Source organism: Condylostylus longicornis, unplaced genomic scaffold (assembly GCF_029603195.1).
Source record: "Condylostylus longicornis isolate FDR11 unplaced genomic scaffold, ASM2960319v2 ptg000044l, whole genome shotgun sequence".
Lineage (NCBI taxonomy): Eukaryota > Metazoa > Arthropoda > Insecta > Diptera > Dolichopodidae > Condylostylus > Condylostylus longicornis.
Window position 1 is genome coordinate 12,158,827 of NW_026578013.1, and position 144,179 is coordinate 12,303,005.

The window sequence follows — 144,179 nt, forward strand, 5'->3', positions numbered from 1 at the left end:
TAAAATCCGTGTAGGTAACTTTATTTATAAAATTTTTCTAAATATTAATTTTTTGCAATTATGACAATCTAAAATTATAACAATATAAAAAGATGAAAACTCAAATATGTACGAGCAGCCTTTTCAAAAAATTCCAAACAAAAATTTTATAGTCAATTTTAAAAAATTGTTAAATTTGCGAAGCTATGACTTCTATAAATATTTGTAACCTAATTAATTTATTTAGAAAAAAGTGTATTTCTTATGAGACTAGGAAAAATAGTTTTCATTTATGAATATTTCATTTAAATTACGATTGATCTTGATTAGCTTACATAGTCGGGCGTATGTGCTTATATTTTTGTAAGTAATAATTAAGTATTTATTTTTTCCAGTACATTAATATTCCACATTTACAGATAGACTTCCACATTTCTTTAGAATTAACAAGAGTTTCTCTACTATAATTAACATTAGAATAGACTTTAATATTTTTATTTTGAATTGTATGGTGAAATAACTTTGTTGGAGCTGAAAATAGACCAAATAAAAATATATTGAGGAAAAATTAATTAAAATAAATTTGTAAAATTTAAATTGTACCATGAAAGCACAGGAGAATAAAAAAAAATTTGTTCTCTAGGCTTTAGATTGGAGGAAATTATTGTCATTTAATTAAATTCATTTTAATATCGATTTTTTAGATTTTAACAGAAAAACTTACATATAAAATTTCATCAAAATCAGTTCAACCTAACCAAAAAGTATTTCAATTTCGGTTTGAATTATACACCCGACCTACTGTAATTTTCTTCATATATGTATTCAATTAAGAGCTTTATTGGCAATTCAAATTACGATTATTAAATTTTCAAAATTTTTCACATGAACCTATTATGATGTGCTTATTTACATATGGCTGTCGATATCCGAATATTATATACTTTATTAATAAATTACATTATTATACCGTTGATTATAATATCGTTTATTAAATTAGACTGTCATGAAAGTATTTTTTCAGCTTGTCATATTGTTAAAGAAAAAGCATTTATATTCGAATAAATAAATTATTATTAAAAAAAAAAATAATAAAATAAATTTTTTATATACGAGTATTTTAGGTGTCTTAGCCAGAACGTGTCGTACATAATGAATTTTAAGCGGCGATAATAATCATTAATTTAATCTTTTGTCAAAAGATTTTTATCTTTTGTTCTTATTTAAAAAATAAAATTGAAATAAAAATCTAAGTATACGAAAATCTTCAAAGAATTTTATAATTTCGGAAATTTTTAATTCAATTTATCTTTGAATAAAGAAAATGTTATTAAAACAATTTATTATTATCACATTTAATTCAATAATAAAAAAAATACAATAAAGATTGAAATCATTGAATTTCGAAAATCTATGATTAGCAAAGTTACACTTATGATGCTACACATTATATGGCGTAACGGAATTTTTAATATGGCAGCGTCATTCAAATTTAATAAGTGAGGATTATAACAAAATATTTGTGGCCAATAAAATTTTTTGAAAAACTTTTATTAAATTTTTTTTTTGTCTTCTTATAAATTAAAACTGAAATAAAATAGAAAATAAAAGTTTAGTATTTTTCTTTTTATATTTTTTAAATTGGTTTTCTTTTAAAATTATCGTCTTTAAGCTACTGATTTTATTGTTTTTTAAGATGTCATTATAATGCGATATTTAAATTTATATGAAAATTTTAATTTTGTATAGGCACAATTTAAAAATTAATATTAGTAAGCATTTCTATGCTTTAGTTTGAAATTTTTTTCTTGTATGAGCTTACATTGTGTTCTTTTGTTCAAATATGGCAATATGGTATTTTTGTGGAAAGAGAAGTATAGTTTAAAAATTTATTATAGCTGTTATACTCGTATGCGAGTGAGCAGTTACTTCCAATAAATACTTCGTGCCATACACGCCATAATTTAAAATTTGATAAATGAATAAATTTTTTCAACTGTCAACTAGTGCTCAAATCCATTTCGAAATTTTGAATTTTCACAAAAATTTCGTGGAATTTTTACTATCTCAAAGAAAATTAAGAGCTTCAAATATAAAGATTTTGATTATGCCTTGGCAATGTCTTGAAAATCAAGCTCTGTATTTTGTGTACGTTCAAAATTATTTTTATTAAACAGTAAATGTACTTTACAAATTTCAAATTTTTTTATGATTTTGTTATATAAGTAACCGGCAGACAAAGGTTGGCATTGGTCCTAGTCTGTCTCACATTTTCCTAACATGTAAAGCTGAAAATGCTATGAAATACCCTTTGAAAACATCAGCTCTGCCAACAAATCCGACTCTCACCTCCCTGAAGGTAGGTAACATAGTTATTTGCCAGGTGTCTCCTGGGCAACTTACTTAGTAAGACTGTAAGAATATAAGTAACTATAGAGTTCTTTTTTATTCTGATCATTTAATATGAATTTTTCAAAATCAACTGGCAAAATATATTCTGAGGTTTATGTCTTAGTCATGATATTTTATGCTTCAAAATTTTTCAATTTGAAATAAGTTTTTGTTCTAAAATTTGTTTTGAACACAATTTTTCTTATCCTTGGAAAATTTTTGTTCCCAAATTAGATTAGACTATATACATTAGATTAGACTATAAAAGTTTTAGTGAACTTAAATTTTTCTTAAATCGTCTTTCATACTTGCGTCATGTTCCTTCAGCAAATCATAGAATTTCAATTCATTTGGATTTTTAATTAAATTCTATACAATTGATATCAGAATACGGTTAATCGCTTTATGTTTTAGCTCATGAAAGCTTCTATAAATACAAATTAATAATTCCGTTTTTTATGACATACAAGTGAACTGATTTTTAGAGTTCCTTTGTTAAAAAAATAATGTCATAAGTGAGAAGACAGCAATTTTTGTTCTTACATTTTCCAAATATCAAATAATTGTTAATAAAAATTTGATTGCTTTCATATAAGGTTGCTCAAATGATATTTATGTAAGTATACGCTTTTTAAAACAATTGCTTCAGTAGCAAAACTTGTAAAATTTCTTTTTTAAATAATTTATTTATCACCTGCTTAATGTTGTATTTAAAAGAATAATGAGATTTTTTTATTTATTATTACTTTTTAATTGCTTAGATATTAAAATTTTTTTTTAATTTTATTTGAAATAATTAAAAATTAAATTTGTGTATGTGAAATTAAAATTAAAACAGTTTTCTTATATGCTACAAAAATTATAAATTAAAATTTAAGAATTAATTTAGCAATTCAAGACGGTTATTAACTTTAATAAATTTTTTATATTAAATTAAATTTGAATTTAATTTATGGCAATTACAATAATCGTTTCCAAAATTACTTGGTTATTCAGAATGACAATATAAAATTATTGAATTAGTTTTTTATATATGCAAATTAGAAGCAAATCTTTTATCTAGAAAATGTTGTTACTAAGTAAAATTATTATGTTGCAGGAATGTTCATAGAATGTGAAGTTGTAATTATAAATTGTAAATTTAATTTTATTAATTTTCAACAGTTTTGAGGATTGTATAGATTATAAGAATATGTTTCAATTGCATGAATCCACAAACTGTTAACGTTCGTTTAAAATATTAACAAATATCTGCCCCAAGTTATATTTGATAAGAAGTCAATATTCTTTCATTCATTTTCAACATTTCAATAACTTATGTACATACCTATATTTAATATAGATCTAAGTAAAATTTTTCAAATTCGGAGAAATACTACTGCCTGTAAACATTTTATTGAAATTTTAGAGAAAGATACGTTATATGTATAATTTGCATTTTACAAGTATTTACATTTAATGCCTATTTTATTCAACTTAAAACCACTAATACTTATAACGTATGGAATAATTTTAATAATTTTATAAGGTATTACAATATTTTATTACTTTTGGTATTCACCATACATCCATGAAAACGTTAAGTACACCACTTTTGTACATACTATACAGAGGAACAACATTAAAAATTCATATGATTTTAAAAATAAATCATGATAAAAATCAATATAAATTATAAAATCTACTTAAAATGTTCCACAGAATTGCAAAAATCTTATTATAATATAAAATCCAAACAAATTTACATACTGCTTTAAAACATTTAAAAAACTCACAAACACACATACATTTATGGATTTTTTTTTGTAAATATAAAATAAAATAAAAATTGAAAATATCACATTAAAATAACCAAAAAGTATTTTACAAGTTGGTAGAATTTAACAATAACATTGCCATCAACCATTCAGCTATACAATATTGAGATTAACCACCAAAGGAAATGAACAAGCATAATGTTACGCCTTTATCTCACCAACAAGAATAAATACTCCACTAAATCTAAACAAAACACTTTTTTCTATATAGATAACAAACAATACAATAAGTACTTACTATGTACTCATTCGTATAGTTCAAATATAGGGTAAAATAGCGAAACTTTTATTACTTTACATAGTTATATATAGTCAAATTAAGGTAGCACTATTAATTGAACGTTTACTGATTTGTTATTTCGGACTATGCGCTACAAAGTTATGATTGTGGCTATTGTTAAAAAAAAATTCTAAGCCAGCTTGTTTCAGTATTTGGCATTGCCAATAGTTTTAAAGACATAAAATGGGACATTTTAACGTATTAGGGAATAACTGCCTTAAAAACATATTGATCAATTATGTAGTGATATCTAAAGATGGTGTTTTACTACACAATCGCCGAATATTATTCTATTTGAAGAAAATCTTTTCTAACTGATCCACATTGGTGTTCCTAATGGGTTTGATCCACATTGGTGTTCCTAATGGGTTAGTAATAAAATGTCTAAATAATCGCGATTAAATCAAATTAAAAATTTTGTGTAGCGTATTTCCAACTATGTAAACATGATTTTTGGTAGTATTTGTATTGTCAATCTCTTAATATATAAAATATTGCATATTTTTTAGGATGAGATGTCAGGATACTTACGATATACGTAAAAAAATTTCTGAATTATGCAGGTAATTGCGTAATTTAAAATATCCCATTATATTTTTTAATAAGACTTATTTCACCATTACACTTATGATTTTAATTTTATAGACAACTCCTAAAGCCCATATAATGTTGAAGAAATAGTCAGCTGAAATTGAAATTTTCCTTGTGTTTGTTAAATGGTAATTTGGTAGAAAAAAGAGAGAGTAAAAAACAACTGTTATTCAAATAAAGTTAATGAGAAAATTTTATTTCACAACTTTTTACGTTACAAATTGCAACTTTCTGTGTAAATTACCATGCATAAGTTTTGTAAACCGGAGATAAGAAGTGCTAAAGAACTGAGCAAAATTAATAAGTACTTGCCCTTCCAAAATTCACGAGGAAATAAAGTGCATATCAGGGAGCATAATAGAGCGCTGTTCTTTACCCTATTGCTCCCTACATTATTAATGATAACATTTATGTACAATATGGTATAAGCAATACATGGAATTTATATTATGTATAGTATAACATAAAAAAATCCTTTTTAGTACTACCAAGTATATTATTATTGCATTTTGATTTTGGGAGATTTTCAATTTTTTCTTTTTCTATCTTTTTTACTCATTTTCTGCTATTTATTCAAATTTTTAAATCCAAAGTTGATTGTTATTTTGCTATGAGCGATTTGCAATTTCTAGCTGCCGTTATTACTAGTACTTTACAAAAATAGAAAAAAAAAGAAAAGAAAAATTAATGTTTTTTTTTATGTTTCTGTTGCTACTTCTGTTATTGCCGTTTCTGTTGCTGCTGCTGCTGCTGAGAGCATTACTTGTATTGTTATTCTAGTATTGTTAAATTTTATTTTTTCTTTTTTAATATTGTTCTGTGGTGTATTCGTAGTACATCGAACATTTAAATTATCGCGAGCTTTAAAACATGAAGTCGAAACATAGAGTTGTTTTGACAAGATTATCTCAAGATTTTCTTTGATTTTATTGTTATTTTTTGTATATATTTTTTTTTATTATTTTTAACATTTTTAAATGTTAATTTTTTTTCTCAGTTTTGGATTTCTATTTTGATTCCTTGTAAATTTTCTAAATGCAAGGTTATATATTTTGGTTGATCTTATGCCATTTTAGGAGCTTTATATTGTGTATGTATTAACAGTCATATTAAGTATTTTATTTAGAAACGTTTTGCATAATGACATGTCTACAGTACACAGTATGCTGTAAGTACCATTTCGTTTATTGTTTCTTTTTTTTTCCAAACAATTTAAGGTATTTAATTAATCTTAATAGGATTTCATATAAAAAAAATTAACACGAGATTATTTACTTACATGGTTTTGATGTTGTTTCAATTTTTCAATGAAAATTGTTTATTGAAATAATAAATAAAAATTAAAATAAATTACACGGTTGACCTCATACAAAATACTTGAAATACTGCACATGCAACTGTACATATAAGATATTGCAAGGTTTAGATTCAAATGGGTAAATGTAAATATTCCGAGAGATCATTGACACTGCATTTTAATTGAATTTATTTGTTAGTAAAAAAATCAATTTATTTCATAATTCACACTTCCCAAAAAATCCATTCCATTTCTTGTTGGAAGAAATACTACTCCTGTTATAAGAAAGAACTATGATCTAACTGAATGACAAAACTAACATGAAAAATCCAAATTTTTCCTGAACGACTTATACAAGTTTCGACTTTGTTTCAATCAAGAGCTATTACACTATTTAAGATTAGTTTAACTAAAAGTTTAATTAACTTTCTATTTTCAAGATTCTTATATTTCTATATCTTTATCTTATTGCCATCTGCAAAATTTTCCATCAAAATGCCGTTGATATAACATAACATTATTTAACATTTACTAAATTTAAAAAGCAATATTTTAGGTTTCGTTTCTCAATTCTTATATAAATTAAAAACTGTGAAAATTTGTTGTTAAGTTTAATGTCAACTAAAATCAAGTTCAATAATAATTTTGCAGATGACAGAATTAATGAAATTAAATTACTTTAGATCTGTGGTGAAAAGTAGTTTTCCGATTATTTCCTAAGGAACACGAATCATGTGAGCCATATTTTGAGGCTTAATCAATAGACTTTTATAAAGAACAAGGATTATATTAAACTCAATTTTAAAATGAAAAGCTGTTGCAGTCGTTAACATTTGCATTTAAAACGCTTTTAATAATTCTTCCAAAACTTTATGTTGCATCTTACCTAAAAAGCTATATTTATTTAGTCTAGGTAATGCATTCGAATCAACTTTTAAAATCAGGTTAGGTATATGTGTTACATGGAGTCAATATCCCTGTAGTAAAAACAATTTTTCTTTAAAAGTAGATGCTTAAAATTTTTTTTATGTCTGATTACACCTTGCATTAAAATTGCAAAATTATTTTAATCTGAAAATTATATTACTAATTTAAGAATTAAAATTTTATTATGGTTTTTGATAAATTAATTGTAATTTATTTTCAGGAAAAACACAGGATTGCAGATGATAATTTAGATGTCCAAGAAATGAACATACAATTTGCATGTTTGAGAATTGAACGATAAAGATGAATTTTAAATTAGACTACGGTTAATATTTTCATTAAATTGGAAATCTAATAAGTACATTTACATCATATAAATACATTTATCTCTTATGAATATTATATTTTATAGATTAAAAAAGTGACACAAAAGGGAACAATCGGATTTAAACCTACACATGTATTGATATTTTATCTACATGCATTGGCCCTCTCTCTTGTCATATAAAAGAATAGAATAAACGGAACTAAAACTTCTTAACTTTCAATTCGAAATATTTATACATCTACATACAAATTATTGCGAAAAATTATTTTTAGGAGAAATTAAGGTAAGAGCAAATTCATATTCGAAGAGGAAGTATATTAGAAGCTAAAGAGTGCATCAAAGTTTCTCTTATATTGAAAGTAACTCTGCCTTTTTTTTCTATCTTTTAAGATCCTTTCAATAATAACTATATGTCTGTATAATATAGATCGTCACTATTGCTTATCATTATACTCTAATTTCATAAAAGTAAAGTTTATTAGAATTTACTGTATAAAAAGATGCAAGACTCTACAACATTTCCACACTTCAGTATTTTGAAGATTAAGTATACCTTTGCAATGTATGTATTTGGAATTTAATTTAAGCTTATTTACCGCTAGGTGTAAGCTTATTTTATTTCGTAATTTACCTAAGAAAGAAAATTTAAAAAAAATACGAATCGAATTGAATTAACTGTTAATATATATTTTTTAACAAATAGTAATTTATGATGCCTCAAATCTGAAAAACGCATTACATAGTGTTTGAGTTTACTTCCACGAACCGTAAGTATTACTTACATAAGTCTGTTTAAAGAATTTCTACACCAACCCACTCTAAATTTAAATTTTTTTCGTTATTTTGTTTTTTTTTTAAATTAATTTTTGGCCATTTTTCAGTTTTCTTTTAACCATAAATTTGCTAAATAAGTTTATGAGTCAAAAAATAAAAATAAAAAAAAAAAACAAAAATAACGTTACTCAAATGCAATTTTATGAAGATCTTGATATAAGATAAATAAATCTTTAAAAGAGCCCGACGATCATATACACTTCCTTGTTTCCATGATCAAATCCCAAGAGAATCGAAAAATCATAATTTAAATCAGAAAAGTCTCGATAGTGGTCAATATTAAAGTAATTACAAAAACAAAAATGATTACAATTTAATGAAACAAAAAACAAAAGATCACAAAAAGAACCAAGGAACAGAAATTTTTGTGTATAAATTACACAGTAACAAGGAAAAAAAAACTCTGATGTGATCAGCAGTTGACCGACCGAAAGCTGAATAGCTCTTTTTAGCAAAAATGTTGCAAAAGATTAGAAAAATGTGAAATTTGGCACTTATTAGAGTTTCGCTTTGTGCTATCTAAATTCCTTGATAGGTTCGTCAATTACTGCAGGTACTAAACAAAATCCAAATATCAAATTTAAAGAAATCGGTTGAAATTAACATTTTGTTTCATAAATATGGTTGGTAGAAAATGTTAAATCGGCCCATAGTAAACGTTCAGTTTTCGGGCCCTGATGTTCCCAAAAAAATTTGAACTTCATTGTTTTCATAACCTGAATTCAAATATTAAATTTCAAGTAAATTGGCTGATTATATCTCTTTACATGCGCAAAAATGTAAAGTTGGCTCGTAGTAAAAAACCAGTTCCAAGGACCTAACATATTCCACAATTTGATCAAACTGTTTTAAAATCAACTCATTTATACATTTATTTATTTATAAAGAAACGCATTTCGCAAATTCCACACATTTGGTGCCATCACATAACCACCCTTATTGTATGCAATGCGATCGATTAAAATATTGTTCATTTTTGTTATGACTTTGGGATGAAAAACATTTTACGATCCAAAATTTTTATTAAAAAGTAATTATTTTTTTTAATAATAACTTTATTACACTTTTTAATAAATCAACTAAAAAATAATTAAAGGTCTTTTGTTATATAAAACATAAAAAGAATTTGCCTTTAGAAATACTCAAGGTGGTCCCAAATCAGGATGCAAAACAGTTCAATATTCGCATTGTTTTTGACAAAAGTTTCTTATTTTAAAGTTTTCAAAATTACAATGTGGCATCGGAAGTGGTTAAATACAATAGAACCCTTATGTACGTGGTGGTTCGAAATTTGTATTAAAATTCTCGGTTTTTGATTCTTTTGAATTTTTTAAGGAAGAAAATTGTTCATTAGGAGGGGACCTTAAACTTCTTAAAGGTAGTTTTAGGCGGAGCAAACAAAATCATATTTTGTAACATTTGCTTTTATTCCATTACCTGAAAAAAATTGCCAACAACACATTGCTCTAGTTTCAACAGTTTCGAAAATACTGGAGATATTTGGCAGACTAAAGTTTTTAAATTTAAATTTCTTCAACACTCTAGAACTAACAGAAGAGGTTTCCTGGACAGTAAATACATAAATAAAGTTCGCTAAGTGGAGAACCTACTACAATGAAAACTAAATTTACAAAAATACTTAAAGTTAAATGAGAATGGCAACAAATAAACATTGTGACTCTTTAAAGATTAGACTCTTAATATTATAATAGAAATCAAAAATCCAAACATAATATGCACGTGTAATCTCTCACGGGAATTCAAAAGTAATTTCAATTTTCTCAAATTGTAAATTAAGAAGGAAAAAATTAAAATCGCATCTTCTTCATTTTCAAATTTATTACAACCTAAAGCCGATTTCATAAGTAGATACCTGGCTATTTTTATGAATTTTCTATAATTTCCCTATATCCCTTTTCTTTCCAAAGAATAGATCAATTGTCATAAATTTCGAAATCAAAATGTGAAGGAAAAAATTAAATATTTTCGATTATTTTCATTTTTTCTTCACCTTTTTAATTTGTTTTCCACTTGTCCCTTCTTCATTAATGGGTTTTGGTATAGGCATAGGGAATTTCATTGCGATTTTGACTTCGCTATTTATACTTGTGTTATAATTTTATTGGTTTTTCAGTTATTTTCGATTTGCGCGATTTTTTTAATGTTAAAAAAATTCATTTTTTTACCTCTTTTTGGTTTTCTTTCTGTTTTTTGCATTTTGATCAAATAATTTGCTTGAAGAAAGCTCTTAAGGTACACAAGCAAAAAGAATTTTATTACACTAACGGCTTCAGAGAATATGAATTTCATTATTTAATGGAAATTTCGTGTTAAATGGTTGGAGTAAAACTTAACTGCCCCGCGGATTAATAATTCTCATTTTATGTATACTTACATTTTTTTGTTTGCGGCTTTTTCTCCCCATTTCTTTTATTTCTTGTTTGTTTTTCTTACTTAAAACTAAAAATTATTTCAATTCCTGATAATAGTTGTTTGAAAATTAAAAATAAAAAAAAATTAAAGAAATAAAATCCAGCATTGAGATGAAAATTTTATTGAATTTTTTGTGAAGGCAACCTTCTTCAATAACGAATATTTAAATTAAAAGAACTCAAATAATGGCCCAAAAGTCAATAAGAATAAATTTTATTATTATAATGACGCAGTCAATTGAGTGAAAATGAAATTTTAATAAAATTTTATTTAAAGCAAAATCGGAAAGAGAGAGCCCATCTGCATACATGAATTTTAAATTTAGATTGAACTTTTGAAAGTTGTGTTAGATTGGTTAATTAACTTATGTAAATTTTAAAGAACTTTATAAGAGTAACCAAACAATTTTTTTAAGCAGATAGTTATTAAAGTCACCCAAAATCATTTAGCAAAAAAGACAAAACGGTGTAAAATTTTCGACAACAAGCTCATTTACATTTACTTCCTAAGATATGTACATATGGTGTGCTTTATATTGAAGCATGCTATACATGATTTGTACGATGCTTCTGACAATTTGACAAGCTCTTATATACTAATAAATAATGCATATTATAATTACTAAGAAGGAAGGCCAAGAAGGATGGTTACAGATTTACCAAGATTACGACACATTAAATAGCAAGACTTCAATGAAAATTCAAGGATTTTAAATAAGTTTTAACAAAAGAGTCCAATATAGTGAATAAACATATTTTTAGAAAAAGGGCTATTTTTAGAAAAACACTGATTATTTATGAAGGTTTATTGGCAAAATATGAGCCTATTGGCTCTTGTTTTCACATGTTTCTCTTTAAATTAGAATGCTCTGTAAGCATATGAAGAGATAGATAGTTGAAGATGAGTCAAAGAAAAATGCGACGCAATTCAGGTAGCTGCAATTCAACTATAAAAATAATTTTGTCGGAAATTATGAAATCAACATTAAAACTTGCAAAAACTAATTGGCTGATCTTATTAAAATTTTGGTTGTAATTGTATAAGTTTTTATAATAACTTCTATACAACTTCAAAAATAATATTAAATTTTGACAAAATTGTGAGATTTCCAATTCAATAAAAATCAAATTAATTCTCGAATAATTATTAGAATTTGCTTATTTTAAACTGCATACTTAATCGAAATACATTGACATGAGCAGACTCTTAATTTAAAAAAGTATTGCTATAAAATATAAAAATCGAGTAATAGAATCAAATTCAAAACTAGAAAGTGGATCCAGTTTGACGGGCTTAAGTAGAAGCTGTAGCACTAACAACTGTGATTGCAATCAACGAATACGTGCAATCGAAAATCATTATGAACTAGAACTCAACAGTATAGTTTGAAGACAACAATAGGAAGAATTTGATAATTTACCGTAAAATTCATTTGGAGTTATAATAATTATGATACGTTAATTATTAACATATAAAGCACCTATGTCTTCGACATAATTTAAAAAAAAATATCTTTAAAATCAAAGTCAAAACAAAATGTGACAAAAAATACTTATTGAGACTCACATAATATAACTAAAACGGGGAATAAACTTCTTATAAATAAATTAAATTTAAGGACAAAAATTGACAAGTTTATGGCATGGCAATTAATTAACGAACTCGATATAAATTCCGATTTTATTTGCCTTTGCGTTTTTTAGTAAGTGCGGCTATTTTTTGTTTTCTGTTTACTTTCTATTCAGCATTTCTTAATGCTTTTGCCTCCTTAAATGTTATTTCTTCGTGTTGTCATTCACGAAATTAAAAAATTACGGACTGTAACAACAAATATTAAGAATGAATGTAAAGGTGTGGCTTGTTGATGTCATTCTTTTTTTAAGTATTTCTGGAGTGATTATTAATCTTGTAATTTTTTGGATAATGTTTTAGATACATTGGCATTGGCAATAAGCTTTATTTAATAATAAAAAATAATAATAAGTTGTTGTTTTTGTGATATATTTGCATATAGGTTAAAATGTTGTCGATCATTAATTATTTTTAACATTTTCATGAATTTATTTTGGACACTTATATCATAAGGAGAGAATATTGTGTTACATATACGAGCATTTTGAAAAATATGCATAAGAAAAAATTCGAATATAATCACAAAATCAAATTTCCAATAAAATTGAATTGATTTTGAATTTTAAATGGTTATGATAATCGAATGAATTAAATATTGAATTATTTATAAATTCGTATGTAAAGGTATAAAGCATTAAAATTGTCGGAATTTTGACCTATAACTGCAATTTTTCTTAATTCGCCCTCCAAATATTGAATAAATTCCAATTGATTCGATTTTTTTCTTAAATTTATTTAAATTCACTTAAATTTATGTAACTTTTTGGATTATAGAAAATTAACTGGGATCAGCCATTATGTTAAATTCTTCTTAATACTTAAGGAATAAAAATTCCACTGGATCATACGTTATACGGTTTCCAATGTAGAAAATTTAGAGATTTCTATTTGAAATATTCAGAAAAGTATGTGGAATAGCGTTGTCATGTCAATTACTATTCGAATTGAAAAATATTTGTAGAGTTGTCTGAACACTACACTTTGTTTAGTTGAGAAAAATTTCAACGAAATCAGCAATTTCTTATAAGAACTTTTAATTAGAATTGTTAAAATAGTGAAAACTATATTGTTTAATTTCGACGACGACCACTCTTTAAGTGATTTTGATTTAGAAAATAATTCGTTACTAAAACAATACAGAAACTATACAAACTAATTCAGTTATAGTGTAAGCATCGTTGTTTATGGCACAGCAACAAGTGCAATTAAAGTTAAATAAATTTTATTCAAAGCATTCGCCCTTACCTAATTTATTACTTTTTGATTGAACGGTTTCAGTACTCAAATAATTGAAAACTTGTATTCTTTTTATTGTATGCGGTTACTACTACTTCTCAGTTGCTCTTTGGAGAATAATAACTCAATTTATTGCATTTTATAGTAGATCAGCTTTTATAGAGAAACTGTTGATCTCTAAGTGTAAGATTCATACTTTCTGACGAATATGATATTTAATGTCAAAAGCAATTTCCATATTGTACCATTTTTAACATTTGACACTTTGGAAAGGCAAAAGAGTTTTCAAGAATGAGATTGGAGCTAATAAAATCAAAGAAATGTCAATATTGTAGCACAAAACGCTAACTCGTAGCTATACAAATTTTGATTATTCAACAGTAGATAAAATCTAATAGAACTCATATTGCAATATCAATCTTCTTATTTCACATTGATGAAAATTCCTTTTAAATGAGTAAATATTATTTTTATTACTTCATTTTTTATTTATCAACATTTTCCGTATAAAAAAACAAATTTTTTTACAATTTTCCTTATTATATTTCCCGACTGCATTGCATGCAACAAGGGTGGCCATGTGATGGCACCAAATTTCGCATGTCGAATTTTAACAAGATATCAATAATAAATCTCCTGCTCTTCTGAGAGTTTCATGAAAGTTTTCATTTGAAGGAGCAATAATGCATTTTCTTATGGTGGGAGAGTAATAGGATTTTCCAATTGATAGTTCCGAAGAGTATATCTTAAGAATTTTTTTTTAACTGGTTCCAAAATATTAATATAGCCGCAGTAAGAAGAAGGCCAAATCTGACTAGCCTACGCAATATTTGGCCGAACCAAAGCAACAAACAAGGTCTTTACGACATAGAGATTGTTAATCTCCTTTGTATATCACTTAAAAAAATCCAAAACAGAATTAGTCTTACTAATTACGGCGTTATAATATTCCGTAAAAGTCAATTTTTCGCGAAATAAAACACAACCAATTCTATTAAGTTTATCCTAATTCAAGAAATTGTCCAAGTTTATAGACAAGTGTAACTTACCACGGAGTATTTAAAGACATTAAAGCAAAGATTATTGAAATTGCAAACGAAATTTAAGTCATGCTGCAAGAGCAAAGCATCAGCAGAGAAATTGCTTTTTCTATAAATTTTCATATCTTTAGCATAGACATGTAATTCACTATTTTTTAATACGTAACTAACATTAAGCTTATACAACATTTTCGCTAAAGTAGACAATAGACTTTCGGTCGGTTATGTGCTGATCACACCAGATTTTTTTCTTTACATAAAAATTTAAAAATTCATTTCTTTAAATGCTTTTCAAGTGCCATCATTGTACATCCATAACTCTAATCTGTTGCATTTGAAATGATATTTTTTATATACATCCATACATACTTGTATGTATATATATATTTTAATCAACTAATGTAAATCTAACTTTTAATCTTTAGCTTGACGTCAACATGTCTACCAAATCTCTTGTAACTTTTAATCATTTAAAATCTTTTAACTTTTAATAATGATAAAACTTGTTAGAAATTGACCTTTTCGCTAATGGATTTGAAATTTTTTTTCCGAATCGCTAAATATAACATGAAAATTGAATGGAAAATTTTGTTTAAGGATTAAATTTTTATTTTTGCCATTGTTGTTTTGTTGTTTATTGCTTATCGAAAATAATAATTTCTTTAAAATTACAGCACAAGTGATAGCTTTTTCCTGTCAAAGTTTTTGTATACATAATTATAGATTGTATGTATAGAGCGAATGTATCAGGTACAGACGTTGTCATTGTATGCTTTTGAATTTCGCGATAGAAAATTCAACTGTTGTTGTTTTCTACACTGAATGTTATTTGTTTTTTTAAATTGTAATGTTAATTTGCAATGCTAATCACTTTTTATAAAGCTTTAACCCAATGGAAATTGAATACAACACAAAGTTTTAAATACAAAAATTTTTTAAGCGAGTAAAAGGTTTGCCTAACTTCGATTGAAAAATTCAAGTAATTTTGTTGATAGATTTTTAAAAAATTTTGGGTTTTATAAACATTGGATTAAATTTTAAGTTTTTTACCACTTTTACATTTCAAAGTTGAAATTTTCTTAGCTTTATCTTAAAATTTTCTTTAAGTGATGAAAAAATTTTCAAATATTTGAGTTGGAATCTAAACTTAGCCCATAAAGCAAAACTGCCCCTAATTAATTCAGTACAAAAACAGGTTCTTAAAATATTTGAATTTTCAGAACTGCAATACTTTTGTAGGTAAAATTCTTTACAGAAAATTCTAATATTGCCAAATTAAAATGAGGAATTTGCCAAAATTTAACCAAATCATTTTTCGGAAAAATAATAAGTAATTATAGTCTTAAAAATCAGATCAAATTTGAAAAAATCTTCATAATATCCTTATATGTTCTAGACAAAACAAAATAATAAAATTGCTAGAAATAGCCATTTACCAAAATTTTGCAAACTAGATTTTGAATAGTCTTTCAAATTCTTGCCAAAAATTGCCTATAAGTACTAATAAGGGTTTACTCGACATTAGCAGATTTCACTTAGGAAGTTTTGTCTTATTTTTACGGTATAACAATTTCAAATAATTTGCGTGATTGCTACTCCAGTTGCGATTTCGGAGCTATTTCTGTCTCAAAAGTTGATAGGTTTTCAATAGTTATTCGACTGGCTAAATTTTTTACCATAATTTCGAAAACTTTAAAGCAAGATTCACTGAAATATTTATATTTTGTTATGTAATGAATTATGCATATAATATTCATTACAAAATTATTTGCGACCTTACACCTAAGAAAAATTAAACAAGGATTTGCTTAATGAAAAACATGTAACGTTTTTTGTATTTCATCAACAAATCAATAATACAGTGGTTTGAAAACTGCGGTTCATAAATAGATCTGGGCTGATAATTCGCTCAATCTTTTCTGAGATAGTTGATGTCAAATTGTTGCTTTATTTTTTGAAATAAGTTACATTTGAGCATTGGGATTGTATTAATGCGGAACTTGTGTCAATTAACTTGTTTTCTTATTTTTAGATAAGAGTATGTACATATATGTTTTTGACCAGTATTGAATTTTAAGCCAATTGTGAGAACTCTTTTTGATTTGATTGCAATAAAACCAGTGGATCACGTAGCTAACATGCTAAAAATCATTTAGTCATATGAATTTCTCGGAAACTAAACAACTGACAGTAGTTATTCAAATTTCTTATAAATGAGTGAGATAAAAGGACTAATTTTTAAGCAAATAAGAATTTTTACACCATAGTTGCCGCACAGCGTAAAAAATAATGTAACAATATAAAAATCTGCAGTACTTAAATTTTGCATTTCCGAGGGAGGTAATAGTTTTTATAAGTTTTTATAACAAAAATAATTTATGTTGTTAAACTCATACAAACGACAATATTCATAGGCAAAATTCGCACGGGAAACTTATTGGGACAATTGAAATATTAGTAGTGCATTTTTCGTCAATTGCCACATTGATTTTGAAAAACATTCGTACAGGTATCAAAGAGCTGTTCTCGTTTCTTCTTTACTTCCTAAATTCATTTATTTTATAACAACCAAACGCTCATACACTGCGAGTACTCTGTAGAAAACGACAAAATGTTTTAGTCCCTTCAGCTTACGCAAAAGTACTTAGTCAATGTAAATTGAAAAGCTTGAAAATCCCTGCTCTAGTTAGTACATAATAACTTCCAGAGGAAAAGTTTAACCTCCTATATTTTTTTTCATGAAAATTAAATTTAAAAAAATAAAATTATAATTAACATATTATTACATTATATTATTTTTTAATTTTCGTATTTTAAATTACATATTTACCATAATTTGATGACATTTTTGTATAATTGTATTAAAAATGTATGGGGATATACTTGCACACTCACATATACAACAATATGAAATATTTTTCAGCCCTACATTTTTTATTGTATTTTTTAATGAAATTTTTAATTTTATATAAAAAATACATGAATAAAAAATTGTTTAAAAAAATCATAGCATAAAAAGTTTAATATTTACAATTCGTGTTTAATTTTAATAATATAATAATAAATTTTGAACGAGAAATGATTACTTTAATGAAAAATACTGTCAAGTCAAAAACTTTAATTTACATACACAAATGTATACATATACAAATTTGTAAGTATGTCATTATATGTTCAAGATGCATAATATTACAACATATTATGCATAATATAGAAAAACACATATTTATTTAACATGGATTGAATTTCAATTTTATGGAGGGACAATAAAGTGTAACCATGTAAAAAACAACATTAGGATATCCTCACAAATTATAAAGAATTGTGAAATTTTGCAAAATAAGAATGAGTGATTTGTTAATCATGTTGGTTTTGTAATCATGTCAATACTCTTCTTTATTGACTTTCCGATAGAAGTCCTCGGATCACTTATATACACAGTAATGTTATAATTGTCCTTATCTGTATAGAGATAAACAATTATAACATTACTGTGTGAGGCTAGTCGAATATGTATCGAAATATTTTTTTTTGCATACATTTAAAATCTGCTTAACTCAAAAAATTTCGGACATTGTTAATACCGATAGTTTTTTTTCTTTAAAAAAAGGACCTGCTTTAAATCACACTTTTTCTTGAAGCACAACGTACGACTATGCCTTTCACTGAAATTTTCTCAAATATAGTAAAGACAAATTAGTCCGATTAAAATAAAGAACATTTTGCATGAAAGTTTGTTTTGGATTTTCCAATCAAAAAATCTAAAACTCAAATTTATGAGTACCATTTAATTATTGCGAAAATTGGAACACCAATTGGAAAATGTTAACGATTAACCGTAACTGTTAATATTACAAAGGTAACTCAGATTATTTTTCATATTCTTAAACGTATACAGAAATACGTTAACTGGAAATTGAAGTTGAAAACATAAAAATTACGGCATTATAAGCTTTATGGAAAATTTATTATGCGCCTATGCACAACATACTTTTATAATTATGTATTACCATGTAGATAAAAACAAAAATGATAAAAACCAAAAAGAAAAATATTGTGCAATGTTTTCTGTCACACATTTATAACATGTGCAGACTTTGAGGTAAAAAACAGAAACAGTAAATTCGAATTTCAAAAAATTGAGTATAAAAATTTACCACTCACTCAAAACCGCACAATTTACACGCTTTTCTTTCTTGCTTTATTGTTGTTTTTCTTTTTTTTTTTCAAAAATGCTTGCATCAAGTGGAAATTCTTTTTTTAAGATGTTGACGTTGATGATCTGCTCTTTGCATTTTGTTATTATTTTTTTTTTGGTCCCGCTTTAATAATGTTCGAATAAAATCAAATCTCATTTAAATTTTAAAATATTGAACGTTTTTTTTTTTGTTGCTGCCTTGGTGCATAATTTTTCTTTTCCATTTTTTATTTTTTTTTGTAGCATAAATTTTAAGTTAACAGATTGTCACTATGGCACTATTCAAATTCACTGCTTTTTATTAAATAGATACACAATTTTTCATGTCAATTTAAATTATTGGTGATATGACAAGAAACACGAGTCACTTTTCGTATGTTTGAAAAACTGAAACTGATGTAAAATGGTCGAGCTAACAATATTTTTGTATTAAACATGAATTTTGGTGTTTTATACAGTACAAGTTATTAACTGCAAAGTTAACGTTGTCGATTTAGTAAGAAAAGAAAATATTCTTGCATCACAAATTTGTTAGTTTGTAGAATTTTTGAACACACCTTATAAACAACATAAAAAATGTTACTCTGTAAAGTATAATATTGTTTTTGAAATTATTACAGTTTAGGCGTTAAATTTCAATAAACGCTAGTCGGTATCATCCATCCGGTCGGTATCATCCTGTCAGATATCAGATCCCTTATGCGATGCAAATCTACTTTTAGTAACAATTTAATAGATTATAGTTACTTATTTATTCAAATTCTATATTGTTGCAAGGGATCTAGACATATGTATACTAGCCATTCGGCAATTGCGAACAAGTATTTCTGTCAAAATTAAACCAGTATGACTCAATTAGATCTGAAGTCATAAACATAAAATACAAAATATTAGTAAAATTAAATTTCTTAGTTAAAAACAAGTTGGAGGACAATGTTTTTTTGAATTTATATTTTTAAGTGTCTGTACACGTGTACTACTATAATAAAGTAGAATTTTACTAGATGTAAACGAATATTAAAGGCATATATTTTTAATAAGGAAAAACAATAAAAAAAATACTGAAACTGCTGTTCAGGGTAAATTCGCTACAGGGTAAACGGAAATTAGTAAAAGATTTTAGTTTAAAAATTCAAATATGAACATAAAAAGTAAGTAGGTGCCTATGACGTATTTAAAAATACCCGAAAATTTCAACCAAGATTTTTTATGATTTTTTTTCTCATTTCATTCTCGAAATTTTTTGCCTACCTGCTTTTCTTTTCTTAAAGTTTTCTTGAAAATTCAGTCAGTTTTCATTTTTTCTTTTGTTTTCTTCTAAAGGAAAATAAAAGAAAATTTTTTGTTTTTGTTGTTTTTATTTCGTTTTATTTTGAAAAATTTTATGGTAAACCAAAAATTCCATTATTGATGATCATGTAATGCGGAAATTTATTTTTCACAGGAATAAAGAAAAATTTTTAGCAGCTTTTTTTTTGAAGCTTTTGTAAAATGCTTTGGTTGGTGCATTGATGATGACTGAGAAAAATTTTTTGTTTGTTTTGCCTTTCTTCTGCCTTTGTTGTGAAAATATTCCTGCCGTGATGTTCGCAAAAAAAAAAATTTTTGTTTTTCTATTTTGCGTCTTTGTTTTTATTCATTTTATACTTCTTTTTTTTGTTCCTTATTACGAAAATTTAATAAAAATTCTATATGTAAGTTTATACATTTAAAATAAAAAAAAAGGATCAAAAAGAGGAAAAAATTTGGGAAATTAAATAAACTCGGCAAGAGATTTCCACTGTTTTATATATACTTATATACGAGAGTGTATACACACATATTACGTATAGATATATATATATACATTTATATATTGGTAGAATATGTATATTCCGTTATATCTGTTAGTTATGGTTTATTTAAAGAAAAAAAAAAAGAATTTTTTTAAATATTTCTGAAATTGAGAAAAAATTTGGTTTTCAATTTAAAATTTTAATAGTGTATCAACAGGGATAAAAATTTATTTTCGATAAAGCACTGTTGGATTTTTTATTTAAAAAAGGTTTCCACTTTTTTTGTGAATAAAATAGAAAACTATTAATATTTTTCATAGAATGCTTCTGAATTTTTGTATAAGTTTATAAATATTTCACACAAATGATTCTTGTTAGCATTTTGTGTAGATTTTCATTTAAATTTTCGCTTATTTAATTATTCTAAGTCAATTAATTTCAAAATAAAAAGGCGATTGATTTAACAAAGTTAATAAAAAAATTTTCGATATAATATGCTATTAAATTCATATAACATCCTTTTCAGTTTATGAATTTTTGCGATTTTTGATTTGCTTATAAAGATAAGGATTTAATAGATCGTTTTATTAATTTCGTGTAATATTATAGGACATTATGAGAATAGTTATAGAAAAAGAAATAATTTTTGAGGAAGACGATATTCCAAAAACAATATTGTTTAGGAAGAATGTTTTAAATTGTCGTAATCCTCCAAAAAACAACATATAAACGCTTATAACCAACAGATGTCTGATTAACTAGAACGTGATGTGGTCAGCACAAAACCGACAACAATGTGTATTTCTAAGAAAAGTGCTAATTTGGTTATTAGTAGGATTTCGCTTTATGCCACCCGAATTCACTGAAAAAAGTTGGTTTTGGTAATAACCAGAACTGAAATATCAAAATTCAAGAAGTTCCGTCTATTTGTTCCGTATATATGGTAGAAAACGTAAAATCGACCTGCAATTTGGTTTTTTGACCTTAAATTTAAATATTGAATTTCAAGAAAACTGATTGGTAATTTATCTTTATTAAACTTACACACACACACAGACCGGCAGAACTTCAGACTGACAGACCGAAAGTTTGCTAAAAATACTTTATTTATGCTTCCCTACTATGGAGACGCACGTGCCTACCAAAAATGCGACATTCGAAATTTTGTGCTATTCACATTCTCCCTTATTGTATGCAATGCAGTAAAATTCTTTCTTATTTGATTATTCTATTGATAATTCTATTCGAAAAATTTAAGCTTAAAAATATCGGAAGTTATTACAAATTAACAAATACAGAGCGTAGTTGTTTACTCTTATTAATAATTTCTTGTTAGAATAAATAATAGAAATTCCCTCATACAATTTCTTGGTTAATGCTTTACAAGCTGAACTACAGGGGTATTAAGAAATGACCCGCAAATTGATCTCCATGTTTCCTAATGCAACAATAATCATGATTCCCATAAGTATTGTTTAGATGTGGTCGCTATATAGACTCGTCTATTGGAAACACTCAATCACATGAACTTACAAATTAGATATTAAATACGTCATCAATCTGTTCTGTAGTTGTGTGAACGAATTTTCATTATTTATTCTAATATCGGACGAGGTTAAGCAAACCCTTCACGAGGGTCGCGTTGTAGTTTTTCATATAAAGTAATGAATTATATTAGCGCATATCTGGTGCACACGTGGTGGTAAAATTTTACATACGTTTGGATTAAGTATCAGAATTCGAGTTTCTTTCATTTTTGGGCGGATTATTTTTTTTTCTCTCTGTCTTGAAAAATTAATTCAACCTTAACAGAAATTCAAAATTAAGAGATATTTCTGACACAAACAAAACAAGTGACAAATTTAATCCTTATCAAAAAATTTACTTCAGCATATTTGAAATTCAACGTATACAGGAGCCCTGGCTTCAATAGTATGCGAATAGATATGCAATATGTTTGCAACTTTACTGCGCTTGACTACAATGAATAAAGTAATAAAACAGTAATATTGATTATATTTTTTGAAGTTGCATAATAAAGTTCGTAAACTGTGAACAGAACAGCAAAATAATATTTTTTCAAACCCTGAACTTATTTATTTTTTTACTTGCAATTAATTGCACCAATATTATCTATGCTAATTCTATGTAAAAATTCTATACCAACAAGCTCATAATAAAATAAATAATAATTATTAACAATAAAATATTAAATATACTGTTGATTTCATTAATAAAAACAATTTTTATAAAATTAACCGATTTTTATATTTTGATTCGACCCCAACCATGCGTTTTTTAGTTACCAAATTTTTATTTTAGACTGAATATTTATTAAAATTATACTTATCGTTTTTCGATAATTTCAAATAATTATTATAAAAGTAGATAGAAAAGGGTAATATATTTACATAGGGTAAATTAAAAATAAAGTTGGGTCAAACCAATTGTTTGTATTGGATGGATGCACTTTTCCCTTCAACATCTAGGGAAAATAATGCATTTAAATACAGTTTACGTATATCTACCACAATATTAAAAATATTTTCATTCATATACGAAACTATTTCTAGGATTGCATATATTTAGGATGAACGATTTATGCAGTCTTTTTGCTTTCATTTATGCAAGCAAAAATTAATTTAAATAGGGCTTAACATAATGCTCGATTTTAAGAGTTAATTGCGTAAGTTAAAAGAAATAATTATATTTTTAAATGTTTTGGAATTTACCGTTAGCTTTTTGTGTTTATAGAAATTTGAAAAAGCTTGCGGTTTCGGAAATATAAAGCGTCAAAAATTCAAATTTTACAAATTTCAAGAGGCGATAACTTGAGAGGGGTGGAGATAGAAAAAAATTTTCTTCTAATGAAATAAACTATTTATTAGTATCTAAAAGCTACTAAAATTTCAGGTTCCTACAACCTGGGGTCTAGAAGAAAAACGACATCAAAAATTTTGAAAAATGGATTTTAGATAACGGTAAATTTGGACGGCCATTTTGTTTTTTTTTTAAGTATAACTATAGTATGCCACTATAGAAGAAGCAAGCCACTGGCTTTCTGAGTTTGCAGAATTTGAAAAATGCTTCTGGTTTCATTGTTAATATAGTTAAAAAATAGTTAAAAATTGCTATTATTAGGGTTTGGGGCGGGACTAACTTTTAGAGGGGGAGAGATAGGTAAAAATTTTGTTCAACGGAAATAAGTTTCTGGTAAAGATCTATATACATGTAAAATTTCAGCTTTCTATCTTCAAGGGTGTAGAAGTTTTGTAAACAAAAAAAGTGTCAACGGACGAATGGACGGACGGAGGGATGGATGGACGGACGGACGGGCGGACAGACTGACGGACGGACGGACAGAGTGAAACTAATAAGCACTTTTTTTCAAAAAATTTTTGGAAAAGTGCTAAAAAGTGACAAAGTAGATCCCCTTTATCGAAGTATATGTGATACATTAAAAATAATAGCAATTGATTCCTCATATCACAATCGAAATTAAAATATGATAGACTAGCCTTCTCGCTTTGACTAAGTTGTTGTCGTAATTAGAGTTTAATTCTACCCATGACCGAATTAAAACTTTTCAACTTGTGAATGCTATGAATGCCCAAATTTAACCCAGTAAATCAAATTAAGTTTGTTTTAGACAAATAATTTTGAAATTTATATAAAAGTGATCGGGCCAAAAAATGATTTTTAAACTATATAGGGCCGTTAATAACAATAACAATCAAATACTTGAATTTATGAACACTTTTCTTTAAATATAACACATCGTACATTTTAAAATATATTTTTGGGTTTTTTTCTTTCTCTAGCCTTAAAAAGAACATATTTTTTAAGGAAATATTAAAAAAAAAATTCTGTTTTCAGAAATTTATTGTAATAATTCCGTAAGAGAGTAACGAAATATTCATTTTTATTTTAATTTTCTTTTTCAACTCATGTATAAAAATTCAAAAAGGTGGAAAATACATATATGTAAAATCACAGGTGAGACATAAATTTATTTAGACGTGAAACGACGCATTCTTTCAAGAATTCAAAATTTATTTAAAGAAAAAAAAAATAAAATAAATGTTTTTTTTTTTTTTAATTTTTTTTTATTTTTTAAATGGTAAGGAAATAAAATGAAATCATTTCGCATAAAGAGTGAAAATTATATTTAATAAAAAATAAAAGTTCGATGTTTATGACCAAAGATTCAGAACCAAAATAATTTTTTTATTTTAATTTTTTTTTTCCAATTTAGTACAAAATTTAATTTGAATCATAAATTTGAAATTTCATTTCTAACGCATGTACCTAACGTGAATGGGTGCCTAACGTAACGAATATTTAATTCCTTATTATTCTAAACTTGATTGTATGACTGGGATAATTTTACATATTTATATTAAATATCAGGTGTTAGTATAAGCATTTATTTATAGCCAACAAACGTGGCTATCAGTAAATATAACTGAAAACGTCATTATTTACGGATTGAAAGGTGAAATGTAAGGGAAAAAGGGAGAGAAAAATAATAATAGTCGTATTAATTTAATAATAACAGGTAAATTAAAAATAAACCTCCAAAATCAAATTTATACAATAACTACGGCGAGTTAGTAGTAAGCGTCACATAAATTAACAAATAATTTAACAAAATCAATGCTACCGTACTGCCCAACCTTAAGCACCCTCTTACTTATGTTGGCACAAAAAAGAGATGAATACAAGTTGGCTTCGCACAAAGTGTGTAACACCAGCCACCACGAAGAGCAAAACGAATGAAATACCTCTACACAGTCTCAATACGATTCATATCAAAATTACAAAGAGGAGAGCATAGCAGGCATGCATACTTTAAAACGGCCCTCCCGAAAGCAACATAAAGTTGTTTCGTCACAAAAGGATCTTTATATTCCCTACACCACATCATGACAAGACACAAAGTAGAATTTTTCCTATTAACAATCAAATTGAGATGGGCCTTAAAATCGAACTACAATCCAACGTAAAACCTAGATCAGAACGTAACACCTACAGAATACCGTCTCCTAGAGAAACTCAACACTCTATACTTGCTTATATTTTGTGTTATAATATCAGAAATATTATTTGGCAATAAAAAATAATTTTTCTTGCAATCCTAATAAATACCTCATAAATGTTTAAATATTTTCAACTTACAAATTTTTATATTAATACGATAGATTGGGAAATGATCTTAGTTAATTCATGCTCCTATATTGTTCTTTACGCTTTAATAAAGCTCTAAAACACTAATTTACGCACCGGATTATTTTCTGGAATATTTTTTATTTTTATGAAGCGTAAAATTAATTTATAAAGTTAAACAAAATAGAGTTATGCCAGAGTAGTTGGACATTGAAAATTTTTTATAATAGTTTTAGTGTATATGCATAAAAATATTGGTTGAAGTGGTGGATCTTAATATATAGGTAATGGTATTCACACAATATAATATTGAATTTCAAATTATTTGCGAATATCCTAAAGTTTTAATGAACAACTTCAACATTTTATTCTTTTCATCATTGTAGTAAACATGCAAGGTGCGGGTTAAAGCTTTATATTTTGAGAAGGAGCAACACAAAAAAAAATTATTTTACATTCCAATTTTGTTTATTCGTGGTTTTCTTTTTTTTGTTTTTTTATGATTTTGTGATTTTCTGCAATCTTAAATTGGATTCAATAAAAATGCTAATTTTCGTTTCTTTTGTTCTTTGTTTTTACTTGTTTTTTTCATATCTTTTTTTTCTGCCAAAAGGACGTGCTAGAATCGCAATATCATTAAAGTATTATAAGATAAGATAAAAATAATAAAAGATGAGGCAAATTATTTGCTCTTGATTGCATTCAAAATAACCGAATCAATTTTTGATAATGATTATTGAATATTGACCACGTTATTTAGTGAACAGAAATTTTATGATACGGGAACATTTTTTTATTTTTTCTCGTTTGTTGAATAGCTTCTTTTTATTTTCTTTTAAGAAAAAAAATTAACCATTAAATGTAGTTATTTCAGTTAAACAGTTATATATTTCAATTAAGTTTAAATGTTTATTGATATAAAAATGTGAAAAAAAAATATTTAATTGAAAAGAATGTGAAAATTTAATTTAAAAATTTTTAAAAAATAAAAATATTATGCACTTAATGTGAAATGGAAGTTAAAATTTAAGATTTGGAAACGCTTGTTATCTCGTTAGCATATATGTAGGAATAAGATAACTTGAATAAATATGACAATTTCGTATGTAAACGTGTAAGTTATTATAACATAAGAGGCCAGAGAGAAAAGAGATAATATATGTATACGTAGTAGGTATACACCCAAAAGTTTAAAAAAATTTAATCAACGCAGAAAATAACGTTGCTTACTAAATTAGATTAAAAATCATTTCTTATTAGCCTTCAAAAATTATTGAAGCAAAATTGCGAAGCGAATTCCAGCTCATAAGTATTCTTCAATCCAATTGCAAAAACGCAGTAGCCGGTTTCCTCTACCATATTGAGATACTGTATTTGAACTTTAAAAAAATTAAATGGTCGTTGAAATTTACCGTTATCTTAATCTCGTTTTTCTTCGCAGGTAGCAGGAGTCAGAAGTTTTGGCAGCTTTTAGACATTGATAAATTATTCACTTCGTTAGAAGAAAATTTTTTTTCACACCCAACCTTTCTCAAGTTATTGCCCCTTGAAACTGCAAGTTTTTCCAAACTTCTATGAATTCAGAAAACTAACGATAAATGCCATACGATCAAGAATAAAAATTATTTTAATTCTCGCAATTAACCCTTAAATTCGAGTATTATTTTAACGCCTCTTTTCTTCTCCACTGCTTTATTTCAAATACGCGACACATTGCTCACCCTAAATGTATGCAATCTTTGAAATATAATCATATATGAAAGGAAGCCATTTTATAGTAGTACATAGCTAAAATGTTTTTAAAAGCAATATTTTTACTTGTTGAAGGGAAAAGTGCTACATAACAAAGCATTGGTTCGATTCAACTTTATTTAAAAATAAAAATCTTGTATGTCACACCAAATTTAAAATTATTCGACAGTAATTTTATTTGAATAACTAGTTTTCTTACAGCGAATGCTGCAAAAATAGTTTGGAACTCAATATTAAACCTTTTCAAATTACTCATCTTGAATTCGTTAAAGGGTTTGTATTATCTATAATTTAGTTGATATTGCGAAAAAAAATCGTGAAATATAATTTGCACATGATATAGAAATACTTATATTTTCCAAATAAATGAAATTTTTAAAAATCTTCATATATACATTCTTTATGTAAAGCTCATTCAAGATTACTCAGGCAAAATATTTCTTGGAAGAGGAGCTACGTGATTCCTTCAATGCTCACTAATTAAAAGATATTCTTTCCTGTAAATTCAGACCATTAGAGGGAAAAAATCAAGTTAGAATATTTAAGTACAAACTTTATGTTCAATTTTATTCCTTTTTTTATTAAAAATTAACAAAAACTACTCAAACCTAACAAGTTTTACTGGAATTTTATTTAAGGTCACACATTGATCTTCTTTCGCTTAGTTAAAATAATTTTAATTTATTTTCTGAAAAATATCCTAAATTTAATTCATAGAATATAAAACCAGAAAAGCTACAATTTTAAGAAATGACACAAGGACATTGTTATTTTACCATAGACTTAATTTCTCTATTATACTTAGATCACATATATCGTATTTATTTCGCATTATTACCGACATTTTCTTGAAAATATTCTCTCACAATAAGTAAATTGTACATATTTAATTTAGTGTATAAAAGTATCCTTAAAAAGTCCTTTTCTTTTTTATTCGATCTTTTTTTTTTACTTTATTTAATGCCTACCTCTAACCAGATCAGGGAAAAATCTCTTTTTTTTCAGTTTATGTCAGTTATTTTATCGCTGTCGATTTCAGTTTATATTAAAAAAATGAATGTACATAAAAAGGTATAGGAAAGGACATCAAATGAATGGAATTTAGTTTTTATTTTTTTTTTGGGGCACAATATTTTTTTCCGCTTCTGATTGAGAAAAAAGAAAGAAAAATAAAAACAAATAGGCGAAATGAAAACGATCAAAAATGCACTCAAACATAAAATCCAATTTGAAATTATATTTCGCTTCCCGGAAAAAAAATTACGATGGGTTTTACTTTTAATAAATTTTGTTTTTAGAAGTCTTCAGCGTTTTTTTTTTTCGTTTTTTTGTTATTTTCATTAAAATTGTAACAAAATAGAAATCAACATTTTAGAGTGTAATTTCGGAGTTTCCCAAATTTTTGTATATGTATACTCGTGTTGATTTGGATATCCCAACTTCGATACGAATTGCGACTGTACTATTCCTATAATCTTTAAATTTTAAGCTTTGTATGAACTTGAACGAAAGTTCATTTTGTGGATTCTTAATTTAGATTTTGGGAATTCATTTTTGCTATCACACCATCGTGAAACCGACTGTTTTTTCTTTACGCACGCTTATTTAAATAAATTCTTTCTGAACAACCATGTTTAAAAATCATACATTCTAATTTGTTATTTATGGATTTTAGTACAGGTATATCACATTCAGTTTGTTGAACTACAAAAATACGTCGTCTTTCCGTTCAAAGAATACCATGGTACATTAGACGGCAAAAAACAATTAAAAATCTATGTAATATATAGGTAACTACAAAAGGAGTAAATATTGTATGAGAATAATACGATATTTTTATACAAAAACTCATATTGTTGCTACAAACATTTGTACATACATATATCCATTCAACGTATACAGCTATGCATATTTTAATATTCTACTATTTTATGTTTAGTGTCAGTCGTCATTCTCAATCCAATTTAGAGAATATATATATTCATTTCAGTCCAGCCAGACTCTATCATTTTAACCAATTACAGATTCATCTTATGACATTTTCAAGTTGATATATGGGTCTGCTGTCGTATGCTATAATAATGACGTAAACAGGTAATTCATTTGGACAATTTCACATCAACGTTTTTTCTGTTTTGTTTTTTTTTTATTTTAAATCATGGATGATATTATTGTAACCATACGATTAATTATTGACTGGTGTTATGAATTCGCTACTTCATTTTTTACTTGATTCCGAGAGCTTGAAATATTCTACACAAATATTTTTATTCAAGTAATTTTCGTTAAGAATCAAAACCATGTTTATATTCTTGTGTCATAGTAACAGATTGAAAAGGAATCGCAATAGGCATTTCTTGGTTTAAATTTTCAGATGATTTAGAATCAATACATATAAAATATTTTAATGGTCAATAAAAATTCAAATAAAAAATTCTATATTCCCAAGACAATTTTCCTTGGAGACTGCACATTAAGTGTTGTGTACGCATTTTGTTTAAATGTGTGTCATGCTTTTTTTGCCAGGAGTACCATCGGTTTAGCACATTAAATCAAACTTTAATCAAGGCAAACCATATCCATGAATAACATTCGATGTATAAAGTTTACTTTTTCGCACCTAATATGCCTTTAGATCTAAGTTTGATTTAGTTATTTAACATTTTGACAACGTTTTATCTCGATTGCATAAACTGGTTTCAAAATAATTTTTCAAAAATTTTTTTTACTTTCACAGTTTTCTTTCAACACTGCTATATAGCTTCCTAAAGTGGTTCTTTCAACTCTTTCTATCCTCGTTTTTGTTATAAATTTTGTGTGATTTTTTAAATAAAAAAATAAATTTATTATTATGCATCAAGTTTTGGTGCTGGGCACATATGGTATATATGCGATTATTTTGTATAATCTGATGACTTTAATAAAACTCATGTACCTATACGCACTAGATTTTGTAGAGTTATTTAATTGAAGCATTTATTAACAAGAAATTTAATATATAATTTAATTTTTAATGCAATGTAGATAGTAATTTTAAAAGTAGATATGACTTGTTATGTTAATCTCAAATTCTATAAAATTTTTAAGTTTGAGTTGTGTAAATTAACCACTCCTGCGATACTAAAATGTAATAGTTGGTTAATGAATGATCAAAATATTTATGAACTGGCATAACAAACACTTTCATGTATGTATTATGTACGTGAGAAGGTATTAATCAAAGGAAGGTAACAATTAAAATAAAATAAACATGTAATTCAAATTTTTATTTGGTAAGTATTAGCTAGAAAATTTTTAATTTATTAAAATTTGATGAATTCAACCCATGGGGATAAAATGCCAATTCTTATCCCGGTGGGAAATCTACTGCTGCCGGTTTTTTTTGACAATATCTGTTTCCATGTGTATATTATCTTCTTTGCAAAATGCTGAGCCCTTGATTTTGCTTTTAAACTATTGTTCTGTGTTAATAACGGAAATCGTAAGCCGTTGCCTTTATCCGCTTTGGTTCTCTTTTTACACTAAATGTGATCTATGAACCTATTATGGATTAGATCATTATCTACGATTTTAGAACTTTTTACAATTCTATACATTGGAGTAATATGCAGTTAAAATGTTTGTGATAAAGCCAGGTGGTATCCAATTATCGAAATAATAGTTTGTTTATGAAACTTGCTAGTTTATTTGTATTAGTTAGTTTTATATATGTGTAAAATTTCCAAAAAATAATTTTTAAAATTAAATCATTGAAGCATTCCACTTTATCTTAATAATTTTAATTACAATTTATATAATTTTCCATATTAAATTTGATGTATTTGTCATTTTAGTTTTCAGCAGCAGGATCCTTACTGAAAGCCATAGGATAAATTTTCTCGAAATTTTTCAATTTTAAATCTTGTTATGCATAAATTAGAAAAATTTTTCGAGGAAACTGAGTGTCAGAACCCGGACTTTTATTGTGGGCCAAATTGAAATTTTTACAATATGTGTTAGTGTAACTAGAACTATTTTTTTCGAAATTTCAAACATTTAACCAACACATTTGATTCTTTATTCACATTATTGTGATAATTGTTAGGCACAGTGAATTTTCTTAACTACATATGTATAGTTATTTCGTAAGCTATGTACATACATAATACACAAAATATACATGCATACCTCTACACAAAGAAGCTAATAATATCAAACAATTTGAATATGGTTTGTTAGGTTTTTAGTTTTCATTGAAAAAGTGATTTTAATATAAAACTGAATTGACTTGAGCAAATATGCGTAAATGATTTTTTTTTAAAGGTGAATTTATTGAGCGAAATTCCTGTTAAAAAGGAGACTACGACATTTAAAAGAAATCTTTGTATGCGCACATTTTAGCTATATAGATATAAAACGTGCATATAAAATTTTGTAAGGTCCCTAAACGTCTATAAAACTTGTCAATAGTGTTTTTTTTTGTTTGCTTATATTCTTTGATTCTTCAGATTTTAGAAGATCAAATATTATTGTCTATTTCTCGCGCTTGTTTAAAAAACAATTTAGATTTTTCTACTACGGTTTTGTTTGTTAGTGCTATAAATCTATGTATACATAGTGTTTGCCATGTTAAAAAATAAAAAAATTCCAAGAGTAAAATGGTGTCAATAGTTGAAAGCCTACAAAATAACAAGAGAATAAATATTATTATATATTATGTAAATAATGAATATATGTACATATAGCGTACACAATATAGTTTTTTTTTCAAGAAGTCAAACTGCTTTAATCCTATTTACCAAAAGCTTAATAAATGTTTGATTTAATTAAAAAGAAATGTTGAGCTTCTCTCATTATTAATAAAGTTTAAAGGGATAAATTCAGAAACTGTCAGAAATCCATGCAATTTATATTCAAATAAACGCGTTTGCATAGTAATTTGACAGATATAAAGGAAACTTAACTTTTGTGTCAGTAACCGTAGGTACAGCTACAGTGCAACAATTTTAAACACATTTTTCTAATAAAATATCTGTTCTTGTAAAAATTCCGTTATATACAGGTGAGAGGTGATAAAAACACACTTTTTACCAACCTAATGAACTCTTAGCACAAGTGCCTATTTCTAACGGGGCTAATTTTTTATATACATTGAAGGTAAGTAAAGTTACTAGAAACCGGTATTGTCCAGATTTTAGAGTTATACACACTTCGGTTTTTCGCATTTTTATCGCCATATAAAAACTCGAAATTTTTAAACCTTCCCTTATGCTTCTAAAAAAAAAGGGTTGTTCGACTTATGCTTCTAAAAAAAAAAGGTTAAACATCGTTTTTAAACCTATTAACATTTATTTTTCTGTAATAGTTTATATATTCTCATACGACAAAAAAAGGGGGTTTTCGAAAATGAAATAAAATTTTCTGGGTACGGCAATTTAAAACTGATGAGCCAAGGTCACATTCGTTCGGAGATAATTGTAGTCCTGGGACGGCTGATTTAAAACCTTTTTTCAAAAGTATCCCCAAATATAGCGCAACGGTACGACTAGTTGATATTACATAATGTATCAGTAATACTGAACATTATATTTAAATATTATTGACATTGGCATTATATTTAAATATTATAGAAGTGTGGATCATCAGACAATGAAATGGAAATCATTTTGAAATATTCAAAAACCTGTGATTAAAAACGTGCAAAACAAATCAAAAAATACACAGAAACTTCAGAAGATAGTATTTTCTACAGAAGATAGATATTTCTGAACCAGTGATGGGACACATAACTGCTAAACTTTGTGCAACTAGAAACTGCAGTGCCCAAACCAAATTCAGTTGAAAATTTTGGAATTTGAAAAATCAGAAAAGTACGAAATTACATGTTCTATCATAAAAAAAAAATTTAAAGAAATTCCAGATTGTCGATATTTTTGAATATAGCAGCAAAGTCGCAAATAAAGAAAAAAAAAAACTGCCACTTCAGCTGGATTTTTAATACACGTATCTTACTGAAGCAACCTGGTATAATTATGCTATGCTTTTGCAGAACTCCCTTTCCTGATAGTTTGAGAAATACTAATTGTTCTGTAGCCACATGCCAACGAATTAATAAAATAAATTAGAACTACATTTTCGAAAATATGGAAATGAACTTAGCAAGTCCATAATACAATATTCACATTTACACAGTTGTATACATTGATGTAGGTCTGGATGGAATTATGTAATATGTGCAAATAATTATTAGATACAAAGGAACTTTTAATGTTCATTATTTAAATAATTAAAATTCCTAAAACTTTCTTAAATTAATTGAACCTCTCAGAGAGTTCAACCCATATTCGTTGTTTATTAAAAACACTTGTATTACATTTAACTTTTTAATTATATACTACTTAAGATAAGTAATTTCTTAACAATTTAAAGTTACCCCTATAAATATAATATACAATACGTTTCGTTAACTAATATTAGTTTTAATTAATTAAAAAATTCAAAAAGCAAGTCAATATTGTAAAGTGTTGCTATAATCATGAAAAAATTTAATTAGTAAAATGGAAAATTAATTAATTTTATTTTATTTTTATTAATTTTGATAACCTTTATATGTTACGACCATATATTTATTGTAAGAATAACACCTGTATTAGAAAATAAAAGAAAATATAAACATTTCGTGTAATAAGTGCAATTAAATCATGTAAGTTAATGTAAGTACATATAAGCTTAAAATATGAAAGTAAAAATCTTCACATTTTTTTTTGCTTTCTTAAATTTTATTTGCTGAAGTACACTTAAATTTAAAAGAATCAAAACATTTTTAGAGTTATTCATACCAACTCTTTGTTAAAATTTTGGACAAGAAGATTAAAAACAAGCTTTTTTACGTAAAACAAGAGTACATTGAGAAATTTTTCGTCAAAAGTCCTTCAATTAAAATCACGTTAAACCCTATTAATTGTAGACGCTGTTGAAGTATTTGGCTCACTGCCGTAATCAAACCTTATGCTAAATTTTTGAAATAAGCACAAAGATAGGCTGCAACTTTCTTAAAAGAAAATTTTTTCTTTTTCCTGTTTTTGAAATATTCGAAAACTTTGATTGAAATTTTTCCTTTTGCAAACTCTACAAACGTTCCTTAAAATAATTTTTTTCTAAACTTAAATCTTATGCCAGAAACTTTCATCTTTTCTTAATATACAATTTTAAGATAATTAGACATAATTCAGATGATAGGGATTGAGACATTATGGTTGAATTAAACTACCTCATATTTTTACATACTGCCAAATGTAAAAATCTTAATAAAAAAGTTCATAGCAAGACGCGATTTTCGATATGTGTTTGAAACTTCATAAAAAACATTTTCTCCTGCCTTATAAATGAAGAAGCAATTTTAAAACGTTCTAAAAATTAAATGAATTTCCAAATAAAAACGAATGGGATTTATTTTTATATACGTGCACTAAATCAATCTAAGGGCAATGTTTTATATTACACAAGTTTGCTATAAATTTTAAAAATAGCAAGTGAACACGTTATAACCAACGCAACCACTCATATACATAAATACTTATTATAAAAATCTATGGTATGAGTGCCTATTTAAAAACAAGTAAATGAAAATCTTTTGAATTTTCACTCTTATTTTATGTGCAACAGAAAATAATCATATATACATATGTACATTTTTTTATTACTTCTATATAGCACCTGGCTGGTTATTTTGTGTATGCTTTCTAAGTAAGCTTGATGGTTTTACTTTAGAACTACGTACAGCTAGTTGAATGGTTAATAAAACTATTATTTTCTTTTTATTTTGTTATACACTCAAAAATATCGTGGTAAATTGTAATAAAAATTTAACCTGATGTTGCTAGATTGTAGAATGGTTGCGCGAACATTTACCGAACTAAATTATTGCGTCAATTCAAATCGAATGCATTAAATAAAAATTTCAATCAGTTTATAAAAAGTTACAAACTGTTTTATTGCTTAATTGCATGCGACCATACAGTTGCATTTGTGAGCACTTGAATATAGACATATGAAATTCAAATAAGCAAGCAAATAGTTGCAAAACTAAAAATTGCTTGTCAAAAAAAAATGTCTGAGTCCTAACATTGAACAAAATTTCCCTTATTGGGTACAGTGAGATGTAGTTTGTGTGTATTGAAAATTGTCCAAATCAAATCGAAACTTTTGTTCGGTTTATTATATCCTGTTTAGTACGATTTTCAAACAAATCAGTCAAATTTTAAGTTTATTGAATAACTTTTGATAGAAAACATGAATAATAAAGTTGGGTCAAACCAATGATTTGTATTGTAGCACTTTTCCCTTCAACAATTCGTGAAAATACTGCTTTTAAACGGAGTCTGGTATACCTATCACACTATTAAAATTATTTTCAATTATATACAAAACTATTTCTAGGATTGCATATAATTAGGATGAGCTCTGAACGATTTATGCAGTCTTTGAAATAGAGCAAAATTAATACAAAGAGGGGTTAATATAATGCTCGATTTTAAGGGTTAATTGTGTGAGTAAAGAAAAATAAATATATTTTTTAATGGCATGGAATTTACCATTAGCTTTTTGCGTTTATAGAAATTTGTAAAAGCTTGCGGTTTCGAAAATATAAGGTGTCAAAAATTCAAATTTTACAAATTTCAAGAGGCGATAACTTGAGAGGGGGTATAGATGGAATTTTCTTCTAACGAAATGAAGCATTTATTAGTGTATAAAAGCCCTTAAAATTTGAACGGCCATTTTGTTTTCCTAAAGTTTAACTATAGTATACCGCGCTAGGGGAAGCAAGCCACTATTTTGCTGCGTTTGCAAATTTTCAAAAACACTTATGGTTTAATTGGAACAAATAGTTAAAAAAGGTAATTTTTAGGATTTTGGGGGGTATAACTTCTAGAGGGGGGCTTTCTATCTTCAAGGGTGTAGAAGTTTTGTAAACAGACACACGGACGGACGGAATTTTTGAATAAAACAAAGTAGATAAGTAAAAACTTATATATATAATATAAGACTCCAATTGATGTTTAATATCTAAATATGATAGTTTCACCCAAACACAAATAAATTACTCTTTAGAAATGAGTTGAATGATTAAATAGTTTTAATGAATTTTTGAGGAAATACCATAAAGAATGAACATAATATAAGCGGTGACCAGCAAAGTTGCTCGGTGTGAAACTGCAAATGTATCTTGGGATTGAAAAAGAAACAATAAATCTCTTTGCAATTTACTTGCCATAATAAATTAATTTTTTTTATTAGATTTCAAGTAAAATTTTTTGCAGTGTGGTTTTATTTACAAACTTTTCTTGTTCACTTGGTTTTATTTTAGCGCTGCTTTATAATTTTAGTAATTCAATTTTCATTAATTTTTTGGTTATTTTTCTTCTTCTTCTTTCTATTGAAATATGATTTATTAAATTAGTTATACAAACAACCATTCACACAAATAGACATAATATACCATTTCATGACAAAAATATTATATTGCATTATAGATTGCATTTATCGTTTCTAAATTTTTTTTTTGCTGAATCTTGTATTATATGCACACCTAGATGCACTCTATTCAATTTTTCTTGGAATTATCATAATAAATAGAATTAACTGAGAAATGCTTGTAAACTAATATAGCTTTTGTGGAGCTAATGTTAGCAATCGTATATCTATAGACAAGAAAAATGTACGTGGTGCACTTACAAGAACTTATACAAGGTATATGATAGAGGTATGTATAATGTATAAGTCTATATAAATATATGCGTTAATAAAAAACTTATAAAAGATTTTCTTAGAATTATAGAAATCCTTATATTGTTGCATGGTTCCAACAGAAATAAGCACGCTACAACATATTCTAAAATCCATTCAAAATTAAAGTGATAATTATTTCAATAAGAATTTATTTTTTAATTAGATTTATTGGTTTCGATAATATATTAAATTTATAAAAATATAACACAGATATAATTATGAGCTATTATACATATATTAGCTACAGTATAAGCTGTTATATGAAAAGTTTATAAACATTATCAAAATGTTAAGTAAGGTCATAAGTAAGTGTGTTAAAATACGAGTTTCTTTTTGAAAAATAAATAATAATGGTGCTATGCTGAATCGAAAATAGCTACAAATAAGTAGTGCAAAATATAATTATGATTTTGGAAAATAATTGGTTAGTATTTTTAAAGATGAAACTCCGCAAATTGAAAATTAAATTTTAATTGAAAACATCAAACTCTTGAAGGAAACAATGAAAATTCGTTCCATTATATGAGCCCTTTTAAATCATCTATTTTAATCAATAATAATTCATTGATACTGGCTTAGACCATTCGGCTAAGGAAAAAAAAATGTGGTGACAAGTTCAAAATCGCGAAATTTTATTGGTTAACATATTTCTAAGCGATTTGATAACGTAATCTTGCAAAATACTAAATTTAAATGTGATCAAAAATTTTATAATTTAATTGAATGTGAAATTTTTTGTTTTTAAATTTGTGATCTCTGAGGTTGTTCTTTTAATTAATACGAAATTCAAAAAAGTATTAGACTATTAAGGGTGCTTCGTATGAGGTAGCAAATAATTTCATGGATGATTCTTGGATTAATTTCCAGAAAAATATTGTATTGGTGCAGAAATACTCGTCTTTTAAAAAAAATTTTCAAAAAAACAAAAATATTGACTTCGACAAGCTGTATTTATCCCAAAAATTATTACTCAAATCAAATTAATTAACAGAGCAAAAATAAAGAACAAACAATCGCCTATAAAACAAGCTCCCAATTACAAATCTATTTTGTATGGTTCCGAAGTTTTAAGCATTTATTTATATGCGGACAAAGTCCGGTACTTTTTTTCAACAGGCTGTAGTTCGAAAAAGAGTTTATTGCAAAACTCATATAGACTCATATAAACAAAAGTATACAATTGGTTAATGTTTATTTGAATCAATTTAAAACTGGAGTCTATATTAGACTTTCCAATTTTACTAGACTGTTTAATAGTTTTGGAGAATCTCGAATATAGATCATAGACTTATGTATAATATTGTAAAAACCATGGCAAGTATTACTCGCACCCTTCGTTATGTACATTAATTACTTATTGAATACAGTTACATATATTATATCACTATTCTTCTGGTTCAATAGATTTTTTAGTTTTTTATATTTTCCTCCAAAACTTTCAAATTTATTTTTTAAATTTTTAAGTTTGATAATAATTTTTTTTTAATAACTACTTATACAAATAGCTCTCACAGTCATATAACAAACTTGATTACTTTTAAAATCACTTTGTAAACAAGAACATAAATTAAGTGATATTTTTGTTGTATAATTACTAGCTTATTGCATCCATATTTCTCTTTATCAAACATTTAAATTATATTGCTATTCCCGAAAAACAGTACGTGTTAACATTAAATTCTTTCATATTTACAAATTCTTATATATACAACCATAATCACCTTAAATTTAGTTATTTTCAAATTATTTTACCACTTCACCAACAATAAACAAACACAAATATAAATTCTATTAAATATAGTGAATTAAAATAGCACTGTATATATAATCTCAACTCTCCGGTGGATTAGTATGGATTCTAATTTTGAACGTCATTTTATGTATAAACTGTAAAGTTGTGTCTGTTACGATTAGAAATTAAATGAATTTTATGAACCATTCAGTGTTACAAATTAATTTCCGTATGATTTCCTTATATAATAGAATCCTTCACTTGTTTATATTTAATTCTCATAAGAACAATAATCTTTAATTGAATTCTGTTGAAAGAGCCGTGAAATTTATATTTCATACTAAAATGAAACAATGATAAAAGTTCAAGAATTGTAGAAGAAAAGCACATCTTTTCATCACATAGGTAAATAGTTGTATGAATTAACGAGTGAAGAACATAAATGTTTAGCAGGTGAAACTTGAAAGAGAAAATGTTTGTATATTTATAGTGTAGGTGTATAGTGAATATAAAGTTTTATTTAATGAAAACCATCCAATGTAGGTTTTGATGTAAAACGTAACTTGCACGTTTAATATACTTTTTGTGATCTATGACTTATAAAATTAAAATAAGTTTGTTTAAAATATAATTAAATATCAACTTCTGACAGATTCCCTTTCTTTCGCAACAAAATCATTATCATTTCAGTAGGTCCAATCGTAAGAGTTCAGTGACTCAAAAATAAAAACTTTATCGATCGCTCGCTTAATTTGAGTCGGACTTTAAAAATTTAATTAAACATCAATTTAAAATGATAATTTGTCACGAATACATGAAATACAGACAACAGGAATGCGATGGGCTTTCTGTCGAGATGAAAAATGATGTATAATCGTTGAAATTTAATATTTTTCAAGGTTACGTTGCCAAACAGTCCAACACGTACGTTTTTGTGAGATTATCATCACCCTCAGAATATTAGTCTGTCTTAGATAGGAATTAATAACCTGCTTTTTTATCTAATCTTATGGAATTTTTCGGTCTATTTAATCAGAAACCACTTTATAATCGCTAATTTTTATAATTTGATTAACTAAAAGTGCCTAGTTTAGACTTCACATTTCTTATATAATATTTATAAAAGGACATAAATTATTTAATAGTATAGGGTAAAAAGCTGAACAGGTATAAGTATCTATAATTTGTATTCGCATTTATCACAATTTTTTGATGGAATGTCCAAAACATAATTATACTGGCGCTGTTGATAAAAAAAAAAAAAAACAAAACATTTGAAACAAAAAGCAAAACTTTAATATTTTAATTTTTCCTTCTTTGAGTTTCTTAGTTTTCAACAGTTATTATCTTTGATAAATGACTTACCAAATATCAAGTGAAAAAAAAATCCACTCTTAATTTCTGTTAAAAAAAATTATTTTCATTTTCTTTGTTTTTTTTTCCTGTAATTATTGTTGTATAGAAACAGCCATTACATTTTCATATTTTTATACAAGTCGAGTACACCATAGCCTCAAAAGTAAAGTCAAACATTGAAACGCAACAAAGGTAAATTAACAAAAAAAAACAAAAACACTGAGTTACACAACTCTCATAATATGAAAAGGTAATGCAGAGATTTTTTAAGAACTTCTTATTCTCGCGATTATTTTTCTTTACTAATACCTGTTTTTAATGATGACTATAGCTGGTACTGATGAAGGCTGCTGGCTGGCGCATATAATACCACGTTACCTCCTACCATAATTTTCAGGTCAAAATCCTTTGATGATGTTTTTTAATATTTTTTTCTGTTTTGGATTTTTCTTCATTTCTTTGTTTTCTTGGATTTCGGTATATCTTTGAGGTTTTTGGTATTATTACAATTTTTTTTCTTCCTCTTCTGCGTCTCTGTTTGTTAACAGAATTCTTTCTTCTTATCAATCGACTAGGTATGTTTATATAGGTAAGGAACAAAGTAAAATAGGTGATGATGTTGATAATGATGAGTGAATGAAGAGAATTATGTTGCATAGACCTAAAGTAAAAAATTTCAGGTAAAGTTCCTAGCTTCTGTGTTTGATTTTAAGTATAATTTTTTTATTTGTTATTTTTTGAACTTTTTGATTGTAGTTTTTTATAGTTAAGATTCGGTTTACAAGAGCATAATAAATTTGTCACTCAGTTTTCAATTCAACAAAAAGTAAAATAAATTCGCCAGCGCATAATACTTAACGTATTCCTCTTCTCTCATTCTATAGGAAATACGACAACGTTTATTGATCAAATTGTACCAAATTTTCTCATCAAATGTAATTTTATTACACTTTATTTAAGCATAACAATACAATAGTTGTCCTGGATGAGATATTTTTCTTACTTCATAATTTCGATCTAAAAAAAATCTAAAAATTGTGCAGTGTAGGTATACAGTCAGGCTTGGTTCTGACTTGTGTGCCCTACGCAGCTTCCCCGCTTTCAAAACAATGAAAAATAGGCAATAGACCTACTCAATGCATGTAACATATCATTCTCTTGTATTTTTTTTATGCTGAATGAAAGATTAGTATAGAATTAAAGCGTAGAATTAAACTTACAACTTTTTGTTTTGCAATATTTGTATATAGGTATTTGTATTTTATATAAAAAATTTTAGAAATATTTTCCGACGCTCATTACAAAACTTCACTTTGCATATCCGGCGCTGTATGTATTATTACAATTGATCGGCAAGACTCTTTGGTTGAACCTTTATCTGTAAAAATAAACTTTTAAGGTATGGTAACTCCTAATGGTAGCTTTAAACTGCTTGTACACTTTTTTAAATTGTGTGGTTATAAGCCTCTGTGATTATATAGAATCAAGGAGGCTTATGTGAACTGATTACATAGATGCGATAGAGCTGTCATTTTACAGAATTATCATAGAATATTAAGCAAATCAAATATTCATAACATCAGTGGCTTAATATAAGTTAGCAACTCTGATAGAAAAACGTCTACTACAATAATAATACTGAAATAATCGTACATGCTCAATTCATAACTTTTTGTATCCTATAGTTGGATAAACACATCCTATTTTTCCATTATTTCACATTGTATTCGGTTTTTGATGTTATTTGAGCATGTACATGTGATGGTATTATAAATGTGATATAATTATGTAAAATTTATTTTTAGAAATGTGTATGTTCTTCCAAATACATACAGAACCACAGATATGCACTTGAACAATCCTGCACTTGATACATTTCCAGAAATGTAGTTTAACTTTTTTTGAAGAAAATGTTTAATTTTTTCCTTTACTTTGAAAATCGTGATTATTTTTACCTTTTTGTTTTACTCTTCTTTCTCTTTTCCTACATTCGGTTTATTTTATTTATTTAATATTGTTCTCTTACCTTTAATTTTTTCTTTTTGCTCTTCTTAATATTGATAGGTAAACTTTCTTTTGTTTTTCTGGTTTTCGGTAATAAACAGGTGATTTATTTTATTTTTTTTCTCTTTTTAATAAATTGGGTAGATATTTTTTTCTTATGTTTTAAACTAGGTTCTTATAAAAAAAAAACAAATTCTCAATTGTAGGAGGTTAGAGGATTGCATTGTGGAATTTGATATACTAGGAAATTGTTATTGTAGGTTTTATTAATTGTGGTGGTTAATTTTTATTAATTTTTAGAACATGGAATTGTTTTTTAATTGGTATATCAATAAAATTTTATATATAAATTTACAAGCACAAAAGTTAGATTTACACACAATATGGTCATTAAGTATTTGGTGTGTGTCTTGTAGAAAGGAAATTGTGAACATTTATATAAATTTTACCAAAGGTAAAATATTGATATTAAGATGTAGTTAAGGAAATGTTGAACACATTTTTCTCTTAATCTAATGATGTAGGTACTTTTAAAATTATTAATCCGGTTTCTTTTTGTTTTTTTGCAGTTAATGTTTAGCGTTAATTTTGTTTAAAAAAATCTTGTACAATATATTTTGTTATTGAAAAAGGAAGCAATTATAATAAAATATAATTTTAGACTTCGAATTAAATTTTTTGAATTTTAGAGAAATTATTTTTTACAGAGTTAATACAATATTATTTTATTTTTGCTCAAATTTAAACTTTAGTTTAAATATTTACCAAATATGATTGCTTAATTTTGAAGAGGTATTGCAGATACCGTAAGGAGCATTCTCATATTATTATTCAAATCAACAGCGTAATGTTTGGCTCATGTATAGCTGACTAAAAACAAATCTAATTTAAACCATTAGTATAAAACATTAATCGTAATTTTTGGTGTATTGCGCGTAAAATTTTGTAAGAAATGGAAAAGCGACTATAGAACGGAAATGAAATCCTATAATGATTAGGGCTTTGATCCTATAATAATTGGGACAGGCAGTGAAAACTTTAATAATTCTCTATAAGAATATTGACATTGAACTATCAATATGACAAACTGTTTCTTTTTTTTACTTTTACCTATAAAAAAAAAAACTTTAATTGGGCTAACATATTTTGAGGCCAGTGTACGCACTACTACGTTGAGTTTCTTCTATTGCAAACATTATAGTTTTAAATTCAAACTTTAGTTTGCTTTCAAATCAAAGATATGTGACTTGAGGTCATAGTTTGATATCTAAAATTTTAAATTCTGTCCATTTTTTTTTAAGTTTTCAAAAGAAAAAAATTAATACATTCTTTAAAAAAAAATATTAAAAATTGCATCAATAAAAGTATAAATTTAAAAAAAATTCTAAATGTCTATAAAAATAATCCGACTAAATACACTTATTTATAAAACTAGTGTATATTTAGGTTATGGAATATTGAAATGTTTATTTATTTGAAGCGCCTAACTTATATGCTAATATTCAGCATTTAAGCAATTTTCTCTCCTCTAAATGACATAATAATCGATAAATAATGCTGTAAATAAGCTCTGAAATAATATTAAACGAACATAAATTTTTATAACCACATATTTGGTATACAGTTACTAAGTATATTTAAGTATATAATTTTGTATCTAAAAAATAAATTTTATATTTAGTCAGGCGTAATTCAATTGGATTTATTAAAAAAAAATATACTACTTATTTACACTGTGTGTGTGCATGTACATTGTCATTAAATAAGCGGCTTTTAAATTGATCAAACGTATTAGTTCAAACGTGTGTAAATAAATTTAAATTAATTTCTAGCAATAAAGATAAAATCTAAAAAATATTTTTATTATTAAAAAAAAAATTATTTTTAATTTTTTTTTTTCTTTTGTGATTTTATTCAAACTTTAGTTGGTTTTCAAAATGGTACTAAGTATGTTTAGAAAGGAATTATGTCAAGTGAATATTGAAAATATTAAACTGAGATATTACCCGATTGTGAAATTCAAATACGCTTGCATAATATTTACGTGTAATAATACTATAATCAAGCGCCCGAAATAATTTTAGGACAAAATGAAAAGTGATAAGACATTTCATATTACGACGTTGCGAACCTACAATCAATGTTGCCATTATATTTGGAATGATAACTATAATCAACCCCTCTAAAACTGAGACACAAAAATAAGTTCATAAGTACTTCAATTTTAAAATTTAAAATCGAAAAATTAGGTCCATTTATAATACGCCGTTTGGTGTATTTATGTGGTGGATAAAAAAAGAGGTTGTGTTTTACGAATAAATTAAAAATTATTAAACGTACCTCTGTTATAAATCAATCTTGCCAAATTAAATACGTATACTTATACACTTAATAATAGAATGTTTATTTACAATTTTAGAACACGTGTAAGCATTTATGTATCCTGATCATAATAATTAATTATTTGGAATAAAATATCCATTGAAAATATAATAATTGTGTACAATAAATGATTGTGTTTTTAAAATTCTAAATAATGATAAGTAAATAATTTTATTTAAAATATAATAAATATATTAGAGAATTAATTGTTTATGGCTACTTTCAGGAATTTGTCAACAAAATCACATCCAAATTCAAATCATACACACAATTATAATAACTTATTAACCATTTATATTTTTAATTATTCAATATCAAATATTTATTTTACCAAATGGTTTTTAAGTTCATTAATTGGTTTGAAAATTTTATTTCAATTTTATTCACTTTATTTAAATTCTACAAATATTTTTATAATACAAATATTTAGAAAAATTTACTAAATTGAATAGCTTTTTAATATGAAAAGCTTAATTTCGTACATTGTATTTAATTAATAATTGCTAACAATCCTCAAAAATGTTTAATTATTTTGTGAAACATAAAAAAAATAATTTGATTCTATATAGTTTCTATAATTATTATGTAGAGCTGCGAATAATAAAAGTCGAAAAAAGTGAGTCAGAGGAATTGTATAAAAGATATCAAAAATATTCCTGCAATGACGAATACAAAAAGTTTTAAGTTTTTAACTGTCTTGTTTTTAGCATTTTCAATTCATTTATGCTTTATCGCTGACAAGATATATTATTATGAACATGTTTATGCTGAAGACGTTTATTGTTTAGGATTATAGTTTTACAAACTGTTAAAACTTATACATACATATATATGTAGACTGGGTATGTAAAAACTCCGTTTCAAGCAAGTACCTTTATATTGTCCAGAAATTGTCGCGATCAAGTATTGTAGTTTTATCTAAAGTATTAAATTTCAATCCAACTATTTTTTCGAAATTTAGACACAATTTTGTGAAACATGTCCAGGATTAATTGTGAACATGAACATAATTTGTTTGCCTTATATTTAGAGCGTGATTATTTGTTGTATGCATATGTGGTTCTGTTGAAAATTACGACTTTTCCTCTTAAATTACAACTTCACTGTCACTGTAACGGCTGAGTTATAGACGTTGAGGACCAGCCCCATGTCCGCCTGTCCATACCCTATAGCAACGAAACCGCCACCGAAATGAACTCTTGCGATAATCTAGGCCTTATATTTCAAATTAATATAAATAATTTGAATATAATATGAACTACTCTCGATGGGAGAGTAGATAACCGAAATATCCTCCATCCCACTTTTAAGATAGAGAAGTTTTTAGGGTAGAAGGTATGAAAAAAACGAAAAACTCCCAAAACACTGGCTACTCTGTTAGCTAAGTTCTAAACATTTCAAAATTTTGACGACAAAAAAAACACAACATCAACAATTTTCAAGCGAAGATAATATAAGAGTATTTTGATAGTTTAGGAACCCAATTCGTATGAGCATAATGAAATATAACAAACAAATTGTAGCAGAAAGGTATTACAAGTTTATCGCAAAAATATATTAGATTATATTATTAATTTACCTAATGTGGTAAAGATGTGTGAAGGAATTATTAAGAACCTTTTTTAAGGTAACTAATTTCGATTTTAATTACGAGTTAATTTTTAATCAAAGACTTACAAGTTTGGGCACTCAAAAATAATATTTACCACATGAAAATAATTTTTTAGCCAAAAATAGTAAAACTTTACTTAATACACCAAGTAATATTGAGAGTATAAAAAATACTGCCAATGAACAATACTGGCATAACAATCTGAAAAAAAAGCTTAGTAAACATTTTGCAAGAAACCAGTAGTAATGTAAGCGAAATATCTTTAACTGTAAATATTGATGGTTTACCAATAGCCAATAATTCAAAAACAGAGTTGTGGCCAATTCTATGTTCTATTTTTGAGCTATCAAACTCGCGTACAACGGGAATAGCGGGAGTGATAACAGCGGGAATTTTTTGTGGCGAAGACAAACCACAATTGCAGCAATATCTACAAGATTTCGTTGCAGAAATATTCTTTTTGAATAAAAATGTATTGTTACTAAACAATCACAGAGTCTCTGCTATGTGCTTCGTTTGCGTTTTTATTCTGTTATGTCTTCAAATGCCTGCGTATTTGTTAAAGGTAAAAAAGATATAAAACTAACGTTTCTTTATTACTAATGTTAATATGTGTTCCTTTATATTTCATAGGAATTGTAAATTTTATTTCTTATCATGGTTGTACTATATGCACAACTATTGGAGATTATGAATTTAACAGAATAAGTTTCCCAGGAATTGATTGTAGCCTCCGAATATATAGCGTCAAAGATATTGATCATCATAAAGAGACAAGTCCGTTAAAATTTTTACCAATAAATAATAGCGGATTCCCTTCATTTGTTGGATTTAGGAATAATGACAAAGCACATAACAATTTGGACTACTGGGACTTGAATTTCGCGACATTTATGACTCAAAATGGTCAAGTACTGACCTAAGAAATGTTTCAAAATTGTTAGTAAAGTGCAGCGAAAATCTTCCAAAGGAAATTCATCGCTCTGTACAGTCACTAGACTGCTCCGAAAATTCTTAGTGAAGTAAGGTTTTTTTCAACAATTCTGCGGGGAACATAGGGCCTCGTCACCTCACTCTATTTTGAGCCATGTTCTTGATTTCTGATAAGGTCTTGTTTGCGCATTCTAATTCTTTCTGTTTCGGTCTTCTCCAAGTCATTCTTGGTCTGCCGACTTTTCTTTTGACCTGGGGATTCCATTTCAGGGCCTGTTTAGCTACATTTGTTTCTGGGGGTTTGAGGATATGGCCGATCGATTTCCATTTTCTTTTTTCTTATTTGAATATATATCTTATTGTGTTATACGCCATAGCTCTTGATTTCTAATTTTTCTCGGCCAGAAGAGTCCCATGTTTTGTATCCCTGGTAATGTGGGTCGATTTCCATACCGGCCACAACCGGACGAACGTGCTTATGGCTTTAGAGTTGTATTGCCGCAGCTTAGCTATCAGTCCCCATTATATGCCTTTGTGTATGTTCACTTTTCTCATACATCTAGGGTGGTGATGATAACGGTGATAACGAAAACACTGTCTTAAGCTTATTATTTCGCTTAAACTCCCATTGTATATTATAGTGCCCTTATCACGTTAACATTTTTTGCGGGAATCATGCTTCGTTTGAGCGCGGTCTATATTTTGTCTCTTCTAATTGTGTCGAATGCTCGTTCGAAATCCACAAATGTCACATATAGGAGCTGTTCCACTCGACTGTTTGCTCTTATATTATTCTTAATGTATTGCTCGGCTCAGTACAGCCGCGATGCCTTCTAAAGGCTGCTCATGTTTGTCTTAGCCTTTCTTCTAAGTGTTGTTCCATCCTGGAGTGGATTATTAGGACCAGTATCTTGCTTACTCCTCCAGTTCCGACACTCTGTTAGATCAACTTTCTTTAGAAGCTTGACTATCTCTCCACCTTTTCAGCAATCCGGCAATACTTCTGTTGCCTAGATATTTCTCAAGATGGGTTCCAATATTTCTGTGCTTAGTTCCACCTTGACCTTCAGTAATTCTGGCGGAATCCCATCTATGCCTTCAGTTTTGTTGTTTTTCAGCTTGTGTATGGCATCACTTATTTCTCTCATTGTAGGTGGATTCTGATTAATGGTTCCATCCTCTTTGTTTGCTTTGTTTAATAGGCTCATTAAATTGATTTGTGTTGTTGTTAGCAGCGCGTTGTGTTGTTGTTAGTAATTATTTCTCCTACTCGGGTTTCTTTCAAATAGGATTTGGCCGGGTTGCGTTATAGTATGCCCTTTTATCTCTTCTGGCCATTTTCTTGATCTTTCTGCATATTTCTTGGTGTCTATATTTTGAATCTGCACTTCCATCGTTTCTTTTAGTTTTGATGTTCCTGATAGCCATCACTTTTATCTGGGTATCTGCTGTGGCTAGCATATAATCGCTCTCTGCATCTGTGCCGCTCCTGGTTCTAGCACTTGTACGGATCGTTTCCAGGTACGCTTAATGCTAATGTGGTATATTTGGTTCTTAGTGCGGCAATCTGTATTTGTGTATGTTTTAGTGGAGAAACATTGTCCCTGCAATGGCCAGGTCCTGCCGTTTAAATAGGCTTTCAACTATATCACCTCTAGGGATGCTACACATAACAATGGTTAGTTCTTTATAGAATTCATCTTTCACATCTTCTTTCACATCACAGGGCGTAACATTGTATTACGGTTATGTTTCTGATTCTGTAAATAGTTTATGACTAAACAAAATAAAATTCTATGTATATGCCCCTCAACGATAATGAAATCAAAATTTTTGGATTCAGCTTGGTTAATTCCAAAACATTTGAAATTTATGTATTTAAGCATAAATAAAAGAAAGTTTTAATAAACCATAATTATATTCTTTCAACTCTGTTAAATGTAAGCTAATACGTGTGGAATATCATTGCGAATTTCTATTTTTACCGTTTATAGTAAGCATTTTTATTAAAAATAAAAACATATATTATTTTATTAATTTATTTGAAATTTTTTCAATCGACAAAAAATTCACTTCATTTCGATTTTGAAAATTGTGTTTATTTTTAAATATGAAAACCAAATAATATTTTCCGGAATTAAACTCTTTTCCTTGTCTGATATATAGAATGAAACTATCTATGTACTTTTCTCGTCTGTCAATATTTAAATAACATAATTATTTTCAATAACCCATTTTTAAATTAAAATAAACTTAAACTTTATAATATAATTAAGAACATGCCTATAACATTTATTGAAAATTAAAATTAATTATAATGTATATATGTATGTATACTGTACATTATAAATTGCACTTATAAATTGTAATTCAAAACTTATAATTGAAAAAACTTTCATAAAAGAATCAACACCGTTACCAAAATGCAAAACAATACCTAAATTATCAACGCATATAATCATGTGTCCATGATTATATATATCATATGTATAAATTATGCGAACAATTTATATATTAGTTATACAATAGAAATACAATACAGTTAAATACAATAGAACTCTCTCAAAAATTCTGTTTCGTTTAAGGAGTCTCCATAAAGTATTTCTTTCGCATCTTTTAATAAAAATGTCTATCAAATAGCCGATCTTTAAAGACTAGCTGCATGAAATAAAACTTGCTAATTACTTAATTCATCTAAAGTATGTTGTAGTATTTCATCATTTTAATTTTGATTGTTTTTTCTATTTTTTACAGAAAAATTGTTTCCTCATACACTAGTTATAATAACCTTAAATTTTAGATTAAAGTAATTTCAAAATTAAAATAATTTGCTTTGCCTAAAGTCTTCAATATAGATTTTAATATTTTGAAGCATTTCAATCTTAATCAATAACCTTTAGATAGTATGTTTCTGTAAGAAATTTTAAAGAATATTGTCGAAAGCCAGGATTCATTTGTAATATGCATCACATCGAGTTTTGAAAAAGATGACTATACATTTATTTAGACATATAAATGCAAAATCATAGTTCTTGCACAAATAAAGTTGATTGGATAAATACTGGATGACAAAATGTATGAAAGTTGCCAATCTATGCTTTTCTCAATCAACGATTTATATAAGTTCTTATATATTCTTATATTCCCAAAAAAAATACTAATTCATTCTTTTAAGACCCTAAGGTAGAATATTAAATTTAGAGGAAATTGGTTTATTGTTTCTCTGCATATATGCATATGCAAAACTGCAAATTTGGACCAAATTATTAGGGCTTTAATTTGACACTTGATTTTCTTCAAAAATTTCAACTTTGTTCCTGTTAAAAAAAAAATTTAAAGTTAAGTTGCCGAGACGTGACAAATACCGAAACTTGATTAATCTCTTTGACATAAGCATCTCTTTGACATATCAAAACAAACTCAGATATAAATTTTAATGAAAATCGGTTCAAGATGAATCAAGATGAGTATATAAGAGTACAAGTACACTCCGACTTGTAGCATAATATAGGTTATTTTTATTACGTTCCTAACAAGAAGCAGTGAATATTTACGATGAAAACTCGACATGCAAAATTTGATGCCATCTCTCTCTTATCTCTCGGTATAATTATTAAATTTTTTAAAATTGAACAAAATAATTGTTGAATTTTTTTAACAAATTCTCGTAATAAATTTTCTGAGTTTTGCTTACAACATAAAATAAATTAAAAGAAGAGTGAGGAAAATAGAATGATAAAAAGAGAGAGAAAAAAACAAATTAATATTTTTTTTATTTGTAAATTTCTTACCTGTATTTATAAATCAATTATTTTTTTTCCTTTAAATCCGTTTTTTATTTTTCCAATTTGTTTTTTACTTATCTTTGTTTCGTTTTCCTTATTTTGTTTTTATTTTTTTTTCTTCACCTGATATTATTACACCTTTCATATTTATTACATTGTGCATTTTATAATGCTCATTTATTTCCTTTTTCTTTTTATTCTAAATTTTTTTTATTTTTTTATTCTTTGTATTTATTTTTTATTTTTAAACTCCCACAAAGTAATAATAATAATAATTGTACATGATATTATCATTTATATGTATGTATATATGTTAATACAACTATATGTGCCTACATAGGCAAACATACACACATTTTTATATGTAAATGTAAGAAAATATTTTTTACATATTTTTTTTTTTTACTTTTTTATTAGAACATAAAAATTTTTTTTATAAAAAAGAACATTATGAGAACAAAAATTAACACACACATAAAAATATATTGTAAGTATGAGAGAAGTAAAGTAACAGAAAATAAAAATGAGAATAAATAAAACAAAATAAATGAAATTATAATAATAAAGGATAATACAATAACAATAATGGGTATATCCTTGATTTATTTTCGGTATTTAAAGCACTTTTTTTTCCTTTTTTTTTATTATTCTCTTTTTATTATGATTTTTATTATTATTCACTTGTTTTTTCTTCCTTACACTTTTTCTTATTTTTATTCACTTTTTTTTTTTTTGAATTTTTACTTATTCATTTGATACAAAAGAACATATTCACTCAAAATTTATTATTACTATGTATGTGAGTTTGTGTGTGCAATATGTATAAATTTGTATTATGTATGATGTATGTTTAAGTAAGTATTTAAAATATTGGATATTTTAGCGCGCAAAACATACTGCAAAATAAAGATCATGTTATTATTATTGTAATGTTATGTTAAAAAAGTAAAAAAATGAAATATTAACAAAAAAAAATTTAATTTATATTACACTCATTTAATTCAACACAATACTCATAATAGGATATATGCATATATACGTACGAAATAACAATAACATATGAGGCATTAGGGTGGAACTATATTTCGTTTTGTAATTTCATAAACGGATTAGATGCAAAATTAACATAATAAAAAAATTTAAAAAAACATTAAGGACACGAATTATGTAAGGAAATTTACTTTATCTCTCAAATGAAAAAACTTAGTATTAATAACTTTTCTATCTTAAAACCTCTTTCAGAAAATTAGCGATTCAGTGGAATGTTTTCTAAATTTCTCTATATACTGCCAGAACAAAGTTTCAAACAGATAACAGTGCCGATTGCTAAACATATTTCAATTTTATATTCAATTGAACTACAAGCTCCAATTTGATAACAAACTTAAGTATCTACTGAAGCTTACGGATGAATATTTGAAAAATTAAAAAAGTAAGTAGTTTAATATCAAAATTTGTAATAAAAAGTTGGATGTAACATATGGAGTTCAAATGTAATTTTAATTACTCGGCAGTGACAATAGAGAAAAAAAATATATTCTATGGAAAAGAATCCATCTTAATAAAACGTAGGTATAAAACTCAAAAATTAGTGTACAATAACCCTTTTCATACTAATACTAAAAGCAATACTAAATTTTGTTTTAACTATATAGTTAGTAAATGAGTTTTCCAATTTCTTGCGACATGTATCACCCTGAAGGAAACACTTGTATTTGTTTCATAAAGTATTTACATATATATAAGTATTTTTATTCGAAATTAAATTTTAAATTAGACTTGGAATTTGGCACACATGCATATTTTTATTGCAGGCAGACGGTGTTGAAAATGAGTAGATGGAGCGCGTGAAATATCACGGTATGCATTTTAAAAAACGTTATCGTTTCTTCTTGAAATCATTTGTAATGCTTTGATTAATATTTTCTAATTTGGTTGATTGAAATTTTCAATGAGCTTGGACTTAAGAGTAACACCATTTAAGTATTAAAATAAAAATATTAGATTAAATAACTGTGTATTGAAACGTAATATAAAAGGCAATTTATAAAACGAACTCATAAACAATTAGAAGATAACCAGACTCCTGTAGATTGCAATGAATGTAATCAACAAAATTAAATTCACGAATTAAAAGAAGTAATAAGGTAGAATGTAAAATAAAAGGTTTCACTGTACACATTGTAATTTCTATTGTTATACTAACTTATTAATATAATTATGAATTGTTATAGATATATACATAAATATGTAGGTGAATGTGTATGTATACATCAAATGATATCCTTAAAATTTGAATAAAAATAAAAACACTCACATATTTTTTTGTACATAAAACAACAGCGTTTTCACTTGCTTTTTTAACAAGAAGCTATCAATTACATTTATTCACATTAAATCTCTTGTATTAATACATTAGGTATATATATGTAAGTATACTATATGCATACACAAATACCCTTACTGTGTACATTAAATATAAAAAGTGGATTATATTTTAAAAAATTATAACACATGTGTATAACATATCCTGTTAATTGTATTACAACTGGTGTATTTTCTTATCATAAAGGTAACTAACCCAAATCAAGATGCAAAATAATTGCCGCGCAAAAACACAACTAAACACGGCTGCACAATATTGTAGGTAAAGGTAAGTAATGAAGTAAAAAAGCTATGCAAAAAAAATTGTAAATTCTTTTTCTTACTTATTTTTTATTATTATTTTGATAATTTTTATTGTTTTGCGGTAAAATTTTGGTAATGAGAATCTTATGATTTCAAAGTTTGTTTCTTTATACTTCACGGCTTTTTTCTTCTTAAAATTTTTTGATTGCAAGTGCTTTATGTTTTCTTACTTTTTAAATTAAATTTAATAATTTTTTTGTTGTTTTTTTCTTTTGTATTGAAATTTTAATTTATTTTTTCTTCATTTCTTTTCGCGTTACCATATTTTATATCACACACTTTTGATATATCTTCATTCCACTTGAAGGCATTGACGGTGCCTTCTGGTTTTCTGGTACTAACATCTACGAATTAGGTATCCTTTATGGAAATTATTTAAAAAAGAAAGGCCGCCTAATTTTTTGTTCCATATTTTTTAGTTACAGGTCTTCTATGTATATAAGCTTTTGTTATTATTTAAAGTAGATAAATACACACACAATTGAACTTTGAACATTTATAGCTTGAATGCGTTCTCAAACTAATTTTTTTGTATGTCAAACGCGTTAGTTTGTTAATTTTTGGACATTTTAAATTTATCTTGGAATATACGAATTTTGAATGACCAATTTTTTTTAATGTTATCACAATTAACTTGCATCACAATTATCCAAAATTACATTTTACAAAAACATTACAAAAACATTTTTTCTTTAAAATTAAAATTATTTTTTTTTAACTATTTTATTAGATGCACAAGAAATAACTATATTGAATTTAAAAATTGAAACACTTTTTTAGGAAATAATTTTGAGTTCTTATTTTATACTGGTAAGTACATACATAATATATCTCCATATGTATATTTATATATTATTTTTAGTTATTGCATTTTTGAAATTCAATTAAGTTTAAGGATGAAAATTAATACAATATTGATGATATGTCCGGCGATATTTCGAACGATGTGCCATATGATTCCTTACCATATATTTTTGTAATTCTTGCGCAATTTGTTAATTAATGCTAAATTTAGATTTTATATCATAAAACGCATATTAAGTGAATAGGTACCAAATTAGTTTGTTATTTCATTTGTCATTTTATTACGAATGATTCCTTCTACATCAAAATTACTTTTTCTATAATTCTTGGCAAATGATGAATATTAGCAATCGTTTCACTAAAATGGACTTGAATAAAATTATACACACTACATACATGTACATATATATACAATTTAAATACATGTGTGATTACTTGTTGAAAAATTATTTCACTTTTTATTAAACTGTTGTTTTTCAACCAAATATTTTTCCTTCCCTGGTCTAATTTGATAAGTTGATTTCTGAATATAGCAATGAGTTTAAACTTTTAAGTCTATATTTAAGAATTATTCAGATTTATGTCACAATTTAGCACTTTTATACTATTTCAATTAAAATTAAATTATTGGAAATTAATTAAAAATTTTTTGACAACTAAAAATAAAATTGATTGGCATTTGTTTAAAAAAATTTAAATTTTGCTTCGAAAACTAGATTGTAAAAATTTAAAAATGTTCTCTGTGGTTATAAACTTTATAGTAGACATGGAAAATTTTAGTAAAAGCTTAATTAAGGTATATGATTGATTCTAAAATGACACCTAGCATACTGTAGTTAAAGGTTCCACACTACCGTCGTTTTGCCTGTTTCCAAAATTTAAACGGCACGTTGAAAAAAATGAAAATAGTATTTTATTTCATTTACCGACGGGAAATGAAACAATCTCATAAAATTTTGGTTATTTATAATATACCACATACAGGATGATTCTGTAAAAAGTAAAATATTTTAAACCATCGTTTGGATAATCGAAAGTAGATTAAACTTCTGTGAGTAAACTGCAAATTTATATTTTGCATTCTAAAATTTTAAAAACATTTTAAAAATATTTTGTCAGTATTTTCGGCATGAAATTGGTTATTAAGTTGAATTGGAAAAAAATAACTATTTTGAAAAGCACATTCAGAAATATTACTGTGCTAAATCTTAACAGCATTGTGTTAAGATTAAATGAATCAGAAAATTTATTAATTTAGAATAAAAAATAAGTTAATAAACTCAAAACTTTCTTCATTCAAAATTCAAAAAACCTTATATGAAGTAAAATTCAAAAAACTTTATATGAAGTTTTAAAAAAATTCACAATGGTTTTTGTTGATATTGTTGTTGAATAAATTATTGGTCACGTTTTTAACTTTATATTTCGTTGTAATGTTGAAAAAAGTGGTATATTTTAAGCAGTTGAACTAAAGCTTGCAAAATGCGTACATTTACAATTAAGAGAGTTTACAAAAAAATTATTCATTAAAACGTTCAAAATGAATAGGTGCTGTACAATTTGTTTGTGTCAAAGCTTATAACTTGTTAACAATTCCACTGCGGGCACTTATAATACCATATTATGTAAGTCTTATACTTATAGAATTACATGGCATTTCTAATTTAAAAACATTTCAGCATGTATTTTAATTGGTCCATTACCGTTTTCTGTGAAATTGGTCTATTTCGATTGTTTTTTGACGCATAAGTACGATACTAAAAACTATGTGACTATGTTCTAATTTAGACAATATAAAGATAAGAAGAATACTCGAATGACGGTTTTTAATCATTTTTATTTATTTTAATTGAAAATTAGATACTTTTTTTTTAAATCTTCACTCTGTTTTAATGTTTATTGTCACTTCTTTTTATATTACCAACAAAAACAAAGAAAAATTAGAAAAAGTTCAATATTCATTACAGGTCTGTTCTATCTTAGAATTTGGTATTGACATTTAAAATTTTTCAAATATGAAATACTATGTACATAAGTACCAGAAACGCATATTTAATTAGCTATTAAAATGCAATAAAAAGAAATCCGAGATTACCATTTTTTCTCTTAAAAAATTAGTATAACAATTTATCATTTATTTTATATAAGCTTTAAAATACTTTATTAATTAGCCGTTCTATATCTTATTTAATTGGAAAATAGTGGAAGGTGTGAAAGTTTCCATTAGAAAGATAGAATTCATTTAAATGTAATAAAATTTGATAAGATAAAAGATAAGATCGTTTTCAATTTCTTTTGGTTCTTCTATTAAGTACATATAAAAATACCATATAATTAAATTAGAAAATTATAATCTGCGTTACTCTAATCTGCCGTATAGTAATTGACGAATGTGTCCAGCAAGCAATATTTCAATATTATTGATATTATAGAATATGAAAGTAATAGAAATTAAATAGAAATTAAAATGTTCGAAAACATTTCAATTAATCCGATTAATTTTTGTTGGCCATATATGCATAGCTCACATATCTATCACTTTTTTAATAGAAATATAGCACTGTTTGCATTTGTACATTAAAACTAATGAAATTTCATAATCTATTTTTGGTTATTTTCATTATATTTTATTATTATTAGGGATCTATATCACAATACTTTTTTATTATACGAGGTCAACCACAAAGCTTTAATAAAATGAACTCGATTTCGAAAAAAAACGTTATCGAGACCGTCAATTTTACTTATGTATATGTATGTAATGAAAATTTATATAAAAAATAATTATAATCTCATTCAATCAAAAATTCATTATTAAAACCATAACACAAAAGATTCATCTTTTGATATCGAGTAAATTTTTATATAATGTTGGTACCTACATATATGATTGTGTTTGGCTTTTATAATATTAGTTTAATATATAGGGTGCTTCATCTTGCCATAGGGCTATTCTTTTACTCCTTCAGTTTATTCTGTTTTAATTTTTAATACGCATACATTTTGTTATAGCTTCAAATCAGTATATATGGTTTAGTACGTTTTATCAAAGAGAGACTGACAATCGAACGAGAGGCTGACGAACTTTTTGTTTTTTTTCTATTCTGACTGACGAATAACTGATTTTTCTAGACTGACGAATTATTAAACTATTTTGGTTTATTTAACTATTGAACATTCAGTAAACTATTTTCATTGGCGGTACGTGAAATATCGTATTTACATCGAATCAACCGGCATATTCTGTTCAAAATACATATAGAAAAAGTAACAAGTAATTTTACGATACAGGCAGATTTTAGCTAATGCTTAGTCATTGATGGCATTTACAAAAGTGTGTGTAAAAAATCAATTGTACCGATTAATTAATCACTACGAAAATTACACGAAATTTTTAATTTTAATGTTAAGAGTCAAATGCTGAAAAATCACCCATTATTATGTGTTATTACTAAATTCATATTATATACAAATATTATGTATAATTCGGCATTATATGTATATAGGTAAATTTCATTTTGAATTCATCATTTGATCTAGATTAAAAATTACATATTATATTTAATTTCAATTTAAAAATTACTTTATGTTACACATACAAATACTATGAATAAATTTGAATTTTTTTTTTTATTTATGTTAAGCACAACAAATTTAATTGCAATTAATTAAATTTATTAATAATTTCAATTAAATATTTTATTATTTTGTTTGTTTTTTAACAATATTTTTCTTTCTTATTCAAATTTCGTTTGAATTATTTTTAATTATATTTTTTTTCCCATGTATAACTTTTTGTATATTCTGTATATTAAATTTTATATGTACACATACATACATTATGTATAATGTACATATTTTGCTAGAATATTATATTTACTTAAAATTTGTGTTAATATCATTATGACTTAATAATAATAATTATATTTAATTTAATAATTTGTTTTCAACAATAATTTATAAACACAATTTTATTAAAAAAAAAAATATTTTTTATTTTATAAATTTTAAATGAAAATGTTCTCGCGTTAAAATTACTGAAATGTCAGGCGTATACGTATTAGTTCAAATTAAATAAAAACCGATCACTGTTCTGCACATAATCAGAACAGGTATTCAACTAAAAGGTAAAAAACTTTGAGAAGGTAACAAGATATGAGCTCTACTTGTATTCAATGATTTTTCATGATCCCAAACTATTCCTATAAATGTTTTTGTTTCTTTTTTATGCTTGTTTTTTTCTTAATTCTTGTTTTTCCATTTATTTCTTTCATACAGTTTTTATAGTGTTGTTATTTTGTGCCTCTTTTACCGGCTGGTCAGTCATCTTAAAAATACAAGTTATTACTTACGTTTTTTTTTGTTTTTATTTTGTTTTTACTTCAATTTTCAACGTTCAACTTTCAGTCTGTAAGGTTGAAGAAGGTGGAATGTACAATGATAATTTTATTGGTTTCAATTTTGATCATTGAATTTTATGCACAATAACAGACTGTGTTTACAATATTATTTTGTTAGTATTCAAGGTAAAATAGTGTTTGTGTAAATTTCGTAATGCATGTGTGTTACGTATGTTGTTGGTGTTTATCGTTTATCATAACATAACAGATTGTACAATGATCAACAAGGTATTGCCATTTGGTTAAAATAATATTAGTTTCTTTCTTGAAATATTAAAAGTTTATAAAATATTAAATATGTACATGCGTATGTTGATTTTTTTAAAGCCATAGCCATAAGTCACATATAGATGAAGAAATTTATATTTTAATTTAAAATTTTTAATAATTAGTTATAGTGGAATGGCAACAATATTATTTATGTAATATTAAAAGTTATAATGACATCTCTAATTGCACCTACACATTTAAATCATTTCAGCGCCTTCAAATGGTCAATAATACTTACTGAAATTTACATTGAACAACAACACATGCACACATGATAGGTATATCGATCTGTTATTGTGTTATTTTTGTAGTTGACTGAATATTGTACGAAACGACTTTAAAATGTTATTTTTTTTCTTAGGCTGGCGTAAAAACTTATCAGAATCAAAAACAAGACTGAGCATTGTTGTGTTTACTAGGGATATTGACTCAATCTATATAAATATAATAATTATAATGCTGTTTGATGTAAAATTTGTTATTATTAACAGGTTTATAAAATTTCTGACCAAATTTAAATTTTTGTACAGAAGTACATACATATATACTTTTAGGTGCTACACGTTTACTGATATTCGAAGATTTTGTTTTTAAAACTACAAATTGAATAAGGGTTTTCTATTTTTGCGCATTGTGCATACAATGCGCAAAAATACATGTTATGTGATGGCATTAAATTTTGAACACCAAATGTCCAGTTTTCGGTGGCAACGAACTTATCCGTAGTAGGGAAGCGTAAATAAACTAACTTGAGAGGGGTGTCGGTCTGTCGGTCTATGTGTGCGCGCGTGTATCTCAAGTTCGGCTGGACCGATTTTGATGGAATTTTATATGTAAGTTTATTTCGACTACGTCACGGATTGATCAACTTTTGATATCAGGCCTCGGGAACTGCACTTTTTAGCAGGCCTATTTTGCATTTGTGATCATTTTTAAGAAAATATTCAACAGATTTACTTGAAATTCGATAAGCTTCATTTGAATTCGGACGGCACAAAATGAAACTCTAAGAACCAAATTCACATATTTCTAGGTATGTTAACTGCAAGCTTACTAGTGTCCTTAAAATTATAAAAAAGGGTTTAAAACGCAATTTCATAATCTTCTGGAATACTTTTACTAATCTAGACAATATACATCGCGGTTGGTTATGTGCTGAACATGTCAGATTTTTTTTTTAACTTTTTTTCATCTCCGAATATTCGTTAACATTTGGTATGGAGTAATTTTGATAGGTCAATGGTATTTTAGTTAATTTTAGCTATATTAATCTCAAAAATTTCACACTTGTTTTAAAATATGTTCTTCAGATTAATTAAAATGGTACGTGTGGGTTTAGGTGCTTACGAAAAATCAATACCAATTTTTTTTAACTTCTCACAATGTTTGTTTTTTATTCTCACAAATTCTCTCCTTTTCTTTTTATTATTTTCTTATTTTGGTTATATTCAATAATTTAATAAATATTTTATTAATTTTTATTTTCATTTATTTTCAGCTTCACACAACCAATGTTTTTATTATCTATTATTGTTACTTATGCAGCAAAGGAGGAAAAAATAAACTATCCTATATCATGGTACATTTAATCTCCTTTTAAAGATTTGTTTCCCGTACAGGATCCCTAGTATTATTTAAAGTAAAACGTGATTTTCCAAAGATTTCCACAACCTTCTGGAAAGTGAATCTGGCAAAATGAATTGGATCTCACTTCACTTAACTCTATCAATTGCCTTTTTCTGAATGTATCTATAGAATTATCTGAAAATACCGGGAGATAACAGGTTTACATTTCGATGCGTTCTATATAATCATTACCAAATTTTAGATAGAACAATAACCAACAAAACAAAAACCAACCTGCACACATACATAACTGTATGCATTTGCAAACGCACATCTAAAAAAACTGGTTCTAATTTGATGTTTACTTTCTACACAGAATTATATTTTATTTTAAGAATATTATTGTTAAAGCGCAATCAATCGCCTGCGAAACCAGCCCCCAAAGGTTACTCTTTGTCGCATGGTTTCGAAGTTATAAGCATTTATTTATATGCAGAAAAATCTGGTATCTTTTTTTTCGAGAGGCTGTAGGTCAAAAAAGAGTATATTTGCACCCACCCATACAATTTTTTGCTTGAAATTGATTGAAGAATCATTCCTGAAATTATTTGCCACTTCAATCGAAACACCCTGTATATCCTCTTAGACGTTATATTATGTAGGTGCATGATATGATATTAAAAGATCTTAATTTTACAATTTTTTCATTAATTTCAAATATTTTTTCGCGTTTATATAAAATATTTTAAAAATTTAAAAATTTTATTTACAAATCATTCGTATTCGCAGTTCTTTCATGCGAGCTTAATTTTAATATTATTTAAAAATTTTAAATATTAAAGAATATTTGTAAATCGAATTGAAAAATCATTAACACGTTCGTTAATTGAATTAAAAATTTTGAAAATTTAAATAATTATATTTTAATTTCACGACAATTATAATTTGAAAATTCAGAAATTCAATTGAATAATTAAATGAAAAACCTATGAATTTTAAATTGTAATGATTTTATATTAAAAAGTCTATTCAATATTTAAATTTCATTAAAATTGGGTCATTCAAGGAAAAAATACATAAAGTTTACTGTACTTGTTTTACATACATGTGTGTGTAATCTTTTAACATTAATTTAATAAATCATTATAATTATTAATTCAAAAATTGAGGATACTTCTTTGGAAGAAGAAGAAGTAGAGACTTTTGCTATAAAATAATTAATTATTTTGTTTTTTTGAGTTTTTGATTTCTGCGTTAATTTTTACAATAAGTAGATGATATTATTATTACAGAAAAATGTGTAAGTACCTTATTATTCTACTTTTGATTCGTTTCAATTAAAATATGTTAAGAATTTTAACGATTTTTAATGTTCTTGAATTTTCATTAAGAATTCAATAAGGGAGAAATAAATTTTTATAAAATTATAAATTTGCCTTGAGATAGCAAAAAAAATGAAAAGGAAGTAAAAAAGCTGAGCTGACTTTTTAGCTAATTATAATGCTTAATACTAATTTGTCAATTACGTACTAAATTAATGAAAAGTCCTGGATATATTGAGATACTAACATTATTTTTGAGGTTTTTAATTTTGAAACACCCAATATAATTTACGTAGGTTCTAAGAGGGTATAAGTAACATAATAAAAAAAATTGTAACGAATTTAGTATATGAATTTGCAATTACCCCGAATTTTATGGCATAAATACAATTTTTCTATTTGCAAACATTTTCATTTCCAAATTGTGTTTTTTAACCAACTGCACCTCCTGATATCCAGAGCAGGACTGTCATATGAAATGTGTCTCTTCACCGTCCTTAGAGAATATATACAAAAAGAGTCTGATTTACTCAGTTTCTGCAAGTGATAATTCACCGGACAGTGACCAGTGAAGAAACCAGTAATTGCATGATCCCAAGCAGCTCTGAGGAGAACTCTATTGGGCAACATTAAAGGATTTTTTAACTTTACTTATTCATATGTGAAATGGTGAATCAGTATAATAGTATATATATATATATGCTACTGGATCATAGTAATAGGATAGTATATATTTACTATCTATTAAGAACAAGAAACATTCTAGATTTTCAAGTTTCATGAATAATGTATAAAACTTTGAGAATCTTGCTTTTTATGTTCTATAATTTTTAGTTTCGCTGTTTTCTTTATGTGTATGTATACTTCGACTACCTGTATAATTGTTACTTCTTATCATTATTTTCTTTTGATTTGCATTATTATTTTGACATCTTTTATTTTTTCTTTAAAATTTTTTAATGATGTAGAAATATGTATACCTGTACAATTGTTAGAATTCTATACGAGTTTTAAAGCTCATTGAGCAGATATTGAATTAATAAAAAAAAAATAACAAATAAATTTGACAAAGTATTGCCGCAAATTTGTGATATTCAAAAATTAATTGCAAAACAAACATTTTTTATAATAATTTGATTTGAAATACTTATATAAAATAATTAAAAAAATTTCTCTTGCCTAAACCTTTCCTACCTCAAAATTGTAATTAAACAACATGTTTGGTTGGGGTTTCCGGGCAAACAAAATTTTTATTTAATTAAATAATTGAATTAGTATATGTACATATGTATGTATACGGTATATTATATAAAATTTAAATTTTGTTAATGTTTACAAAGTTATAACAATTTATTTGTGTTATAAATGACAATTAAAATTATACTTTTTATAGTATAACAACAACAAATTATACACAAAAATTAAATTTCAAATATAAATAAAATCGTTAATTTTAACAAAATTACATTGTAAATTCATTTTAAATGTTGATTTTGAAATTATGGTAAGATTATTAGAGACTATTTATCATTATAAAATATTTATAATAAACATTAAAATTAAAATGAAGAATTAAGGAAAAAAAAACTTACAAAACGTCTCATTTTAAATTAATTTTTTTATAACTTTATTATTTCCTCTCAATCATTTCGTTTACCATCATGGGAATGAGTAGAACACTTTTCAGAATGAATTCATTTAAATACAAAAAAACACATTCCATATAATAAAAAAAAAATGGTTTTTGTTTTAAAATATTATTTAAGATTTAATCAACAGGTTCTAAATAAAATGAAATCCAAAATTAAATTTTAGTATCATAAAAATTTTTACAATATTCAATTTAGAAAATAAAACAGAAACAACAACAAACCAAGAATTACAATTATGTTGTTAAATTTGAAATGAACAAAGATTTTTTTTCAAACAATTTTTGATAAAAAAACAAAACCTTGTTTTTTTTTTATTTTACTACTATTCCTTTGATGAAATTTTGAATTATTCAAATTGAAAATTGTCCCCCTGCTGCAATAAAATGTGTATACCATACACATACATGATACGTATATCTTCATTATATTGGTCTACAATTTTACATACACTTATTTATATTATCCTATACTTGTACCTCAATAATACTTTAAGTTTTCCTTATATCCGTATACAACATACATATAAATCGTATATTATTATGATTATAGAAATTTACAAAACTGATAAATTTACAACATAATTTTATGTCATAAACTAATTTTAATGAAGACTATAAAAATATGGGTAAGGTTGCCAAATTATAAGGATATATGTAAAAAAAAAAATTACAAATATTTTATAACAGATTTATATTGAATGTATTATTAATTACGCTAGTTCCATTCACTATATTGGTTTCTCATTTATGTTTTACGGGTGTTTAATTTATTTATCTTTGAACAGAGAATTAGAATTCATGTCGTAATAATTACAGATTAAAAAATTCTGAGCCATACAGCATTTGAACTTTTAAACATCTTTCGAACCCTAAATACTATATATGAAAGCAATGTGATTCAATTTGATTAATTTTTAATTTTTCGTGAATAAAAAAAAAGTAAACTTTCAATCACACATTTTCCTTACTCCTTTTAATTTTTCAAAATTTTCTATGACGATTTATAAGATATTATGCTTGATGTATGCCTTTATAGTTTAATAATTCCCAATAAAATTAGAGTCCTTAACTCGTATTACTTGCTTACAGAAACAAGGTTTCTGCAGAGTTTCTTAAAATATATATTTGAAAATTTGACAAGTACATAGTTATTTATTTTTTTTACTAAACTTTATTTTTACTTTCTTGTTTCTTTATATAATTCCTTTATATAATCGTTAAATGAAATCAATGATTAGTTAAACAAACATTTCCATTTAATTGGTGTAAAAGTCAATAAGAAATGTAATGAAACAAATAACTTTGCTAATTACCTTCCAGAGTGTTTTAATTTATCTTACTAAATAAAAATTTTCAGTTCAGCATACTTATAGATTTATCTAACAATTTGACTCTTATTATAAAATGGTTATCCTTGCTTGCACTTCGACTGTATGAATAAAACGAATTTTAATGCAATCATTTGTTTATTGTAGAGGCTCAACAATGTAATGTAAAAATGTACAATAATAATTCACTTTAAAACGTTGACAACCCTAAAATATTTACCAAAAGATGCAAAATAAAATTCTGACCCCTTTCTTTCCATAATATTATTTTTTTTTTTATGATATTTTCGGAATTTCCATAAAATCATAAAAATTGACAATAAAAGAAACTGGACTGTTATACTTATGTATATAGACATGTACACAGATCTATGTATGTTATTTACATCGTTTCACAAACAGATATTCATCTTTGATCCTTTCTATCCATCCATATTTTCCTTTTGTATAATATATTATACAATGTATGATTTTTTGTACGTAGCAAAAAAAAAAAAATATAATTTGACCCTTTATTCAGAGTCAAAGTTGGAAGTCTATTTGAGTTTTTTTACAAGTTAATATTTACAAGTCCTTTGCTGTGAACTGTTTGTGTACCAGCAAAAAAAAAAAAAAAACAATTTTTTTTGCTTTTGCTTTTATTTTAAACAAAATAAAAAAAATCCAAATCCTTTTTACTGTTTACTGTTTTATCCTTTCTGTTTACTTCCTGGTCGTACATAAAATTGTTACTTTTCTTAAATTTTCTCTGAGTCTTTGTTTTTATTATGTTATTTTTTTTGTACCACATGTTGACCATTTGAAAATTTATAATTACCTCCAAAATAGCTTTAATATTTATGAAAATGTTGTAATTCAATTTTTTTTTTATTGAGTAATAATTTTAATGTTATTCGCAAGGTGGTAATTTTATTTAACAGATTTTATAACAGATATCAAAACAAGTTTTAACTGCAAAACAATGCACAACTTGAATCTATTTCTTTTACTGCAGAGTTTACGCATTTGAAATAAAGTTATTGAAATCTGTTTGATATTACAGATATTTGCTGCAATAATTGAATTTTTATTGTATGTGTATTGAGATTCGAATTCAATATTTCATTATAGTTTTTGATTAACAAGTTTAAACAGAATAAATGAGAGTAAGCAAAGTACAAATTATATTATGCTGGGAATTGTTATTGTTAACAGTGTTATTTAATAAAATTTTACTGTCTAAACAGTAGAGAATAATAATGTAGTGTAATGAAAGAAATGCTTTTCTGTATGAAAGTAATTCTTTAAATTTTAATATCGTTTTATAATACGCTTTATATAACGCGGAAAATAATAAAAATTTGAAAAATTAAATATTATCATTTATACTGTCAGATTGTGTATAAAATTTTTGATTCATTAGGTCAAGTTTTTGGGAAAACGTCTAGATAAACAAAATTAGTGGGAGATAATTTCTACTATAAAGGAAATAAAAGTAAGTTCATAAGTTGAGTTATTTTAGCTCTAAAATAACTCAACTTATAAAAAGGGAATAGGTAGATGGTTCAGAAAAAATCCTTTTAACTTGTTTTGCCAAAATTTGAATCAACTTAATATTTAGATTTTCCGAATATCTCGCCGTAACAGAACTATATTAAATTTCTTTATCATGTTTTCTAATATTATTCTAATGAACTAGGGGAAATTCAATTGTTACTTTACTAAATCCATATATATACCTATATATATATAAATATATATAGGTATATATATGGATTTAGTATCATTTGTTGTAACTTAGTATTTAATTAATAAATTCGAAGCAAAGAATAACTTTGTATTTTAATTACATTTATATTGTTTTATAAATTTTATAAAAAATATTTTAAATTTAATAGAGTTTCTCATAGTGAATCCGCAATCAACAAAACTATATTATAGTTACGAGTCTTTTTGCAATTAGATGTTGCATTTTTGTAGACGTACGTCCTGACTCATATGTATCTGACGGAGTTATACATTATATTGTACTAGCTGCGAACGTAGTCAAAAGCAAATTGAGAAGTAAAAAATTTACAATAACATAAAAGTTTAGTTCTTCCATCCTCTTGAAGCACGACTTCCTTTATGTTTTTATTTATTTTAAAAAATTTATTTTATAAATTTGCGGAAAAATATTTTTTTTTTAAATTCTTATTTTTTTTTTTTTTGTCTTTTTTAACCATTAAAGTTCATAAAAGGAAGAAAGCAAGAGACTAGAACTTTATTTCCATGTGATTTATGTAGGTATGTGTATGTAAAATATAGAAAAAAATAGAGAAAAAAATGAAAAATTGGAGGAAAGAGGAAAAATGTTAGACAGAATAGAGAGCAAAAAAAAAACTTTTCAATTCAATTTTCATCATCTAATAATAAACATGTTCATAATATCTCTCTCCTATGTTATATCTTTAATATTGTACATATATACAATGCACATAGACATATGTAAGTACAACAAGTAAAAACGTTTCAGTCGGTATAAACCGATTGAATTATACCCTGCACCTTTCGTTATTGTGTAGCAGTTACTCGAACCCGTGAAGTCATTCTATAGAAACTTCACGGATATGTCTGACCTATAATTGGACATCCGACTGCCAAGTTTCATGAACCTGACTTTATTATTTTTCCAAATATTTAAAATAAGCTTTTGGAGTTGTATGGCAAGTACCCGAACCTGTCAAGCAATTCCACTAAAACTTCACAAATATATCTGATCTATAATTGGACACACAACTGCCAAGTTTCATGAATCTGTCTTTATTATTTTTCCAAATATTTAAAATTAGCTTTTGGAGTTGTATGGCAGGTACCCGAAATTGTCAAGCAATTCCACTAAAACTTCGCAGGTATATCTGATCTATAATCGGACACACAACTGCCAAGTTTCATGAATCTAACTTTTTTATTTTTCCAAATATTTAAAATAAGCTTTTAGACTTGTATGGGAGCTACTCGAACCTGTCAAGCAATTCCACTAAAACTTCACAAATATATCTGATCTACAATCGGACACACAACTGCCAAGTTTCATGAATCTGCCTTTATTATTTTTCCAAATATTTAATATTAGCTTCTGGAGTTGTATGGCAGGTACCCGAACCTGTCAAGCAATTCTTCTAAAACTTCAGAAATATATTTGACCTATAATTGGACACATGACTGCCAAGTTTCATGAATCTGACTTTATTATTTTGACGAATATAAAAAATTTGCTGTTGGAGTTGTATGGCAGCCACACGAACCGGTGCAGCTATCCCATTATAATTTTTGGAGCATATTTTGGAGAATTTTTGAAATCGACGCAGAATTTTACGCTGAGCAAGAATATATATATATGTCCATACCGCAGATGACTCCTTCGAGTAGTTACAAACTCCATACCAAAGTTAATATACCCTTCACAAAGTGCAGGGTATAAAAATATATTTATACATGTATATATATTTGAAGGAAAGCGTAAAAACCACATCTTTATAAGGATAAAGTTTTCACTTTTCCACAGGTTTGCACAAAGGATTCATGATATAAATTCTCAGAATAATATCCGTAACAGGCAACAATACAAAATTTTCAGTATTCAATTTAAAAAAAAGTAAGGAAGAAAACAGAAAACTTCCACATAAACGCAACAGAAACAATTTATACCTACATTTTGTACACAATATTTAAAATTAAAGTTGCCAAGGCAAGGAGATGCAAGACGAGATGGAAGAGAAAAATAGCATTGAAGAAATAATTTGAGTAAGCACATACATAAACGATGCGTATACATATAATATAGATTGATATATACAACCACATAAGTACAAATAATATTGTATGTAGGTAAGTATGTTTGTACGAAATTCAATTAACCATCCGGAAGCTATAAAAAATTGACTTTGATCTTAAAAAATTGAAAACTTTTATATTTTATGTTTTTAGCACTTTTCCAAAAATTTTTTGAAAAAAAGTGCTTATTAGTTTCACTCTGTCCGTCCGTCCGTCCGTCCGTCCGTCCGTCCGTCCGTCCGTCCGTCCGTCCGTCTGTCCGTCCGTCCGTCCGTCCGTCCGTCTGTCCGTGTGTCTGTTTACAAAACTTCTACATTCTTAAAGATAGAAAGCTGAAATTTAATACGTACATAGATCTTCACTAGAAACTTATTTTCGTAGAACAAAATTTTTACCTATCTCCTCCCCTCTAGAAGTTATACCCCCCAAAAGCACTAAAAATGGCCTATTTTAACTATTTGTTGCAATGAAACCATAAGCATTTTTGAAATTTTGCAAACGCAGAAGGGCAGTGACTTGCTTCCCCTACCGCGGTATACTATAGTTAAACTTTAGAAAAACAAAATGGCCGTTCAAATTTACCGTTATCTAAAGTCCTTTTTTTCCAAAATTTTTCATGTCGTTTTTCTTCTAGACCCCAGCCTGTAGAAGCTTGAAATTTTAGGAGCTTTTAGATATTAATAAGTAGTTCATTTCGTTAGAAGAAAATTTTTTTCCATCTCCACCCCCTCTCAAGTTATGGCCTCTTGAAATTTGTGAAATATGCATTTTTGACACCTTATATTTCTGAAACCGCAAGTTTTTTCAAATTTCTATAAACGCAAAAAGTTAACAGTAAATTCCATGAAATTAAAAAATATAATTATTTTTCTTAACTCACACAATTAACCCTTAAAATCGAGCATTATGTTTACCCCTGTTTATATTAAATTTTGCTTTATTTCAAAGACTGCATAAATGGTTCATCCTAAATATATGCAATCCTAGAAATAGTTTCGTTTATAAATGAAAATAATTTCAATAGTGTGGTGGATATACATAGACTGTTTTTAAAAGCAGTATTTTCACTTGTTTAAGGGAAAAGTGCTACAATACAAACCATTGGTTTGACCCAACTTTATTTCATTTTTGGTTATGTTTGTTTTTTAAATTCTCAAAAAAAATTGTTTTCAAGTTAAAGCTTTTAATATTTTTAGTCGCTATTTAAGTTTGTGCATAGGATGTTCTGTTTAAGGCGGTAACTTCCTATATTAGGGTCAAAATTGAATTCCACTGAATAAAGCATGATGTAAGAGGTGTTGAAAAGTAATAATAAAATATTGTAGAATTGCAGGGAAATTTTGCTCTTTGCAGCACAGAAAATGGTACGAGCTTTTAGGCACAAGCCCTTTATTATTAAAATTTAAAATTTTATTTTCTCTAATTTTGCATTCTAACATTACACTTTAATATCGTACAAAAAGTATCCTCATGGCTAATTACCTTAGTCTAAATATTTTGAGTATATAGAATCACCTAATTCAAAACTGCCGTAATACACAATTCAAAAAATACCTATAGCTGGAGTTTTAAAGTGCTTTTATGGAAAAGATAAATCGTGCTCTTGATTGATGATCAAAATTATTTGACCTTGATTGTCAAAAATATTTTTCGTATTTTGTGTTCTAAAAGCTGTTGTGTACTTTTTTTAATTTTAAAAACAATAATCTACTGAAGTAGCAATCCTTCATGAATCACTCTGTAGCTAGAACTTTTCATTGAAAGTAATATATAAATTTTATCTGTTACCGTCTATAATATCATTTAAAAATAAAGATTTAAATCATAATGTGTTTGGTTTCTTAATCAGATTTATGTAAATGTTAACGAGTTAAGCGTTAAAGAGTAATAATTCTACTAACTCAGGTTTCTCTAAAAAGAAATCGAACTGTTTTCTGAGGTTTTTCAGGATCAAATTTATTGAATTTCTACTATCCAGTCTTTTAATATGATAATTTGAAAAGCCAAATAACTTTTGATTACAAAATGGTTGAATAATAGTGAAAATGATTAATGAATGCTTTAACAACTTTTCAGATTGCTGTATACAACTTTTTTTGAAGACTATAAAGAAGTGTATTTTAAATAACAAGATCTGAGTTTTATTTTCATTAGCATTGGATTGGCCCTGATTGTGATTCATAAGATATTTTAAATTGAAAATTCTATTCTAGTACTGACTTCTAAGTTGACCTCAGTTCATTCTTTCGATTTCTTGTTACTCCGTTCTCTTGGGAACTTCTTAGATTCGAATAATCCCGTGATGATTATTTCTCTTCTTATTGCTTTTGATTTTTTCATCACCCCAGTTTTTTTTTGTTCGTTATTTAGAAATCATAAATTTTCTATACAAAAACTATTTTGATTCACATTCCTATATATCATTATAATCCCATAGTTGCATTGCAGAATATTGTTTTTTCTTGTTTTTTGAAATATTAATTTATTTTTAACAAAAATTAAATTGATTTGTCGAATATGTTAAAAGAATATGAGTTGAAGGACCTTTAATATTATTTGCTCCTTTTTACTAAAAAATATCAGTGTACCTGTTCGCATTTGTAACACCGTAACATTTTAATTTTTTTTTATGTAATTTTGCAAGGATACGTTACTTTCCCTTTGTTTAGTTAAAAAAAATTTTTTTGTTTTGTTTTTTCTTCAACTTAAATATAACTAGTTGAGCTACATATGTAGAACAAGATTCAAATAGCTACTATACAAATCAAAGAGCAATTTTTGCTTTTATTGAAAATCCTATAAATTCTATGAGTTTATATAGATACTATCCTTAGTAAAGGGAAAAAAATTTAATACAATAATATCGATAAGTACTCCGATATGAAATTATTAACAAGAGTGTTGAAAATCCTATTTATTTTCCAGGATTTTAATGGTATTTACGTGCTTGTGTTTATGATCTGAATTTTTTTTTTATGTGTACCTACAACAAATATTATGTATTACAGTAGATTGTGTATTATTTACTTGAATGTTTTGAGATATAAAGAGCGTAAAGATATGAGAATTATATACGTTTAACGTGATATTAACCCTTATTGAATATTACGAGTTTTTGTTATAAATCAAGAATATTTTAATTTTTTTATGTATGTTAAAAAATTTTAAAAAATAAAATTAAAAGTTGTATATGTATATACATATTTCTTGTATTGTTGTTGGGGTACACATAGTAAAAAACTATTTGAAATCCATTCTCTTTTGTATTGAAGAAATAAGTAAAATGAGATGACCGTGAAACCTTATACGTATAAAATAAAAAATATACCCAATTTATTACATTCTGCACAATAGTAAGATGTATATGTTCTTGTTGGTGTATTTACCTTCATATTTATTCTTCCTGAAAATCTTGTTCTAATTCGATTTAGTTTATCAATTCTTACTTTATATCTAGAATATATTCAACATTTAGTTTTCCTGCACCAAAAGGAACCGTACTAAAAAATTCAAGTATTGAACTAATATTGACTGGAATGTTTTAAAATCGATCTGTACATGATTTGTAAAAAAAGGTAGTTTAGAATATTGTGTTCAATAGATGATATATTCAACAAAGAATTGTTCTATAATTTCATAATACTTAGATTACTCCTCTTTTCACTCTATTTTGACATAAGTTCGTTTTAGTATTTTAAAAATTTTCTTAAAAATTAAATAAATATTTTAATATTTAAATCGTACTTTACTCGAAACGTTATTTTAGCAAACTGGCCACTAATTGTTCTGAGCGCCTTAATTGAAGAACATTTTAGAATTTAATTAATTTGTATGTTAATTTGTATGTAATTTAATTAATTTGAACGTAATATGCACACCAATCAGAAATTAATTTTGAATATTCAATTTTGATAACGTGTACAAATATATTTTTAAATATTTAAAGCTCTGAAAACAAATGGCTGTTTACCTATTCTAATAAAGAAGAAATTTACGATATCACGTTATATAGGGTTAAAATTAAAATCTACTGAATTGTTTAAAAAAAATGCAACAATTTTTAAAAAGTTGGTAGAAGCCAATATGATAGGCCGTGAAAGTTTTAGATACTTTTTTAATCTTGTTATACTCGAGCGCATATTAAGTGTATATTCCAATAGAACTATTTTAAACTTTATTATACAAGAGTATAGAAAGCTTTTATTTATATTAAAGTTTCAAGGTGTTTTCACATGCATATATGCATGTCGTGTGACTATGCAAATATAAAAGGATGAAAGTACAACTTTCTCCTTTTTTAAATGAAAAATCTGTTGAAAAATTAAAAATCTAGGATTTCATTAATTACGCTTGAATAAATTGATATGGTATAGGAATAATAATATTAAGGAAAATAATTGGTTTTAATTTAATAACTTAAGTAAAATTTTATTTAATTAATTGAATCCAAGTTGTTTCGGATTGAAATAAATTGCATTGACAAGCATTTAATAAAATTCTAGCTTTTTCAAAGTGCTATTGTAAAACTTTTCATTTTGATTTGAAATTTTAATTTAATCTTAATACAATGATGAAAAATTAAATATTATTGAATAATTAAAATTTTATTAGCCACCGAATGTATTTAAGGATGATTAACTAAAATCTTTTTACTTTAATAGAAAAACTTTTGAAAGCATTTTTTGTCTTTAACTTTGGCGCTAATAAAGCAAAGCAACTATACAATGAACACTATATATGGAACCACTAAATGCTTTAAAATATTTATTATGAAAATTCATTAACGGATTGGCGAAGTGATAAAAGTTTTTCATATATTCATGAGTAATTATTCATTAACATGGAAGCACAACACATGGTTGCTTTTAAGAGAAGTAGTATTAAAAGTTATTCTAATGGACATTTAAATTGAGAAAATTTTAAAGAAGGTCAACTCAAATCCAACTAATTTATTTCATATGCAAATGTAGGGAATCTCTTAAAGTGAAAAAAAAAAATAATTGAAATTTTCCACATAAGTAAGTCTTAACGATGCTTCTGGTTAGAAAGGGTTTATGAATTTTTAATTAATTTTAATTCATTTTCAGAAATTTTTTTTTATAACAAAAAGAATTAAAAATGTGAAAACTTTAATCCTTTTGAAATAAACAAAAAACAGTTTATTTTGTCCTGTCACTTAATATTCAATTTTATCATGTATGGGAGGAGGTTTAGGTTTTCATTTTAGTTTCAGGTACAATTCTTAAAAGCGTAATATTTAGTGTGGTTTATTTATGAAATTTGAAAAATTTTCAAATAAGCTGGTTAACGCTATTAAATTTAACACTCAAACATAAAATTTTTTTAATAATAGGAATTGTAATGTACTGAACGTATTATGAATTTTTGATTTACAGCAATCAAAAAATTAAATACAACCCTGATTTATTTCATACTAATAAAAATGTTTTGCATAAAATTCAGGCTCGGTTCTATCTTGTTCGACGCCCTACGCGGTTTAGAAAAGGTATGCCCCTCCACAAGGAGCAAGGAATGATGTGCAATGCATATTGTCTATTGCTCATAAAAATTTAGCCGTGTTCCGACACTCATTATGGTCGATCAGGTACTGATAAAATTACTGTAATATAGTTGAATACAGCAATAATATCGAAAGTCAAATAGGCTGTTAGGGAGTCTTAAAATTGTATTTTCAATAATAACTGTAAAGAAACTAAATGACATTAAAAAAATTTCATGGTTCAGTTATCATGAAGTAAGAATAATTTTCTTCAGTAAATTTTACAGTTAATATGAGAAGTATGCTAAAAACGGATAAAGTTACTTCTTTAGAGTAAATTTTATTGATTTCGAATTATTTCACCCTCAATTTTATTAAATTATTTTTGCTTACAAAATTATTGGTTATTTCACACAACTTTTTAATGGAGTAAATACAGAATTCCTCCCAAATGAAAAATTTTTGCTGTTAGCTAAAATTCTACAATAATATTAGCTAAAATTACAATTAATTAAAACTAAACTTTTTAATTTTATTCAAAATTTGAACCTGCTCAAGAATATTCTTATTCAGTATCACTAAACACTTCCATCTTTAAAAATTCTTTTATTTCGATTCAGAATATCAAGATTATAGGATGGAACATAATTTTTAGAACTCGAAGATTTGTTCAAAAAAATTGAGTAGTTGATAAACTCAACTTAGGTAGTTTTTCTTTGTAATTCCAAAATTATATTAAATTGAGGAAAAGAATTATTTACAAGATCCAGGTTTATTAGAAAAGACTTGTGAAAAATATTAATTATAAAGGAATTTCTAAGATCTATTTAAAACTGGTTCAATGACCCGCAATTGTGGTTTGATAAACTTTCAAATTGTGTGATTTATTTACATTTAATTTTTCAACATTATGAATCGACTTAAGTTGGCCATCTCACAATTATATGAAACCTTACAGAAAAATAAAGAAAATCTTGTAAGATGTTTTTTAGCCGCACTTGTTTCTCTTATAGTTTTTGTGTTTGAGATAAAAAAGGGTGATTTTACAATTAAACTGATTTGAAGAAGAATGTCAGTTCCAATCAGATCTGTTTTTTTTGTTTGAAATTATCAAAGACTTTGGAAAACAAAATTTACAATAAAGGTGAACAAAAGACATAAAAGGGCATTAAGGAGATTTATTGAATTAGCACTGAAGCGAAAATGTTTAACAAACATTAGTGTATGTACATTTGTGTATTGCATACTTGTATAATATGTTGTACACATTTCAGTAATATTATTAGTTAAATTATAAATATACTGCGGTATGAACATAAAGTATCATGTGCACATCCAAAAAAATTTCAACTTCAGATTTCTCGTACCCCAAAATTTAACAAAATAAAATAAACCAATTGGTTTTCCTTAATTTTTTTGGTAATAATATGTTTTTAGTTGATGAGATCTGACAGATAAAAAAAGAACAAAAACAAGATTTGCTAAATTTAAAAGCAATTGAAACAATAAAGGAATCATTTTGAGAATGTTGAAAAATTGTTGTAAGATTCAAAAAATAATATGGAACTAAATTTTTTTTATATATTGTAACTTGTGAAGAGTTGGTAGTAAAACACTAAAAATGAAGTTAACTGGATTGCGTTTGAACTAATTTTTTTTTTTGAAAATTCCATTGAATTTAATCGAAATTGATAAGATAACAAGGGTTATTCCATTGTACTGTCTTTTTTATTTGTCAAAGTGGAATGCGATTCATTTCATGTAAATCTAGAAACCTGTACATAAAGTTACGTCTTGAATTAACATTATAAAAAATAAAAGAAGAAGAGGAATTCATCATATTTTATGACAAATTTCATTGATCTATATTACTTAGATTGTCTCTGAATATCCTTATTTAATTAAAGTTAATTGAAAGTAAGAAAATTAAAAACACGTTTTTGAAACAAAACTTTCTTTGATTTGCAAATTAGTCATAAAAAAATTTGCTGTTATATTTGATTTTACACATTGCATATGACTTAAAGGTGGTCGATTATGAATAAGGGTTTTTAAGAATTTGTTCATTAAGGATTAAATGAAGTTATCTACATATATGTAGATCATCTACATATATGTTCTATAGAATCATAAGATTTGAAATTTTTTTTAAAGTTTGAAACCAATAAAACATTTTCTATAATATTCTTGTTTTAATGTTGAAGGTTGAATGTAATGTTTACTTCAGTAAACTGATTTTCAAAATTTTATCACTAAATCCTTCGTTATTTCAATTTTACACTTATTATTCAATCTTTCAAAGATTCAAACTTGTAAATCGGCCGATTAAATAAACTTAAGAATTCCAAATTGCTACTGTAATGATTTCATCATACGTGGTCTTTTCAACATGCGTGTTATATTGTTTTTTCACATTAAGCTGTGCCTATACACCTGCATTATATTGCAAAATGAACCTGAATATAAAAAAATTATAATGTTATTCAACTAATTTTTCATGTTTTAGTTATCCCTCGTTTAAAATTAAAAAGTTTTTTGAAACTAACCTATTGCAAAATATTTCACAAAAATTTTATGTAAAATCATCTGCTGCTGATTTTCAAAAAGGTTGAATATTGAATGGAAGTATTATTCTTCGTTGGTTGTTTTATTTAAGCTTACGTAATGATGCAAATTTTCATAAACTCTATTTCAATAGCGATGTTCTGATTACCTCTTTCCCTGCTCTAAGCTATTGTTTGATCTGGCGAAATCCCATATTCTTAAAGCTATTCCCAAGATTTCAATTTTGAAACTTAATAAATTGTAAACTATTAACCTAAACGCTTAATAATAATTCAAAGTTGAAGTAAGAGATAATGCAAGTCTTGGGGAATGCTACAATTAAGTAAGCTGTGGTGTATGGTTATATTGAATTTAACCTTTCGATTTACTGGCATCGTAAACTATAACGTAACTAAAGTATTGTAAATTTTCAACGACAGCATTTCTTTTTGTGTTTTGTAGTTTTGTAAAGCGTTACGATAAAACCGGTTTTTGCTAAAGAAGTCTTTTTTGCCATATAAAAATTCTGCTTAGAATAATTTTATGTGAGCATTCAGTTTGATCATAAAATTTATTTTCTCTCAAAAGATCAAAAGTCAGTGTATATTGGAACACTATGCTTCGGCTATTTTTGACCACATTTTTACATTCATTTTAGTTTTGTTGAATAAAATTTAATTTCTGACTCATTTTATTTTCTAATTTCTCTTTATGTATCGTTTTTATTCCGGTTAAGTGAACCATGATCCACCTTTACCACTCATGTGTTCCAAATTTTTCATCCATTTTCAAAATTTTACTTTTTGCACCGAAAATCAATTTGCGACAAAACTTTTTAACATAGAAATCTTAAATTTTGCAAATTTAAAAAATTTACTAAAATAATCTATGGCTTTGGTTCTTGTCCGGGTTAAATAGATTTAAGATAATGGATAAAACTGCAAACACAGAAAAGGTGGTCCATGATCACCGCACTTAATCTACGCTAAATATTTTTTGAACATAATAAGGGCAAATACGTATGTATATGTATTTTTGAAAATGATTACAAATAGTGAATAGGTATAACAAAATTCGATTGTGCAATTGAACTTAAGGGGATTAAGGGAAAAGCCCTCTATACCACAAAGAACTTATTATTTCTACACTATAATAAGTTATTGTTAATTATACATTGTAAATTGGAAGGAAGATACTTTGTATTTTTTTTATGAATTTGGTAACTATTTTCAATTGATTGTAAAATTGATTCTTTTTTTAGATAGAGGTAGTCCCCCTTAAAAATTTGATAAATAAAATAGTTAACTAATACAAGCGCAAATTTTACTTTACCTAACATTTCATTATGCAAAACAGAATTGAACTGAATTACCAAGCAATACAACTTTGGTACAATTAAAGAACGAAATTTTATAAATTTTATTCTGTGATAAGGCACTGTAATAAAACAACAATAAAATATAAGAAAAAAGAAAAAAACTTAACAATGCCTACGCGCATCAATGAATACATCGGACATTTAAATACTGAAATCATAAAAAGAGTTAAAATTTACTACCAATAAATTTCAATTTTCGTTTTTACGAGGATTCTCGCATATTCAATTTTGTCTTTTTAAATTCCCTAAGATACCATGTCCATAAAAAATATGTAAGACGTAACGCGATTTAATTTTCATATTTCAAAATTTTTCTTTTCCATCTAAATATCAAAACCTGAATGTTAGCTCAATGATTATAAAACTGTGCATTTGTCAGTCAATGAAAATCTCAGTTTACTCACTTTTCTCAGTTTTTTTGTATATGAGACATTTTCGTTGTTTTTTATAAAAACTTATATAATATTAAGGGGAAAATATTTCGTGTGTCTCTTTTCCGTATTATATTTGCAATACAGATGGAGTATATTTTTTATCGCTTGTGAATCGCTATATTTTTAATCGGTTTTAACCGAAAGAACGAGATTAAAAAAGTCAGGATTAGAAATGTCCGATTTTAACATTTGGAAAATTTTAGAGACATTTGTTAGAGCAAAATTCCTAGATGCATTATATAAGTTTCTAAACGCAAGAACTTTTGGCGGGAATAAGGTCATTAATAAGAAAATAAGAAAATTTGTAAATCTCAGTGAAGCTTCCTGTAGGTAATTTTCCAGCAATTTTTAATGAAGCACATGTTTTTGGAGAAAATTGTTTAAATAAAATTTGTTCTAGAGATTTTCCAATTTATTCAACAATAATGAAGGTTAATTTCGACTAGGTATTAGTAAAGCCAGAAAATAATATAGTTTTTTGAAGAAAAGTAATTTCGCCATTTAATATTGGCAGACCTATGGCGTTTTTGTAACATTTAAAGTTTTTATAAAGTTATGTACCCATATTTCAGGAAAATTCTCAGAATTCTCAGAATAGAATTCTCAGAATTAGCCAATTCCGCAATTCTAGCAGATTATACATACTAAATTTAAAGCAGAAATGAATCAAAATGGATACAGTTGCATTCAAGTGGGAACGCTGACATAATTACTTTAAGAATGGGGGAGCCGTTTGAAATAGTATGCTTCAATTTTGCATAGATATGTTAGAACCTTAAAAGTCACCTATTTATAAACGAAATGTTTCGTACTTGCTTATATGTATATTAATATATGAGTTGATAAATCATTAAACTAACTGATTTATTCAATAGCAAAAATTCTTTAAAATTACATTCACTTTCTATAACCAAATTAATTAATTTTTTCTAAATATTTTTGAACATACATGAACAGCTCAGATACAACTTTATCTTAAACCCTCGCGATTTAATGCAATTTCAATAAAATTGAAAAATTAATTATAATTTCATTGCTTATGCAATATAAGCTATAACTTAGTTTTATAATCTTCAATTCAAATCTTTTTATATTAATTTTTATTAAAAAATTGATATCTATCTAACCTGTACATATTATGTCGTTTAAACGCGGTTCATTAAGAATTATTCTATAATGACTACCGATTAAACGTGAACAGATAATTATCGTATTAAAATTATGATACAAATCTTAAAAGAAGCTCTTTTAGTAATTGTTTGCATTAATTTAATTAGCTATTAAAGCACAAGTAGCAATAAAAATTATAATAAGAAATTATTTCAAATACTTGTACATATTTTATATAGATATGGAGCATGGAATGCACTGACTTGCAGCAGAATATTTTTGTAAAAAAGAATACTCGTAACATAATTATAATAGGCGTATGAAATATAAAAGATCCAGCTAACTCAAGGATATCTTTTAAACGTAGTGTTTGTGGTAAGATCGGTTCACAGTTTATATATTTTGAAGCAAAAAAAATTGTTATTGTGAATTTCGTTTCTAACAAAAGTTACTTGTACGAAATTGCAAAGATTAAAATTTAATTTTTTGAAATTTACTAATACTTTAAGAGAATTTTTTTCTTAAATGGTCATTTTATGTGAATAATAGTGATTTTAAAAACTTTATAACCAATGATTCCCGATCGGATTGCATCATTCCTTCCCTCATCCGACAACGTTAAAATTCTTTAGAAATTGTGATTCTTATCATTTATATTTCCTAATTCTGGTTCGTCACTCACTTACAACCTTTTAAGCTTCAGTTTGCTAAGTGGTTAAATAGAGATAAACGTGACCATACCTAAATGTATCAACATTTATTCTTAAGGAAAAACTTCATCGCAGTAGCTCACCAGAAAATTGTTTACAAAAGTGAACATTTTTTGGTACATTCATTAATCAAACAATGTTACATTATGATCTTTAGCAATTTATAACTAAAACTTTGAAAATAAACATGGCAGGTATAATAACAGACAAATACAATTTCAAACGTGATTTTAATTTCATTGTAATATACAAAACGTTGTATGTCATGTTTTTAATTTTGTTTTCCTTACAATTCCATTTACTATTATATCACCTAGGACCTAGGTATAAGCAGTGTGAGAAGATTATCTAAAATCTATACTACATATTATATTCCAATCAATTTACATTATATATGTATGTAGTTATTTTATTTTGTTGGTTGTTTAAATAAATATTTATAATATTCGATATTAATATTAAGATTAGCCTACGGTAGAATGTTACGCGGATAAAACAGGTTTATGATCATAAAGAAGAAAAAAGGGAAAAATACGAGAAATTATTTTCAACATCATAACCTAAGTATATTTGACAATAATTGAAATAGATTTAAATAAGTTAATTTATAAATGTCATTTGATCTCTTTTTAGTTTAGTTCGAAATTAGATTTTAAATGTTTATGCCGTATATAATGTAAATAATCGTCTATACTTATAAAAATTTATAAAATTTTGTAAAATGTAATGATATTTTTAGCTATAATGCCTCCCAAGTAAAGGATTAAAAAATTTAATGAATAATGATGTAAATTGAAATAAAATAAAATTTCAAAAAATATTTCAGGTATTGATAAGGATATTAAAGGTAAATATTGCTTAGATGTAAATAAGGATAATTTGTTTATGAATAACAAAATAAACTACTATGATCCAAAAAACTGAAGTCCTGTGACTGTAAATGACGAAAGTATTTAAATTTTAAAACACAATTTTAATGAGTGTTAGTTACGTTTTGGGAAGGCATATCTTCGAATCAAGTACATATCCTGGAATTTTATTTCATTGGAAATATACCAACTTACACCTAGTCAGTAGCTATAAAATCATTTAAGAGTACAAACGAATGATTGAATTTAAGAAAGTTTTTCGTCTATATAAAACTAAAAGATTGTTTGAAATTTTGAAGTCTAAAATTTTTGGTAAACATGTGGAATGTAATTGATTTTAATTTTTCTGTTGAAAGTCATTTAGATTTGGTTACATACTGAAAGAGGTTGAGTGAAGAAATTTATGAGAAATTATTATAAAAACGATTTTAAACATATTATTAGATGGAGCGAGGATCATATGAGAATACTCTCAGGACCGGGAAAGCAGAACATAACGCCCAATAGTTCCAAAAAAAATTTCTTCTAACGAAATGAACTATTGATTAATGCCTAAATTTCAATTTCAAGCTTCTACATGCTGGGGTCTAGAAGAAAATGGACATCAAAAATTTGAAAAAAAGGACTTCAGATAACGGTAAATTTGAACGGCCATTTTGTTTTTCTAAAATTTAAATATAGTATACCGCGCTAGTAGAAGGAAGCCGCTGCATTTATGCGTTTGCGAAATTTCAAAAATGCTTATAGTTTCATTGCAACAAATAGTTAAAAAAGACCATTTTTAGGGTTTTAGGAAGGTATAACTTAAAGAGGTGGGGAGATAGGTAAAAATTTTGTTCTACGGAAATAAGTTTCTAGTAAAGATCTACGGAAAGATCTAAAGATAGACGGACGGACGGACAGAGTGAAACTAATAAGCACTTTTTTTCAAAAAATTTTTGGAAAAGTGCTAAAAACGGGCAAAATAACATTACATCTGCAAATAACATTCATGTCTTAATACATTAGAGAAGGCACTATGTGTTGCGGATATTCCTTTAAAAAAATTGCTTATACTTATGAAGACGGTGGTTCATGTGAAAAACGACTTATATATGTAGATGATTTTTGATAATGTTCACATTGAATATACAACAAAAATATACTGAACAATGGATTAAAAATACAACAGATTTTTAAATCCGAAGTGTAGTGTACAAAACCCCGATTCATATGTGATAATTGCATTTGATATAATTTACGATTTATCAGACTCTTATACGGGGATTATACAAATAATAATCTAAAAAATAACTCTAAATTTTGCATAGCTATATATACCTTAATTTATATTTGTTAGAATTGGTTGATTCTATAAAACACAAGATATTGTGCACAATTATAATAATGCAGCTTAAAATATATGTTCGAAATAAATAAAATTTCATAGTATAATTTCAATTTCTTAAATGAATACGCAATGTGCTCCCATAGAAAACATTTATTGCTTTGGCTAACGATAACCGATTTATTAGCAATTAAGAATTTTATAATTTCCAATAAAATATTTAATTTTAGCTCTTGTTATCAAAATATACAATAAACAAACTTAACAAGTTTCACACATTGCTTTTCTTTTCTTCTATCTATATTTATCATTCATTTGCAACTTATTCATTTCGACCCACTCGTCTCATAGCACATTGTTGCATTTTTCATTCAATAATAGCAATAAATAGGTAGATGCCTACCTTTAATATGTTTTTTATGTTCTCACTTTCGATATAATGTGTAAAAAGAAAAAAAATTAATAATTTAGCCCCCTTCCAGATGCATTCAATTTTTGCAAGATTGTTATAATATTAAATTGCAAAAAAAAAATGCACACAAATTATTGAACAGAAATGGGACAACACAAAAAAAATGGAATAAATTATTTTCACAATTTTATTAATAAAATATGATGTACTTACACATATACATACATACGTATTACAGGTATAGGTGTATGTGAATAAATTGTTTATTATGAGTTTTGTGGTTAACCAGGATATTTATTGCTTCCAATCGGAATATTATATTGGTGATATTGAATTTATGGACTATGAAAATTTATGAAGTATCATGGTTACGTTCACTTATACAATTGCATATGCAACTAACGTTATTGCACAAGCTGACCAAAATGGTAGATGTATATTTGTACATTAGGTCTATGGTTGTAGTTAGGAACATGTTGATTACACTTTTTTTTTAGTTTAACTATTATTCATTATATATTATATCAAGTCAGCGTTTAATTAAAATTATGATTATCACAAAAAAGTAGAAAAAAATTATTTTGAATATTAAAATAAAATTTTATTTCATAAAAAAAAATTTAAATGCAGAAATTATTTAACATAATTGCATTATTATCGATAAAAATAATTAAAATAAAAATACTGGAGTTAGAGGAATGTTATATAAACTCTTTGTTTCGATAACAACTAAATTTTTTATTTAAACAAAAGCTCAAAAAAAATGATGAGTAGAAAAAATTGCCATCCGTCTTAATATTATAATTATCCTACTAACTAATAGTAGCTTTTGGAAGAGCGTCGATACGAAAACAATTTCTTCAAATGAAATATGAAATTTTATAGTGAATTATATTTTTTATAATTAATCCTACTGTTTCCGTCCATAAAAATTTAAATATCAAAATTTTTAATTAAATTGAACCAAACCAATGATATTTTTTGTAATAGTCGTTGACTTCTGAAGGGGCAAGATTGTCTGAAGCAAGATTTTCCACATTAATTAATCCGAAAGTTCGAGTTTTAAACGGAAGGAAGAATTTCTTATTTTGACGCCGCATAACAGGTCGTTTGTATCCAATTGATAGATTTGAAGGATTTTTTTCTATTAATGAATATTTCCTCGTATTTAAGTTGTATTGTCCATTTAGAATAGAAGCAGTGTTTTCTTTAAGAAAACAAAAAAAATAAACAATTTCATCAAAAACCAATCATGAATTTATTTTTTCATGAAAATCACATAAATTTTTGGCATTCCAACATATGAACATAAATACTATTTTTTCAATAGAAACGGTCAAAATTTGGCTAAAACTCGGGAAATTTATATCGTGTCCATAAGTTTTTAAAATCACCCATATTTTATATGCTGAGATTTAAATCTACATATGGATGTATAAGTTCATTGTCTCCTTTTTCTTAAAGGCAAAAAGAACTTCAATTTGACTTCAAGCTCTTGCATTGCCTAAAACAATAAGCTATTTTATTTTAATCCATAATATGTTAAGAAATAATTGAGCCTATTTTTGGTTTTTGACTGTAAGAGGTTTTTAGATCTGCAAGTATGAATAGTCTTTATAAATATGTTTTCACCTTTTTCGTTTCCAGAATCCAAACATGAAGGAAATTAGGTATAAAAGTAAAAAGGACGCTATCGCTATATGACCTTGGGATAATTTCTGTGATTATTCAACTGTTCTTAAAGCTTTCATACTTACAAGATTGGTTAAAATTTTAGTATTAGAATTTTATTCCTAAAATATTTTTTATTTTATTACAAACTACACGATAAATAAGTATGTTTTTTAATTTAAACTATAAAAGAGTCTTAGGAATTATTTATTTTTTTACCCATCTGCGGTGTTTATACAAAACATGATGACTGCATTTGGTCTAATTCTTTTTATATCACTTTGAACTCTTTTATATAGTGTTAAAATTTTTGCAATATTTATGATTTAGTTTCTATTGAGGCCATAGTTTTATGCCAATGTGTAAAGACCTTAATACCTTTCCTCGTAAATGCATAAAGCCTGTTTTAATGTTTTCTTGCCTGTTTTAATGTCCAAATCCTATCACATGAAATTATTACACTAAAAATACGAAATGCTAGCTGAAATTTTTATTATCTATTTGGTTAATAGTTTCGGGTACAAGCAAGGCAGCACTTATAATATTATTATTATTAGATCAAATGCACTTATCATGTTATGTAGAAATATCGTTGATATATTTTCATAGATTCCATTATCGTAAAAATTTTTATCTCTTAAATTAACAAAAACTTTCTTTAAAAATGCAGAAACCGAAATTATTTTAAGATTTTTTTTCTTATTTTGGAATTTCCTATTATTCTGTTTTTTTTTTTTATGTTTAGAGTTGTTTTTATTTCATAATGTTGGCTTTCTAGTTGCGATGATAATTATATAACACACATAAACTTATTTGCGTTATACTCGTTTTATAATACACTAAAAATGGAGGGAAAAAAGCAACGTAAAGTATGTACGAAATTAAGTTGAAACCTTGAAAATACCATTAACAAAAGTGCATTCAAAAACCATTATCGCATTCTCTACTGTACTTAATATGTTTTACTTTCATATTATAAAATACTGACTCTTTTATACATAAATGCATATACAAAATATTATGTGTATGTAGGTCCAATATTTTATCATCTAATGTAACATTAACATTAGCGGTCATCCCAAAAGTACATACATATTTCGTAACTAAATGCTGAATTTTATAGTTATTAAAAAATAACTCTGTTTTTCCTTTTTTAAGTTGAGCACAGCTATATTGATGTCCACCCTATTTTAAAATTCACCCAATTTAAAAGGATAGGTTACCTTGTGGCTATGAGTAGTTTTGCGAAAATTTTATCTATTTGCACAAACATTCAAAATTGTATACTTAACGATATTAAGGCAAAAAACAAAATGAAAATTAAGATAATGGCATTTATTTTTTGTATTTCTGGGTGTTGCTATGGATTTTTTTTTAAATCTTATTGCAATTCATACACATAGATTGTCTATGTTGCATAATAAACAAGGTTTCATTATATATATATAGCTACTTCTCAGGTGGTAAAAAGTACGGGTACTTCTAGAAGGGCTAGAGACATGGGACAAAAGGCATTAGGTAGAGTTTTGCCTCTAGGGTACCAGAAAAAGCAAGAATTCCACCCGCTTTCCCCCTTCACCCCTCCAAAGATACTTTGGTCCATTTTTTTACAAAATGGTACTACATCCTTATCGGGGTAATGTTTGTATAATTTTGATGGCATATATATTCGTAATAAGTTAAATTCTATAAGTGTGAGTTATAACAAGAAAACCTAAAATTAATAATATCTACATATAGTTTTATAGCATGTACGATTACATACACATTTACTTATATACATATGTATTCTTTTTGCGATTTGCTACAAAAGTATAATCAATTTTACTAAGGTACAATCGGAAAGTAATCGATACAGCATTGATATGCAATCATGTAAGAGACCTGTATGAAAATGTTTTAACAAAGTTTGTTGCCCAAAAATGTCAAAAATACGCATAGAAATCGTATGCAATACGTATTACCCTATATACGTTAGAATTGGTGTTAACTCATTCTACAGTCACGCGTTTTATTCGCATGTTTTATAAACTTCAAATACATACGTGCATGAATTGTAGTTTATAATTAACAATAATTTACGGGTTAAAGTGTTTATTGTGAAAGGTATTTTACGATTTTATGCGACATAACTCAAAGTGAAGTTTTAAAATAATTTACTCAAAAGGTATTAGATTTCAAAGGAACTAATTATTTGTTTAATTATGTATTTTTGGGTAATTATTTCTCAGAACTTTTTTATTTTAAGTTTTAAGTTTTATCTTATTATTTATCAGGAAATAACATATCTATTATGTATATTATGGGTGTGTTTTTGAAGAAATAAAGTAAACTTAAAATATCTCAGCCACAGAATGGAACACAATTTCAAAACTACAGGCATCATACTTGCAAGGCTTGCAATGCAAGCACACACGACTAGTTGTATATATATGCCTTGCGTACATCAACGTTAATCTGTTTGAACGCAAAATTAAAATTGATGATTTCTGGCAAATGCAAAAATAAAATTAATAAATAAATTTTAAATTTATAACAAGTACTTTTTCTTTTTTCGAATTTTATTGAAGTTGTAAGATTTTAATTTCTGATTTAGTTATTGAAATATTGGAAAACCAACATCAATCTTTGATATAAATGTCAAATAATATTAGTAATTTTGTCTAAGGCAGAGTAATCAGAAAAGTATCGTGTAGTCCAAAGAAAGAAAGTTACCTAACTAAGGTATTAAGTAAAATGTGGTTTCTTAAAATAATCTTATGAATTTAACAGAACAGCCTTTATATATATTTGTTCTCCTTTGTTCACTCCTAGAAGGAGCATAGGGCTAGTTGCATGATTTCTCATGCACTAGTTTTCATAGCGTCATAGGGTTTAACTAGGTAGTTGACTAGCCTGCCGTAGTTTTTATTTATATATTAATTATTTGAGGTTATTATAATATTTACTATTTATTTTGCTTAGTTTTTCTTTTTTTTTTTTTTATCGAATATTAGGAATATTTGAAAATTACTTGTATAATATTTTTATTAGTATTGTATATAAGTTATAATAATATTGAATATAATTTTTTTTTATAGTGACCTGACCGGGGTATGAACCCGAGACCCTTCGGTTAAAGGACCGGTGCCATAACCACTGCACCAATGGTCAGATCGATATATATTAGTTAGCAGAACTTTATTAATGCTTTGTTAATAAATTAATAATATTAACTTAACTGCGTTCATTAATATTAATGAACGCAGTTAAGCATGCTACTATAATCCCCAATTTTAGAGAGTAAGGGTGGAATAATTAATACAATTTCACATTTAAATATCACAAAATTTTATATAAGTATAATAGACAAACAAAAATAAGTTCTCTGTTCATTAAGTCGGACATATGTATGTAATTTTTTAATTAATTTGTTCACCTTGATTTACGATATTATTGAACGGTTGTAATTCGTTAATGGAGAAACATTATGATTAAAAAAACATTATGATTAAAATCAAATATGAATTGAGTTCCGTAGTTTTTCAGCATTAAGTAGAAAGAATTAAAAATTCTGTGTATAAGCTGCTATTTAACTCTTTTAAATTGAGGGAAATATTCAAGCAAAAACCAAATGTTAATGGTACATTTAAAGTTAACCATCAATAACTAGTTATTAATAATGATAAGAAATTTTCCAAGTGTGATTCATTCATATTTAAAAGAACTTGTACGTCATGATGATAATATAGTTATCGTCACGTGGGTTAAGAGATTATGAGACAATATTATTATCAAACAAGTGAATCGGACAGAGTAAAACTAATAAGCCCTTTTTTTTGAAAAATTTTTTGGAAAAGTGCTAAAAATGGTGTGCCCGTCAATTGTAAAAATATAAGGTATTCAGTTATTGGCCCAGAACAAAGCAGAACGGCAAAATCAGCTGTTCAGTACGTCACACACACATGGAAGACGATAATGTTAAAAAACCGCCAATAGGAGTTTAGGCTATTTAAACCCCAGCGATTACACAATTGTTTGTAAAAGAAACTTTCTTTTAAAGTTTCATTTACCTGAATAGCCAAAATGTATAAAATTAAATAAAATGAAATTTAAATATCAACGATTTTTAATTTTAATATATATGTATACGAAAAAATTCTATTTTAACTGATTGGTCTAACTAGCAGCATAAAATAACTGGTCTTATATAAGCTTTTTGTATTCTTGTTAGAGTTTTATAGGCTGCCTTGAAAGGAAGAAAGTAACATCAGTAAATTTTGCTTGTGAAAAATCTTACTCTAATTACGATTTACTATAAAATAAACATTAATTTTGGGATTAATAAAGCCATTCTTACAGTAACTACGAACGAAAGAGGTATAAAGGTGTGCTAATGAACACAATAAAATAAAAATAAAAGGAATGAAGAGCTATATTCTCACGTCTACATTTTTATAACGAAGAAATATTTTTAGGTAAAAAATTTCGCTCATAAATCACTTTTTGCAAATTTACAACCTTTAATTACTTTTTTTATATCATTTCGTTTTGCTGTAAGTATATGCATTCATAATATTTGTATGTTTGTTAAATAATGCACTAGTTGAACGGTGAACCGTACTAGTGGATCCTCGATTTTTGTAATGCATAAGTTTTCCAAAGGGAAAATAAGTTTTTATTGTAAAATTCAGTATGTGTAATTACATTATATGTATGTGACCCATATGTATTATATGTATGTATACGAGTACATGTTATTTAGTTATATTTGAAAGTATTGTTATACAATATAATGAACTGTTACAATATAATGTAAAAAGTCCAGATTTTTAATAAATAAATTTGTTGTTAAACCCGTAACCATACAAAAAAAGGAAGTTTTTTTTTATACCCCGTTGTAATATTACATATAAAGCCATTATTTCGTGGAAACGTTAATGCAACGTAAAAATTAACTTTTCCTATATAGGTGTGCCAAATCTAGTCCTTAAACTTTAAACTTATACCCCCACAGGGAGGCAAACTTATAGTTATTTAAATTTTTTTGGTGTTATTTTGTTAAACATTTAAACATGGTACATTATGATGAGCAGTAATACTAAATAACAGGACTGGTAACGAAACGATTTTTCTACAAAACTAAAATTAAGGTAGGGGTTCTGTGTTATACGCAAGCAGTTTTATTCTTTTATTTCTGAACATTCCAAAAAAGTTTTGAAAGTTTGTACATAAGCGTCATAAACAGCCATTGTTTATGACGTTTCTGTACGTCTTGTAAACATTGACTTGAGTTGTACGTAATAGTATTTTTTCAAAATTTATTTCTGAACCTTTCCATATAAGTTTCCATATAAGTACCATAAATTGTTTAATTTCGACCCGGTTTTTTTGATTTATCACAAAAATTGAAATTCGGCTTTCATATATTATATATTCGAATTCCTTTCCCCTAACTTCGCACTCTGGACGTTAATTTTAAAATCCTGAAACCTATAAACAGTAATTTTCTACGTTAGTTTTCGGATAATTCATAAAGTCGTATGTTATTGTAACAGATAATGTGTTCTTTCTACGTTTTCCTAACATAAATTTGCAAAATCGAACCTATTTTCCTCACTTGGGATAAACAACATCATTTACCGAAAAATCCAAACATTAATGTGCTTTGTTGATATTTCTTATTTAAACTGGTAAAATTAAATAGTTCAGTTAGTACAAGGGTTTTAAGTTCATATTTTACGGTATTTAAAATTTAGAGCTTTCAAAACTAAATATAAGAAGCATAGAAATTAGAAAACCAATAGTACAGACCTAATATTCATTTAATTATTACTTTAAATCTAATTACTCAATAAAAATATTTTATGAATGAATTATATTAAAACTTTTTCACTTTTGAAATTTTTAATACTCACCACTGCACATACTGACGTCATGATGGAAAGGAAATTGACTAAAAAAATGGATTTTATTATATTCATTATTATTGTCGCGTATGACCTAAAAAATTAACAAGTAAAAAGCACTCCTAGCATAATTTAATAAAATTTTTGCTTCCCTATTTTTTAATATTTTTTCCTTTTTTTAGCATTTTTTACAAAAAAAAATTTCCGTTAAATGTGTATTTAAGAATGCATCTGACTATAATTCAGAGAACAAACAACAAACAACACATACTGTTTACTCGTTTACACCCTTACTTTTGTAAAGATACTGAAGTACATAACTGATGTATCACTAGATTGCATACATTGTTAGCTTCCATATAGTGTAGCAATAGTTGCAAAAACAACAAAGAGATTGATTCAGGTTAAAAGTTAAAAAATAAAAAAAAATTTACAAAATGACACTAAAAAATTCAGAAACCATATTAAATTTAAAATTTACACTTAAGATGAAGTATAGGAAAATTCTCTTATATTTTTTAGTGCACTGAATAATTATTACATCGATATTTACAAGAATTTTCAACATACTTGTTAATATTTTATAAAGTGGCAAAGTATAATAAGCAAAGGATGTCAATATTTTTTATCAGGTCTTTCGTTTTTAATGAAAGATATGCATAATTTTATGTTTTCATACAAGTATAGATATCAGTTTTGCATAAATTTTCAAATCAATGAATTTATTATGGAAGTATTTTAAAAGTTAAGAGAGCAAAGATAACACACTTCTAAAAATTTGATCTGCAAAATTAAAAGTGTTGCAAATAAAATTTAAAACAAGCTGTTCTCATACGTATAACAAAATTACATATATGAATATTATCATTTAAATAATATAATGCAAGTCTATATTATTACTAGGGTTAACGATTATTTTCTATTAAACTTAGAAAATTTATGACGTAGAAAAATATACGAAAACTTACAGTACGTGCGGTATACAAAGATAAGATACGATAGAAAATTGATTAGCCAGCAAGAACTCGCAGAGTTTTGTCTAAGTTTCACTTTAGATGTTAGGAACGAAAATAATATTTCCTACAGCATCAATGTCTTGTCAATAATTTGGAAACTGCCTTCAGCAGAAGGGCAAATGTCAAAATACTATCCAAAGGTTTATTATCTGCCAAACAGTATATTGAAAAAAAGCAAAATGTAATAGTTTTCGACTTCGAAATTTTATTTGAGCCGCATTCGTTCTGAATTTAGTAGAAAGAATCGCTTTCGGTAAATTTTTTTCAATTGTTTTCAGGTATTAATAATTATAAAATAAAAAAATAGAAGCAAATACTGGTGGCAAATGCAAAAACAACCAATTTGCTAAGCCATCATTTACAAACTATGCGCCCTCTCTGTTCTTTCTCCTGTTGTACTACAAAACTTCTACACCTTCTATAGTATAGAATACAGAATAAGGTACGAGTATATAGAATCTTTATCTTCAACGTATTTCACTACATTTTCACTCGGTTGAAAAATTTGGAATATACGTTTTTCACTCAGCGTGAAAAGAAAACGGGTTACTCTTTTGCCGCAAGTCCCATTGGCGAATCATATTTAAGCAAAATATTTTATTATGACTTTGCTCGTTTAGGACGATAAATTACAGAAGTTTTCAATACCAAATTTTCTAAGAATTATTGAATTTCGTTAAACAACTTCTAACGCAACTCTTTGTAAAGAAAAAATTAGGATTGGAATTATAGACCAATGTTTTATTTTTGTATGCATAAGTAAACTCATCTTATATAAAGCTCTGTCAAACGTGAACGTGCCACTTTATAAGTGAAATAATTTAATTTATAACGATTATAGAGTGAAAATCAAATAACTATGAGTAAAATTAAATTGTTGAAGAATAATAACTGTATTATTTACGGTTATTATAGCTGAATCAAGTTATTATCTTTGGGTAATAATATAATACCTACATAAAATAATACCTACATAATACTCATAAAATATAGTGTGCATTCGTAATATTAATATATAACAAAGATAATTGAGCCTCTTCAGATATCAAAATAAAATTATAACACGTAACGTAGATGTTATATGAATTATATGTATATACAGGGCGATTCTTAAAGTTATAGAACAACATTTATCATTGGTTAGACGATCAAAAATGGGTACAACTTTTGTTCCGGATTGGGTGGCAAATCTCAAACCGAGTTCCAGGCAAGAATTTTTAGCGTTGTAATTATTAACTACCATCAATTTCGAGTGACAATAGTCACTAGAAAAAACAGTTGACCTTTTGAAGAGGCGTTATTTTGATAAAAAATCTGAATTTTAATGTTTTTATTGAAATGTCACAAATAATAAAAAAATTTAAACGAAATTTCATACGAACTTTTAATTTGAAAAATAAAAATTGATTCTAAAAAATTTGAAATTTTTGAAAGGAAAAACTAGAATTTTGTATTACGAAAAATAAAAAAAAATCTAGTAATCAAAAATTTTTTTCGAAACTTTTCTTGGTAAAGAAAATTGATAGGTTTTTAATTTTTGCCAATTTTTATAAAAAATGGTACCTATATGGTTTGAAATTTTTAAATGCATTTTTCTCAGATTGGATGCAATTTAAAAATTTGAAAAAAATATTTTCGGAATCTAGACTCCATTTGGCATTTGAAGTTATTAAAATTATCCAGCTGGAGCGAATTTTTAAAGACATGCCATATAAATTTTGACATTTATTTTAATGAAGAAAAATTTATTAATAGGAAAATTTAATTCTTTTGAACAAAATGGAGTTTGTTGTATTTACATTATTAAAAAAAAAAAATAATTAATAAAAATTTTAATGGGATTAATAAACTTTAACCATATTTCTACAAAAGCTGAACTTGGCGTACGGTTGATACAACTAAGTCCGTGTTCCAGTAAAGTAATTAATTTGAAATATGCAATTGAATAAATTTAGATTTGAAAGATGGCATTTTATTTTGAATTTGGCATTAATTTTTGCCAAAATTAGGTGAATTTCATAAGAAAATTTGGTGTTTGTTTTGAGAAATTTGTAATCAATTTTATGGTAAAGAAATATTAAATTGAATTTAATTTTAGTTTTATTAGCATTTGGTTTGATTTTAATTGAATTTATGGGTCACAATATTTGTGGTTTTTGCACTATATCTTCTGTAACATAATATTGTTTGAATGTTTGAGGACTTAAATTAATTTTTAAACAGCTGGGCAAAATTCTATAAAAAAAAAATCAAGGTTTTAAAAAATTTCTTATGAAATTATCTAGCTAGAAAAAACTGAAAAAATCAAGGAAAAAATTTTATTTTCTTTAAAGTTCGATTGCTTGGTATTCTGAAGGTACATAAAGTACAGAATCAAGCAGCATTTCTATTTTAAGCTTTTTACTAGGCCTTTCAGAAACTGTTTGTTTGAAGTTCCTATCTTAATCAAAATGGAAGTTAAAATCCAAAAACCTTGAATAAGAAAAATTTTCGTGAAAATTCGTTAAAATCCCTGGAACTCGGAAACCCTTGACGTTTGGCAGCCAGTCTGGAACATAAGTTTTACCAATTTTTGATCTTCTAATCAATGGTAAATGTTGTTGCATAACTTTCCGAACCACCCTGTATGCATATATACGGCTGTGTGTATACATATAATGAACATGTATACATAATAATGAATAAACATACACCCATTTTTATTACGAGTTTAATAAATCTTCTGTAAAAATTTCTTGAAGGAAGAAAATTGATTTTTCTCTTGCTTTTCCGCAGAAAGTAAGTTTTTTATATTTATATTTTAAATTACAACTAGCATATTTATAAATTTAATCAAGATTAAAATAACCATAAAAATGCTTAATTTTTATTACAAGTCAATTTTATAAAAATGTAATAACACTACAGTTTCCTTTAATTTCTAAATTCATCACATTAAACTTAACAATATTGAAAATCGTCCAACTAATTTCAAACATCTATAATAAAAATATAATAAAATTACTTCTGCTGTATTTTATGGGGCTTCCAATAACGATATACAATTATTGAATATTGTGATTTAATCAGTGGCTGTTAAAGTTGACTGTTGGAATATTTTATCTTTTCGAAAATCTAAATAAGAACATTTTGTATAATTCAGAAATAAAAAAATAAAGAAACCAAACACTTATTAGAACCAACCGAGTGAGATTAGAAATTGTTACTTTTTGGTTACTTCTACTTATTCAATTCTATACTTTAAATCGAGATACAAAATTTTCTACATGCAAAAAAATGACATATGTATACATAAGATTTTAACTGCATTTTGTAATTTAGTGAGAATATTAGAATGAACAAGAAAATTTTATATTCACGCAGCCTGATAATTCTAGAGCAACTGTTGTAATCAATACTACATTTTCTCCAATTCATAGATTGCTAATTAACGGTGCTGTATTTCGGATATTAAAGAAATTTCATTCATATATTTCATTCAACTGTAGATATTGTATGTTGCGTGAAAAAAGAGGATTTATTCTGCGATCAGTGGACTTGCAATAATATTGTATGACTAGATTGTATACAGTTACAGTTTCAGAGATGTTGTTGGTTTTTGTTGGGCAAATCAATATATGTATGTTCAAAATAAACCTCCTTAAACAACATAACTAGTTCACTGACGTTTCGAAATAATTCGTTAATTCTAAATTTAAGTGGGAGCTGATACAGTTCAGGTTATAGTCGCGACTTTATAGGTTTTCATCAATTTAAAAATTCAAACTAACTTTCTAATTCGTAATATTCGTATTTTGCTTCTTAAATGAATCTAAGAAAACTGTTGTCAAAAAAATTGCGGTATTAAAAAATTCACACATTGTGTTCGTTTTAATTTATTTTTAAATTTCGATATTCCTTTACTTCTAAGGCTTGAGTTCTACAACATAAGTAGCATTTCTACAATATGAGCTTTGTATTAAAAATATGTTATCATTAGTTAACCTAAATCACAATCAAATAGAACTGCGAGGCATGTGCCGTTAGAGCAAACCTAAGTGCGTTTTAAATATATTAATTAATTTATGTAAGTATTAAGTTTAAAGATGCTATTTTGGTTCATATAAAGTAAACCTAGAATAAGAAGTGAAAGTGAAGATTGTATTGATCTAATGCGAAACCTAATTTGTAAATTGTATACACATACATATAGATGCAGAGGGTTATCGCATTGAAAAATCAAGTAAAATATTATTATAAGCTTTACTTTTACACATTCTAGCTGTTATTTTATAAAGTGAATTTCTAATTTCAATTTGAGATTTCCAGATAATTGGTTTAATGATATTTATTGATTCAAGATTTACCTGAACCTTGAAATTTTCTTCATGTGATTATTACATTGCAATAAAGGGAAGTGGTGCGAAATCTCATAATATCATTATATATGACTTATGTGCAAAGTAACATAATTATTACTTTTTTGCAAAAACCAAACTTATTTTAAAACAAAAGCAATAAAACAATCATCTGAAAATATTTTATGTTAACAAGATTTTAAAATCCATTAACTTTTTATCCCAGGATGTGCAATAATTTAAGGTAACGAAAACTGGGCAGAGAAGAAAAATAATAGCAGCATAACAATCCACCTTCTGCTATTGAGACGAAAATTAAAGAAAAAACAAAAGAAATGACAGCGAAAAAAAAATCGTCAGTTCAACTAACCATGGGGTATCAGACTTTATATGAGCACGCTTTTATTGCCAAATACGATTTTTCGCTTTTCATAGTGCAATCCCTTGATCGTATTTTTAAATTTAAGGGTATTTTTTCATTTACTGATCATTCAACCCATTTTTAATTTTACATTTTTTGTGGTGTAAACTTTGTGGGGCGTGTGAAATGTAAAATTCTTTGAAAGAAGTTGTCCTTTAAACTATATTTCTCATTAGCACTCTCGAAATTTTTTGCAAAATAAATTAATCGGTTTAAACAAACTAGATAATGGGCTAATGATTTTTATATCGTGAGGTTAATTATTAACTCGAAAATTTTATATTTTTAGATAATTAACTTAGACGTTATAAAATCGAATGATCCTTTATCTGCGACCAATATCTAAGCTTAAAAATGTTCTTAAATATCCAAAAATGATAATAAAAAAAACGAGATATCTTCATGATAAATTATTTGCTATTGGTAAATCTTCAAAACTCAATATTTCTAAACTAATAATTGCGAGTTATCTAGTTGCAGCATTAACCTCACCGATATGTAAATTAAATTTGAAGATGTACGAAACAATTTTAGTCTATGTAGATGTAATACTGAAGCAGATCAGATAAATCGGTTGAGATACATTTGTGAACCCAAAGGCGTACAGAACGACATCTCTCTAAAAATAGTTCATTTTGCGCTTCCCTTGTATGAATATAAAGGGGTCCCACCGCAAACTTGACATCCTAAATTTGGTATTATCACATAACCTTTCTTATTGTATGAAATACGGTTTGTAAAAATTAAGAGATTTTGTTATAAACGAAGAATTTAATCGAAAAGATAATTTTTTCATAAGCCTGTTTTTATGCGTACGAAACCAGAAAATTAAAATTAAAAAAAAAAAAATCAAGCTCGTTGAAACGAATGATGAAAGGAATTTTTATTGCAAGAAAAAAGGAAACTGAAGCAGAAAAAAAGTCAATGTTAAATATCTTGATGATGTGCAAATTACAGGGTATCAGACATCATCTTGGCAGGTTAAACAATCCGCTCTTTTTTCACAGAAAAAAAGAAGGTCTCGCTTACATTTTGTTTGTGGATTATATTATGTGTTTACATTTTTCTTCTAGAAAGCAATCACACAATGTTGTTTTTTTGATTTATTTGTTTTGTTTTTGCATATACATACTTCAAGCGAATTTTCCACAAATTTTGATTGAATTAAATTCACCGCAAAATTAAGTATATATTAGCGGAATAAGGAGAAAGAAAATGGAATGATCGAAACAAAAAGTAAACAGAATCTTAAGCAAATTTTTATTATTTTATTTAATTATTAGTCTTGGATGTATTTCAACATCTAGATGTACTCATACTTAAAAGAGATTTATGAGAACAAGAAAAAGTGCTAAAATTGTTCGTAGATCTGCTACGCCAAATATCAAAAGGTTCTGAAAACCACACTTGATACTTGTTGTCACCCCTATTCAAAGTATTGCAAATAAATTACAACATTGAGTAAAATTTATAAACAATGCAGACAATCAGCCTATCAATCATTGAACAAAATTTTTATACAAAAGCAAATTAAAAATAAGCTTTGTAAATAGATAGATGACTACGTGCAACTACATAATAATATAGAAAGCAAAATACTTGTGGAACTATTACTACATTAATCGGATTCATTTCTAATAACGATACTCTTAAATGCAACTTCTAGTTGATATTTGCGGCTATTCAACAATATTGCTTTCCCAATTTCACGAATTTGCTTACTGACCATTAGTATTTTATTTTTACAATTTGAAAGTTTCTTAGAATAAAGTTACAACCTTATTACTATTTTGTTGCAAAATTTTAGCAAACACATTATCGTAGTTTAATTTGACGGCTGGAGCAGAATACGTTTTAAAAGCATCGGGTTGCATTTGTATTATACTAAGTTTGATTTTTCGTTAGACATATTCAATAATAACTGAATTAGATGTAAGGTCCGTATATTTCGATATACAGTCCCTAAATTTTTCAAATTTTTGTCAGTTTAACGAGTGAACATTATCTAACTCTTGAATATTAAAAAGTTCCGTTTATGAAAACTTTTGTGTAATTTTTGTTTTATTTTCATTTTGCTCTAAAAACATATTTATTCCAGTCGAATTGATTTTGTTCCGATTTCATGGAACGTAGGAATCATTTTATAATGTTAATCTGTTTACAACAGGACACACAATATTGTATCAATATAATCAATCAAACGATTTTGGATGGATCAAAATGTACCCAAATCGAATTATTAGTGGAGGTGGAACAAAACGACATCTACGTATACATGAAACTAAATTAGATAGCGAAAAACTGATTACATATAATGAAACATCATCCTTGATAACCTATGAAAGTGATCTTAAGTCAAAAATAGCAAAAATGGCGTATAGATCAAAATAGCACTCAGGCTACGATATAGTAATCGGATCATAATTATTGTCGCCCATATAAGAATGGTATTCCGTTATTAACATCTGGTCTAGTTGCATTATTAAAAAACCAATATAGAATACTACCAAAACTATAATCACTGGAATGTTTTACAATAATTATTGATACCATATAGAAACTAAAATTTTTCTTACTCTTCTGCTATTTCTATTGATGTCAACACCAGAAAAACCAAAATTAATGGCAGCTTGCTATATAATATTATATTGGCTCACTTGAGGCTGGTACTGTGAAAATATTTATGTGCAAGTTCTAGAAATCCTCAAGTAAATAAGCAACAAAAAATTATAAAATCGCAATGAAAAAAACTAGATGCTTACTTATTTATATATTTGAAGTCACTTACGTACTAAAACTTACTTTTATTTATATGTCGAGAGGAAATTTATCAAAGGTGTAACTTTAAGATACGAGGGGCCAATAGCAAAAAATAATAAGTTTGGGTGTGCCAACAGCTATAATCGTAATGTTAATTTTGAATTTCACTATGTAGTCTGTAGTAGTCGAATTCCTTGGAATAACATATTTCAGCGTATTGTAGTTTCATTTCTTAAAAAATTACTCTAATTTATTCTAATTATAAATAATGCAACTTTAAAAAAAATCGGTTATTAATTATTTACTCTTGTACTCTGGTTCCCCATGTACAAATAAGTTTATTTACATTAATTTTGCTTTATTCCAGCATTATTAATTCTGTATATAAAATATGGCACAAATATTATAAGAATATAATTCTAAAACTGTGTTAAGGTCGTTTATTTTGCAAAAATTTGTCCTGGTTATAAATTTATAAAGTACACAGAGTACAAACATTTTTTGGCAAGGATAAAGTCAACCATTACACTAAAATACAATTTTATGCTTGTTATTCTTGTGTTACAACAAAAACTGAACATTTCCTTTTTCTCTTCATATTTATGGGTTTCTCATAAACTTTTAATATATTTTACGTATCTACTCCATTTTTACAAATACGAGTAGAATAAATGTAATAATAAATTTTTATGAAATTTTTAATTATTTCACATTTTTTTTTTGCATATTTCCGATCAACAATAATAAAGTTAGAATTATGTTTTAGATTTTAATTAGGAAAAAAACTGTGAGTAGTGTTCCTCTTCCGTCAATACTACAAAAACTTCTCTTATCTATTTATTGTACATTTTGCTATATACAAACATGATTTTGAGTGAACCCTTTTTAAGAGATAATTATGGTTTTGAAACATTAAGGGTTCTTCTATACAAAACACAAAATAGAAAATAATGAGGAAAAATTCATTTTCTTTAACTTTTTTTTTTCTTTTCCAGTTTTCTATTCAAAGGTTTCACACAATCCTAGCCAAAATTTTACATATGGTAAAATATTACAAAAAAAAAAGAAATGAAATTCCTTTTTCGTAATGATAATTATAATTTAAATATAAACCTTTTAACAGTGAAAAAAATTTATTTCTATAGAAAATGAAAAAATACCCTTTTTACCAAAAAAAGCGAAACAAAATAAGAAAAACACATAAGCACGTATAAGAATATAAACCTAAATTTAAACCATATAAACCTATTCTATTCTGGTCTAAAATTTAAGAGAAGAAAAATAGAAAAATACAAAAAGAAAAGGGAAAATAAACCACTTACATGTATTGCCACAAATATACAGAAAATATAGGAAGCACTTTATAATTTTTTGTAATTTTGCCAAAAAAAAAAAGAATTACAAAAATTGAAACAAAAATTGGTTAAAAGTTACTAAAATGTAATTTCTATCCATAAAGCTAAATATGACCTTTTTGGCAAAAGAGATGTGGTCATCTTTCGAAACCCTAAAATGAATTATTTTAAAATTTTTAATGGAACAAGGTAATTTTTTTAATCTAGTACATAATTCAACTTAATATGATATGTGATTGCCTAAAAATTAAATAAAAATTTGATTCAGTTTGTTAAAGTGAACTTACGAGGAACCTGTTTTGTGAATTTTATACATAGTTGCTGAAATTAACAGATTATAAATATCGTGTTGTATAAGCAAGCCGAAAATACAATAATTGTCTTATAACTGTAATTTTTTTAATTAAAATATTTAGAAATTTAAGTCCATATTATGTACCCTAACATACAGCTGTTTGGTAAAGGCATTCAAACTTTTTAGGAAACATGTCAATATTCCCGATATCCAGTTTAATTGTCTAATTAATGGAGGTTCAACACTTTAAAATCCCTGGGTTCTGGCATGGTATAAACAAAAACGTTTATAAAATGCATTGGCCCAACCAAGGGGTTATGGCTTCGACGGCACTCCCATGTCAAATTTTTCTTTTAGATTACATTTTTAATAAATTTTATAACTGGCCGAAATAAAATATCGATTTTCTGAACAAATTTTTAAACTAGGAAATCGTGAATTAATTAACGATATGAACTAGATAAGAGTTTACATGTTATTGAATAATAAATCGCACTGTCAACTTCAGTTTTTTTGTTTCATACTTAAAATTTTTTTTGTTTTATTCACTAAATATTTATTTAATTGAGTAAATCATGAGAACTGAAAAAAAAAATTGAATTTACTTTTATTATATAAAAATTTTTATTCTCATTTTGATCCTCCCTAAAGATACTTAAAAATACACTAAAAAGTAATAAAAAATATAAAATTAAATAAAGAAAGTATTAGTGTAAAATACCAAATCAACTTATCAAAATGTCCTTAATCAATGTGGTCAGACATTTTGTGGGTTAAGAGCTTCACTTACTTTAAATTTTCGGAAAAGGTTTATAAATTTTAATGTTGTTTTTTAAATGAAAAAAGGTGAAATTTGAACCCCACAATCATAGGATATTAATTATCAAATTTTATTCCAACTTTCTATATACAACTTTTCTTATTTTTGGTTTTGTTCTCCAGTTATTTTAAGTCTGAGAAAAAGTTGTTGCCATATTTCGAGATTTGGTTTAATTGCTCTTCTTTTGAACTTGGAATAATAAATGATACTCTATACTCTGCACTTATCCTAGGTTTTTTTGCGAAATATTTTATAATTCTCTGTTTTATATATGCTTTGATTATAAATTAATTTCAGTTTCCAAATATTGTTGGTTTTTGCAAGTCTAAATAAGACGATATGTCTCTCGGTAAGTCCTTTCATGACTTCTTTGAATTTCTTTTCATCTATTTGATTTTCAGTAATTTGTAATAACATAATCGTATTCGGTAATGGAAGTAAAAAAAGGATTAAACGAAGAGAGGTTTGCTCTACTTAATGTATTACATTATGATTTCAATTATTAATTGAACTAGCACAGTGAGCGTTCTAATTCTCACTAGGTAATTTTTCAAATTAATTTCAATGAAAACTTCAAAAATTATTACACTTTATTCAATGTGGGTGATATCATATAATATTTCTCGTGGCTTGAGTCATTCGTCACTATGTCTATTTTGCTACAATAACTTACACCGTTATACGTTGAAATGTTAAAAGCTATTAGTTCATATTTTGTATTAATTGACATAATTGAATTGACAAATATTCAAAATAAAATATTACACTCGAAAGGTAAAAAATTGAATAGACTTGAAAATATAACTTAAAATATTTACCACTTTTTCGTCTTCCTACCTCTGCAAATATAAAGATACATTTATCAAGTATTTATTTACAAAAATATATGAGATTAAAACACATATACAATTCTATTGTAGAAAGGATAACCGTATCATGACTAAAAGTCTTTCTTTATATGTACTCTTTTTTTTAGTGCTAACTGTATTGCAAGTGAAAGGTAATAAATTTTATTTTTAAACTAAAACAATTCTGATTGTTCAAATATAATTCACGGATCCATTTAGTTTGAAAACCACCACAATAATTCAAAGCAATTTACCACATGCAATGTAAAATACAACAACTGATATTCTTATATGTTTTGGTATACTTTATATCACAGAAATGATAAGTAGATATGTGAATAGTTGAATTTAAAATATAAAATACTAAATAAAAACATTTTTTTAAAGGATCTGTCCATATCAATGGTGAATCCACAAAAAAGAAAAAACAATGTATTGAACGAAAATATTATAATAAACTTTTCTTTTTTGTTTTATACATACATAATATATGCATACACACGTATATTGTGTTTAGTTTGTGTTCGGTTTAAGAGCAACTCCAGAATCTTATCTACCTTATTGTTATATAGTATACAAAAATTTTTCAATTCATTCATGTTTATTTCAGGTATGAACCATGTATTTGAACCGGTAGTAGAAATTCATCTAGTTATCAAAAGCATTGTCCTTTTTGTGCTATGCTAATGAATGTCTTAACACATTCACGGGCATCAATATTAGGTCATAAGTTTTGTAAGGCTACAAGATTACCATATTAAGAATTTCGTAAGCTTTATGCTAGCTTCCTTTTCCAATCAAAATGTAACTGTGCAGTACAGGTTCTTAGTCAACTTTTATAAAGTTCTTTTGCACAAATAATTTTTATCATTGAAATCTCTGAAAACTTTGTAAAATTATTTTAATCGCTTAAATAGAGTTTTCTTATTTAGTGAATTAAAATGTTAAAAAGAGAAAACCCAATTTTAGTCCTTGGAAAAGGACCACAAATATTATATAGTTTTATGAACTATGTACACAACATCCTACTGTTCAAGTTCCTAAACATAACCAAAATAGTACGGTTACACAACCTGGATGGATGTAGATAAACATACGTATGTGAATTATGCATTTATTTTCTAAAACAAGTCAAAATATTAGAGTATTACAAATATTTGTCCGAAGACAATGCACTTATTCGTGTGAACTAGAAAATTTATAATAAAAATTATACTCACAAGTAAGTGCATAAACAAACGTTCAGTACACATTTTCTTCCTTCACATACATTTAAAAGTAATTTTAAATGAAAATTGTATTTAATTCTTGTTATTTTTAAGTTGAAAATGTTGACGGTCAATAATTTATACTTCATTTAAAAGGATAAAACAAAAAAAATATAAAACTGTGTATATTATATTGTAGTATTTTGCTGATCCTTTGAATTTTGATAGCTCTATAATAACATCAATGTATGTGCATGTAAAGGATGTTTTTAAAGTAGTTTGATTTTCTCATTACGATCAAGTTGTTCAGTCATTTATTAAATTGGAAAATGAAGTATTTTTTATTATTTTAACCAGAAGAACATCTAGAAACCGCTCGAAAGTTTTCTTTACATTAAGAACTTGATTTAATGGCAATTTCACTTGAAGACAGCTTTGTACGAAGATTGCTTATTTTTACATCAAAGCGTTTTTGCTGAATGTGAGATTTATGAGCAATAATTTAGAGTTGCATGTTAATTAAGTGAATTTTTTCAGTACTCAAAGGAAAAGAACAGCCCCTTGGGTTTTGCTGTTGTACTTCCTAATTGGATATATTTTTTGGAAGCGTTCAACATAAGTACAGCACTTAATTTTGCAGTTTTGGATGGCTGTAATAACTTACTAATCTTAGAAAATAAGTAACTTTTGTTATTCTTCTTTGAGAAAAATTGCCATATATTCATGATTACAAGAAATCTTCCAAAGCTGTATTAAATATTCCGGATTATAAAAAAAACCATTAGAGAGATAACTACAATGATTTTAAAATAAGTCAACAATATTGATAGTGGAGCTTTGGATTACAAATTATTTATTCCGAATTAAATCATCACACTTTGCTTTTTATGAATTCTAAGATTTCTACGATAAAACTTTCATGTTTAATAAAACTTTTTATACTTTCATAACATAAGTAACAACAAATTTTTACTCGTGCTGCATTTTTACGTTGCACCATTCTATAAAAAGCACCCATTATTTATACATGCTGGAAGAACTTTCGTTCATTTTCTATATTGTAGTTTAAAATATGTATGCAATTTATTTTATATAACACGTATGTTTGTGTATGAATGCGTCTATATTGAAAATATTCATCTATATGTGCCACTATAGTGAACCACATTCGGTTAATTTTTTTGCCCGTAGTTTCGCTATTTAAGTTGATTTACATAAAAGAATATAAATTTTTACAGAAGTAGCTTTCGAATCTCATTAGACTAAATGACAACAATGCAATTAACAAATATCCTAGCATGTTGTATTTGAGTTGTTAGTGTAATGTCTAAATATTTACCTATATGTAGGTATATAACATTAACAGCCATGTGAAGATGAATGAGCATATCTCGTATAATAATTATGTGTAGTATGCATATGTGTAATTACATACATATGTTCATATAAATTGTAATAAGGATTTTTAGAAATGGTAATTTAAATTTAAAAACATTTTTTTTTCTTATTCCTTTTATTTTGCCTTGTAATTTATTTAAAGATTAAAAAATTCATTAAAATAATTGGATATAAAGATTTTGATTTGAAATAAAATTATATTAAAGATATTTAAAAATTTAAGGATACTCAGAAAATTCAAATAAAACAAAATGTATGGTATTTAAGTGAGATTGAGCTCTTGGGGGAAATATTGTAGGCAAATGATTTGGACGTAGCAACGAGAACAAAATTAAGGTAAATAAGCAATGTATTAGATATTTCTTATTTAAGGCAATAATTATATTAAAATTTTAATAAGTAGTCTTAGGACAGATATGTTTTGAATTTGGAAAACTGCAAATTCACTGGATAGTTGAAGCTGGCACTGAGGAAAGAATTGCAATTGAAAAAATATTTTACTTGTAGGTTCCTCCAATTCAATTACGTACTTCATATGCAAATTCTCATGATTCTAAATAGACATAAAAATAACCTATGTCAGCAGCCATTGAATCACAAAATTAAAATTAATTTTCCCAGAACCGAATCTCTAAAACATTTACTAATTAGTTTCAGATAATTATTTATAACAAGTTATGTAAATACGCGTTTTCTTGTACTAATGAATTAAAGAAAATTATTTTTTATGGTAAATGAGAGGAATCTTTTGCATTGTGTTTTTCAATATACTTTTTACTCTCTTCATTTGACTAAGGTCAACAAGAGCTCCTATAATAATTTACTAACAGTCGTTTTGTGCGCATAATTAAAATAATTATTTTGGCACAAACAATAAATTGGAAAGCTAAACCGATTGTGGTACATTAGTGAATTTTTATAAATTTTTTGTTGATCCGAGAACTCTCATTTGTTCACATAAATTGTGAATGAATTCGTGCGTATAAAAAAATGGCTGAAAGCTAACGAAAAATTACGTTTTTATATTTCATGCTATATGAATGCTATACTAAGAAAGTGTTGAATACATTGCGTAAACTAAAGTACACATTTTATCACACTTTATTAACGGCGCAGCCATTATACATTTTTTTTTTAAAACAGCAAAATATAATTTAGAAAGAGAAAAATGCAAATATATGAGATGAAGAAATTTGTAAATGCAAACAAGTACTTAACTCATGGAGTTTGACTTTTTACGTTATACTATGCAGTCTTTAAAATACCTGTCATATGTTACAAATATGCGCCAAATACTTTGGGGCGGATTTTTATTATCTTTTTCGTTTTCTTGTAATTTTACCCTGTTATGAGCACTTAAAAATATATATAAATGCTCTTATGGTCGTAACCACATTATTATAAGATTTTTTATTCTGCTTTTTAATGTCTTGGTCATGGTCTAAGGCACATCTTGTTGAAGATGTTGTAAATGACCAAAAATACTACAATTTTATGCCTTATGATTTTATTTTCATTCTGGATTCCTTATTATCAAATACGTTGCGTATATTATCATTCTTATATTATTTTTTTTCTTTGTTTCTTGTTGTTTAAACCAGTAGATGGGTTTTAATTCATCATTATTTTTTTTTGTGTTTTAAAGTGAATTATATACCAGGTGAAAATTTTCATATTAGTTAAATGGAGGTAAAATTCAACAGCTAAAGTTCATATTTGAGTTTACAATAACTTTGAAAACAAAAAAATAACATTGTAGGGGTGAAGAAATTTAAGACTCATTCGGGTAACTTTAAGGTATGAACATATGTTGTGGAAATTGATATTCATAATTATGCGATTCATATTTTGGAACTCTAGCAGGTATTATGCAGACTTAGTAAATTTGCCTAAAAATTAAGTAATGTTTTTGGAAGGATTTGGATTACTTGACTTTTTGGTTATCGGACCCTTGATTTTCTTAATGTCTTTCGGACAAATTTATATCTGCCTTAAAAATTTTAAAACATATAGATAATTTATACGCTAAAAGTAAAGTGTTGCGACACATTAGTTAATATTGTTGAAAAAGTTTTCACAAACTAACTAACAAATTTGTTATAATGCGTACAAAATAGTTGTAGATATTTCTAAAGAAAGAAAAATAAAAATTTAAGACAAGTTTTTTATTATATTAAAAGTATCTTGGCTTGGAGTCAGGTGAAGAAAGCAATAAAAAAAGTATCGCTATTATTCTGCTGTTTGATTAAAAAAGAAAAATAACATAAAGTCAACTCCACCCTATAATTATATTATTGGCCCATCATTAACACAAATAGAGAATTTTAAGTGCGAGAACGAGATACATATAAAAAGAATATTAAAATAAAGGAAAGTAACGATATTATGGCGGACTGTCAATTTAATTTTTAAAATTGTTTAAGATCCCCTTTAAATAAATTATAAGTCATCGATACGACTGTGTATAGTATTTTAATATTATTTTATTTTATAATAGGGGAACTGAGTAAATCAAACACTAAAATTTAAATATTTTGAACGCTTCCATTCAGCACTATAATTTATTGGAGTTATAAGTATATGTAAACCTTTACAACATATATCTATACAACTTTTATGTATTTTAATTTATTTACGCTCATTTAAACGCACATACATATGGGTATTCCTATTTTTTTCTTTAAGCGTCTATAATATTTTTATAACAACTTTTAACTTTCTATACATAAGAAACTCAGTATGTGAGCAATACATATATGAAAATACTATAATATAGGTAATTAAGGTTTCGGGAATATTGAAATTGAATTTGTTTATATTTTAAATAAAAAAAAAGGAAAAAAAAACTTAGTATAAACGCTCTGAACAAAAAACAAACGCTCCTAAATATGTCAATAAATTATTTTTTGATTTCATTCGTTTTCCTTAGTTTTATTATACGAATTAAATTAAATGTTACGTGAAAAAGGGTTAGGTTTGGAAACGTAAACAAAACATTAATTTTTACTTTAAATACATTATAATTTTAATAGATCAGAAAAATAGAAAAATAGGGTAAAATATTACAGTAGCATCACAGTATAGTAAACAATTAGGACTGAATTATGCCGTTTTATTATAATAAATAGAATTAATTTTTCACATCTTATCTACATTCCTAAATCTCATATAATTTTGCTTAGGTCCGAAATATACGCAGTAATAAGCACCTTATTTTTGAGATTGTTGCTCATAGACTGTGCTACAGAATTCTTAGATAGTATAACAGTACTTGAACACTAATTATGCGTTTGTATAAAAATTATAAATGTCTAGTTAAGTGAAAGTCTTACAGAATATTATAAAAACGTCTGTTAAATACTTCTTTTAAATTTTTAAGACATTAGTAAGCTTATAGTTAACATACCTATTAAAATATAAATTTGGCTCTTAGTAGAGTTTCGCTTTGTGCTACCCGAATTCCCTGACATGCTCGCCAGTTAGTTTGGCTAACAACAGAATTCAAATATCAAATTTAAAGAAATTCCATCAATTCGTCCCGAAGATATGGGAAAAAATGTAAAATCGGTTTTTACATTTTATCGTACAATTTTTGAGCCCTGTTTCCGAAAAATTTATATGTTTATTGTTTTAGTACGAAGAATTTATATTAAATTTTAATGAAATTGGTTGATTATTTCTCTTTATATACGCAAAAATGTATATTTGGCCCGTAGTAAACCTCCAAATGTGATTTCTTCCAAAAGTGAGGGTCCGGTCCAGCTTATAAATGAAATTTCAAGTAAATCTGTTAAATATTTTCTTCATAATCATATGATCATTAATATGATTACATATAAAATTTCATCAAAATCGGTTCTGCGAACTTGAGATACACGCGTGCACACACAGACAGACAGGTTGCTAAGAATAGTGTATTTGCACTTCCCTACCATAGAGAAGTGCATTCCCACCGAAAACTCGATATGTAAAATTTATTGCTATCACATCACCTACCTATTGCATACACAATGTAGTCGGTAAAAAAGAGTCAAGAGGTTCTAGTATCTATTTTCAACTTGATTTGGGTAGACTTATGAACATTTGTACCAATATACGTCTTCAGTGTCATGGATATTTAAATTTCATAGAATATTTGGCTACTACCATCTGCTGTTCGGTTTCAATACTAGCTCGAATCTCTTTTGCTCTATTTCCAGAAGTGTAAAATATTCTTTAATGTATGATATCTTAAGTTAAAGAAAAAAATTAGAGAAAAAGTAAGGTAAATTTTTTTTTAACTTTTGAAAAATTTCAGACGGAAATATTTTTCTTATGTTCGAATGCTTGTATTTCCGGAAGTGCATGAATAACCAAATAATGTGCCGTTTTATTATGAAGCCTTCTATTAGCTTTTTCAAAAGCTCTATCACTACCTGTTTGAAGCTTCAATCTTGTTTTAAAAGTTATAAATAAGGAATTGTAAAGGAAGTTATAAGCAAAAATAGGCACATTAAAACCTTCTAAAAATTTCTATGCCTCGGAAACCTTTGAGATTTGGCCACTCCACAAAAACGTTTTACCTATTTTTGATCTTTTATCTATTGGTATACACATAACATATTGTTTGATAATTTTCTGAATCACTTTGATTAGAGCTTAACATACAGTGGAGTAAGCTCTAATTTTCCGTTGTTTACTGTGTTGTCATATGTGGAATGAATTTTTTCGTTTTATTAATCAATATTATGAAAAATATTTCACAGAGTTGCATCATTTCTTTCTAACATTTTAGGTTAGAAATTCTAATTGAGGTCAACATCGTTATGTAATATCTTCAATTTTTTTACAATATTATCTTGTAAAAGAATATTTTAATTTAAAATGTTTATTTATATGGCTGTGATTATGAGTTTTATTCTTAGATTTCCAGTTATATAATCTGCAACTTATCGATATTATGAAGTAAAAATCAGCGTGTTGTAGTAGCAACTGTGATTTTAATTCCTAAAAATTTATAAATTAATTGGTTTTTGTTTAATCTTTTAAAGTTTCATAAGTTTTAAAAATTAAAGAACATTCTTTTAAAGATGTGAACAGGCGAACTATTTACACTGCCATGTATGCAATTCTTATTGTAATGAAATATTATACAACGTGTGAAAAAATTAGAGTGACGCTTTCTTTTGTTAATGTTAACGTTTACAACCATATGAACGAGATTGCAGAAAGTTAGTTCATTAATTAAGTAATAGTAATTACATCACGTATCCTTAATTATTCAGAAAATTTAATTATTCCTCCTGTCCTTATAGTTTAGTTTATTTGCAATTCATTTATTAATTTCTAATTAATAAACTTTAGTTTTATTTTAAATATTTAGAATTGTTATAATTGCTAATTAATTCGATTTTAAATGAAATTATGCAAAAACTATTCAAATTTAAAATAAAGAACAAAATCAGCCTAAAATCATGTAATATTAATAAACGAATAATAATGAGGTGTTATTGTTGTTACAAATTTACCTTCACTTTTGTTATAAGTATTGAATATACGTTTATACATATATTATAAATATTTGCTAGCAAAATACACCTTTATTCTACATATAAATAAAGTTGTATGTAGAATAGCATCAATACCCTCGGCTGCTACAATTATGGGTTATTAAAATTACTTTCATTCATATACAAATATATTTCAAAAATTGCATACAATTAGGATGAGAAATGTGAGAAATCTTTGAAATAAAACAAAAAAAAAAATGCGAGAACTTGAGAAGAGTTATAGGGGGGAAAAATTCTTCTAATGAAAGAAAACTAATTATCAATAACTAAAAGATTCTGAAATTTCAAACTCCTAATACGTACGGTTTAAAAGAAAAACAGTATCAAAAATTCAAAAAAAGGGCTTAAGATAATGGTTAATTTTGGCAGCCGTTCTTTTTTTTTGATATTTAAATATAACATACTATGTCGCGGTAGAAAAAGCCCCACACTACTTTCCTGCGTTAACAAAATTTGAAAAAGGTTTACAGTTTCCTTAAAATAAATATTCAAAACATTGCATTTTTGGATATTTGAGAAGCTATAAGTTTTATAGCGGGAGAGATATTTTGTTCTACGGAAATAAATTTCTAGTAAAGATCTACGTACCTATGAAATTTTAACTTTCTACGTACAAGGATGTAGAAGTTTCGTAAATAAACACATGGACAGACGGATGGACGGACGAAGAGAATGAAACTAACGAGCACTTTTTTTCAAAAACTTTTTGGGAAAGTGCTAAAAAGTTTACGATGATAAAAAATAAAGACACTGCAGAAAAGTGAACTTAAAAATAATATAATTGAAGAACAATTAGAAATGGAAAATAAAGAAGTTTCTTTCACCATAAGTGAAGTTATAATATAACTATATTATATAATATTATATAGTTATGTTATAATGGTATCAAATTTCAGATGTCGAATTTTCGGTGGAAATGCCTTTGTCCATGGTAGGGAAGCATAAATAAACTGTTTCTAGGGAGACATTGGTCTGTATTTCTGTGCACGCGTGTGTCTCATTTTTGGTTAAACCAATTATAATGAGATTTTATATTCGCGTTAATTTGGTTATATCACGGACTGATCAGGGATATATGTCAGGCTTCTGGAACCGGAATCTTTTTCGGATCAGATTTTGCATTTTTGCGCATATAAAGAGAAAACATCAACCATATTTCCTTGAAACTTTATATTTAAATTCCAGGTGTTAGAACAATGAACCTATAAATTTCTTGGAAACTTTTAGCAAATTCGGCAAGTTCTTGGAAACTCTTAGCAAATATAGCAAATATCGCATATGGCTCTTAAAATATTCCTCTAAGACGTAATCTGGGTGATGGATTCGAGTATCTTGTGGAAAATCATACTCCATACGTTCCTAAATGTATAATTGAATTGTGGGTATTTAGCTAACTTCATTTTACATGTGATACACGTTACGAGACACATTACATATGAAGTGTTTATATGATAACATGTTTTAGTGTTTTTGTGAAATTAATTAGTTCCAGAAAAAGCATACTCTGGTCATATCCAAAGGTTTTGTGTCATATTACCCATTCAGTTAAATAAACAACATAATTTTCTATAAAAAAAATTATGAAATGTTCTGCAATAATATTTAGTCTATTATACTAGACTAGACAAAATAGTGTTATGGTGGTGAGAAAAATAACATTGATGACTAATAACTTTGTACAATATTTTGTTTGTATAACAAATTTACGATCAATAATAATTATAATTTTTGTTTTTTATACCCTACACTTCGTGAAGGGTATATTAACTTTGGTGTGGAGTTTGTAACTACTTGAAGGGGTCATCTGCGATATGGACATATATATATATTCTGGCTCAGCGTAAAATTCTGCGTCGATTCAGACATGTCCGTCCGTCCGTCAGGCCGTCCATCCGTCCGATCACTCGATAACTCAAAAACGAATTAGCAATCTACACCAAACTTTCACAAGTTTTTTCTTTTGTGCCAAGGACGAATCCTATTGTTATTGGACTCATTCGGAGAACGGGGTCGGGTAGCTGCCATACAACTCAAAGAGTTTATTTTAAATATTTCAAAAACTAATAAAGCTATAAATATAAAATTTTGTATACATGTGTCCAATTATATTCTACATATGCTCTTAAAATTATAATGGGATAGCTGCACCGGTTCGGGTGGCTGCCATACAACTCCAACAGCAAATTTTTTATATTCGGCAAAATAATAAAGTCAGATTCATGAAACTTGGCAGTCATGTGTCCAATTATAGGTCAAATATATTTTTGAAGTTTTAGAGGAATTGCCTGTCAGGTTCAGGTACCTGCCATACAATTCCAGAAGCTAATTTTTAATATTTGAAAAAATAAAGTAAGATTCATGAAACTTGGCAGTCATGTGTCCAATTATAGGTCAAATATATTTTTGAAGTTTTAGAGGAATTGCCTGTCAGGTTCAGGTACCTGCCATACAATTCCAGAAGCTAATTTTTAATATTTGAAAAAATAAAGTAAGATTCATGAAACTTGGCAGTTGTGTGTCCGATTATAGATCAGATATATTTGTGAAGTTTTGATGGAATTGCTTGACAGGTTCAGGTACTTGCCATACAACTCCAAAAGCTAATTTTAAATATTTAGAAAAATAACAAAGTCAGATTCATGAAACTTGGCAGTTGGATGTCCAATTATAGGTCAGACAAATCCGTAAAGTTTCTATAGAATGATTTCACATGTTCGAGTTATTGCTACACAATAAGGAAAGGTGCAGGGTATAATTCAATCGGTTTATACCGACTGGAACGTTTTTACTTGTTATTTAATATAAAATGCGCTAGTTGCAAATAAATGTTATGTCGCTTTTTTTGTTTTTAGTTTGGTTGTAACTTTATTTCCATTGGGATCCTATTGGGCTTTTTGTATGTTTGGAAAATGCAATATTTATCCCATGTTATATTGGAAATTAAATTTCAACATGAATTATTTTTGTTGTTTATATGTCTAATTTTTTGCAATATATTGACAGATGATTTTAAAATAACGACGTAATTGTATCAAATTCGACTAACAGAAGCGAGGGAGGAAATGAGGTATAGCAATATTGATTTCAATATTCGAGACTTCTAAAAACAATTAGTTATGAATTTATTAATATTAGTAAAATATTGTTATGGGGTGGCAGAAATTTTAAACTTCTGATTGTGTGTTGAATTTTTGGTATCATTTCAAATATAATATAATGTAATAATATGGAGAATAAAAAGCTTAAAATGATGATATTAATAATGATGATCCGTTTTTAAAATTAATAAAACATCTTGCTTAATAAAATTATTTTGCCGTTTAATATTCTGATTCCAATGAATTCCAATTAATTGTCTATTCTATGCGGAATGTTTCTTCCTAATTCAGTTCATGTATATAAGTCTTGAATAAGAAAAAGGAAAAATTTGTTTTTTAGATTTGAAATAGACATTTTGAATGTGGTCAAATGGAAATTTGGGTCAAATGGATTAGTAAAATTAGCTGCGTTATTAAAAATATGTATGTAATTGAAAAGAACTAAATACATGAGACATGGGCATGAGTGACTTGTGGTTTATCCATAATTTTTATATCATATTTTTCCAGTTGTGGTACTCAAAATATATTCAACCATATTCTATTAGTCGAGTAACGGAGATGTTGATGTACGAAATTTAAACGTTTTATACTTAATATGCTAAAAGAAAACTATAAAAATGGCATTTAAATTGTAGATAATTACAGTGATTAATACAATTCAAGTGTCATTTCTCGTAAATGGCATAGTTTTTTCTCGCAGTTCGAAAGTTATAAAAATGCCTTGACCTAAAGGTCCCATATTTAGTAAATCACTTCCAATCACTTCCCATATTTAAATAACCGACTTTGAATCTTTTCAATAATCAACATGTAAGGCTTTTGACAATATTCAGAGAATTTTACTAAAAACAAAAATTTTTTCATATTTTTACTTCACTCTTAATCATTTTAAAATTCTAAAATAAAATTATTTGAGAAATCTGTTTTAATAATCACTTTCACTTATCTTACCCTTTTATTTATACATAGCACCCATTTAAAGGAAAATAATTAACTAAACAGATTGACTAAAAGTTTTTTACATTTTATGCAAAATAAGATTAAAACGACTAGACAAAATTTTGAGAGTTAATTTGCTTTTTAAAAACTTCAATTTTTAACTGCTTAACTGCTTCATAATATACAAAATGTGGACTAATATGACATGTTTGATAATTTTTTTCGCCTACAACACGTAAAAATTTTTCAACTTAAATAACATTGTAATAGATAAAATACCTACATATAAACACCAAAATATTATTATAAATAAATTATTATAAATAAATTTACCGTGAAAAAACCATATACAAATTATAATTACCTTATAAATTCAATTTTTCATTAAAGTATAAAATTAAACTCTCAAAAAGCAGTTAAACTCAACACGTTCAAATTATATCTTTCTCTACTCAGTGTAATAAGTGGAAAGATGTGAAGAAAGCGAAGGTATTCTGTTTAAGTATTCACCTTTATTATCAGAAAATTGGAAAACCTTAAAAGCACATTTAAAATTAAATTGTTCTTCTTCTTTAAAATTGATACTAATGTATACATATATACATATATATACATTTGTATCTACGTGTACCTAAATTTGAACAGACATATTACGTAGTTGCAAGAAAATTAAAATTAATTTAAAGCAAATTAATGAGGCTTTATTTACACAGTTTTAATGCAAGAACAGCAAAATGAAATTTTACGAATTTTATCGCCAGACACTTCAAAAATTTTGATACCACTTTATTTATATTGGATATTTCGATTAATTATTTCATTCTTATTTTGGATTCTCTTCAAGCTAAGGAGAGTCTACTTTAATTTGCATTGTGTTTGTAAGAATGGTTGTGTTTTAGGATTAGGTGTGGTTTTTTTTTTATAAATAAATAGGAAAGGATGAATATATACATATATTAAAAGATGTTAAATCTCATTAAACGTGGCATTTTAAATCACGTTTTAAACAATTTTTAAAATATTCTTTAATTAGCGATCTATGACATTAAAGGGTCGTATAATTTTTAAAAGAAAACTGACATTACCAAAAATATAGAAGAAAATGCAAATTCATTTCAGATTCTGTTACTAAATATGTAATCTTTATTTATTTATATTAAACCTCCGCTACGGATTTGAATATTGTCAAAATGTCACATTTAACTAACAAAATTTAGTGATAGGTACCCCAAAGTTGGTGAATTTATCTTGTATTTCGTATTTGCCTTAAGATTTGGTTTACTTTTGGGTGTTATTATAATGTGAAATAAAATCATACCTAAAAGACTTACAGTGCTTTTTTATGTAATTGATATTGTCAAAATTGATTAAATCTGTGGCTGTAATGTATATAAAAGAAATCTTCAAATATGGTCTTTTTAAAATTAAGACAGAAATATTATAAGTATGAAAAAACTTAAAATCAGAAAACAAAAAGAAAAAAACCATTTAACACCTTCATATCTCGTGCGCTCGTTACCACTTCTGCCAATGACTTCCTGCTGTTATTGATATAGTCGAACACTGTTATAACTGCTTCCATATTTTAAAAAAACAAAAGGCGGAATCAAAAGTTAAAGAGTGAAATAAAAAAAAAGAAAATTGAAAAAACAATAAGTTTAAATCCGCTTATTTGTGCTTACTCTCAATAGGCGATCGTCAACCGTTTCTTTTCTTATTTATTCACTGCTTACACTCCACTTCAAATGAATCTTATAAGCCAGTGAGTTTTGTTTCTTTATTTTTCTGTTTTTTTTAATTTGATTTATTTTTATTAATTTCATTTTGATTACAGATAACTCACTTAAAAAGTATTAAAATAATGAAAAAAAAATCTGATATCTTTTAAATTCAAAAATGGTATGAACGGAATATAAAGTTGTCATCAATTCAATTTATTTATTAAAAGTCGCTCTAAAAAAAAAAATTTCTTGTGTTTTGTTACGTTTTATACATTCGCTTTATACATTTCGTATGAGCATGTTTTACATTTTACTTTTTGGAACACCGTTTTCGTAATTGGTTGATTATGAGAGCAAGATTATATTTTTATTTCCGTACGAACTGAGAACAGAATAATATTTTTATTAATGTAGTTATTCACTTTACTTTTGACATTCATGGATTCAACAAATATTATTTAATTTATTTAAGATAGAAATACAATGGTCTAGAATAAATGTATACACAATTATATTGAAGAATTGTAACCATATGTTCGTGTTTATAAATATGAACTGAGAATATTTATTTATATGAGAAAATTTTAATCTCTGAAGGCTCAGGCAGACATGCTATTTTTAGTTTTGCATTTACTGCTTGATTTTAAAATCGTTCCGGGCAAAACTAACCAACTACTTCAAATCGAATGTGTTAGCCAAAAATTGCGATCGCAGTTTGCAAAAAATTACAAACTATTTGATTGCTTAATTGCATGCAATCATACAGTTGCATGACAGTACGCTTGAATTGAATAGAAACGTATGGAATACAAGTAACAATCAAACAATTGCATATCTGAGCGTTTATTATTAAAACAAATTCAAAAATTTATATTGCATTAGATTTTAAAGCAGTTATTATTTTAATGTGGAATTGTATATTATTAAAATATTGTAAAATGTGTACAAACAAATCTGAATTTGGCGTAACAAAAATTATCTTAAAATTTTCAAAAAATTAATTCAAAATAACGGTTGAGCTCGTAGCAACCATAGTCTATGCTACTTTTAGGTAGAAGAAACATATTGTCATCGTTCTTTATTTAGAATTTAAAAAGGTGCTTGTAACCAAATTATTAATAGGTACTTCTGTATGCCATAATTTATAAAATGCTTTATAAGACCCTAAATGTATGCCATAATTTTAAAAATGCGGTATTTTAATAAAAGCTAGTAGTGGCTACTTTACAAATCTTTGCTTTGATACGAATTTTTATTAATTGTGTTTCTCATTCTTGTCTTTTCTCAATAATTAATCTTGTCATGTCTAAAAAGAAAGGTGACTAAATGATAACTGAATTTCGTACTTTTTTTGGAAAAAACAAAATGCGTAATACAAATATTTTTCTAACTTGAAAATTACATAATACAAGTATATGATACTAAATCAGTTTCTTATTACCCAGTAATTTAACACATAAAATACATAAACAAATCCTAAAAATTATAACTACTTTTATAAATTTCATTGAAAATTAAGTTCACAATAAATTTTAATGTTATGCTACAGTAAAGTAAGACATAAAAACTTACCGATTTGATCAAATGAGGAACTAAGTTGAGAAATTGAAATAAGTAAGGCAAAATAGTTTTATTACGACGGATATTTTTTCTTGCAATTTTTAAAGTTTAAAAATTAATTTCGACAAAAGTTTCTACAATTTTTCAAGAATGATTTTATTAAGTCAACATGGAAATTTTAAACATTTAAAATTATAAGTGCGCTGCATATTAAAGGTTCCGTAACGAAAAATTCCGTATAATTGAATTCGAAATAGTTCATCTTGAAGTGATATATTTCATAAACCTTTGTTCCTTTAAATACCACTTCATTATACCAACTCGCGAATATTTTAATCATTATCTTTTATGAATTTATGCATAGATTTATTTCATCTTATTTTAGCCTTTTTCTATTCAAAATTAAAATATTAAAGTATTCAAGTGGGAAATTTTTTTCTCGAATATTTATTTAGATATTAATATTTAATTTAATTTAATTCCATTTAATTTGCAAAGTACCTACATATTTGAAAATAACTAAGAGCAACACACAAGAGAAAAAAAAAGGTTCTCGTGGAAAATATTAATGTTTACTTATCACGCAACACCATCTCAATGACAGCATTTTATTCCATTTAATGTGATTACATACAACTAAGATCGAAATTCTTTTATAAATTTTTTTATAAATTTAAATTTTAAAATGAAAGGAAATCGTATAACAACTTCTTTTCTTTTTCTTTCTGCCTGCCTGAAGACTAGTGATATTTAAAAAAGAAAAAATTGATTTAAGCTATAAAATTTTAAAATTATTTTAGACTTTCATTTCAAATTTGCAGGTTTTTACCTTTATTAAATGCTATTGCCAAACCCCGGTCAGGTCACTATAAAAATTATATTCAATATTATTATAACTTAATATACAATACTAATAAAAATATAATACAAGGAATTTTCAAATATTCCTAATATTCGATATTAAAAAAAAAAACTAAGAAAAATAAATAGTAAATATTAATAACCTCAAATAATTAATACATAAATAAAAACTACGGCAGGCTAGTCACCTACCTAGTTAATCCCTATGACGCTATGAAACTAATGCATGAGAAATCATGCACTAGCCCTATGCTCCTTCTAGGAGTGAACAAAGGAAAAAAAAAAAAAATGCTATTGCAAATTGAAGTTCTTAAATTTTTAATTTTATGCTATTTATTTTCGTATTGTATGAAAGTGCATATTTGCGAGGGAACGCTTAACATGGCGTTACAACTTTGTATCTATAATGTAAGTAAAATATCAAACATTTATCATGAACCCATGATATGTTCAACTATAAAAATCGTTTGCAAATAACACAAGTCACTTGTGTTAAAGAAATTGTTACGTGCTACCGTGCATTGATTTCAAATATTTGAAGATGCATTATCTAGTTAATTGTAAATGAAAATTTTATTATAGAATTAAATCAAAATCGTGCAAATTGCTATTTTATTTATTTATTTCACTATTTCGCTTTTTGTTTTTTTGTTCAGCTTTCTGACTTTGAACTTTTAAAAATTTTAATATATTTACATATGCAAAAATTAATAATAATAGAATATGTAAGTCGGTATGTCTAGCTATTAGAATTAATTTATACATGAAGGAGAGAAAAAGTGTAATTTTTCTGCTATGCAATGCATAAAAAGAAGAAAGTGATTTCAATTTCTGTAAATAATTGCTTGTTAAATAAAAGTGATAGGTGATGTTTCAAAATATATTTATTCAGCTATTTATGTAATAACGCTGCATTGTTGTAACAAAGTAATTTTGTATGATTATAGATTTTCACTTTCTTCACACTGTGCTTAAATTGAGAAATTGTTAAAAGAATTCATGAGTAAAAATTTATCACCTCTCAAAATTTTAAACTTTAAAGTGAAATTATAATTTTTAGGATAGAAGTTGATTTGAAAAACGCAAATTACAAAATATTTTATAGTGAATCATATGATATGTACATGATTTGCTCAGAAAGATGTCCGCATTAAAGTTTAATATGTATGCCATATAAGATTATTGTATATATTAATTACTTAATTTTTAGCACTTTTACAAAATATTTTTGAAAAAAAAAATGCTTATTAGTTTCACTCTGTCCATTTGTCCGCCCGTGAACGTGTTTACAAAACTTTCACACCTTTGAAAATAGAAAGTTGAAATAATGTATAATACATCTTTACTACAACATATAAATAGATCTCTACAAGAAACTTATGTCCGCTGAAGAGGATATTTCTTTATGAGGAATATATGAATGAAAGTTATTTTAATAATTTAGCAAATTCTTTTTAAAATCAGTTCTTAAAGGGAAAAGAGCTACTTTACAAACTATTAGGCTGATCAAACTATATTTTTGTTAAAATTTAATAAGTGGAGCTTGGTTTTGTTAAAATTGACATAGTTCGCTTGGATGAGCAGATTTGTAATTGAAACAAGTAAAAACGTTTCAGTCGTATTAATTGAATTATTACCTGCACCTTTCGTTATTGTATAGCAATTAGTCGAACTTGTGAAACTATTCAATAGAAACTTCACGGATATTTCTGACCTATAATTGGGCACCCAACTGCCAAGTTTCATGAATCGGACTTTATAATTTTTCCAAATATTAAGAATAAGCTTTTGAACTTGTATGGAAGCTACTCGAACCTGTCTAGCAATTCCACTAAAACTTCAGAAATATATTTGACCCATAATTGGACACATGACTGCCAAGTTACATGAATCTATAACTTTATTATTTTTCCGAATATAAAAAATTTGCTTTTTGAGTTGTATGACAGCCACCAGCACCGGTGCAGCTATCCCATTAAAATTTTTAGAGCATGTGTGGTGTACAATTGGACATATGTATACAAAATTTTATGTTTATAGCTTTATTATTTTTTGAAATTTAAAACAAGTAAAAACGTTTCACTCGGTATAAACCGATTGAATTATACCCTGCACCTTCCGTTATTGTATAGCAATTACTCGAACCTGTGAAATCATTCTATAGAAACTTCACGGACATGTCTGACCTATAATTGGACATCCGACTGCCAAGTTTCATGAATCTGACTATAATTTTTCCAAATATTTAAAATTAGCTTTTGGAATTGTATGCCACGTATCTGAACCTGTCAAGCTATTCCATCAAAACTTCACAAATATATCTGACCTATAACTCGACACACAACTGCCAAGTTTCGTGAATCTGACTTTATTATTTTTCTAAATATTTTAAATAAGCTTTTGGAGTTGTATGGCAAGTACCCGAATCTGTTAAGCAATTCCATCAAAACTTCAGAAATATGTCTGACCTATAATTGGACACACGACTGCCAAAGCTCACGAATCTGACTTTATTATTTTTCCAAATATTTAAAATAAGCTTTTAGACTTGTATGGGATCTACTCGAACTTGGCAAGTAATTCCACCAAAACTTCAGAAATATATTTGACCCATAATTGGACACATGACTGCCAAGTTTCATGAATCTGACTTCATTATTTTGCGTAATATAAAAAATTTGCTGTTGGAGTTGTATGGCAGCCACCCGAACCGGTGCAGCTATCCCATTATAATTTTTAGAGTATGTGTAGAATATAATTGGACACATGTGTACAAAATTTTATACTTATAGCTTTATTAGTTTTTGAAATATTTAAAATAAACTCTTTGAGTTGTATGGCAGCTACCCGAACCCGTTGTGCGAATGAGTCCAATAACAATAGGGCTCGTCCTTGGCACAAAAGAAAAAACTTGTGAAAGTTTGGTGTCGATTGCATTATTCGTTTTTGAGTTATCGTGCGATCGGACGGACGGACGGACGGATGGACATGTCTAAATCGACGCAGAATTTTAAGCTGAGCAAGAATATATATATATGTTTATACCGCAGATGACTCCTTCAAGTAGTTACAAACTCCATACCAAAGTTAATATACCCTGCACTGCGTAAAGGGTATAAAAATGTGAAATGTACTGAAGTACTTTCAAAGGTGTAGAAATGATCATGAGGAATTTCAACTCAAATTATTTTAAAGCTTTTTGTTGATGATACCACGCGCTATCACTAAGCAAAAAAAATATTAAGTTCTTAAAGCAGTAAGACAATTTTCATTACTGGTCCGCGGTTGCCATTACTGGTATGAGGATAATGTCTTTCGCACGTTTTCTGACAGTAATTTCGATTTAACGTGTTTTATCGAAAATTTTATGATTTTTAAAATTACTGACAAATTTTGTGTAGAAATAAGGGACAGACCAGAGAACACAAATGTAGCGGCCTACCATTTATGTCAAAATAATAGGTAAATAGTTCTTAAATTATAAAGCAGAATTTATAATTCCGCTTTTGTGAAGTAATGAACGGGTTGTGATTAAACAATTAATAAAGTTGGGTCAAACCAATGGTTTGTATTGTAGCACTTTTCCATTCAACAAGTGAAAATTTTGCTTTTAAATACAGTCTATGTAGTCTATGTACCTATCACACTATTAAAATTATTTTCATTCATATACAAAACTATTTCTAGGGTTGCATATATTTAGGATGAATGATTTATGCAGCCTTTGAAATAAAGCAAAAATTAATATAAAGTGGGGTTAACATAATGCTCGACTTTAAGGTTTAATTGTGTGAGTTAAGAAAAATAATTATATTTTTTAATTTCATGGAATTTACCGTTAACTTTTTGCGTTAATAGAAATTTGAAAAAGCTTGCGGTTTCGGAAATATAAGGTTACAAATTTCAAGAGGGGATAACTTGAGAGGGGGTGGAGATGGAAAAAAATTTTCTTCTAGCGAAATGAACTATGTCTAAAAGCTCCTAAAATTTCAAGCTTCTACAGGCTGGGGTTTGGAAAAAAAATGACATCAAAAATTTGGAAAAAAAGGACTTTACATAACGGTAAATTTGAACGGCCATTTTGTTTTTCTAAAGTTCAAATATAGTATGCCGCGCTAGGGGAAGCAAGCCGCTGCCTTTCTGCGTTTGCAAAATTTCAAAAATGCTTATGGTTTCATTGCAACAAATAGTTAAAAAAGGCCATTTTTAGGGTTTTGGGGGGGTATAACTTCTAGAGGGGAGGAGATAGGTAAAAATTTTGTTCTACAGAAATAAGTTTCTAGTAAAGATCTATGTACATATAAAATTTCAGCTTTCTATCTTGAAGGGTGTAGAAGTTTTGTAAACAGACACACGGACAGACGGACGGACGGACGGACGGACGGACGGATGGACGGACGGACGGACGGACGGATGGACGGACGGACGGACGGACAGACGGACGCACGGACGGGCGGACGGACAGAGTGAAACTAATAAGCACTTTTTTTCAAAAAATTTTTGGAAAAGTGCTAAAAACAAGCGCTTTCCCATGAAGCTTTCTCATAAACATCTACATTAGAAGCAACATTTTCAGATTACAGAATCACATAATTTTAAATTTTCTCTAATTTGCACAACATGGGTAATTTCTTTTGGTATATCATTTATCATCTTATCTTTTGTGTTTTGTTGTGATTTAAGAGTTATTGAAAAATGTAAGTATTGCAAATACTTTTTATATTATTTTCATACTTAAAAAAATTTACAACAATGGTTCAAATTGGCGAATTGCTCATCGTTCGAATTTTAGAGTATCTAGTGCTATTCATTTCATATTTCAGTGTGTACATGTTGGATTTTGTACTTTTGTTTTAAAAATTAAGTTCGAAACGAAAATTTTTAAAAATTTTCTTAAATTCTAATTCGGATATTTTTCATAAATGGTGTCAGATTGTTTTAAAAAATTACATTAATTCGCCAGAAAGACGTTTAAGCCAGGAATTTCACGTTCGTTTCAGCATTTTTAGTAAAAAGGTTATTGATTTGATGATCTGCAAAAATCTTAAAACTTTATACCAAAGTATTTACCCAGTAAGCAACAAATCATATTTTGAAACTTTACGTAAGAACATACTTTATAATAAAATTTTTGTCTAGATTTCTCATAGACATGAAATCATTTTTTATATCGCCATTTTATTACTACACAAATGAAAATTCTTTTTAGTATTCTAAGTGAATACTTTTAAAGTATAACTAGCCTAATTTACTTTAATGTTAAATAAATGTTCTTAATTATTTTCTTTCCTTTTTCAGCTTATATCCGGCATTGTTGCTTTACAGTGTACATAAAATGTTCATTCTCATTTCCACTTACCACTTAGATACTATACTATTTCTTTATTCTAAACGTGATACATGATAGATCAAGTTAATGGATCACAGTAAATTTCACCTTGACTTCATCATATTTTCTATTTTAATATCTAAAATATTTTTTATAACAAAAAAAGTGGAAATTTATGTAACTTAAGAACTAAAATTTATTCACATTTAATAATCTACTTTTTTTGCAACATGATTTTATTATAATAATATTATGTATTATACATTTGTATTCATAAAAAATCTTCTGTAAAATACTATAACATAAACTATAACTATGTTAGAAATTGTATTCAGACATAAATATTATTATATAGTCTTCAAGAATATTAAGTTTAAAGCTATAGAAATTTTCGTATATTGTATAGTAAAATTGTTTAAACCTTCAGTCAACCATTGGAATTTTAATCATTAACAATAACAATAATTCCAATTATGGCATAAAGATATCTTAGACCCTACATTTAATAGTTCAAAAGAAAAAATATATTATTCATAGAATAAGAATCATCAAATTTTCGGAACAAATTCCTTAAAATTATATCGGCTGAAATAAAATAAGACGATTTTGCAGTTATCAATTTTCAAATTTGGTTTATGAAAGTCAAACCTACGATAACACTATAACCAACAATATAAACCATCACGTATGGAGGTAGATGTAACTCAGAGAAATTGAGTTTCTATAAAAGAGTAATATGATTAAGTGTAGGGTATAAGAATTTTCATTTGTGCAAATTTCAATATGATTCTGAAATTTAAAAAGCTTACAAAAAATAAGAATTTACTTTTAATGCAAAATATAATTATTTAAGTATGGTAATGTTACTATGAGATATTATGGGATTAATATTATGCGACTATCATACCGTATTGTGACATGGAATCAATCGTAAATCGTGTATTCGGCTCACAACATATTCCAGTCACCCAATAAGCTTTGAGGAAGAGCTGCGTATCTTTTAGTTAAACAAAACATTGCGTATTCTTTCTGTGATTCTCTATTTTCCTTAGTTTTCATATACATTCTTTTTGTGCCACATTAAATTAGAAATTACCCTTTGCCACAGTTTTCAATTTAAAAAGGTTTTCTTTTTAAAGTTCAATTTTCGCTGTTCTGTTGTATTATAGTTCAATGTAGTACTTTTTTTAAATCATTGCAATAGATGGTTGTTTAAAGGTCTTTTTCCAGTAACTTTTTTTTAGATCTCAAAACGTATAAAAATATAATCCTATAAATCTTTATAAGACATCTGAAAGGTCAATTTTTTTACTTTATTAATAAGCTTTAACTGAAAATTTGTATATGTACACAGAATTGAATTTTCCATTTCTGTATTCTGTTATAATATAAAATAGGGAAAAATTAAAAAAATTTTAAAAATTAGATTTTAATAATTTGGTGTTATTATCCATATTTCTAGCTTTGAAATCTTGTGCATTACGGAAAAATTTACAGAAGATTTTAATTCCTTGCTAATGTAGAATAGCTAATGAGCTACAAGAATTTGGCGTTTATATTATCTAACATTACAAGCAATGACAGTTTGGCGTCGCATGATAGATTTACGTTTTACCTTGTAGAGTTTGTTTGTCAGTAACTGTCAGATTTTTATTATGATATCAATTGAAATGGGTTAATGTAAAACTAGTTTTTTTGTTTACTTTTAATCTGCCTGTTTTCTACTGTAGTAAAAACAATAATGTTTTAGTGACACACCAGCTTAAAAAGGACATGTAAGTTTGAATGCAAATTCTCTGTTTAATTGAGATGATTTCTAGGTTGTAAGCTTGTTTGTTCTACGAGCTTTGGTAAAATTCGTATTTTATAAACTTATTAACAAAAAGCTTACTGAATGTTCTATTTCCATGTTGTTTTGTTGGTGGAATAGATGAAGGAGCTTTAAACTTTTTTCTTACATACGTAAGTTTGATTTTAGTCTTATAGTATACGATATTATTTAGAAACGAATATAAGCTTATTTTGACCACAAGTTAGAATTGAAGTTCCACGTGCTTCTTCTTTATTGAATAAACTTTTATTTTGATGAACGTATAAATAAGTATAAAATAATTCCTCTTTTGAATAGAATTACCCTTGTGCCGGTACCATAATTCTTAATATCTTACAACACCGACAGCAAGAATGCTTAAACCGTAAGTTTACGTACCTTCTTTTCTTAGCGTTTTACTTTTACTTGTTGTCTTTTTAACTTTTAAAATTTTATTTTCATTCCTTTCTTTTTTGTACTGAAATTTATTTTTTTTATCAAACTACTTTTTATCACGATGATATCATAAAAATCAAGTAAGAACAGAAGAAGAAGCAGTTTTTATTTTCTTTCCAAATAGAAATGAAAAATTTATTTGTATATTAAGAATGTATGTGCATTTATGTATATAATATAAATTAAATAATTAAGCTTCCAGTCACGTTTTATTTGCAGTGCTACAATAAGTTCTAAAGAATCTCCGACAAGAGATTCGTTTTTTGGTTCAATGTTTTCATGCAAAAAAGTAAAATAAACAAATAAATAAAAATGAAAAAGTATCCATAAAGAAGGACTCATCAAACAGCATTGTCACTCTTCAGCGCGTAGATTCATCAACAAATAAACAACAAAACAAAAAGTGATCTTAATTCTTACATTACTTACTTGTACAATTCCCCTTCTTTCCATCTTAATAGGATATTTGTACTAGTCGAAAAAAATTACAAACAACATATGTACATGTCTTTTTGGTAGATACGCTTGAATTCTATGTTCATAATATACATAAATTACTTTAAAAAAGTTGAACTGTTGGATGGTAACGGGAATATGGTGAGGATCTGAAGGAGATAGAATGAAAATATTGTCGATGATTATGGAAATACGATTTTTCTTTTCGAAATCACCTCTTAAGTCATACTCATACTTTCTGTCTTTTACAATGAATTGTTCCCTTTTTTGTACTTTTTGACTTTTTTTATGTTAAGATCTCATTTCAAAATAATTTCCATTAGTATTTTAAGACTTTCAATAAAAAGAAAATAGCCGGCACAAGAAAGCAGTAGCAAAAACAGTAAAAATATTGTCAAAGAACATTAAATTGCAGGATTTTGTTTTTTCTGATTTTGTTAAAGATTTTTTAATATGAATGATGATAATTTTATTCAGAATATTGTAAAGTTGCATGAATATATTTAAAAAAAAGTATAATACCAGTGATACTGAAAACAAAACAAGGATGAATAGACTTCAATGTTATCGGAATTGGGACATATGAAGGGATAGTGCAAAAAGAAGTTTTGAACGTAAAAATGAACTATGGTAATGTGTTGAATTTAAATTTGAAATCAAATCAAATTTTATTTTTCATTTAAGTTGAATAGATTCGTAAACGTAGTAATTTTTGTATTAGTCTACTAGCTCATCTCTCCTAAGCAAAAAACCAGCTAATTGTTATGCAGTCAGATACTTTTAATAACATTGGATTTATTTTCCTCTAATCTAGACGAAAATAGAGTATTATAAGCAATGTTCGATTATTATCTGACACGGTCGTATGAATGCATCATCTCAAAAGGTATAAGACAGTTATTGTAAATAGTTTAGTAGAATTGAAATTCAATACGTAACTTTGCAAGGTCCAAACATTCCTCTTCTCTATTTATAACATCCAATATTTTTTATCTATATATTAAAAAAAATATCCAGAAATATTAAAATATAAGGAAAAGTACAATAGTATTTTATTATTTTGTAGTATTGCCAAACTAATACTTTTCATCATCCATGGAACGCAAAAACATCTGAACTTTTATATTTTCACTTTTACTCTAATCAATTTCACAAATCATTAAAATATTAAAAAAAAAAAACAATTCTTTTACACCTAAAAAATTAAATGCCGAGAAGAAAATGTTTTACATCGCTGGTTCTAATTGTTATCTTATTGCTATCGTGTTAGAACTGTTTAAAACATTTTTCTGAACAATATTATTATAATAGGAAAAAAGTAAAAGAAAATAATAATGATGACAAAAAATGAATTAAAAAGTGGCTAGGCCAAAGGATTCTACTTCAAAATATCAAACAAAGTGAAGTTTTGAAGTAGAAATTCAATGACGTTTCTCATTCATTCAAAAAAAAATAATTATTTGAAAATCACCCGTATTCAACACATTTTTAATTTTAACGCACAATTCCCCTTTTTTATTTATTTTTTGATTAATTTACACCTGGATACAGTTATAATTATTCTACATGGTTATAGATCATTTAATATAAACGTTTATGTTAACGATAGAAGAATATTAATTTCTCATTACGCAAGACACACTCATTAACAAAGATACACTCATTATGGGAATAAATCGCAATAATATCTCTGCATTTTTTCTTCTTCCTTTTTAGAATTGAATTAAAGAGAAATTCATAGACTGAAGCATTTTCCAATTTTATATGAATTCAATACTTAACTAATTTGTCATTATAGCTGGTTCTATACGAATATTGAAACAATTTTCTATTGCTACCATAATGAAATATAATTTGCGGCATATCGGTATGTTATATTGGATAATGATGTAATAATTAAGAAGTTATTGCTTACATTAAACGATATTGTATAAAATATTTTTCGATATTCACAATAAAAACAAATTAATTAGATATACGTTGATGATAGTAAATTATAAGATTTTAAAAAGAATATTTCAATTTAATGATGGTAAAGATGGACAAGCCACAAGTAAATTGACAACTGGTTAAGTTAATTAAAAATTATATTGGATGTAATTAACTTGGTTAATTGATTAATAATCATTGAACATCATGAATTGTACTAAATATGTTGCAAAAAAATCTTAGGTCTATCATTAACCTTAAAATCAGAGTAAAATATTTGCGGTCTACATTCCTGATAATGTTTTTGCAGTATAAGGGTTATTAATTTCTCCATTAGATATTTTATTAATTATTAAAATTTTTAAGCGAAGTTCTGTCACAAAATTTCTTAGAAAAAAAATGGTACCTACTTCTTTTACGAATTTTATAAACTAAATTTTGCGATAACTAACGACTTTATGTTGCAAAAATCAAAATAAATATTTGTGAAATATTTACGCAATATGTTGTATATTATATTTCAATACCAATCACCACTTAATAATGTTTTCAACATCAACCTATTTATCAATGAAGCTGAAGTCAAAATAATGGTTTGTAGAGAAGCATTTTTTCCTTCAACAAGTGAAAATACTGCTTTTAAAATCAATCTGGTCATGTACCAGACTATTACAATTACTTTCGTTCACATACGAAACTATTTCAAGTATTGCATACATTTCGGATAAGCGATTTATGTGGGTTCAGGTGGGAAAAAATTTTCTTATAATGAAATGAACAACTTATTAGTGCCTAAAACAACACGCATATCCTCGCAATTCTTACTATAGGAAATCCATCATCGCCATATTAATTTAATTTTTAACTTAAATTCAAGAGTTCTATCATTTCGTATTCTAATAACAATGCATTCTATCACAAGGTAACAAAACATCACTCTATTATACCTACACACATATAATATTATGATTTACAACTTTTAAAATTTATTTCTACCATCATTAATTTTATTTTAATTTAAAAAAATGGAAGCTCAAACAATAATGAATTTTCATTTTTTATTCATATACTCAATATACGCATTTCTATGTAAAAATTTCATTTCCCGTTAAAGAAATAAAGAATTATAAAAAGCAAAAATAAAAAAAAGTAACTGATTGCACGTGAATAAACAACATTTGAAATCATCATGAAAAACTCTGAAATTGAATTTTAATGTCCGATATTCCAACACGAATGATATTAAAAGTCAATGGTGCTGAATTTTATCTTAAAAAATATTGTTACCATTTTGAATACGAATAAAAGAGAATGCCGTCAATAAGCAAAAAAGGACATATTAACAGAAACAAGTAAAAACGTTTCAGTCGGTATAAACCGATTGAATTATACCCTGCACCTTTCGTTGTTGTATAGCAATTACTCAAACCTGTGAAACCATTCTATAGAAACTTTACGGATATGTTTGACCTATAACAGACACACAACTGCCAAGTTTCATAAATCTGACTTGATTATTCTTCCAAATATTTAAAATTAGCTTTTGGAGTTCTATGGCAGGTACCCGAACCTGTCAAGCAATTCCACTAAAACTTCAGAAATATATCTGACCTATAATTGGACACATCACTGCCAAGTTTCATGAATCTGACTTTATTATTTTGCCGAATATAAAAAATTTGCTTTTGGAGTTGTATGGCAGCCACCCGAACCGGTGCAGCTATACTATTGAAATTTTTAGAGCATATGTAGAATATAATTGGACACATGTATACAAAATTTTATATTTGTACCTTTATTAGTTTTTGAAATATTTAAAATAAACTCTTTGAGTTGTATGTACCCCAATAACAATAGGGTTCGTCCTTGGCACAAAAGAAACAACTTGTGAAAGTTTGGTGTCGATTGCATTATTCGTTTTCGAGTTATCGTGCGATCGGACGGATGGACGGACGGACGGACATGTCTAAATCGACGCAGAATTTTACGCTGAGCAAGAATATATATATAATGTCCATACCGCAGATGACTCCTTCAAGTAGTTACAAACTCCATACCAAAGTTAATATACCCTTCACGAAGTGCAGGGTATAAAAAGAAAAAGCAAAAAAAGAAAAAACGGTATTCTTCTTTCCTTCTGTTATGACAATTTTTGATGATACTCTGATGATGATGATAGCATAATAATGTCAAAAAATACAAATGTCAAGTAATAAACTTGAATGAAAGAGATAGAAATGAAAGGGTGAGAAAAGAATAATGTTTATGTACAATAACCACAGCTTTCGGGGCTTATTTGGTAAATATGTAATGGAAATAATATTGCGTACTACCATGTACATGCATACATACATACACTCTGAATATTATTCATAAATTTATATTTTATATGTACATAATATAAACATGTCAAATTTTAACTTTAAATTTCAACAGGTATTCATCACAAAATATAATATGATTACTTGAATGAAAATTTTGCACGTGAAAGGTAAGAGGACACAAGATATCTTATTTTCAGTTTTCATTACGCAATTTAATAAATTTTTTATGCTCAAATGTTTCTTTTTATTTTTGTTTATGAATGCGTAAATGTCACAATGCGTATTTTAGTGATGTAGAATCGGGAAAATCGCTTTAGTTTTGTTGTTAATGTTTATTGTAGTAATAATTTTTTTATTAATCAGTTATTGTTGACAGCGTAAAATGATGTACAAACATTTTCATATTATGTACTTCTGTTATACATATACATATAATATTCAAAATTTATGTACAGATACCATTAATTGAATTAGAATTCAATGGTATTAATTATATTCAATTAATTTGTTCTAATATATTTGTTTTAGTAGTAAGAACGAATGTATTAGTTTTATATTATAACTCATTTAAATTACTCCTTAATACAATAAAGTTGGGTCAAATCAATGGTTTGTATTGTAGCACTTTTCCCTTTAACAAGTGAAAATACTGCTTTTAAAAACAATCTACGTACACCTAATACACTATTAAAATTATTATTTTCATTCTTATACGAAACTACTTCTAGAATTGCATATATTTAGGATGAACAGTTTATGCAGGGGTTAACATAATGCTCAATTTTAAGTGTTAATTGCTTGAATTAGGAAAAATAATTATATTTTTTAATGCTATTGAATTTAGCTTTTTGCGTTTATAGAATTTTGAAAAAGCTTGGGGTTTTTAATAATATAAGGTGCCAAATATTCAAATTTCACACATTTCAAGAGGCGATAATTTGAGAGCAGTTTGAAATGGGAAAAAATGTTCTTCTAATAAAATGAACTATTTATTAGTGTTTGTTGCTGTTAAATTTTAGGTTTTTACAACCCGTGATATAGAAGAAAAACGACATAAAAAAATTTGAAAAAAAAACTGATTTTAGATAACAGTCAATTTTAACGGTCATTTTGTTTTTTTAAAGCCATTTTTAGGGTTTAGGGTGGTATAACTTTTAGAGGGGGGAAGATAGGTAAAAATTTCGTCCTATACAAATAAGTTTCTAGGAAAGATCTATGAACATATAAAATTTCAGCTTTCTATCTTCAAGGGTGTAGAAGTTTTGTAAACACATCCACGAAAGAAGAACGAACGGACTTTTTCAAAATGTATACGTTAACATGTTTTTTGGATATATATGCATAAAATTCCTTAAATACTACATATAAAAAATGAAAATTAGTAAGATTTCATTGCCAATCTTGAATTTACAAAACAAAAATTAAAATTTTCACTTGAAATACATTAATTAAGTTGCTACACAAAATTAAAACAACTAGAATATTTTAAACGAGTAATAAATTTCAATACCCAAATTAAAAGAGTTTCACTGCTTCATCTTTCTTCAAGCAACTTGATTTTAAAAACTCTTGAATATTTTGATAATGGTAATATAAAAATTATTGGCTAATAAAAATTTTAAAATTAAGTTTCAATAGGATATTAAGGACAATGTGAATGTAGTGCTCATAAATATGCACTAAAATGTTTCTATTTACTTATATAAAATAAAATCACAACATTCGTGTGTATATACATTATTCGAATGATAAAAATAAAAACAAAAAAAAATATTTCTATAACAATTCCTTATTACCACAGATACCTACAGTATGTAGCATTTAAAATCCTTTTTAATATAACCCCTTGTAATGTAAGTTATTAATGTTGCAAAAAATAAACTAGAAATATACGCGTATTTATAGCTTATAACTCGCACAATAAATTAAGCATAAGAGCACAAGAAAAGCGGTGCAGGAGACAAAATGTATGAGTACGAAATTGAAATTTAAAATATTAATAAATTTTGGAAAAATTGTGAATAACGCAATTGTATATGTTGCTTATAAAGAAAACACAATAATAAATTTTCGATATTCTTTGCATGTGTATTTGTGAGTATAAATAAATTATCATATTATGTATGCGAATTTAAAATGCTATTCAAATCAAACGTTAGAAGGACAACATTACCAAAATATTACAAAAATAAATAAAAACAAGAAAAAATAAAAGAAAATCCAAATCAAATGACCAAGACTAGACCTATTTTCTTTTTAATACTAAATTATTTGTGATTTGATTGCATTCTGGACTTGTGTAGTTTTCCTAATACGCTGTAAACTTTTAGTTACATAATGAAAATAAAATTAAATGCTGTTGCATTTTAATTTAATTTTCTTTTTCATTTCATATTAATGTGTGTATGTAAGAATGTGTATAAAGAAATGTACAAGTAAATATATGAAGTTTTTGCTTTCTATATTCCATGATAACATTTTATAATTTTCAAAGTTTTATTACATAAATTCTATGTGCATTAGGTTTTATAGCAAAAGTGCCATTCTCTATAATGCATTGTGAACTAATAAATTATTTTGATGACATGAAAATTCTTTTCATAAACACATAAAATCACTAAATAATCCTTACATAAATTTTCATTTTTTTTTTGGTTAGTCTTGTGGACATAAATTTTAGGATTTGAAAATAGAGGGATGTGTACTATATATGATATTGAATTATTTATAACTTTATGTCTACCCAATATTTGATTGTACACAATATCTGTAATACCTCATAAGATTCTACAATTAAAATTGTGTATTATGAGAAATTTTTACTTAAAACAAATTTGTATACACGAAACTATACAATAATGATATATATATATACAAAAATTTAATGTTATATAAATTGCGTATGAAAAATTTTATATCATCCAATTTTATAAATCAAATTAGTAAAGTTGCTACGCGGCACTTCTATTATGCTTTGGGAAATAGGAATTAAAGTGGCTTATTGTAGTTGGCTGTAAATGGTAATGTTTTGAAATTATATTTTGATATTTCAGCAAAAACTTGTACATAAGAAGTGTTACTATTGCTTTCCCAACGGTTTAAGTCTCGAGTCTGATGTGTTGCTGGGAAAATTTATCTTTACAAAAATAGCATTCCGAAAAATGTATTGAAAATTTAAGATAAGGAAATATAAAAATTTGTGATTTTTTTGTGGTTGGAACTAAAAATTTCCCAAGTTGATCTTGAAAATTCCTCAATCCGGAAAATCCAATTTCTTGAATTCAAAATCCATTGCCTGATTTTTCATTCATTTTTAATTCGGATTCTTTACATTCAGCTAAAATCTCGCTAAACGTATATGCTTACGTTTTTTATCTAAAATTTGAAATTGAACTTAATAAAATCAAAATTTAAACTTAATCCCATATATCTTCTAAAGATAGAGTCAAGTTGATTGCGGATTTAAACAAAGAGCATGCATCAAATATTTAAAACGATCGCTGTTATGACATTATTCTTCTGTATTTCCATATAAAATTTAAAATAAAGTATAAAATTCACAAAATCAATTGCCAAGAACATAATATGTATCTACATTGACATATAAACTTGTGGGTCGCATTTAATGACATTAACACTTTAAAATTATATACAATATTAGTTCATCCTCCTCATTATTGTTTATTACTACGTGAATCTCTAAAATTGACGAATTTTATTCAACACAATTGGAGTCTATTGGAAGTCATTGTACTCAAACGTGTACGTATTGTAAATATCATGAACTTAACGGACATAAAAGTGTCTATTACACACTTCACTTTATAAGATTAAATTAAAATTTAATTTCCATTTTCATTTTAATTAAATCATATTATTATTTAATTTTGTAGGCGATAAAAGTGCTTTCAATTTTCTAGTACTGTACAATACCAATATTTGTGTGTACATATGTATGTAAATTTACATAATACATTTAATTTTTGTCTATATGTAATCTTATTAATATTATGCTTAAATTTTAAATTAGAGTGTTTTAAATCCAATTTCATTTTAAATCTTTATTAAATAGGCACTTAATTTTTTTCTTGTTTGATGGACAAGTTACAAAGGAATTTCTATTCCTCCAATATTTCATATTACATGTACACACGCATAAACTACATGATATGCACACATTTAATGTTTTTGTTCTCTATTGTAAATTGCTACAACTGTATAGAAAATAATTATAATTGATATTATTTCTGTCGTTGTTACAAAGAGATTAAGTAAATTTTTGTTTAAATTCAATTACTTTTAAAACTATATCATTAGATCAAATTCCAACAAATAGAATATCAAAAATGCTCATGCATCTGTAAAATAAAGATTTAATGAATAGGTAAATGTCTATGTTTGTTTCTTTTTCAATTATGTATGAACATACATTCATTGATACACATATTCATATATGTAAATACGTACATATGTGTACGTTGATATTGAATCTATGTATATATTTATAATGTCACTTAGAGAAATTAATATGAATGAATTCTTCCCTTAAATACCTTCAATAATACAATCATGCAACATTGGTAGTTGCATTACAAAAAGAAAAAATAAAAACAAAAGAAGGCAACAGAATAAGCCCAGAAAAATACATATAAATAATTTAAAATCTGACAGGAGTCAGTGACATTCATTAAAGAAGCACATACATAATGTATGCTTTGATATTATAGGATTTATCATAGTAACCATTCATATATCCTGTTTATACTATTTCGTAAGTATTGAACCATTGAAGTACGTTCATTGTTCATATATGTATACATATATGAATTATATTTGAATTATATAATATATGAGTAAACAAATAAAAACGAATGTAGAATAATAGTAAAATAACAAAAATATATTGTGTATAATAGCCTTTAGTCATATTAAATCTCATCAGTTGATAAAATTAAATTTTATTTGACAAAAAGTTTAAATATGTATAAAAAAAAAATTTTTTTTTGTAATCTTATACATGCGAACACAGTATGTCAATCGAGCAGTGAAATTTTATTCAATTTTCATTTCAATTGTAAAAGAAATGCAAAATAATCCTAAACGCGTACTACTCTAAAGAGATTTTGAGAGCGAGATATTATCGCAAATGTTCAATTTCAAAATCTTTATCTCTTATTTTTCTTAATGACATTTTCAAGCTGATATTAAATATTAATTAGGCCATGTGGTATTAGAACTAGTATTGCCAGAAAAGATAAGTGCAACTTCGTCTCCACCAAAGTCTGTCTGGATACTAAAAATACCATCGATTTGAATGGAAATTGTCATTTTCCAATAAAGTAACAGCGAACTTATAACAATTATTTTTTCACTTTTTCTCTCATGCTAATCACAATATTTTTTTTCTATTACTACTCACATTTTTGATTTGCTTTTCATATAAAGTAAAGACAAAACTTGTGACTTGAATTTTTTCTCACCACTTCTATATATTGCAACCGTATATTTTATATTGTAACCGTGGGAAGAAGAAATATGTTTGTGTACTTAAGAGGCTGGTAACATTAAGAGGTTTTTCTGGCAACATTAATTCTGCTGTTAAAAATTCTGCTGGCGAATTGCTGTTTAAAACTCCTTTAAATCTTTGAAATTTGTGAAAGTTTCATGAAATTTACCAAAAATTTATTTAAGAATTATTTGTTTACGTTTTGGGCTAGCAAAGCAATTTCAAACTCGCTTCTCTGAATCAGTTTCTTATTTTGTGTCCTCAAAAATTGTATGTACGAAAATTATAAAATATTGAAAGGACGGAAAGGAAATTACGTAAATATCCAGAATCTGCAGCTCTCCTATCTGCTGAAACCGAATAAAATGTTCAAATTGCTGTTGATCACTTAGTACCTCTATAAACTATACGATTATACATTTCATATCCGAATTTCTATATTCTTATACATATACATATATGAACATATATTTTACATATCATATAAAGTAAATACTAAAATGTACCAATATGTAGAAATTTTTCAATGCAATTTATATGAATTGACAAAAAAAATTTTTTTTATATAAAATGGCTTATCATTCAATTAATCTTTGTGTTATTTTGTGTCATACTATATTATTGCTCATATTAAAATATGCATAGCATACAAGAATCTACTAATATATCTATATACATATATTTATATTGTATATATATTTGTAAAATACCCACAATATTCTATAATATCAATTATTTTTAAAAAAATTTCTTTCCAGTAGGTCGGTGTAGATATCAAACTATACAATCATATATTTTACATTAGAAATTAATTCTACATAGCCATTAATATTTGAGTACACATATAGTTACATATTATCATTGAAATATCAAATTTCATCAAGTCAACTTATTCTGTCTACATATAAAACATATAGAAGCATTTTGTTAGACACACAGCTATTATACGAAAATGATATTTTTATTGTAACACAAAAAAAAATCCTAAATTCTATATAATTTAAAGTGAATATGACTAAAATTGAAATGAATAAAAGAGACAATATGATTATTAAATTAAAATATGGTATAGGAGAGAAAAAGATAGAATTAGAAAGACAGATTAATTTTCTATTTTAATATCAAGAAGACAATAATCTATTCGTATGCATCTCCCATTAAGCCTCAAATTCATTTTAAAAGTGTTGCTTTACGGTGATTTTTAAATGGTGTTCTAATATTTATGTAAAATTGTACACTATAATTGTATAACTGGCATAATACATAATGTACACGGTAATGTAACTATGTATATTTACACACATAATGTACAAGTAAAATACGTTAGAAAAAAATTTAATCATCTCTTCATTGTCGCTTCACTTTTAAATTTTGTACAACGGCAACAAATTGAAAAGAAGGATATCCTTTTTACATTTTATCCTTTCTTTGTTCTTTTTTTCTTTTTTTTTGCTTTATATTTTCTATTTTATGATGATTCCTTTTTTTTCTTTTTGGTTACCAAAAGTATGCATACAATAGAATTTTATCAGATTTCATCTATCTATATGACGTACGAATACTTACCATATCCTGATTATGTATGTGTAAGTGTGTAAGGATAATCAATGTAGATATAGATACAGTTATAGAATAGTAAAAGTAGTAAAGTTTTTTTTTACACTTACCCAGTTATCCGTTCTAACTGGTTTAAGTTGCAAATATTTTTTAAAAATATTGTTGAATTTATCAAATCGTTTTTGATTAATTTGCGAAAATTCACGTAATATACAGGGCTTAAATTTTATTAAAATTTTGACGATTTTGTTTAAAAGTACGTCCAAGTGAATTAATGAACATGGAAATTAATAACATTTGCATTTAAAGTTGATAGATTTGTTCTTTATTTTGTTAAATAAACATATAAAAATACGCCCTAATATATGCAATTGTCAAATGATTAAAAATAATGTTAAAATAAATTTTTACTAAGATAGGTTTAATAAACCCCATTAAATTGTAAGAATAATGTTCGAAATACAAACCAATTGTGCTTAATTTTCTAATTTTCTTTTCCATATTTTTATGTTCGAAATTTCGTTACATTTCTTACGTTAAAAACTTAAAATTTCCTTTGGACGTGAGCTCAAATCTGGTGTAGGTTACCTTATACATCTACAGAACGAACATCACATATATGACAAAACTTTTGAAATGACATGAGCTGATTATTCAGGGGGATTTTGCTTGCTGATCCAGGATTTTAATTTTTTTTTGGAATCCAATTTAGAAAAAATGCATTTAAAGCCAGGTACAAAAACTTTTCGGCCATGCGTTTTGGCTTGTCGCAAAAGGTCGAAATATAAATGGACATAAAATCTATTTTCACAAACTTTTAACATTATTAAAATTTATTTTAACATATTAATATCTTCATTTTAGACTGAAAAACTGGTATTTAAAATTTGGATGCCCGGTCCTCGCACCAAAAATTCAATCAGTAAAATGTCTGGAAAATTCCATTTTCAACAAATTCTCCAAAATTTAAATAACGAAAAATTTTTAGTGTATACTTTATGATTTTTTTGAAGAAGCGACTGGTCTATGTAATATTAATATAAAACAAATTTTCAAAACCTAATCCATATGGAAGATTTTGATTTATTTATGAAAAACATTTTGATTTATTTGTCCTACTCCAGACTAAACAAAAATTTTTAAGAATTCAGAATACCTTTAATAAATTTTTTTTATTAAATTTTGAATAATTTTTTTCATATTTTATTAAGTATACTGCACAGAACTACAAATATAGCACTGGATTATATCATTTTAATGGAATTGTTGGTAAATAAACTTCTATCTATTCGCATATATGTATACATTGCGTATATACAGTAAACAACGTATTTACTTTTATGTGGAAATCAATTACACAAAGAAAAATTTTCCAAAATCATACCTACGTATATTATTACGTATGTATTTTTGTCTACCTTTCATTAAAACACTTTTATACCTTGAAAATGAAAATATTTGAATACGAAAATCTGCACTGATTTCACTATATAGTTTTCTTCCTATAATATGTAAATACGCATGTGTATAAGTACTTGTATATGAAGGCACATAGATGGATATTTCATTTTTCTTTTGACTTTAATAGGTTTACGAAACGCGACAAGGGTATTGTGTGTTAGAGATATACAACATGTAAGTATACATTTTACATACATATATACTGATGATGATGACAATGTTTTTAAAATCAGTAAGACACAAGCATGCAAACACTTGCGTAAATAATAATAATAATCATAATAATAATGGATGAATCAATTTGGAAAGGATCAACAACATGAGGAAATTATTTTTACCGGATGCAATTCCTTTCTATATATGTTTATATATATATATATATATATATAACATATAGGAATATTTTGTGTCGTGTGTATTTTTAACCAAAAAATCATACAAAAAATCAAAAAAACAAAAAAGATAAATTAAAAAATAAGAGGAAAAACGTTTAACAATAGCAGCAAATTTTAATAATACCTTCTATTCCTCTTCTCTCTTCTGAATTCCCTCTTATAAAAGAGAATAATGAACGTTATGCACATATGTTAATGTATATTTACAATTAGTTATGCATTATGTGTATCCCCGTAATATAGATTGTATGAAATGAGCAATATAAAAGTAAATAAAATTAACTGTGAACATGTGATTGTATGAAAATAGAAAAGTGAGGAAATAACAATTGCTTAGTCCTTTTTTTTTGCCTTTTATACAATAGATAGATAAATAGATAGATGGGGATATGCAAATTGATTTTTAAAGCTACTTAAAAATCACATTCCGTTTCTGCGACAGAGATAACATTATTAAGTATGAAAAAGTCTTGCAAAATTAGAGCATTAAATCTAATTAAGTTTTTCATTTTTTGAAAGAGCTTTTCCGTAAATTTAGTCACAGCAAACGTCAGAACAATAAGACTATATACTCTTTCATAGACATATTAATGCATAGATACTTGATTAGATCAAGAATTGTAAATTCAATTGAATTTACAAACGTATGACGAATTTTGGTCCCTGTAATATTTATATATATATATACAGCATTTTTCATTAGCTACATGATTGTATCGGTTAATTGGAAATATTTGAAAAATTATTAAATGGGTTTTTTTATGTAAAAGAGAAAAAAAATGAAAGAAGAAAATTTATTCTTTACCGTAGTTTTTATCTAAAAAAGCAGTAACTTTTCAATAATTTTGGGTTAAAAAACTAAATGGATATTAGATATTTTGTACAACACGTGATTTGTGAATAGGTATGCATAATCGTTGTTAGTTGAAATAATCTTAAAAAATTAAATAAAAGGATGCAATCAACGCCTATGTGTATGCAATAGTAAGTATTATATTCCAAAAGCAAAATTTTTTTTGAACTGATTAAAAAGTTATAAATATAGATAAAAATTTAATAACTGTTTAAAAATAAATTGATCAGTTCAATAATTAGCAAAGGAAAGCAAGCGGCTATTAATAAAAACGAAGATAATAATTATTATTAAGCACGTTTCAGAAAAAAAAAATTATAAATTTTAGATACTTAATTGTAGCCATATAAGGTTTATTTCTTTATGAACTATGGTGTATTTGCATTTTGAAAACAACAACAACCTTCTTTTTTTTAAAAATTTAATAAGGTAGGTTATGTTTTTTTTTCACTCCTAGGATATCTATCATGCCCTAGTTTCTATAGTCAAAGAGAGGTAGGTGACCAGCCTACCGTAGTTTTTATTTATATTAAATATTTCAGTTCATTAATATTTACTGTTTATTTTTCTTAGTTTTTAGTATCGAATATTATGAATATTTGAAAATTAATTGTATAATATTTATTAATATTGCATATTAAGTTATATAATATTGAATATAATTTTTATAGTGACCTGACCGGGATTTGAACTCGAGACCCTTCGGTTAAAGGCCGGTGCCATAGCCACTGCACCACTGGTCAGGTAGGTAAGTTATGTGGTGGCACCAAATTTTGTATTTCGAGTTTTCGGTACTTTTTCAGGGTAGAAAAGTGTAAATAATAAACTATTTCTAGCAACCTCTTGGTCTGTCGGTCAGTGTGTGCAATTGATTCATAATATATAAGCTTCATTCGACCTTACGCGGAACTTTTTAACTTTTGACAGAAATCAGATGTCAGCAATTGGACATTTATTACGGGTCAAATATACATTTTTGCGTATATAAAGGAAAATAATATTAGGGCTCGGAAACTGATGTTGGGGCCGATTTTACATTTTCTACTATGAAATTTAATATTTGAGCACTAGTTGTTACCAGAAGTTACTGACTTACTATTTGTATAATTCGGACGGCACAAAATAAATTTCTACTAAGAGCCAAATTTACGTTTTTCTAGATATCTTTACTAAAAGCTTATTAGTGTCCTTAATTAAAATTGTAAAGAAGTGTTTAAAACGCATTTTCATAATCTTCTGGAATAGTTTTACTTATCTAGACAATATACATTCCGGTTGGTTATTTGCTGACCACGTTAGACTTTTGTTTTTTTATATAAAATTTAAAAAAATTTAATTATAATAAATATTTTGTCAATGATCCTAGCCTTAGCCACTTGATCAAATAAGTTCATTAAATTTCTGCCATAATTTCAATGTTAAGTATAAGCATTTCTAATAAAATTAAAAATTAATTTCAAATACGCAAAAATATTAATAATTAATAAAGTACTTCAATAATTGTAAAAATATATAAGAATCAATCAAATTGTTGTTTTTTCTAGTAAATACACAAATTGTCTTATCGTGGCCTTAAATACGCTTATGTTATGTATGATTTTGTGTTCTTCTGGCAATTCTGTATATGCAATATCTGATTCAAAAAGTGAAACGTAAAACTATTACAATTATGAATATCAATCATTCTATTAAGGATGAAATTGTGCTTTATATGGTTATTAATAATTTGCAATTATGTACAATTCAATCGTACAAATACTTTTAAAACTTATAAATTTATCATTGCATAACAACTTTGTTGGAAAACGTTTGGAATGGCATAGAACTACTTTTATGGCTTTTTTATGCAGAATATCCAACTTATTTCAGGCAATACTTAAACCTTCTAAGAACCTTCTAAAAATTTAGAATTTTAATTGTATTTACAATAAATTTCGAATAAAAATATTTTTACGTTAAAAAAAATATCTTTGTAGGAAGATGAGAGAAAGAAAGATTTTTGCTATAATTTCAAACTTTAAGGATTTTATTTCAACAGAAATTAATATTATCATACATTAAATGTTAATTTGCAGTGACTACATCTACTATTACTGATGTATTGTAATAATTTCTTATGAAGTATTTTTTCTAATTCAATGCAATTGAATGTCAATATCATTCAACATTAATAATTGGAAATTAATTAGACCGAATTTGAACTTTGCTTCGGATACTGTTTGGAAACTTGTTCCTTACAAAACAAATTTTATTCTACATTATTGCCCAAGTTTTTTTTCTTAATTATGAAATCATATTTATTATTTATAATACCACATTTAATTTGATAATTATCTTTAAAGATGCTATTGTTTATTTTGCTGTCATTATTTTACTAATTACTATGAATCAAGCTATAATCCATCTGAGATGAAGCTCTCAGGCAGCTAGTCGATATAAATGAACAGAAAAAATATTTAAATTAACACAAACTCAAACCTGTCTATTAAAATCTAAATAGTTTTCCAAATTCTGCTTACTACAATGCCACATAATATTTTTTTTAAAGTCACATTCGCGACACCCTTTTAATTCTTCATTTCTATAATATTAAAGATATTTTGAAAAAGATTAAAAACATCAAAGGTGCGCGCCTTAAATTTGCTCTATAATATAAAAAAAATGTATTTTTATGTGCTGTGGATTAAATTTGCAAAGATATTTTAGATCTATTTTTAAGGAAAAGATTTGAATTGTAATTGCAACCGCTTATCATTATGAAATTATCAATTGGCATTTTCTTTGCTTTAAAATTCGACCATGAATCTTTTGCTTATGTTTTTTATACACCATAGCATACGTAACATAATTATGTTGTACTAAGTTTTTTCTTTTTTCAAAGAACAAATAAATTGATTGATAGGAGTAAAGAGTCTTATGGGAGTGTTTATACTATATTACAATACTCTCTTACATACACATTCATGTATGTAAATTTTAATAAAAAATAAAGCATGTTA